We start from the raw sequence: 144,179 nt of genomic DNA, 5'->3' as shown, positions 1-144,179 counted from the left end.
AAAGTCAGTTGTTGACAACTCTTGTACATGTCAAACTATCACCGCTAATAATTGCTTAAGGAGATAGAACTTTTGCAAATGTTGGTTCCACCAGAGGTACACTCGCCTCGCCCTGTGCAGAACTTCTTCAGATGAATTTTTGATTCATCTCCATCTCGCTCTTGACAAAAAGTCCTCTGTAATTCAAAGCAATAGCTGTAAGAGAAATTATAAAAAAGAATAATGTAGTGCGCGCTTCATAACATCCTAGTTTTCTTGTGAAAAAGGAAACGTCTTCCTCACTCCCTCTCCTCTTCTACCACCCCCGCCTCTACCTCGCTCCATCTAGCTTCGACTTTCTTCTTATTTTTGCATATTGACCAAAGAGGGACTTTGCTGCTAGCTGACGACTGTCACACAGAGAGGACTGACAGAATCTACTGAGGGAGAGAAAGGGCCTTGGGCACTACCACTATGGGTCAGCCCTATTCCTCTACCCCAACAGAAGACTGCAGTACTCTCTCAATCCTAGCAGCAGCTTGATTAGTGGCAATTATCCAGGCTGTCACTTTCCCTGGTGATAGTGGCCCAGGATGCACCCTGTATATACCCCCACCCTCTTCCTCAAGCAGACTTCCCGTCTAGAGCGGACGTGCACTAAAAGTCTGCACTCATAGCTGTAGGCTGTGGGAATGATTTCGAATGCAGAGACGAAGGGGAGGAATAAAAGGAAAGAGGGAAGTGAGCTCCGAGTTTGACAGAGTGATAGCATTGACTTCCGAGATGGTTACACGGGGAGTGTCACTTCTCACACACAGGCGTCTCCCAAGGGCAGCAACGTCTTCCCATCAGTCAGTCAGTCGCCAGCTTAATATTCAGTTGTACGCTGTCTCCAGGACCCATCTGAGTTACATTCACTAAGGTATACAAAACTCACATGTAAGCCTGTTAGTTTTAGCATAAACCAGATGTACCAACTTTTACTTTCACGCTGCAGAATGTAGCATCATTACTAACAAGAGTAGTTATTTGTTAAGAGAATAGTTCAACTGAATAAAATTAAATGTAGGCCCTGACTTTCAAAAGAAAGAATAATAAAAATAAATATCAAACAGCTGAACTGCAAAAAGTAGTTTTGGAATGATTAAATATTAGTCTGTAAAACCAGTTTCTGTAAACAAGCGTAGTAGTTCTTTTTAATGAAATTTTCAATAATGCAAATGTTATAATATTAAATATTTCTGTATATAAACATATGAATGAGAATTTGGATTAGGCTTTGGCAATTGTTCCACTGTGTGCTGAATTTTATCAACATGAAGTGATATAAGAGTATAAAAAGTGTGTAATAATTAAGAACTGTCACTAGATTTGTAGTTGAGAAGGTTTCTCTGTTGGCGTGAGAATTTTTACAATATCTGGCTTTACCGACATTTAAGTTCACTTCAGCATTTAGTACTCATGCTGAAGTCAGAAATGGTGGTAAACTTATATTTTAGTTCACTCACGCATAATGGCCTATGACAAATAAACCAGACAAGGTATGCTGTTATACTAATAATTAATTTAGAAGTAATTATTCCAAAATTACTTTTTGTAGTGCATCTGTTGCAAAAATATATTTGACCTATTTTTACCTAATTTTGTCCATTAAATGCATATGATTTCCACTCAGAAGTCAGAAATTAATGACACATTGTAAAATCAGTGCCATAACCTGGTTAAACAATAAAGGCCAGCAAATATATTCAGAACACTAGAAGATATTTAGCTAAAAAGAAAACAAGAAAGAAAATTTAATCAATTCTGTACATAGAACATAAACCCTGTTTCAATTATTATTCCTTCTTTGTTCCTGAATCACTGTATTTCAACACCAAAATCAGATTAATCTTCTCTTTTGTAGGCCTACTTCTCCACTCATCAAATTTTGGTTGCACTGCATTTTTTTTTTCCAGCACTCACAAAGACAGTGACATTGTTTTCAAGACCCTCTTTAAACAGCTCTGCTATGTATTTACTGATCTACTTGCTGCTTTTGTACTGTTACTGTGTCTCTTGTAAGTTCTCGGCAGCAGAGAAGTGAGATGCAGAGCTCCACTAAACAGCAGAGGTTGTCCTCTGTGTGGATGTCTGCAGGGGGAGTAAACACCACTGGAGTGCGAGTGAATATTTTCCGTGAGACGGTATTAATTATTCATGTCTGCTTCATTGTGTATGATGATGTGTCAGGATGTTTGCCAATAAACAACAATATTCCTTGTAGGATTGATCCAATATGAAAAGTTGTTGAGCTAGTTCTTCTGAGTGTAAAATGTCTGCTAGGTGCTGTATGGGGGAGAAAGGGTATTCTTACTTATTTATGACAAGATCAATATTGTACCACACTGTGGTACCTTTTCAGCTTAGAATAAATAACTTGATTGACGGGGTGATTTAAATCTGGACAGTAAATCGGCTTAACAATAGGATTATTAAAATGTGAATGTGTACAAAAGTGTGCAACCTGATCGTTTTGAGGTTGAAAGATAAATTGGGTCAACAGGGTTCAGGGAAACTTTTTGAATGCCTCGAAATGTTCTCACAAAAAGTACTCTTGTTTGAAAACATTATCTGTTTGTACATGGAGCTGCTAAGTGTGACACCCCCCAGTGATCTAGTCATCGGTGGCTCTCAGCGCAGGACGATGGGGATGGTTGTGTTGGAGTTAGTGGAGCAGCAGGGGGGGCTTCTGCTCTCTTTCATGGTCGCGGTGCCCCTGCCACCGTCTCCCTCTGACGCCCCGGGGAATACATCACCACATGGGCTGGGACAGCAGGACAGCATGGGCGTTATAATTGCCATCTCCTCCCACAGCACACTGTGCACCACGGAGCACGGTGATTAAATAAAAAAAAGAAAAAAATCTCCTCTGCATCCCAGCACTTTACCTCGCAGGCAAAAACATCCCTCTCCTCTGGGACGAGGTCATCACAGCCCCTTCTGTCTTCTGTGATCTCTGCAAAGAAAGGGAGGGGATCCAGATTGCTCAGTTTTATCTACTCCTGTGAAAATTAAGAAAACAATAAAAAATTGGCTTGTAAATATGTTTCTCAAGAGAATTTTGGAAGTTCGCTATAAATTCTGCAAAAAAAAAAAAAAAATGCAAATAGGTTTCCTAAAAAATGAACTAATATGACGTTTTGTTTGGCAGTAATTCCTAAATAATCGTTTGAGTTTCTTAATACATTTACAAAATACAAACTTCTGGATACACACCTTAGTGAGATTTCTTAATACTTGCAAAAATGGAAGCACTTCTCCAAAAGATTTGTGTGTAGACTTTTAGATACATTTCTTCATAATTTTTTTGATGAATAGATAGATCAATACTTTTCTCAAAAGATTTTGTATTTGATACACTTCTTTATAGATGTATTGAAGTACAGATTTCCATGTATAATCTTTATTTCAAAATCAGTTTCTCAATCTAGTTAGAGCTGCGCACAGGTATAGTTGTCTGAGCATTCTCTGATAATTTCTTGAAAGATTTCTTAATAGCTTGAATGCATATATATCATATACTTTTAGGCAGTACTTTTTTATTAGAAGTTCGTTGAAATTCTTTGATTTAATCATGCAAATGAAGCGTCATCTCATTAATTATTCTGATTCACATAAATGGTCAACAAAGTCTTGTCAAAAAAACAGCTGAATGAGTCCGTTTCATGTTTTCTTCCCATTAACCTAAAAGATGACTCACAGTAAAACAATAGTCTGTATTGTTTCATCCTATCATTGACAGTTGTACAAGACACTTGATCATTTGACACACATAAACCCTCATGTAAATGTGGTTGTTAAAATGCGGATAATTCACCTGAAGCTATAAAGAAAATTGGACACAGGTTTTACACAGAGTTATCGTCCTTGGACAAGCTACACATACACACAAAATACACCATTATCACTTGGGTTAATGGCTTTGTTAATTTGAAGACATTAACAACTGCTCAGCTGTCCCCAATGAATGTGTCACACAAAGAAGGCCCTGTATTTTTAAATGGGTTGCTAAGTAGATTGATTCCTTCACTGAGAAACACAGCAGTGATGTTGCCAAACAGGTTAATTAAACATTTACACTCAAACGGCCAACAATCTATTGTGCTCCCCTAATTTATGGCTGCCATATGCACTTTCATCAGGGTTTTTTCCAAGCGAAGCATATGTTTGCTCGCTCCATCCTAATTGGCACAATGCCGGCCCTGTTTTTGAGCTATTTGGCTCTCCACAGTCACCCATCATAGGGGAGGCAGCAGTCCCCACACAGTGCAGGCAGTGAGAGAGGAATCGGATACAGATTGGAGTACCTGCTCCCATACCTCCACCTCCACTCCCTTTCATCTGCAGCACCGAACACCAGGCAGAGGAAACAGGAGGGCTGATTCCTAATCAGCTCTGCCTCTAAATGCCTCCTCCTCTCAGCTCACACAAATAGAAATGTACACATTTGCACACAGAAATGCACACACCGTCCGCCAGAGAGCCTCCCACACAGGGCTAAGAAAAACGCATGTAAAAGTGAATACCACACCTCTTTTTCATTGTTGTTAAAACTCCTGCGGTCACAAAGACAAGAAAACTTTCTATTTTTTAATTTTATTTTGGCCAAAGGCGTAGATAACTTCCATCTTTTATGCATCCTCCATTGGCAGAAACAGAGCTGACAGGAAGGCAACAAGGGAGGAATCAATCACCTTTGTGTCTTAACTTTCTTCTTGCGTCGGCTAATTTGTTAACATTGAGGGGGTTTTTTCTTACATTTTACCGGTGCTTGTCTAAGTGACGGAGCGTAACACTCCCGTGCTGTAGCAAAAGAGCTGTGATGAATTCCAATGATCACTCCATATGCCAGGCCTCATTAGCCGTGGATGTGTTTGCTCACAGCTTCGCCTAAACACCTCTAGTGCAAGATGCATGTTGTTTTTCTCTCCCCTTTTAAGTTTGCTCCCTCACTTATCGACACCCACACACACGCACGCACACATTTTCATGGAGCAAAATCCTTTAATACACTTGCCAACCATGGGCCCTGGGTAAGATTCCTTGAGGGCAATGTGTATCCACAACAGTGTCTCTCTCTCAGACATGTGGCATGGGTAAACAACACGGTTAAAGCCTAAAACAATGTGTGTCCCTGATGACTGCAATTATTTATGAAATCAAACACAAATCCAGTTCGCTGCCAAGTGGGACAGCTCTCCAGATCAGTCAACAAATCATTGTTTACAGCTCCTCATAATCACCTAATGAAGTCCCAGCCTTTAGATGAATTCTCCCGATGCCTTGACCAGATAAATGAAGCTGATCAACATGCTGATCTCTTTTCTTGAGCTGAACAAATCTGTTCACAGCAACCAAACCAAAAATGACACGTGTAAATGATGCAGCCTTGAGGGCATTCCCCCTCAGGCTGTCTGTATGGATGACAGAGGGCTTAAAGCTAAGACGTGGCTGAATTATTCATCTCCTGGTGTTATGGCCGCTGACAGAATGAACCGAGCAGCGTGAGAATTGCCGGTGTCAGGACAGAATTTATACTTCTGGGGCATTTGCCCCGCAGCCAGCAACTGCTGCAGATGGTTTGCTCACCTTCTCATCCACATTCTCAACTTTGCATGGGAAGAGCAATTAACTCACATGGACGCCCAAGTTTGTTTCATTTCCAAGAGTTAAATTAGATAGGATGTAGTGAGGGGCATCACCATTCATCACTCAGGCCTCTCTTCATCTCATAAATTCTGGACTTTAAATAGTCTAAGAACTTTAATCAAACACTCAGCTTTCTGCACCTTTAACGCAGCCAGTCTGACAGACGCAAGTGCCGACAGGCATTTTTTACCTAAGAACTTTCCTTAAAGCTAAGGTTGCTGACCTCTGTTGTCCAAGCAGACCTCATTCTGCAAAGTATGGGAGTATCTTCACACCTCATGTTTTTCACTTGCAAAAACAATCAGCCTGCATTTGCTTTGAACATGTTGCACAAGTGATGTTTTGTCAGGACCAGTTGAAGTAACAAATCAAGTACAATGAAGGCTTTGGAATCCATTTTAACGCTGTAGGCATGTGTTATGAAACCGTGTATTTTTTTGCCATACTATCTGGGCGCACAAAAAAAATATTATAGCTGTCAGCTGTACCCAGAAAGAAATGTCTAATGCTTATTTCCATGTTTGGTCAAGGACTTGCTCAGACACTGTTAATGGAGCAGCATAAAATAAAATAAAGAACTAGGTTTCTAAGGTGTTTTAAACTGTAGCAATTAGAGATAGAAAAAGATGAATTATTTTCTCATTTAGCAGACAAAATAATGAACTGTGATGAGCAAACTAAGGATTTATTAAGACACAAATAGTAGATGTCATAAAATAGCAGGAGGAAGGAGATAATTAATGTGGTTCCACACCACACCATATGTGCGACTGCTATCATTTCATATCATATTGATTGTTACTGTTATATTTTACTCAGTGAAGAGTGGTTAATTGCTGTTTTTTAGACATCACCACATTTGTTCTAAGGGCTTTTAAGTTTAACCACATCATACTACTTTTACAGAAAAGTTTATATTTTGACATGAACTAGTTGCAAGTAATGCTTGCAAAAGAAAATGCTGATGATAAATGCTGTCTGCAACCAGCTAGCCAGTGGATTCAAAAAATAAATAAATCACCAAATGGTGGTACTTCACAGACATATCTCGCTATTAACACTTATTGGAGAGGCTTTGGTGAAATTTTCAGGCACACAAGAGATCATTGGATTTAAGCCAAAGTTGTCTTTTCAGTGACGACAGTGAGACTTGAAACTAGAACAAAAACAATAGTTTAAAACGGGAGTACTAACACATTTTAAACATGACGCAGTGAATAAACCTTGTAAGCCGGTTGCTCAACTCTGCTCTTTTGATTTCTGAAATGACATATTTGCGCAACAGCCTGCTTGACTGGTAATTCCTGATCAGCAGAGGGAGCTTAGCCAGGGGCTAATCTTTATAGCTGCAGGATGGAATAGTTTTCTAAAAGAAGCTGAAAGCTAAATTCGACCACTCCCGTCTTGAGAGATGGGAACAATTAGACACCATGAGTTTTTTATGGTGTGTGCAAGGTCTGTTGAGGTCGCACTGACCCTATTTTCGCTTTTAAGAATTTTTTTGTGTGGTTTTGTAAAGTGATGGTCTGATGGTACAACTGCCCCACTGTCCAACTGTGACATTTGGCTCTCTACTCCTGAACGTTGCACTAAGATCACGATGGAATGGTTTTATATAGATATGCATGTGTTCTAAATCTCATGTGTGAATATGTTTGGGTTTAACTACTTCCATTTATTTTATGTCAATGGTCAAGTTTTTAACCAGATGGCGCATCAATTTGGACAAAAATAACTTATTAAAATCTGATTTGCATTGTTATTGATTTTCCAAAGCAATGAAACCTGCAACATGGTTGGAAATATTGTGGTTCCTCTTTGTAAAGAGACATCTTCTTTTTGCAGCCCATAGATTATATCCCCATAAATCACAAGCGGAAAACAAATATGGAGGGGCAAATAAATTAAATGGTACTTAGCCTTTTGAGGTGCACTGTAATGGGTCTAAGGAGAAGGTTTAGATAAAGGAGGAAATGCTCATTCTCCCATTTTCAGCAATTGATAGTAACCCTCAGTGATCTCCCTTGACACAGAGGAAAGCAAAGATCACAACAAGACCTATAGTGAAAGTGTGTCTCATTAGCTGCTTCCATACCTCTCCCATCATCTCTCAGAATCCTCCTTGGGAATATAGAAAGAGGGCTTTGTCTCCTTGTTGCCCTCGAGCACTTGTCAGATTCTTCTTAATTATGATTAATTACGCACCCAAATCAGTTCCTCCACCAAGTGCAAATAATACAGCAATAATGACAATTACAAATAAAGCCATGTTCGTTCTAAATACTACATAATTCATTAATCACATCTCTGTTTCCTGCAAAAATAAAACTCCAGCTGAGAATATATTGCCAGAGAGAAGAACAATGTTTTTCCTAGTTTTAGCAATAACTTCAAAAGCATATCAATTCCTTTGCACAGAGTGCAAAGCTCCAGGCTCCTCTGCATATTGGAGGTAGTTCCTTGGTGATCGCAATTGTTATAGATGCTGTTTATGGCGCTGCTATGACAAGTGTGAAGGGCAGGCATAGTGAAAGATGTATTGCTCGCTTATCTGTTCAGTGTATGAAAATGTTATTGGATTGTAAATGACCCTGCATCCTGATCTGACTCTCAAAAAATAACAATAATCTCTTTCTTTTTTTTTCTTATTTTTCCGTTTCCATCTTATTCCTTGTGACAATTTTTTGACACAAAGTGACAAATATTACATATTGCTCTGAAGGCTCAAAGTCTGTAAATTCAAGGAATTTAAATGTGTGTGCGTGCTGTGCATGTAGGTGGTGGGTTGTTATACATGAGATGAAATAATCGTTTTCTCTTGTTGTTCCAAAAATCCCACTCATCTTAGAACTTTTTCATAAGTTTGTTGAAAGCCGAGAAACAAAAACAGCCAGGAATGAGTGACAAGAGGCAGACTAATGATAAGCTTTATAAGTTTTGATAGGTTTTACGGCCTTCTCGAGCAGCTGAGACACATCGCTGAGATGTGCTCTTGAGCTGCGCAGAGAACAATGTGCCTTTGAGAGACACTCGCTGCACTGAAGCTGCCTCGTCCTTCCACCTCTTGCTGCATATGCTTTATAGCCGACAATAAACCATTTTAGTGCAAAATAAATTGGGATCTTATTGAAATGCTGGCGCTATATATGTCATCGAAGACATACAGTTATTTTTTAGCAAAGCTGGAGCATAGTTTATCATCTTGTGAGCGCTGCGACGGGTCTGTTCCACATCATTGGCTCCTCTTGCTTAGTTAGATTGTGAAGGTCAGAGTTCTCAAGCCTTTTATGGATGTTTAACTTCTGAGAGTTATCACCGGTGTGGGACACAGCTGATATATACTCTGCACCAACATGCCTTTGGATATGTGAAGCTTGCATTATAGTTTGTCCATATGATGTCACAAATAGTATCACACAATCTGGTGAAGTTGAAAGAGAAACTAATTTCAGTTGTAGGCTGAGGAAAATGTTTTTTTATATATTTATAGAATTAGTGCTTTCCTACACCATCTGCAATAATTAGTTTTGATGTGGTTCTTTAAAGATCAGAATTTTGCTATTTAGTGGTTTATTTTTTTGAGATGAAGATAATGTTATCTCAATGTCCATGCGATGCAAATATGAGTTGTTAATACTCTCATACTTCAACAACAGTGTTAAGATGAAATCTGGATCTATAATTTATATTTTATCAAGCCAAGTACAATTTATTCTTCTTTTTTAACAATTTCATTCACCTTGTAAAAGATTCTGAACTGCGTTATTGTTGAACTGTGCGATATCAAAAAATGCCTTGCCTGTAGGTAGAAATTCAAAATTTTTTCCACCAGCCACTGTGACGGGTGGAGAACATTTTTTTACCAGCCACAGTATGTGCATCAATCTGTAAAGCTGTCAGCCACCTCTGGACAGAAGTTCAAATTGAATGCAGATGTTTTTTTTTTTTTTTTTTGCTCAAATTGTCAATCCGCCACAATTTACATGCCACTTCATACTTTTATTCACATTTGGCCAGTGGCTAATTTCCACCCCATGTCAACAACTTAAACAGCAACGCTCATCTGTATAACCTTCTAAACTTCAGATTAGAACGTCTCGATTGTATTTAACTTGGATATTGAAATAATTTTGAAATTGAAGAACTCTGAAAATAATATCAGTTTTCTTTTTTGTTTATCTTATTTTTTTTAGATAAACAACACATTCGAAGGAAACAATGGCAATGATGCTGATGAAATTAAGATGTCTCTCGTGCTATGAGGAAATAGATATTTAATATTGGAAAAAATGGTACATACATTTTTTTATGAGCAATTTCAAATCAAGCTAAATTTGCATGTAATAAATGGATAAATGTCCCGATATCTTCAGAAAACCACATTTTTGTCTCAAGATATTGCGTGTGTGATTGAAAAAACTACCTAAAAACTTGAGAAAACAATATTTGTTGTCTTGAGATATTGACACATATAAGTAACCTGATATCTAAACCAAGCAATGTTTGTTATATCAAGAAAAGATAGTTCATTAGTTTATAAATTGAGATTGAAACAATCCAGATTTTTTTTTTCAAGATACAAATTAAATTTAGCTGTTTCATGTGACAGAGGAGTCAGATTTAAGCTGTTTTCCCAACGGAATATCAAGAAAATAAGTTGCTATTCTAGTCCTCTCACAGTTTTCATACTTTTTAATAAATATAAATGTTATTCTTGTACAGATTTTTCACATTTCAGCTAGTTTTAGCTGAAATGTGGAAGCAGCAAATCTTTCAGAAGAAGAAAATTAAAATCTTGCCTCCTTTCCACCATGGCAGTAACAATACTTTGCTCTAATGTTTGTTTGGAGCTCATATAAAATGCTTTTAAACTTTAAAGTGTGATATTTTAAAACGTTTATTTTTGGTGGTGTTAATATAGCAGTGTCAATGTTCAGTCATTTAAATATGAACTCTCAAAATGCATAATTGACTTCTGAAATTTTCTGGTACAACTACTAAATCCACTGCCTCTGTTGAGTTTAAAAACTTTCATAAATATAATTAATACCCCACAGTAAAATGAAAACCCTTTCAGCACACAGAGCAATCAGAAAATTACCATAAGAAAGAATTTCTAAATTTTCCAAATGAAAGCTTGAGGGGAGAAACTTTCCCTTGAAACACCAAGGTGACATTTTATTTCCAACTCCTTAATTGATGTTCTGCTGATTAAAGCATATTTAATGCCGAGGACTGGGGGCGTTGCTTCTGTTTCTGTGAGCCATCAGTTTGCAGGCGTGGATTGCAGCAGAGTTACAAGGCCATGCAGCGCCTCGTATCTTTTTTATGTATTGCATCAGAGATCCAGTATCTTCTGGGAAAGCTGCAGATAAAAGAGCAGATTTAAAGGACAGGGAAATATAATTAGCTTTTAAAATAAGCCCCGCATCATGTGAGCCCCAGTACCGATACTGTCATTCTTGCAAATGAAGGCTACTGGTAGTATCTCACATTAATTCTTCGGCACTTTGTTGTGTTTACCACAGTTGCTTACGTGTTGCATTGTTTGCACTGTAAAGTCAAAGCAACTTTTCCGACTCATAAACGATCAGTTTCTTTAATTCCCAAATCCTGTTTGTTCGAACAAAACAGACAAATAACCCCCAACTGCATCTGATTTATGGACGTGAACAACTGATAAAATGCCAGGAAGTTTTGATCTTTAATTCAATTCCTACACAGACCTCTTTGTCAGAATAATCAACACAATCTGCATAATTTACATTACTTACTTAGATGCACGTACAAGCAGCAGCTTAAAGTAAAGAAGTTTGTTTTCTCATGTTTGTGCCTATTAGCCACAAATTAATTAATTTACCATCCGAAACCCAATTAAGCCACAAGCTATATTAATACATCGTCCTTTTCCCAGCATGCAAGAGGAAGCAAAACAGACGCTCTATTATTTTCCCAAACATAATCACATTTTTGCTGCAACGTTTGTGTAATATATTCAGGAAAGCAAGGAAGCCAAATCTTAGCAGGGAGAGGATGTTTTTAATATCCAAAAAGGCAGATTTATTTTTTGCCACTAGAGGGAGGGGTTTTACTCACACACAGAGCAATAATATGCAGCCATAAAACACTGATGAGGCAGCTCAGTGAATACTTATGAAGGCTTCTAAGTTGGATTCACTCTCACAACCTTCAAAATGCCCCTCTCTCTAGTTTATAGTCCATGTATAATGACACATCCCGAGCACCGATGGCAGAATTACCAGCGTCTCAAACTCAAGCATTCATTCGCCATGGGTTCCTCAAGCCTTTCACATTCCTCTATCCATCAATGATGTGGAAAAAAAGGGAAAAACGTCAGCTCCTCCATTTAATATTGTTTGTTTTGTTGTTTGTCAACACAACAGAGGAGATGTGCTTTTCTAAAGCGGGGTGTTAAAGAGGCACCCCCGGAGAAAGAATACACACAGGGTTGCCATGGAGCCCCATTGATGTGCAAATGTTTTCATTTAAATATTTTTAAGAGGATCAGCTCAGATTACGCCAAAGTTTGACAGAGATAATTCGATGGCTTGTGTAGCAGCTTTGTTTGCCGAGACCATCATTCAGGGCACGTCAGACCACCTTCACACGCCGTGCAGCCCTTTTAATGAAGTTTACTTTAAGTGGAAGGCCAAAGCTGCTACTGTGCAAAGGGAAGTCTGGAGTGGAGTGTGTTTTTGTTGTTGTTGTTGTTTTTTAAAGAGTTTTATATCTTTGCTTGGACAGAGGTAGGTGGCTAGATGACTGCAGTTAAAATTGCAGCATTTTTTTGTACACAATGAAAACATGTACACACACTTACAAATAACACCAAAAAACGTTCATAATTACATTTAAGATTACATTTATATATATATTTTTTGTTTTGTTTTTCATTATAAATAAATGCACCATGGCGACCCCCCCAGTATTTGGGACAGGGGAGAGTAGCTTAAATATTTATGCCTAAGCCTCTGGAGGCCAACTATTAGTAGTAAAATGTTTTACTTTTTGGGGCTGTCACTCTGCTCCTGCTCCTATTAACAACAGGACTGACAGGGACCTCTGGGTCAAACACTTTGAGGCAACAAAAGGCGCTGATGAAATCACTCAGCGAGACCCAAATTACTTCTGTGTCATTGCTGAACAATATTTTCTCCCCAAAGCATTCCTTCTCCTGTTAAAGCCATGACCCCATCCTCTGCATATGGAAAAGGGCTGTTTGTCTATAACACTGGGGAATGGAGATGAGGAGAAGTTCATGGACAATGTTCACGGCTCTGTTGGCCTCCCCCACCCCGCTTTCCCGAGTCCCAACTGACGGCAAAGATCTCCTCCCTCTGTTTTGTTGTGCTTTGTGAAAAAAGTTGATAAAAACAGGTTGTAAATGGAGATGGGCATTTGGAAATGAACATGTTGGGGTGGAGCAGTGGAGCGGGAAATCCAAATATACAAGACCTCATTGAAAAAAAAAAAAGAAAAAAAAAACTGGCAAAAGCAAAGTGAGTGAGGCACTGACAATGTTTTGTGTGTGTGTGTGTGTGTGTGTGTGTGTGTGTGTGTGTGTGTGTGTGTGTGTGTGTGTGTGTGTGTGTCTGATATTCCAAAATAATAACCAACACAAATATTAAAATTGGCTTCAGAGTTAGAGTTTTTATTTACTTTTGATAAATTATTGTTGGCATATAATAAGGAATAATTATCATTTAATTATTTAATAAAGTTTTCTGCTTTCAAAAATATCTGATTGAAAAAAAGACAATACTGCAGAGGACAAAGAAGTGAACACATCAATGTTATTGTCAAATATATTTTAGATGGGGCTATTGTTTTAAATTTCTGTCATATCTGAAAAAAACAATTGAAGTAATTGATACATACGAAAGAACTCAAATAAATACACAAATTATGTATCATAAAGTGGATTAACCCAAGAATTCAGAGATAAACACATAAAAAGCAACTGACAGGCTTAGAAACTCAAGAAACCAGTTGAAATCTGTCAGTGTTTAGAAAACTGCCCTGATACTAATTTGGTGCAAATTAATATCAACTAATCTGGTCCGATCTGGTTTACAGCAAGAAGGTTTCTCGCTACTAAGATATTATACAAACATGTAAGAATAGGAGAAAACAAATAACTCTAAGAGCTCCAAAACCTATTGTTAAAACTAACGACATTGGTTACAGGCTTTTTTCTACATTTCCTAAGACTTCAGCCACACTGTTGTTCCGAGTAAAACAATTAATCCAAAGAGCTGTCAACCAGTGAAGGAACTCTGATCTTCAAAAACTCCTGCAAGTAAAGATTTCCCATAAAGACAAAAAGCAACTCGCTGAACTGGAATTGCTGCTGCAATTACTGCACAAAACTCCACTGCTGAAGAAAAAAAAAACATGTCAAAGCTTGTTTAAAGTTTGAGGCAGGACATTTAGAGAAGATTGGGTGAAAGCAAAATTAGAACTCTCAACTGCTTATATAGAAATAAAATAAAGTCTGTCACCCAACTTGAACCCAAATTGAAAATCATGGGAAAAATCTAAGCATGAGAGTGAATTGAAGATTCTTGTATGAAAGAATAGTTCAGAACCTCACCTCATCTGAGCCAGTCTCACTTTCCTTTATCAAAAAAGAAAGTTCTAGTCTTAAAAATAGACAGGGTGTCTTTCTCATAGACTGAAACTGGGAGCTGGTTCAACAAGAGAGCAGCTCAATCCTCTCCTGTTGTGTGTTTCCCAGCACTGGTCATGTAGGCACACTGCCCTGCATGTTTTAGGTATTTTCTTGCTTCAGTCCAGCTAATTTCCATTGATGACTGATCAACAGGTGTTTGTTGAACTGCAATCAGATGAATCAGGCACATTAAAGCATACATTAAAGCATTGTAGAAGCCCCCAGTTAACCTGCAGTCTGAGAGCAAAGTGCTCTGTTAGGACTTTTTAATAGCAGATCATTACAACAGCTCAACCTTAAAAAAAACAAATATGGGGACCAGCTTTTCACCTTCTCTCCTGGACAGGATATTTTTACTAATGGAAATAGTGCAAAATAAAAGAAGGGAAATCCTATAAACCTGTTTATTATTGGAATCAAATGACATGTCCTCATCCAATATTTTATTGTCAGAGGCCAACATAATTCCATCCATATCAAATAATTGACTAAGCAGTTTATTTTTCAAAGGGTCTAGTGAAAATCTTTACCTCCATTTTTTTTTGCAGCTGTATGTAAAAACACCTAAACTTTGTTTTCATAAATCTATGAAATAACAATAAAAGTGACACAATTGGATGAGCTCAAACAGCATCGGAAAGGTCTGGTCAGGCTGTTTCAAATCCCCTCTCAGCCCCAAGTGGGTGGTCCTTTTATTGTGGGTAGCTGTGCAGTCGCCAGGCATTTCCACGGATGGCTTTTTCTTTTCCTTTTTTTTTGCATCCAGAAGGAGGAGGACTGCTTCTGCAGACGCAACAGTCACCATCCCAAGCTTACATCCACAAGAATTAGATTCATGCTACACTGACTTTATTTAAGCTAAGAGTTCTGGCACAGAGAGCATTAATTGACAGCCAGTTCTGTGGCTCTTTTTCCCTCCGGATTAAAGGATGATTCAGGAGAGGAAGGCAGAATGGACTCAGAAAGAATTCATTCAAGGAGAAAGAAGTGTTTTTTTAAAGCAGTAACTGAGACTTGGAAAGGTTGCCAAATACGATTTAACACTTTGGACATACGTAGAGTTTGGCAGGTAGATATGTTGTTGCTTGTCCACCTCCAAGATTCCACTTCCCTTCTTTTGTTCTGCATGCCCCAAAAAATCCACCACTGTATACATAAATGCATTAGCACTGTCATCTTCCTTTCTTACAAATAAAGCATGCCAAATTATCCAAAATACAACCAGTCAAAAAAAAAAATTTAAATTCAACAAAAAAAATTCATATTTTTTATGCTTATTGCATTTTTAGAAAATGGTATAATCAACCTTATTATTAACATCCTGTGAATGTTAGTATCACAAACATCAATGAATTTGTTTGGGACTTTAATATATAGACCAACACAAAGTGTTGCATGACTGTGAAGTGAAAGAATAATGATATATATTTCTGTTTTTTTTTTTTGTGTGTTTTTTATAAAATCTAAAATATGTAACTTGTATTTGGGTTAGGATTTTTATTCTGACAGCACTAAAATGAAAAGTTAAAGTGGTAAACATCCTCCAACAAGGCACTCATTTGTCTTACTTTTTGTTTTTACTAAAATGCAGCTAGTTGTTTTCAGTTGTGAGCAAAGACCACTTCCTTACGCATTAGGAAAGAGAATAACTCTGATGCTGCAACAGAGATTGACGTTTACATAGTTTTAGGCCACTTTTTACCCTGACAGTAAATATTTGAGCGCCACCCAGGCATGGGAATAAAAAGCGACGAATCAGCCTTCGAGCCAAACACATAAGAACTGTTTAAGCTGGCCCTACAAGTCATACATCTGAATGATTTCAAAGAAACCTCCAATTAAAAGCTACAAACATGTCTTTGGAATGCGAACTAACACAATTAAAAGTCCTTCATGAGTGTATTAGAGGAATAAGTTGTGAATTAGCACTTTGAATACACAAGGCTGTTTTTATTCCCAAACCCATTCACTGATTCAAGAAGCAAAAGGAGGTGGAAGGGGCTGGGGGATCTTTTTGAAGTCAGTCAGTACTCTTTCTCCCCCCACCTCCCCTTCTCTCTTCAGGCAAAAGAAGATTGAGTCAGCCTAATCTGCTCCTTGTACATTTGAATGTCTTCTGCAAAGAGCTCATCCTGGCTTGCTTGATAAAGGCCCAGGTGCAGAGACAGTGGCTGTGCCTAACTTTGTCTCTGTGGGGGCTGTAAATCACACGGAGAAGCCCATCCTTTGAAGATTGTTAAGGCTGATTTGTGGCCGTGAGGGCGAGCCCTTTTCCAGCCCAGCACAATGCTCTCAACCAACCAAGGAGGATGCCAGAAGGAGGCAGGACTCATAACTTGCTGATATGCTCGAGGGCCCTTAATAAGGCTGCACAACACACACTTCATGCAGCAAGAAGAACTCCTCAATGTGCCAAAGGTCAAGTGGAGTCAGACTCGGGTGAAACCGTTGGGGTTTTCAGACACAACTTTAAAAAATCAGATTCGAAGAGAAAGCAAGTGTTGACAAGAGCTAATGTTAACAAATCTGTCTTTTGGACATGTCAAACACAATCTGTAAGAGCTGCAGTACAAAAAAAAGCTATAAATTTTACACTGACCTAGCAGTTCACCAAACACTGTATTACAAGAAAACCATGTACCTGCAAAGTCCAAAGTTTTTGGTTATTTAAAAACAAGTCAGATTCAATGTCAGATTGCTTATTTTTCAAAAATTCTCTTGTCATATAAGTGAAATTCTTTGAAAGATGTATGCCAATATTCTGCTCAGTCGTCCCTGCCTTTCATTTGTCCGCTACAGTGCCATCTAATGATGCCAGAGAAAAGAAATTAGCCAGCCGTTGCACGCTCCCTTTGAGAGAGTCATTAAGGTGGCCAATGCACGGCTAAGGCTGAGCCCTGTGAAGCTCTCTGTGACACACAGGCTTGCATGCCTCTGTTTGTTATTTAGATCCTTATTTACACTTGTTGTGAGAGAAAGAGGCTGGGAGCACAGCAGTGGCTTCCTCGACCGGGTTGGATAACAATTAGCCGCGGGGAGCAGCACAGCAAGGCGTTTAGCCTCAGCCCCCGCCCCGTCGGGAGAAGAAGTGCATCGAGAAGTTTTATGAGAAACTTTCAAACTGCACTGTACTGTGCTCTGCATAAAATGTTAGTACCTATTGAGCTGTTGAGCATTTTGTCATGTGGAAACAACATGCTATTATGTGTTTTATTGGGGTTCAGTATGATTTAGTGCCACAAAGTAGCTTACTGCTGTAAAGTAAAGGGAAAATTATAAAAGGCCTTTCGGTTTTATTTACAAATACAAATCTAAAAAGTGTGGTATACATTTGTATTCAGTAATTTTTAAGTGATGCCATAGATTCCTTTCTAGAATTAGAACTGAATTTTGATTAAGCCATTGTTACACATGAATAGACTTTGATCTGGCTGTGTGTTTAGGGTTATAGTCCCACTAGAAGGTTAAGTTCCACCCAAGTCTCAATCCCATGTCAGCCTCTAACAGGTTTCCTTGCAGGTTTTCATTTACCGTCAACTATCACCCCATGAAGCCTGAGCAACACTCCCACAGCACGAGACTGCCATTCCTGTTTATTATGCTGGGGACTGTGCTTTTTTGCTAATAGTTAAAAAATCAATTTTGGCCTCTTCTGACTACTGTTTACCCCATATTTCTTGTTTTTAATTGTGGCCTATGAAAAACTGCAAATAGGACTTCTTAGGACATTCTTCAAAAACATGCCTATAGCATTATTCCACAAAGTGAGCTTGTACTTCGATACTAATGGCTCTCCTGTCAACAGAATTAACCCACCTGAGTTATTAGAGTGCAACTCTCTTGACTACTTCTCTAACTAATCTTCTTTTTGCCCTCATTAATGTTCTCTGTAGTTACACACAGACACAAATTTAATCTGTTTTGTAATCAATTCCCATTTAAAGGTATTTGGATTTTACAAAGGGTTGTCAGAGTGAAACGGGGCAAATATGCCAATGTTTGACAATTTTGTTTGTAAACTACTGTAAAACCATGTATTATTGTTGTTTCACTTCATAAGTATGTGCTAATTTATTCTTATAATGTGAGAAAATGTGAGCATGTGTGGTAAGAATACTTACGCAAGACGTTATATCGAGGCTATCTCTACCACTGACCTCCATCTGACAGCTCCTGTATTATTCTGGCAAAAGCCTAAAGTTAGATTTCAAGTCTGAAGCAGTGACCTAGGGTGAGGTAGGCCAAAATCTTCAAGTTCTATTGTTAATCCAAAAAGTCAGTAAAACAAAGCAAATCATATTCAAGAAACATGATCTCACTCCTCTTATCTACTGCTCTGTATAACTCACAGAAAAGTAAGATGGAGGCAGCACGCCAGAAAGTGATGTTCATTTGAGGTTTGGGAAAGTGCTGGCCTGGCTCTTTCATCGCATTTCATCATTCTGTGCTTTGGCTAATGAATGTAATGAGATCCAAAAAAAGCAACAAATGAAGAGAACTCCATGTTTTCTCTACATCATCACTAAAATTTCGACCTAAATTGGATCTACCCGGTGCATAATTTGGAAAAGATTAACTTGATAGTAGATAATACAAGCTTTTTGAACTATTAAGGTCCTTGTATGATTTTCTTTCAGAAACACAAGAAAATTTATTGGCAAGTAGCACACAATTCATAGTGTTATCAGTGCACTATGATTGACTATCACTGTGACTAATTATTGAATTGATATCCTGACAGTTAATTCAATGATCTGTGTAACAATGATAGAGCTGTTTTGCTCTAGGATTTATCAGTATCGTGAATCAAAATAATCTATTTTATTATGCATGAAAAATCAATCTGCATGAGTTTTCTAAAGTTTTCCAAACTGGAAACTGTTTTCAAAATATTCAGATAAACATCTTGCAGCTATAATCCTGAAGAATTAGCAGAACTGTTGTCATTTTAAAAATAATATTCAAAATAAATTTCTCACAAATTTCTGGACTTTCCATCCAGGAGCATTAGATTGGTGATGAAGTCTGCAACTTATCAATTGATAAAGGGTACATAGGGATATCATTCTAACTGATAACAGTGTGCATCTCTTTCTAACTGTTTTTTGATTTTTGTTTGTTTGTTTTTTTTTTTGCCAACTTTCTGTAGAAGTCAGGGAGCATGTTCAGAGGTATCGGCAGTTGTGTGCTACATGCCTCTGATTCCGGCCAGTTATTGACTTCCTGAGATTTGAATTAATTACTTGCTTCACAAGAGAAGCTGGATTGCAGTGGTACCCCCTAAGAAGTCCACTCATTCTTTGGGAAACAGCCCCATGGACTTGCAGATGGTTTCACTGAGATGTGCTTTTCCCAGAGAGAACAATTACACAGGGGATTGTGGAGGCTGGCATAAACCTGCAGCACACAGTCTCCATTCTGAACATTTCAAAACAGCCATAGGGGAGGTGTGTGACTTAACATAAATTAGACCACCAGGGAATGGGAGATGTGAAGTGGTGGAAGGGAAGTATTGCAGACAAATGTGCTGCATTGAGAGTTTCTGCACCACAGAAGAAAGAAAATTACAATGTGACATCTTGCAATTATATTTAAAAATTCTAATTAAAGCAGTTTAATGTTGGACAAATATAATCACAGCAACCTTATCTGCTGACATATTCTAATTTCCTTCCAAATCCAGTTATGTCTGTTTAAGCACCATGTAAAGAAAGAAATGATAAGAGCAATTAATGATGTTAAGAGACAATTCCGGTTGGTGATGTCTGAAAGGGATTAGCTGCGCGCCGGGTTTGAATCATGCTTGCTTACAATCGGCTCAGGCCCCTTGCGTTTGGTCTCTGTCTGCACCAAAGAGCGTACTTCAGCTGGGAAGGGGTATCCAGGAATGCAGGGGTTACCAGTGGCTGCTAATTAACCTCGCATTGTGCTCAGTGACAAAGAAACAAAAGGAACAAAGTGGAATTTCAATGCAGCAGATTATCACAATTACAATGAGCATGGCACTGGATCATGCACTTAATAGGGATTTTCACACCGGCCATGACAACATGAGATTGGATCAAAGACAAATGGAGTTACATTAACAAAACAATGTGGTCTTGTCATGCAACAAGCTGCCCCATCTGCGCTTTTTCGGGGGCTCCACGTGCACAGCATCAACGGGCTCCTTGCGCCTAGATGCTCGCTCCTCCTCAGCAGCTTCTGCAACACTGGATTTGATTGTGAAAACTTTATTGCAGCTTTGTTCTGCTAGAGAGGAGATAGCATCCTTCTTTAAAACACACGGAGACAAAGAGGAAGTGGGCTGTGTGTTCTTTGCCGGTTATTGTTGTCTCTGTTTCTGTCCCACCGGCTGAATGGCAATTACCACTGACTTCCTATGCAGCGCGGAGCCCGGGCCCCTCCGAGGGTGCCCTGACCCTGTGGTGTCCAGAGGGAAGAGAAGGGAGCTGTCAAAACTTACACGTCTCCGCAGTCCCTTGGGGAGTTCTCTTCCAGCTGCTGCCCTACGGGGGCTTTGCTGCACACTCCTGCTAATCAGCTCCATTTCATCTCTGGAAGGCCTCTGAGAGCATGCAGGCCCTTTTTCTCACCTCTGTTACCCACCACACCTTTGAAGTCTCACTGCAAGTGTTAGTTTATGGCTGGAGAGGGTCCGATAAGATCCCAAAGAAGGTGATGAATCAGCTTTCTGTCTCATGTTCAAAAAGCGGGAATACAAGGCTGCTAAAAACCTACAGAATCAGTTACAGTTCTAACACCTGACAGCTAAAGCACTCGACAAGCAAAACATTGCTGTGTAAAAACTGTTAAGTAGTTTCATTAAAGTCTCTTATTTGGACATTTGGATGGGACTATCACGACAGTGTATGGCGTAAGCAAGTGTTTGCTCCTGAGGCAATTCTTTGAAAATATAATGAATGAATGAAAGTCAAAACGTTCAGCACCTTTACTTAAACTGACAAGCTGCAACAGCGCAGTCACCTTTGGCACTCTTCCCACACCCTTCACAGGCATGTCAGACTGAAATCAAGATATTACATTTTAATTAAACAAACATTAACAATGTCTAGTAAAAAAAAAAAAAATGGAAAAAAATAACTTGATTAGCAGTCAGGAGGTTCAGCTCAATGCTGACGTCATTCATTCCCCAAATTTCACTGACATGCAAATGCCGTTTTGCACATCAGTGCAAATTTTCCTACCCAAAAGGATATTTAAAATTTTGTGATATCTCAAAAACAAATTGATGTGTTTTAGACTTAAACAAAATGGTGAATAATTGTAAAGTTAAAGGACAGTGATTTATGGTTTTGAACAATTTTATAGCTAAAGGGCGAGAGTTATATACTTTCCTGGCACATCATGCCATTTTATAGCACAATCAAGTAACTACCTTATGTTCTTCTAAAATTGTGGTATATATCAAACATAATTTTAAAGTTATTTGACTTTGCAATTTAATGCTTAGAAATTGGCCTATGTCTCTTTATGAAGCTCCTACTCATTCTGACACTCCACCTTTAGTGAATGAGAACAATAGCGCTCCTCTATCATGGGGTTTACAGTCATTTTTAGGTGAATCTGACTTAGAAATAGTTCATGTGATGAGCTCAGCAGAACCACAGTTTCACCAAGTGTTGGCTAAATGCTGCTGCTGCTGCTAGTCTGGAGGTACTGAGTGATTTAGGTGCAGGGTAGAGGTGTTCTGTGAAGGAAACTTGGCTAGACACTGCAGCTTCAAGGAGGAGCTTTGTGGAAATAGGTGGCAGTTTGGGTGACTAAGTGCTTAGGCACCACTGAATTACTGCCACTGAAAATTCAAAGATTTCTAAAACTGATGAGGGAATAGAATTATAACATAATAGAAAGCTCAATAAAAATAGGCCACTTTAAAATCTTCCATTTGTTTGTATTGATCCCGATGTTGGGGACACATGCACATAAAGCATGCTCTTATCAGATGAACCAAAAAGCAGAACAGTTTGACGCAGAGGTGGCAGCACCATGTTGTGGTAATGCGTGTTTTCAGCAGAAAGAGGATAGCTTGTCAGACATGATGGGGAGGATGGATCTAAATGCAGGACAGTCCTGTGGGAAAACCTGTCAGACACTGCAAAGGAGAACTCATTTCATTTTCCTGTAGCTCCACAGTCACGCACTGTTTTCTGTTGTTACAAAATGTTACAAAGCTTAAGCGGTATGACTGTTTTGCAAGGCACTGTATGTTGATCAGATATAAATACTGGAAGTTGGAGGTGTCAGGACTGGAGCCTGGGGCAAGATGAATGGTTTCTGTTAGATGTCTGCCCTTTACCTTGTCTCAACCTGCCCACACTTTCACACTCAGGCAATAACAAAAGATCCAGTCTGCATAGAGAAGGTGAAGTTGAGGCCATTAGTCAACCGCAAAAGAAAATCACATAAAGTTTTTTATTAGTAGTAGTACCTTTAACTTTATTTACAGAGATAAAAACCACAGATTCCAAGTACATCTCATATATGTTTTGCCTTCTCAGACACTTGACATTTTAACAAACAGAAAACAGCTAATGTTCACACGCTTGAAAACTTTGAATCTACAGTTATGTTAAAAATGTGTCTCCTCCAAACACTCTTACATTTTCTGCCACACTCTCTCAGAACTACATTTTTCTTGTGACACCAACATCTTTTAGTGCACTTAAAAAAAACGTCCACCGTTTGCTGCACAGGGACAGAGTGGAAAACATATTCTCTCCAATTTTTTTGTTCTTTTGCAAATGAATGGAAATGTAGGTTAAAATATGTTCAAATTTACGGCGCTAAGAAGTTTCTCTCCACTTTATAAACCACGATCTACTGCCTGCTGTAACGTCGCGGGGGGACACTGTTTGCCGCAGCTCAGTGGAATTTCACCGCTGCCACCCGCTGACATAATTTGTTTCACAGTCACCACCCAGAAGCATGAATCAGATGTTGACACTCTAATTTCATGCACACATGGGTGTTTGGCTGAGCCGGTTGTAGATGCAGCAGCACCCTCCCTCCCTCCATGTCTCTTTCCCTCTGGCTGCCCGCACCATACCTGCCCTTTGCCCTCAGTCACAGCCAGGCGGCTTATATACCCTGGGCAGCCACACATTATCACTGATGATTTAAGCTTTTAGTGCCATAATGATGATGTGCACTGTGACATCTGAAGAGAAAGCTGAAATATTATTCTCACTACAAAAAGTCATAGTCAGCCTTATAATCTATTTGAGATTAGCTGCATGTGGACTTAGAGGCTTAAAGGGAAAATAGCATCCTTCCCACTAATCAATGAAGCCCACAGGTTGCTCTGTTTACCACTTAAATAAATCTGTTTACCATCGTCCGCTACTCCATCTGAAAATATTTGCTTTACTGTGTTGTTTTTGCTGAGGAAAAGCGCTCACATGATGTGATAAAATAAAGCCACAAGCCATGTTTCAAAATGTCAAGGGCTTGTCTGGGATTGGCACATTTGCAGAGTATGATTAATGCAAGTTTTGTCTATTCCTGATTATTTTTCCTCTAGAAGTTGGCGCTGACAAGCTGCTGTGGGAAAGAGAGCGAAGGATGAGCTGCACTTTGTGGTGTTTGTCCTCATTCTGTCATGTCAAAGAAGGCAGAGGAAACTATCTTTGGTGAAAGTGACCAGCTGTATGCGGCAGACGTGGACATAAATGCCAAAAGAAAAGAGGGGGCAATTGGCAATATTGTTTACCTCTCAACAAATGTGACAGGCTCTCCTGCGACTGAACATAAATCCTGGAGATAAACACAGAGTGGAAGTTGTTTGTGTACAGAGTGGAGCCAGGTAGCGGCAGGGTTTGCTGAGATGCTTGCTTACTCGTGACAAACAGTAAACACACTGTAAATAACAGTACCCTGTCCGCATCAGTTCCTCACTTGGGGTTAAGTTGAGTTTATTGCAGAGGCCAGTGCCTGCATGCATTAGGCAAATCATAAATTATATATACTAATTACCTTGGGCCCACATTTAATGAATTATTTTAATTAAACTACAACATAGGCTTTCATTTTTTTGTGCATGTGGTCTATATTTCATCCCCTGCCTGAGATGACCTTCTTCTTTGTCTAAGTGGAACACAGTTGAAAGAACAAGGACAGCGCCGTCTTAGATTGTACAGCTATGTTCATACCAATGACTGAAGTGAGTGAAATGGTAAAAAAAAAAAAGAGCAAAGGAAAAGAGGGGGAAAAAAAGAAATAAATTACAAATTGTGGACTAATTTTGGATTTGCATTTTTAAGCATTTTTATTTTAAGCATTTTTATTATTATTGTATTATTTATTTCAAGAACATTCATCATTTATTTACTTATTTGTGTATTGTAATTTGATTGATTTTACACTTTTAGCATATTTTAATCTGTGTTTCTTCTTTTATTGGTAATAACATTAAAATCAGCACAAACAAGCACTCTGTTTATTTCCTCGGGTTGTTTCTTTCCCTAAAGCATAAACCAAAACCTGTTTTAAGATGAAATATGCAAATTTTGAATTAATGTAATTTTTTTTAATTAGATGAAACCTTCGAGTTATTTATTTATTTATTTATTTTACAAATGGTATTAAGGAATGAGTTTACAAAGACGTTAATACACCTGCTATTATTTACATGTTTGTTTATTATTGCACAACAGATCATTCTTTCCCTACAAGAAAAAAAAAAGTCACTAAAGAAGAACAAAAACAAAATATATATGTCACACTAAATTAAATTAAAATAATATTTTTTGTGTGTTTTTCTGCCAACATTTGTTTTAGCAATTATTCTTTTTCATCTGGCCAATTAATAACGCATTTTAAAGATTGTTTTGTGTTGCGATTCTAACGACAATCTGAAAAGATTTCCATAATGATTTACTATTACGCTGTGAAAAAAAATAGGATCATGAGGGCATTTATTTATCCAGAGTCAGAATTAAAGGTACAAACACAAATGCACAAAGTAAAGGAGGGGGTAAAAAAAAGAAGAACACTGTTGTACAAACAGTCCACGGGGGGAGGGGTGGATTTAAATTCCAAAAGGGTCTCGGCAGCTCGTTTCCTAGTTCCCCAGTCAGAAATGTTTTTGTGAAAGAAGAAAAAAAATTCAGCCTTTTTGTCTTGCTGAAAAAAAGGCTAAATCTACATTGGTGGCCCAGTCGAAGTTTACAATTCTTTGCACTTTCAATACAAGTGAATGAGGGCGAATGAAGTGGCCCGAGACCCTTTATTTGATCTGGGTAGCATAAAGTGACGGAATTCTAATGTATTTGTTTAATGCTCCGATAGAGCCTGTTGCTTATTTAACCCCCCCACCCCACTTTTTTCAATAAATATAGAAATCGATTTTAAATCTCTCAAAATTGAAATAACATCCGTTAAGGTGTTGCTGATATTTTCGTCGTCATATCTGTTGACCTGTTGAGTTAAACACCCGAAATAAGAAAAAAAAGAAAAAAAAAAGAGAGAAATATAAATTTTTATGTTCAATAATGGGAGATTCATTCATTTAAATATTGAGTCGACTTCGGTAATATTAGTCACAAAAGAAAGAATGTTTGTTTGCATGCTGCGTGCGAAAGTCTTTTAAATGTTTATTGTGAAACCCAACAGCGTTTGGCTCGGCTTGATGAATGATGCCGGTTGTCTGCGCGGTGAGCAGAGCGTTTCAGCTCCTTGCATCCTAATCGACTGCACAAGCTTCACCGAACTGAAGGCTTTCCTGCTTTTCACAATTATTATTATTATTATAAAATGACAAAATTGTGTAATAATGATAATAATAATAATAATAATAATAATAATAATAATAATAATAATAATAATAATAATAATAATAATAATAATAATAATAATAATAATAATAATAATAATAATAATAATAATAATTTCTAGCTTTTTTGGATTAAACCTTCAGAAACGATTGTGATTGTTTACTTCATTTTTAATGAGAAAATAATTTGATGACCATTTCCCCCAATTAATCGGAGACTGTTTGCACACTTTTCCAAAGCACGCATGCTTGCAAAATAAAATGAAAATAATAAAATAAAATAAAAATCTGGGGAAATAACTAGAGTCTGAGTGAAACAAAAGGACAAAAAATAAAAAAGCAACATCGATAACAACACCAACAGGAACAGTACAAATTCAGGAACGCATGCTTCACCTTAAAAAAATTACAAATTTTACAGTATCTGATAAACATGGTCACCACGGCTTTTAAATTAAATGCTTCACAGAACTTTGTTTTTTTTTCTCCTGTAAAATAGATATTTAAAACGTAAAACTAAAAAAAGTGCATTTTACAACAAATGTTCACATCTTGCATTTTTGAGGACGACAATATCTACCTTTCAGTTTTTTTGGAAACATTTCGTAACTCACTTTTACCTTTCTGTCTTATCTTTTTTTTAAGGGATGGTGTATGAACGGATCTAAATACTACTCCTGTTTGGGTTTACCTTTAACCATCATTCCGGCGTTAAAAGCAAACAAAAATTTGTTTTTTTCTTTGCAAAATTATTGAAATTATGATGGTCCCACGGAAACGGTGCAAAAGTTCAAATCAGAGTTCTTGTCAAAAAAAAAAAAACAACAAACCAACAAACAAAAGCACCCCGACCCCTGTTCACCTCTGCTGTGGCCCCCATCATCAACACTTACATATCACAACAAACTGAAAAATAGAACTATCAAATAATTTATATGTTCAAGAGCAATAGTTCGTGTGCAGTTCTGTGCTAAACTAGACACGATTTAAAGCGACACATTCAACACATATACACAAATAAGTCGATATGCAACCTCAACTCGCCTTGATAGTGTCCGACTGCAGAAAATATAAACTTTGGGTTTTGGTAATAACGGGAGTGGGGCCTGGAAAAGTTCGGGCGATCAGTGCACGGCCACGGACTGCAGCGTGGAGGGGCTTGTCAGAGTCTCGCTCGGGGTCGCAGGGCTGCTTTGGCTCGTCGCTGTCTGTGGGGAGGTCGGGCTCAGAGACTGCGGAGAGTTTGATAGGAACGCGGGGATGTGGGGCGGAAGCGCGGAAAAGCCAGTCATGGAGGTCGGGGTGGGCTTGATCGGAACGGGGATGGCCGGTAAGGACTGTCCACCGTGACACAGCGACTTTAAGGGCACCCCGTACGCACTGTAGTCGCTGCTCGTCATGGAGATCGGGGCCGCCGTGTCGATCACGCTGCTGTTGTACATGTGGGGCCAGGCCGTCGTGAGTTGGTTGTGCAACGGGTACCCGGCGGACATGGACTGCATGGTGGAGAACGCCAAGCTGCCGGGGACCTTGTACTCCCGGGCGATGATGTTCTCTATGGCGAACGGGTGCTTGAAGGTGGACGACTGGGATACTCCGAGGTTGTACGATGACATCTGGGGAAGGTGCGTACCTGTGGCCGCCAGGGCGCTCAGTCTCAACTTGGCTTGCTGCTGGAGGTAATGCGCTGCATCTGACTGCTTGGTGGGGCCCAGGTGGTCTGACGCTCCCAGCACCTTGAATCTCTTGCGGCGCCTCAGAAAACTTCCATTCTCGAACATGTCCCCGCAGTTGGGGTGCAGAGCCCAAAAGCTCCCCTTACCCGGCTGGTCAGGGCGCCGAGGGATTTTGATGAAACAGTCGTTAAATGACAGATTGTGTCGGAGAGAGTTCTGCCATCGCTGCGTGTTTTCTCTGTAATAAGGGAACCTATCCATGATGAACTTGTAAATTTCACTGAGGGGCAGCATCTTCTCCGGACAGCTCTGGATTGCCATGGCGGTAAGAGAGATGTAGGAGTAAGGTGGCTTCTGGTCGCTGTACGTGTTTCTCCCCGGACGAGGCATCCTCGATGTTTCGTAAAAACAAAATAAATGGACACAATGAAAATGTTAAAATAGAAAGTTTAGCTTCCCTCGCTTCCTCGATGAAAACTCGATTCTTGTCACGCAAATGACGGCCGAGGAAAGTTTCGGTCTTGGCAAAGCTGGAGTTGCGGTGCGCGTAAAGAAGCCAGTCTCTGAGCGCCTCCGCACTGGAGAAGGACGGTGCGCATTTACGGAGCGTCTTTTCCGGAAAAGCGTCTCAGTCTGTCCCGTCAAGGTTGCGAAATGGACTTCATCTGGGGGTTTCCCTTCGAAGAGACTAGCTGTCGTGCGCCTCCATGGCCTTCCTCTAACCATCTGATAGTTTTATGTAGTGACATGAGCAGAAAAGAACCCCTGTAGAGGCGCTCCATTAATGTGCCACCTCTTTGCTATCACATGACAATTGCTATGGGAGGCGAGGAGGGGAGGGAGGGAGCTGGGAAGGAAGGCATAATCTGGTTTCATTTACACCTATTTACACGGACACCTTGGGCCAATGGAAATCATTTCCATTTGAAGACAGAAAAAGGGGGCGAAAGAGGCTCGGTTACCGGATGGCACTCAGTGTGTGAAGGTATGCGCTCTTCTGCGGACTTAACGCTCCGAATTTAAAATAAAACTAGGCATATTTGGTATGTGACAATTTCTGTTTATTAACCCGTGTTTGTTCGCGTGTTGATGAATGTTGAGACTCAAACTGAAAACGACATTTTGCAATTTTGCTGTAATAAACGCGTAATAAAGTGTGTATTTTTAATATGTTGCCTGCAGTGTTTAGAAAATGCATTTAGTTGGCATAGCAAATGTCTATGTTGCAGACACTGTAAAATAAAATAATTTGCCACGAGTAAGTTTGTTGACTATTAGTTTATCTCAGCTAATTTCACCCAGAGCAGAGGGAAGGACGAATTTGAAAACATCGACACAAAGCAAAGCAGCGCTGTTCAAACTGAAACTTCATGAGGCAATCAGCTCCATTGTGCTTATGTAAAAGAAGATTCAAAAAGTACTTCAGGAATGCAAATAAAACCCTCGAGGATGGTGTGGCGAAAACTGTATAAAATATCCATAAGTCAATTATATGAATGCGAAGCCCCGAAATGGGGAAGCCTATTTTCAACCAAGTTCTATTCAGGCTTTTTTGGCCGTGCAGGGCCACCTTTTTACGCTTGGAGGGTTCGCAATGCCGGGGGACCACACACACGCACATCCAGATTTACTCATAATTTATGCTAATTTCTCCGCCTCTATAAACCCACAGCGCACCCCATCACCAGTCTGATGGATTACGACAAGAATCGCATTGCGGGGGAGCACCGCGCTCTCTGCTTTTACCCAGAAACCTGCAGAGGAGCGTCCTCCGGACTGATTAACGATCTGAAATCATCAGTCAGGACAAATATGTAAAGCAATTCATCTTTAAAAACATTAGAAAAAAAATTACGGACAATACAAATGATATTTGTTTGTTGAGTTTGATCTAAAACCATGTAGCTATGCTTTTTTCTGTTTTACTTCAGCAGACTGGCTTTTAACACCTGTCATTTCACGTTAATGTTCCGCTGAAAAGGTTTTATCCAAAAGGAAGTGGCCTTGTCGCCCTCAGCTCCAACACTGCGGATAATGACCACACTCTGCCGAGTGCCAAACATCTTCTGACATGCAGTGCGCAGGGCGGGCAGTTTATCCACTCCCATTAATTGCAGAGAATTTGTTGGACACGATGAAGGTCCAGTCAGATTAATCAGCGAGTGCACATGTTCTGTGGAAAATTTCTCATTTTAGATCGTGATATTAGTGAGAAATTTGAAGGGCGACACTCCACGCTGTTTTAACTTTATATGTTTACAATTTTATATATTCAGAAATTGTGTCTGCGCGTTGCGAGTTAACCTGCAGCGCTTGTTTTAACCAACCGAGCTACGCAGGCTTTAAGAGCCTTTTTTTTTTTTTTTTTTTTTTTTTTTTGACTCCTCTCACTCTCAAACTCAGTGGCTTTTTGAGCTCCAGGGTTATGGAATATTGTTGGGCCTTTTGTCTCTGTCCAATGCACACACTGAAAATACCACCATGACTCTGAATCTGAATAGGTTTTCTTCCTAACAGCTTCCAAACTCCCGAGTTCAAGCAGCAGTAGATCAAGTCTGCACTATGTTTGGTCATTTGTAGAAACCCGAACAAAGGTTGGGATAAGCCAAATTGCATTGCACTTGTGAACCGTGCCTCGGTCTGAAGTATCCTTTATAGCAGGAGAAGGTGGGGGTTCTGAGGTGGGTTGTGGAGGGGGGGTGCACAAGAACAATTTTGTGTGAGCTTTAAAAAAAAAGAAAAAGGAAAACAAAGGGCACTTTCTGAAACATCTTAAAGTAGAGTAGTGAGGCGTGACATTCCCAGGGTGACGAGACACAAAAGCTGAGGTCATGGGGATGAAAAAGAGAATCAAACAGCCACTTTCACACGTCTGCCCTCCTCTGCTGCGCCGCAGAACACAATAGGAAACAAATGTTGTTAAAAGAGGATCGATGCCATTCATCCTAAAGCAGCGAATGATAGCCAAACAATATTGTCACACTGAATCGAGTTGAGATATGCTGCCACCCAGACCCAAGGAGAGCGAGGAGGAGAGGGACTGCTATTCATGGAAATGATTGGAGGACAAATTTCAGTTCAGAATGATGCAGAAGGTTGTGGGACATGCTTTATTTGTAAATTAGATATCTGGTTAAAATTATGCAACTAATAATAATAATAATAATAATAATAATAATAATAATAATAATAATAATAATAATAATAATAATAATAGATAAAATTGTATATCATATTTTATCTATTTTTAGATAAATATATATATTTAGATTTATATACATACACACACACACACGTCTGTGTGGTGTGTGTGTGTGTGTGTGTGTGTTCCAGGTTGGAAGATGCTGCTCCTGGTTGCTACATAGTCAAACTCCGCGCCAGACTCCAAGCGATAAGCAAACACACTAATGACGGAAATCGTAGAGGCTCACATTTAAATACAACCACTTGGACTCCACGGACATCCGCAGTAAAATGTGCGGGACTGCTTGCACTTATTCTCATCGTAGCAGAGGTTGAGATCTGATGGCCTTTTGTGTGGAGAGCGAGTTCAGTGTACAAGAGAAAGCGTGCATCGGTGGAGTTTGTTGTCTGCTGCAAACGCAACCAACAGGCCCGTCTCTAATTAAGTCCGGGGTGGCTTCAGCCCCCCAGAGATGTTTTACGGCGCAATTAAGGACGCACCGATCATAAGGTATGAATATTCAGCAGAATGACAATTAATTAGCAACCAGAGTGTTCTCTCAAGAGCTCCTCCAAAAGCAAATTTAGCCTATATGATAAGAAAGTTAAAGGCCACCTTTAATTTTCACCTAAACAAAAGCTGATTTTTGCGTGCATTAACATTTTATTTTATTGTATTGTATTTTATTTTATTGTATTTTATTTTGTTCTGTTTTATTTTATTTTATTTCATTTTATTTTATTGACCAAAGAGAGGGTTTCCTTTTGGCAGTCTCCTCCATCAGCTGTTTCTGGATCAAATCCGAAGGAGGGGCTCCTACCTGGAAGAACACCTCGGGGCATTACCAACATATGCTCGGATTATGCTTAATGGTCTAATTACATAAATTAGGCATTCATTATACGGCACATCATCTGTAACAGATATCTCAATTGGACAGAGGCGGGAACAAGTAATTTAATTTGTCTGGGAATAGTTTCACCCAATTAGTCACTGAAAGACATAGAAAATAAAAAGAGGATATAACCAGAGAATTCTTTATTTCATTTTATTATTTTTATTTTATATTTATATTTGTCTAAGAACTGCTTAAATGTTTAATTATTTGTTTCAAAGCAGCATTGACATCATTAGTTTGTCACTCTTTATTTGTCTGACTGCCATGTCTGTCTGACTGTCTGACTATCTGTCTATTATCCATAATAATAATAAACAGTATGAAACTTCTGTGCATTTATCTGCTGCTTATATAGAAGTGTGTTTAGGTACATCGGTGTGTGTGTGTGTGTGTGTGTGTGTGTGTGTGTGTGTGTGTGTGTGTGTGTGTGTGTGTGTGTGTGTGTGTGTGTGTGTGTGTGTGTGTGTATAGGGGTGTGTCAGTTCATTGACTCCATATGGTGAGAAACAGCAGGACTGATGAGCGCACTACCTGAGGTCCATGCTTGCGCTGTCGACTGTAACCAAAGCAGAGACCCCACTGACCCCTCCTCGCATAATTCATCACAGACAAGACACAAATCTCACTCTTTCTTTCATCGCTTAGCTTTTGGTGACAGATGACTCCGTTGAATCACACCATCCTATTAGACTACACACCATACTTAGCCAGCTGACAGATATAAAAAGAGGGAGGGATCAAGGAGCGAGAGCATGAGAGATGAAGGTGGGAGGAAAAAAATTCAAAAGGAGAATAGATAAAAGATAGAGTGACATGACATATCAATATTTAGGCGAATTACAGAAAATGTTATTACCTTATAATGAGTTAGTTTCACTTGAACAGTAATTATGCTAATTCTCATTTCCTGTATATATTGTTGAAAAAGTGAGAATAATGCAATATTAAGCAAAGACTGATCATAATATATTAACAACAAACTCAACAGAGGAGTGAACTTTCATCATGAAGAAAAAAGATTAAAGGGCTTTAATGCAAAAAAAAAGAAGAAGCACGAATCAGCATAGGTCAGTCATATACAGACTTTTAATTCACAGAGGATAAAAGTGAGGTGGAAGGCTTTGTGATGAACAGAAACCAGCGCAAATGCATAATGAGTCAGAGATCACAGGATAAAGTAATATTAATAAGGATACACTAAGTTTAAAGGGGTCGTGGGTGAGAACTTACTCCCTTGAACCGTGTCATTAAGCGCTGCCTAACCCGCCCAGTTGACAGGTGAGACATTATGAGAGCAGTGGGAACAGGATCAATATATGGGGTCACTTTAAGTGAAATCACATCCTTATGAGGTCAAAGCTGTAAGCTTAACCTTTAACTTTTCGTTTCATAATATTTTTTTTTATTTTATTCTCCTTTATTGCAGAGAAACTGGTTTGAACTTGACTATCTGGGATCATAATATCCTAGATCTGACCTCTTATTAGTTTAAGTAATGAATAAAGATTATTTTAAAATCTATAATCTAAAACAGTTTTAGCCTGGAGCTGGATTGTCTGCTTTCTTGTGTCCTTGTATATTAAATATGTATAGAAGCTATAAAAGCATAGGTCACAAAAATATTTTTCTAGAAATATTTTTAATATTTTTTATTTTTATTATTCCTTAAACAGATTTTTAATTAATCTTTTTTTTCTGTTGTTATATTGTGGCAATAACAATAATATGCATGAAAACCCACCATTCACCTTCATGACAACATGTTCTGGTTATTGTGCTGTACTGACAGATGGCAACAACACATTTCATTTCATGTCTTTGTAAACATCTGAGCTGTCATTAATGAGGTGTTTTCTTGACTTCATCAGAGTTGACCTTAAAGTTGCTGTATATCAGTCAGATAATCTGCATACAAGTCAAGCTCCTCCATCTCCTCCCAGTTACTGCAAAAGGCAGTCTGTAAAAACTGCACTGCTCCTGGTGAATAACAACCAATCAAAGATAAACAGAACCACAGAGTTCACAGGAAGAATCACCACGCAGAGTCAGTTCTAAGCTTGATCATATCGACAGCATTTGTTTCAATAACTATATTTGGTGCATTTTAGATTTTCTTCTTGGAACTCCAAAATTAGACAGCACCCAACAATTTCTCTGAACCTCTGAGATAGACAAACATGCCTTAGACCTTATGTAGACTTTTAATCAGCTTACATTTAATTTATTGTTCAGAAATTGTTCCACCCCATACCACTACAGTAAATAAGACTTAGAGATATATTCGATTTACCTTTCATATTTGCATATTTAATTTTACTCGATAAAATAATTTTTAAATAGACCTTAACATAATTATTAATAAATAGAATTCCTGATTACGAGTCAGTAATTTGATTCCTGGCATATAAATTTAAGACATTCTCAATATGTTTACCTTTCTTGAATATGGAAATGTAATGACTGCTTTGAATGGGTTACAATTCATTCTTCAGACGATTTTGATTTATGTAAATTAATATGGCATACAAAAAAAAAACATATGTGTTGTGTATCCCCAATTAATTTCTGTAGCTGCTCAGAAAAAAGATAAAATAAAAGTTCTGAACTTAGGATTAATTCCTTGTACATTCACTTGTCCTCTGCAACACCACCACAGCATTTCCGGTTAGTGAGCGAGACAGCTAACTGATGCAAATCCCCTTATATTCCCGGCTCTGGTGGTTGCAAGGCACGGTCTTTTGTGTGGCTCGTGTTCACTGAGACCTTGGCAGTGATCAGAACACACTTAACCAACTGGGACCAAATGAGGGGCATTTTGCTCTGTCTTTTATCTCATACATCAGGGAAATGCCTGGTCTCAACGGAGGGCTGGCAGAACTAAAGACCAGAGCAGCACAATGCACAACAACAGTAGAGGTGAGTTTACAACACATGTAAACAGTAAACACATGGACAATCCCCAAAGGGAAGGTAAGAGATGAAAAATAGACCCGAGCACACTTTTGTGAGAAAAGTTAGGAAACAATCAATTTGTGAGCACCTGCAATTCTTGAAAGTTTTGCTAACCACATTAAGACATATAGACATGCTGTGTGTGTGTGTGTGGGTGTGCGTGTGTGTGTGTGGGTGTGTGTGTGTGTGTGGGTGTGTGTGTGTGTGTGGGTGTGTGTGTGTGTGTGTGTGTGTGTGTGTGTGTGTGTGTGTGTGTGTGTGTGTGTGTGTGTGTGTGTGTGTGTGTGTGTGTGTGTGTGCATTTTAATTTGCATAAGGTTTTTTAAAGTCAACGTTCCTCTCCTCATAAGGTCTGAACACAAAGACTATTGAACATGTGCCAACACTCTGATAATGCACAATATTTGGACTGGCCAGCACAGACAAGCTCTGCTGTAAATCATAGAATAGTATATTTGTTGTATGTTATACTTGATTTACTACTTCTCTCTGATGTAAGGAATAATTTCTATTAGGCATTCTTCAAAATCAGGAGATGCCTTTATGTATAAAGGCAAATGTGTATCCAGCATTATGACTGAGTAAATAGTTAGAAAAATAAATAAATAAGGTAAATTGTCAAGGTAAATAAATAGTTATCTTGACCTCATCTTGCTGTATTTTTTCAGACCAAAGATGAACTGGAGCTGTGACAAACTAGGTTGAAGGAGGAAACAACTTTATTTTGCCACCACACACAGCAAGCAAAAATGATGGAGGTAAAATAATCTCCCAAGGTCACTCTTGGACAACTGCAGGACAAAGCACAATCTTGGATCAGGTGTAAAACTTCACAGGATTGATCTTATCATGCTATTGCTCAGTTACTATGGAGTTAACGTCCATTTCTATGTTGTGTTATCTTGAAGGTCTTGACTAATTTAAAAATCCACTGTAGATTTTCTCAATCAAACAAGACTTTCCTTAATGACTTTTTAAAAGAAAATATTGCTTTGTGTTTGTTTTTAATTATCTATCAATAACCATTTTGCCACCTTATAATATAATTTTGATATTCTCTTTTGTCAGTTTGTGATATTTATTTGTGGATATTGCTATATAGATTAATAAAATAATTGTCACTCATTACAGTTTATGAAGTGTCAGAAACACCAATTGGGAACTTGACGGAATTGCTTCAAAAAACTTCACTTTTTCTATCTTCAATTATAACACAATAACAATCAACTGATGTTTTCCCACAGCCACTTCAATTCACAGAGATGAGTCCCACAGAAGACCTGTGGAGTGTTCTAAGAAGAGTTTTAAAGGGTGTTTTTTCTGGATAACTTAGATATTAAATATTGAATGATGGCTATATGTTTCCCACTCTGTATGCTCCTTTCTTTGAATTTTTTAAAAAGAAGACTAAGTGATGTTCTACCTAAAAGAGAGTTGTACAAATGATTAAAACAAGGATTACAACAAGAGAAAACACATTCTTTCTTGATGTGGTGTCCCCCTCCTCAACATACTTTCTCATTTAAAAGTTAGTCTGAAAAATATCGGAGATAATGCAGCCGCAATGAAATTTCATCTAATTATTGTTAATTTTTTGTAAAACCTTTCAAGTGATGGCAATATCTGTAAGAGTTCTGCATGACAACAACAACAACAACACATTTTTCAGTCTAATTAATTTGCTTTGTCAAATTGGAGCAACTTCATACATGAAAACAAAGAAAAAAAACCCTTAAAGTTTCAACTGAATGAGAACTAACAAATATAGGCATTATAGCAACCTAAAGAAATCACATTTGAAAACTTGTGTCCCTGTGGACGATGCTTAGTACACACTGTGCATTATTACCGTGAACTGGTTCGATGAATCAGTCCACGGTGTCACTTGGCTACCAGCGACACAGTGCGTCACTGACAGCCAAGGACTTTGCAAAGCGTGCCTAATATGTAGAGGAAAATATATATTTATGTGTCTGAAATACGGTTGATTAAGTGTTCTTCAAGCAGGACTGTAGCTAATATATGGGAAGATTTATTTTTGGCGGGTAGTAGTAATAGAGATGATGAACTGTGATGTTGATTAGTAAACCCTTGTGGGTCTGCACTTGAAAATAATGTTGTTGACTCTGACCTGTTCAGGAGCCACCACTTCAGTTGTGACAATGCATTGAAATTATAGACAGGAAATCTACACATACTCCATGCACAGAGAAGAATGCAATTACATTTCTATCAAGCAAATTCAGTCCAGAGCCAGGGTTTGTGCTATTAGAATGCACTAATGGAATAACACAGAAAGAATCCAATGAAATGTCAAGTGCTGCTGCGCATCAGGAAATACTCTTTACCCGTCACACCTACTGTAGGCAGAGACAGAGTGTTAACAGGCTTATCAGCTAGAGAAATGTCCCATTCTCCTGCCTAAACCAAAGCTATTACAATCCCAAATAATTAACTTTCAGCAGAGCAGCCACTTGTGTTGACAACCAGGATCAGAAGAGCAACATGTAGAATAATTTTGATCAAAGACGGCCTTTTTCAGAGTGCGAAGAAAACCGCATTGTTGGGTTCTGGTTTTCAATATATTTTGCCAGCTAACTACTGAAGAACCAGAAGGCAATAAGTTCACATTATCCCAGTGTGATCATATTTTAAGTCAAAAAGCTATGATTTTCAAATTTAATATAAATGAAGGTTAAATGGTAAAAATATGCTAATTTATGACAAGTTGCAAAAAATAAGGATGCAGGACATTTTCTTCTTCACTTTATTCATCCATTTTGTAGGTTGCAGAAGCTGTTTTCAATACTTTAGGTTTCTGGTAACTGTCTAAAAATATTGATTTATTGTGTATTTCCTCTAATCCACAAAAAATAGTTTTACAGACAGGCTCAGATATACATATATACCCCTCCACCATTTTGTTAAATTGAGGTTGTAACCTAACCACATGTTTTTTGTAGACATTAACAAGCTTCTTGGACACATAGCATAGACAGAGGCTTTATTACCCTTTCAGGTATTGCATCATCTTGAGTGCACAGTGGAACAAATCTGATTTATCTACATTTTCAGAGTGAGACCATGAAGAGATAGTGCATCTTTTCCTCTTACTTCTTTGCCCTGGTGAAAAATGTACATAATAAGTATGCTAAATTTTAACATATTTGAGTATATGTTAAGTCAGACTAATCATGAGTATACTTCAAGTTCACTTAGGATTAGTTAACTGAAAGTGTGACATTTTGGAACAACTAATTTTGTGAGAAAGTACTTGTATTTTAAAAAAGTACAGAAAAATGGCAAAGGAAAACATAAGACTTACAATTTTAAGACATTGTAGATTCACTATGTGTGACATCATCAGAACTGATAATGATTGAACAGGATGAAAATTTTCAGGATGAAATCTTTCTCTCAGGAGAAAGATTTTCTGTATCAAAACAACCATCAGACACATACGTGACCAATCTACCACACTGAAAGTGATCTATGAGAAGACACAACATCCCAAATACAGTTAAACTTATCATATGTCTATGCTGCACTTATGATTTTTGAAGGCTGACAGTACCAACAGGAAGAAGCATATGAACAGGATTGACTTGATGCAGATAGGAAACATTCCTTATGGACCTTCAAGTGAGCAATTAAGAAATAGAGGGCCAGTCACAACTACTCACATGTTCATTTTGATTGTTATTTATGACATTACTGCTTTGCCTCTTCTGGTGCAACAGTTTCCATTTGTCACTTGCAGTGATGAAGAAATCAGATGAAATGTGACATGACTGTATAGACTGAGGTAACTTCAAAAAGCATCATATAAGTTTCATGTGAAATCAACCTGAGTCTGATTTTTTTAAAATCACTCTAAGTTGAATGGTTTGACTGTCATATGGGTGACAAAGTTGCACGATGGAGATTTTGCCCAAGATTGAGAGGAATATGTGTGTAATCCAAGTGCTGAAAGTCTTGTTAAGTTGTGAAGTTGTCTCCAAAATGACTGTTCTCAAGTATTCATCTGTTTATGTCTGCATCCCATCAACTCACTTGAAAGAGACCTTAAACCAACTCAGGTAATAAGGCCTAATACATGACAACCAATAAAAAACATTTATTCGTGAGTGTCAACATGATTAATTGTGCAGTAAAAAATCTATGCGAGACCTCACAGTCAATGAGGGCAGTGAAAAAGGCATTTTGCATTTCAGCTTAACTGGCACCAGGACAGGCATTTATGCGAGTCTATCCATGGAGTGGGACGAATACCATATTAATAATTAGTCCTGTAATTTCTCCTCAGGAATTACTATGCCTCAGACTGGTTAGTGAATTTAATTATTAGCAGCCTTTTTGTTTCCATGTCCCCTTCATTACTGTCAGGATTGATGTAACGTAAACTTCATTAAAAATTAAAGCAAGACTCTTAATTATGAGGCTACAGTGACTGAAGTTAGAATTAGCCAACTCAGTGATGTGCAAATGAGAGCATTATTTAAGAAACATGCTGGAAGTAGTTATGCTAATTTCAAGAGTTCACAGTAGCAGACCTTTTCACTTGCAGTTGCATATTCATTAAACACACTATGCAAATTTAATGTAGCAGTCTCCGTAATGCCTTGTTAATTTATTCAGATTTATTGAGAACGACTTGTAAAAAGTACCAATTTAATTACCCTATCTCCTTGGAAGGTAGGGGATGTGGCCAAGGTTTTAAACTGTGTAAATCAGGATTAGTGTGGTTTGATGGAGAAAAAGGGAATGAGAGGACGCCTCTGTTAATGGCCATGCTTGAAATACATATTGATTTATTTAAGGGATGATCCAGGTAGAGCACTCTCAGTGAAAGAAAAGCAAAGACGAGCTTGTTCTTTCTGCAAATTGAAATAAAAACACCCCTGAACCTTTGCATTAGGAGACGTGCAAATATTTATGATATAGTGTTTTGCTAAAGTCTGTATATGCGCTATGTTTTACAATTAATCGCTGGTTATGTTCCAGCGATATGAGTCTGATATTTATTTTGTAACCCGGACCACTTAATGCACACGGTGTAGTGATAAATTACATTTCACTGCAGTTCTGTCGAAGGAAAAAAAGGCAATGACTGACACGCAAAAACCCATCTGGTGTTTCTGCATACTTTATATCAAGGTGAAACAGAGGAAAGGCTTACGGTAAAAAGCAGACATTATTTTTGTAGAGTGCAGAACATTTACAATAAAAAAACAGCACAGTCATCAAGAGAATATGCAAAATATACTGGCGTTAATACTGGAAAAGAATAATTATAAGGGTCCTTTTGCACTGACATTTGAGAACAAAGGTTGAATCTCATTGCCTAAGTCAGAATTCTGCAACCTGTGGCTCTTTAGGCCCTAATCATTAGGTGCTAGTAACATAAATAATAGAACTGAGGAGTTTTAAAATCTAAAGGTAATATTGAAGCTAGCTTAACCAATTTTTATGTTTTCATGCAAAATTATATGCTCACAAATTCCTCAATATAAAGGCTAGCGATAAAAAATTAAACAGTGAAATTCATCAGTTTTATTTTGTCAAAGCCCCAAACCAAATGCTTTACCCCTCAAAATAATATTAAAACACGTGATCTTTACTTTTTCTTATTCTAACGTCAAACATTAGACATAACGAAAGAAAAAAAAATTCACATAGTGGTTATTTGAAAAATTTCATAACGTATCTATTTTTCAGAGTCATGTAGGTTTTTTTGGACAGACAACCTTTGCTTATCAGAAGCACAGGTAAAAATGAGTCAACAAATGTTACAATCAGTTGACTCATTATTTTATGCTTTTTAGCATAATATTAACTTAGAGTCTTGACAATGAATTGCTATAATATTATCAAAAACTATATTATATGGTAGGCAATTGTCATAAAATACCAGTCTTTAAGTATCCAAATCCTAAAGAATACCTCAAATAAACTGAAAACGTATGTTTACCCTCAGACTAGACAACTATGTTAAATTTTAATGTACTTACAGACACAGGCATCTAAACAATAGAGTGAATGGAGAAACTATCCAATTTTTAAAAGTGGGGGAGTAAAGTTATGTTTTAGCTTCCCAACTTTTTTAGCAGAAATACTTTCATCACTCCAGCAGTCATAGTAAATGCCCCATATCTCTTATAAGATTTGGTGGCTTGCTATCCAAAAAAAAAATATATATATATATCTAAGAATATATATCTATTTCTCTCTGAGACTAAAAATAGAAATTTCTAGTCTCACCCTCCTTCATAAATTGAATCCTTCATAGATTGGGCACAGGGTGAATGCACCCCGCGCACAATCCATGATATGGAAATAGAAGTTGCTTCACTGAAAATTAAAAGTATGTGATTCAAGTTTTTTAAGTGTTATAACATGATTTTATCAAGTAAATCACTTCAGAAAAAAATGTTGCACCTAATTTTCTGAAGTGATTTACTTCAGAAAGGCAGGTCTGTACATCTGTAGCAAAACGTTGGCAGTGACCATTGCAGCAGTAATGTTAGTAGACACAGGTGTCATGCAAAAACACCAAGTTACGCCAATGTCATTCATAATTTTAGAACTGGTTTCTGAAGTCAGCATGACTTTAAGTAATCATAAACTGACAAAACTTTTTTTTAGGTTGTAGTACACTTTTTTCCAAATTTGCTCCCTCATTTTATAACACACATGTTCAGTTCATGTTCAATAACTTTCTATATTGGTAAAAAGTTCATTTATTTAAAAAATAATTACTCTGTTTTAGTTTGTAAAAAATTCAAAGATTAAAATCCACCTAAATTGGTTTCCTTCCATTTCAAAATGCTCCATGACTTGATGTCGGTAAATCACATAAAATCCCAATAAAACACATTGATTATGTGGTTATAAATAGTAAAAGATAGAAACTGTAAAAATTATTATGTTTTAAACAGCAGTGAGAGTAGAAAAAAATATTGATTTTACCCCAAGTTTTGTGGCTGTTAGCAATTTGTTCCACTTTTACATATTTTGTTGTAACAGCAGGCTGATAATGTAAAACATTAAACAAAATGTTGTATGGCAAATCAATATTTTTTAATAAATGTTTTGGAAAACTGTGGAATCTTTTACCATTTGGTTTCTAAGATAAAATATTCCTTATTTGCAATCTGTAACTGTTGTGTCAGAGCATATAAAATTCTGGTTCAATGAGAGGTGACCATTACAAACAACACAGCAATAAACATTTGCATCTAAAAGCCTATTTACTGAATTGGAACATGTCCAAACAGAAAGATTTACTGCACATTGAGAGAAGTGCTAATTAATATGCGCTTTTACTTCAATATATAAAAGCCTGAAAGACAAAAAAATAAACATGTCTTGCTCACACATTGGCAGGGCCTGTTTACTCTAATGGACCCACATTTTAGGTTTAGGTATACCTACTTGTGTATCTGAGTTTGAGCTGTGCTCCAACGACAAAAATTGTTCTCCGAGTTGCCTGTGGGTGACTTCAAAAGTAAAAGGAAAGCAAAAGCTGATAGACTCTGCAGCCTAATAATCTTGTTAGTTTCGAGTGGTATGGTCAGCTGTCAGTGACTAAACCTCAGTCCCCAGGGATGCAGTAAAAAGCCTGAATTGCAGAAAAACATCCCTGGGGCATAGGAGATGGTGGTGGTTAAAAAAAAAGCAACCTGCATTCGAACACTGAGGGCTTTGCTGCACTGACCGTATTGGGCAAGAGCTCACTGTCTACATACACACCACTCCAGGAGATAATTACACTGACTTGCTGTCTGTTGCTTGTCTCTGTTCATCACTCCCTGCCGTGACCTCTTAAGTCCCTTGAGGTGTTCATAAGGAGTGTGCATCAGAAGGTTTTGATGACTCTTTAGCTCCATTTTTTCATTAGTTTTACACAGCCAATTTCAATAAATATAACTATTTAAATGGTAATAATTAATCTAAATTTAGATGACTCAAAGGGAAAGAAAATAAGTGGAAATACATAAAAACAAGATAAAGAGTACAATAGTCATTGACTTTCGTAAATATGTGAAAATTTGAAGCAAAGAATTATGCATTTTAATGATTTTATTTTATTTTTTTTTCATTTACAAAAACGTTTCTTGAACGTCACATTCTACTTTAAAAGTAAAGCCCTCAGATTATCTTGTAATTTAATTTGGCCACATTTGATTTAAAAGTCACTGAATTCAGAAAATAAATTGTTTGCAAACTGAAATGCACAGTTTGTCCTCTTGAGCTTAACTCACCATGTTATTCTTCTTTTCAAGCTTTAAAATGTCAATCAAAAACAGATGTTTGACACACTCAATATGTTTTATGAAGAACATTATTACAGTTTTCATTTGAATTGTCATTGAGGTTTTGGTTATGTGATCAATGTCTTATTATAATTGAATTTATGTTGGAGATTTTTTAAGCATTATTTTACATTCATTAATTAAACAAAGTTGCTTAAATATGAATATCTAAACAGGTTGGAAATACTTGTATTTGATTAAATGTAATTTGAGTAAATGTCTACAAATGAAAAGATTCTAAGTATTGCTGCTTTTTTTTTATCCATGTCATCATGATAGTGTTAGAAAATGCTGATTGCATTCATCCCTACTGAACCCCCAAACCAGAAGATGACTTAATACACACCCTTTATCGTCTTGGGGCCTATCATTTCCATTTTTCTCTCAGAGAATGACAGATGTGATCCATCCAGTTGACCATAATTAATCTGTGTTTAGAAAGAACACCGTCCACAGGAATCGAGGTATAGCCGAGGGTCTATGTCTCAGGACTGATCTGTGTGGGCCCCATTTGTTTCTACGTAATTATCCCATTGCTGTGAATAATGGGATAAAGGGTGCAAGCATTGCTTTGATAGGAATGAGATTAGTTTAATCAAGTTCATTGCTCGGGCCAGGCCACCAAATCTCATCCCCTCACCTCTCAAATCACCAGACCCTCTCACCTCCATTCACCGAAGCTTTACGGCTGCCACATTAGTGTGAAAAATTTATGACGTTGTTAGTTTTAATTGCTACCCCTGTTAGGACAATGCATACAGACGGCTTTGTGACAAAAGGATGCATAATAAAGCAGGTGATATTGCTGAAACAAAGTGAACTGCATCATAGGTTTCTGTCCAATCCATTTATGTATTTCAAATACTGGTTAATACTGCAAAAATAATAAGTGGATGCCATTTACACCAACCCTGGTCCTCAAGCCCCTGTCCTGCATGTTTTAGGTGTCTTCCCGCTGTCTCACGCCTGACTTAAATGATAGTGTGATTAACAGACTTCAGCTGCACTAGAGGAAGTCATGCAATCATTTGAAGTAGGTGTGTTGGAACAGAAACCTATCTTAAACATACAGGACAGGGTTTTTGAGGGCCAGAGTTGATGCTCAGTGTGGGTTGTGTGTTTTCAAAGTTGATAGTCTCAATTAGGGACCAAAATTACCTCCATCCTCCTTTTTTTCTGCTCCCTATTTTTTAACCTTAATTTAATATTTTGTTTTGGAACTCAAAAGTATTTCTCCTTCTATGTCATTTGAACTTCTAAAAGATTTGAAAACCTTTGACAAAAATTAAATCTTTTACTATCTTTAATTAGTGGCAAGCAATATGATGAACTTAGGTTGTGAATATTTAGAAAATCTTGACGATTAGCCAAAGTACAGAGATTGTGACATTCTCTCCAAGGCTCAATCAAGGTACAACTATGCCCTTGCTCTGATGCATAACTATTGTTTTCCTGCTTTATCTTCAACTTACAAACATAAAGGAACAAAGAACATTATGTAGCTAAGTTGAAATGCTTACCAGTTTTAAATATTACCAGGGTGCAATCCAGTTCCAGTATGGTCACCTGAAAATAAAATGACTAATTTATAAGGCAGTAAACCCTTCCAAATATATTTAGTTAATCAAAGATCCTGAGTATCAAATGCAGTTCTAATTTTAGACTTCACAAATGCACAAGAATGTTTTTTTAAAAAAATGTTTTGTCCTCACTTGGCAAGAACAAAGTCCTCTCCTCCAACTGCAACTTTCTACTAATAGCAACTGGTGAATTTAGCTGAATGTTTACAATGGAAAGGCTATGTTTGTCTGCTTAACTGGTAGCTATTTCATAAGGGTGAGATTTCAAGGAGATCAGCTAAAGAGGCAGCACGATGATCTATGCCTCAAATTATAAGGCCGGAATGGCAAACCTTTAAAATTTAAATCTTGATTAGGTGACCTTTGAACTTTAAATAGCATAAATTAATATAAGACCGTTTACAGGATTCTATCTGCTCACACAAATATGTGAAGTCTATATTGCTGGACTAAAATGTAACTATTTTTATGTGGTCTAGTAATCTTTATTTGTATTTTAAATTTTTGTGGTAATTATTGCACAACAATAATGATCAAACCAATGGAGTCTTATTTGTTTATTTAAAGCGATACGGTAAATAAATAGTTATTATAATCCACTATAATCTCAGCTACTATGATTTTGTGGCAATTTCAGTCAAATATCTGAAATTTTTTATCATGTTAAGATTCATTCTTAAAAAAAAATATTGGTTTTGAGGAATACAAGCACTTCCTATTTGAAAGTCAAACATGGAATTTATCATTGTAACATGTTGCCCCCTGGAGGTATATATTGATGTGAAGTAGTACAAAAAAATCACAGGATACTCTGTGTATTTATGCTCAACAAATCATATTTGGCAAAAGTGACAAACTCAGCATGCAACAAAGGCATTGAACTCCTATGGTGATAGAAAAAAACAAATCCGTGAACACACGCTCCCTACAGCACACCATCACTCTCTGCAGCTGGCCAGACGTCAGAGGACAGGGGGCCCCCAAAGTGTCTAAAGAGGACAACAACTTTGTAAACAAAGCCCCAAGTCGAGCTTTCTCCCTGAGTCCCGGCTTTGACTTTCTCCTTCGCAGATCTGCAGCCCCCTCCTCACCAAAAAGGGGAAAAATACAATTGCAGCACAATTTGGGAGCCATTCATCAAATAAGACATAGGATTAATTAAGCCCGAGGAGTGAATTACCTCTCTCTTCACTCATCATCTCCTACCCTTGGCCTGGGGTAGGAGATGAGTTGGGAGCTCCGCACTGGAGGTAAGGTGGGTAGGGGGAGGAGATGAAAATACTGTAGTATTAATATGTGTTTAATTCACCTCAGAATCATGCAGATTGTATCCCATTTTTAAATTATGTATGACAATATAAATGCTCCACAGGGGAATACTACAGCAAACTTATTGTTAGACAATATATTAGAAAGATATGTTTTAGGAGATGTAATAAAAAAATTAAAAAAAAGGTTTAAACGACCTAACTTATTTCCTTAAAATCACTCCCGCAACATTGAATGCATTAAAATAATTCAGGTGATATTTTTGCTGATATTCCTTCTTTTTTGGAATGAGCATTAACAATGTGTTACTGTGTCATAACACTCCCAGTCATAAGTAAAGCTTCCCTTTCCGCATGTGCAGAGATATGACACAGGTACGTTCATTACACCATGGCATTCTGTCCCTGACTGTAGCGGGTCATGCTTTTGATGAATGGGCCGTGCTGCCTCTAGCTCCGGGCAAAGATTCTGCACCTCAAGAGGCTGACGGGATGCAACCCTGGATGGGCGAAGAAAGACAAGAAAGAAAGGAGGAAATGAGGGGGAGAGGAAGACAGATGAATTTCGATTACCCAGGAGTTCTGTCTCCCCTGAGTTCTGCTTCCAGAACACATTATGAATCTAATGCGCTATTATTCTCTATCACCCTCCTAAGCCTAAAACATCTGTCCTTGGGGTGTCTCCTGTAATAGACAAGGGCTTTCGGGCTCTTCGCTAGGACAAGAAGGCAGCTTCTACGAGGGCTCTTGACATCCTGCCGACTTAATCGGCAAGTGCTTCTGCAAAATCGACATTGCCTAGAGAGGATAGCAATCAGCGTTTGTGGAGTTACAGAGCATTGATATTGTCACAGTAGAGCTTCCAGACACAGTAAAGCCTGACCTTTGAGAAAAGAGAAATCGGTTCTCTTTTGATTGGTTTTTTTCTACTCTTCGAGACAGTTTTTTGACCTTTTAGTTCCTTAAAGGTTAGTAGCAAATGTGCTTTGGACTATGCAAGGTTGTGTTTGATATTTTGTATTTTTAAACAAATAAGAAGCAAAATCCAATAACATCAGGCATTAGCTTTTAACCAAGTACATCTGTTCACTGCAAGCTATCCGTGCAAACTTTGCATTGCAACAGTTTTCATATAAGCATTTTGTCGTGTTGCAATAAACATTTTTATGATAGGCCAATTTAAAGTAGTAAATAGAAAAAAACCCTGAAAATTTCTCACAGTCAAGCTTTTAGACACACTCTCATCCCTATTGAAATTTACATGATCTATTTTATGTCTACATGTCCTATGAAAAGACTAAAACTAACTTGCTGTCCTGCTATAAAATTCTTCAGAAAACCTGTTAATCACAAAATTTGGAGACATTTTCAGTGTGCATGATACTTCATCACACATGAAGTATCATAATCTTCATTTCAGACTAATACAAACTCAGATAACACCACCAAATACAAATTGATGTAATGTTTAAGTTTGAAATATCCTCATCTAAATCTTACCCTTTCATTCTTCACCATAATTATATCCCAGATAAAATAAGTTACATCAGGATGGCTCATTAACAAGAAATCAAAATAAAACTGAGAAAGTCTCTTGATTGACTTTAATAAATAAAAAAATTGCAATGAGATTTGGTGAGAAGGTGATTAAGATAAATGTCTTGTTATTAAGAAACAAATGGTCCTATCAATGACATTGTAATAAGGGAAGAATATATTTTTGACACAAAATACACTGACTATACAATAAATAGAATTTACGCATTTTTTACAATATCCTCCAACACCGTTAATGATTCTCACTTTAAACATGAAAGATTTGTTAATGGAGGTGTAGTATTTGATGTCGCCCTTCTGCTAATTGAATTAAATTGAGTCAAAGAGAAGAAATATTTGTCTTGGGGGCTTTAAGGCCCCAAAGCCCTGATTACAAATGCGTCTCATTTAATGAAAAGAATATATCTCCATTCATTAAATATTAAGCAGAAGGGGAAATACTATGACTATCCATTCATTTAAGAGAAATAAGCTCTCATTGGAAACCACAAACATCATAGCAACTACTCTGCTGCTGTCTTACAAATGTCAAGTCAATCTTAACAGGAAGTTTAGTTATTAAAGAGATGGTGAACAGATGGAACAAGCCTGTTCCTCTCATGTCTGTTTCTTTAGAGCAATTAAAAGTTTCTGGTTGTTTTTTCCTCCCTTTCCTTCCCGAGTACAGATTGCAAACAGAACAAGAGGTCAAATATCTGCAAGGGAACAACTGTTCCAACAAGCTGCTTTGGTCACAGCTGGTGTAAAACACGGACGCGCGCTCACCTGAACGAGGACTGATAATCACCCCCACACCAAAGTGAATAATTAGTGTAATAATTACCAGGCTTAAAACAAATCTGCGAGCCGCCCTCCCTCACAATGCCATCAAGAATAACAGGTGCTGAACATACCCGGGAGGGACAGAGATTAAAGATTATTTCATTATCCTGTGTCTCCTTCAGGCACAGCTATCTTCTGTTTTATCCTGTCGTCCACAGCACAGGGTCGTGTGTGTGAGTGTTGGAGGAGGGGGGCTCATTTTCCTCTGCCTTGGCAGTTTTGGGAGGCAGTCATTTGACAAAGAGTGAACATTGTTTGATCTAGGAGTGTAAGCTGTCCTTGAGCTTCCTGGACTCTCTGTGTCCACATAACCTCCAGCTACAAGGAGCTAGGTTGCATTAATGGTTATTATTTGCTGCCATAATGTATTTTTCCATTAATAAAAACCTGATGTTGATATTATTTTTGCTGTAAGTGTGAGGAGATCAGTTTCTTGAAAAACTCAAAATCACGGATATCTACCGAACTTATATCTGCAAAAAATTTCAGCATTAATGACTAAAATATTAGACAATACTTTCTATTTCTGTGACTGCTCAGTGGCTGTGTATATTCTCAGTTTTCACTTAAGCAATGAAGCAAGTGAGCCTAAGGGTGTTTGTTCATCAAGGAATTACTTAAAGACTTGTCAAGATGCCACAACTTGTGCTTCAGCTCCCAGGCTCTGTCTGTGTTGGTTATTCAGACTTCCTGTGTGTTTTTGAAATTACTGCAGCAGGTGCAACACATATTAGACCCAGTTAATCAAATATTTGTTTCTGCTGCTTAATAAAGTGTGTTTTCTGTTTTAAATTACAAAAATCGCAGCAACAGTAAGGGTAAAAGGGGCAGTGTCTTGTTATTTAATCTTGGGATTTTATGTAATAGACCAACACACAGTAGCACAAAATTGTGCAGTGATAACAAAAAAAAAAACTGTTTTATTTATTGATTTTTTTTCACAATTAAAAATCTAAAATGTGTGGAGGACATTTACATAAGATCCATTGGCAAAAATATTTTCAAAGGTTACTTGAGTGTCATTAGTAAAAACAACAATGAGATAGCTTTGACTATCTCTTTGAACATTGTTCCATCCCTCATCCAGAAATGGAGAGAATATGGCATGACTGCAAATTTAACAAGCCTTGCAACTAAAATGACTGCCTGTGTAAAGCGAATATTATTTAGAGAAGCAGCCAAGTGACCCATGGTGACTTTGGAGGAGCTCCAGATATCCAAGTTTTGGGTGGTAGAATCTGTCAACAGGGAATGATTACTTTCTGACCTGTTTTGAAGAGTGGGAAAAAACAAGAGAACATGGTTCAAACAAACCACAAGAATTATTGTTTGCAATTTGCTAATGCAGTGGGTCAGCTCAAATAATATTTATGTATTAGAAGAGTCGAGCCAAAGTCTAAACTTAACTCCAATTGGAAAGACTTGACAGTTGATTTTCACAGATGCTTATTTTGCCCATTTTTATTTTGTCAATGAAAGTAGGCAAAACTTCTGAACAGATCCTTAATGCTGGTAGAGACATACTACCAGACTTACACCCATTTACTTTTGATTTAATATTGCATGTTTTTTGTGTTTGCATATCACATACAAAATAAACAAAGTGAGTTAAAGTTTGTGGCTGAAATATGACAAATCTGGGAAGAGCTCATAAGCTTTAATAGTTTTGCAAAGTACTATTTAAACAGTCAAAATAAGGACAACAGTTCAGCAAAACACTAATGTTAAATAGATGAGCAATAATGTTTCAATATTTTAAGGTGGCAAACCAGCATCCAGCCACATATAAAATGTTTGATGGGATTCTTCTGTGTTTCTATTCAGCAGGGAGCGGAATATATGAATGTCTATGCAAAATAAAGATGAATGTAAGCTTAAATAAGACACTGGTCCATTATAATATCAGTATGACATACTGCACTTTATCTTTTACCCAGCTCTGTTGTCTTATAATGTTACATCATTAGTTTTCCTGACAATGATTTAGCATTCAGCCATCTACCCCATTGACCTGTGCTGTGTTTAAATGTAACCTTCCTTTAGCCCCTGCTATCATTTGTCACCTCTGAGCCGTCAGAGACACACAAATTGGACGCAGCCTGGCACAGTCGCTTGACAGTGGGACACAGAGGAGCTGCAAAACAGAAGAGGGACAATCTGCTGCATCCATTACATTTACATGGCCTGGGAAGGTTAGCAAGTTGTTCCTGAAAGATTACTGCCTCTAATTTCTTTGGGGAGGGTGGGACCTTGGTTCTGATGCCAAGTCTGCTTTTCAGGTCAGGGCTCCCTGAATGTTAACTAAGACCCAGGAGTAGGTCAGCAGGCAGGCCAAGGGAACACAGGAAAACCTGGCCCCACTGTTAGCTGGTGGCCAGCTAAGCCGTGCAGAAAGTTGCCATCCATCTTTGGCACAGTTCTAATGATTCAGTTAGAAAAGATGAACACTGGTGCTTCATGCAAAGCACAAATACTAAAATAAACACCAGTAAACAGAGTGACTGACTTGAAACAGAATCAAATTATCTTTTTTTTCCTGCATATCAAGTTAAAAAACATGAAGTCAACGATGACTGACAATAATATGGGAGTATGCAAAGATGCATATTTGGGACAATTTCCTTTTAGTTTATTTATTAATGACTTTTCAGAATGTTGCCTACAAATTAACTTGTCAGATGTATGCAGATGTCACAGCTCTCTCTTGTAAAGGACAAAAAACACAGCTCAGGAATTGACAGCTGTATTGTATAATATTCATAGCTGGATCCAGAGTTTGGTTTACAATTTAACATATCTAGAAATGTACGTTTGTAATTCTGTATAAAGCAGATGCTAACAGAAATTCAAGTTTTGTCACTCAAGACAAAAAACATAGAAATATTACCAGAATTAAAATACTTGGTAATTATTATTTATTAACAGCTTTGTCTCAAACAAATAGGTGGGACAGCTTGTGAAAACAATAAAATTTAATCTGTCCAACTTTTGATTTACTGAAAATAATTTAATTTCAGAGGGCACTAATTTATTTGATGCCATTATTCTGACACATTGTAAAAAATATGACATATTGTAAAAAAAAAAAAAAAAAACTCGAAAGAACTTGAGTAAAGCACTTTTTTTTCTCATTGTGCATCTCAGACCTCAATATAATAAAAATTTCTCATATAAACTTCCAACTCTTACCAATTTTATTATTTTTTTAAAACATTGCTACTGGAAAATTATAAATGGCAAGATGTTCATATTTAAATTTGGGTGTTCTTGTGCATATTTTAAAACTATGTTGTAATTATTTTTCCTAGCTGTTTGAAATCTTAATCTGTCTAATCTGCTCTTTGTTTGCCCTCTTCCAGTTATACCAAAAATGTGCTTTTACTTTTTTCATACTTAAAATCTTTTACAAATATTAACTTGTAAAAGCTTTGAAAACCACAGCTTTTCCATTTAAAAAATAATGTAGTCATTTGTTGTAAGGATTCAATTCATTTTCATATCCAGATATGTTAACACACAAAATCTAAGAACGATTCTGCAAAATATTTGCATTAATGAGAATGAGCATGACTAAAAGCAATCTTATCTAATACATCTAAAATATCCATTTTATTGAACTCAGTATATTTTATGCATTATTTTGTTTATATAAATTTTCATACTTTTTTGATGAATTTCTCCTCCTAAATTGCTATGTCATGATTTGGACTGTCAGTAAGGATAAAATGTGCTTCTCTCCAATGCTATTTGGAGATTCAACCTTATTAGAAATACAAAGAGCCCCATGTCATTTCTCTGAGATTGGTTTTACAATGCAAGAGCTAATTAGGAATTGCTTCATTATTTGTTAATAAAGCTGAGGACTGACTCAGGGGAACATTTCAGAGGAAGTTAATTATGCAGTCTGCTATTCTCAAACGATCGCAGCAAATGTACATTATGGCAGTAAAGCTGTTTTGTGCTCTGGTACCATTATGTATTTGTTTTGCTGCTCTCACCAGATGCAACAGCTGTGATAGTCAAAGAATGTTTTGTTTGTTTCTGTAGAAAAGCATTGGATACCTGTGATATCAAGTAGCAATGGCTAATGCTTGACTTTAAAGCATCAGCCTAATTATATGTTTATATGGTTGATGTTGTATTATCAACGCACAAACAAACATGGCAGATAAACTGAAGACTCATTTGTCAACCCAAAGCATGTTACTGAAATGCTATAAAGATCTGCACAAAAATAATTTATCTCAATTTTTAAAGTCCATGAAGGAAAAAGAATGCCTTAATGTTTCACCTTTCTTCACTGAGCTATGTTTTAACGCTTTCTATGCAGCACAGAGGTAAATGATGCTTGAACATCAGGGAGATCGCTCACTGTTAACCATATGGTTTCGTGCAAGAGGTCAGAGTGTTTGTGAGGGTTAATACTAAATGCCGAAACATAGACAAGAGAGACCCATGCATATTAATGACAGCATGTATTCCCTTGTGCAAAGAAGATCTGACAAGATAATTTTTCTTCTTTGGACAACTGTGCATGTTCAGTTTTTTTCTCTTTTTTGGTTCCTTCAAAAACAATAAGGAATAGCTTTGTCAAATCCAACTATCTGGCAGAAATTATGGCATTAAAACAAACTACCATTTCCCATGGTAGAGTAAAAATGTTGAACTCATGGTTTTCCCCTTATGTTATTATAACATTTAAAAAGTTTCCATTGAAATATTTGATATTTATGATCAAATCTTTTCTCACATTGAAAGTGATTTGCTTTAGTTTCTCTTCAGTCACCATAAGAAATATATATTTTAACAATCAAGTCAGAACCCTTTTTAAAACCCTAAAGCTGTCGCGTGCAGTAATTCTCCCAGAAAATGTGCAAAACGTGACCAAAACAACTGCTGCCTTCTGCCAGAATTAGCAAACAGTTATCATTTCTATGACATAAAAGGCTCTGTGCCAACATAGAGTGAAATAATAAAATATTGAAATGTCTATGAAACATAAATGTGAGCACTTGCTACATCTGTCTCTTGCTAATTGAGTTGGTACCAAGAATGTTAGTACTCTGGAGAATAATTTGTCAGTGCAAAACATCGAATGGACCAATTTATTGGTTGCTTCAGGCTGTGGAGTTCCAACAGTCTTTGATCAACCTTTTTTGGGTCACTATCTCTCGAAATGCAGCGAGGAAAATTACACAGTGGAGAAAATGTTTCATGTTTTTTAAATAGACAACAAAAAGTATTTTTGTGGTTCCACTGTGTGACTATAATTGCAAATGAATTCTTTATAAGATTTCAAGTCAGGGAAGGGAAACAGAGACTTCTGTGCATCATATTTATTGTTTTGTGTGTACGGTAGCTTAAACATTTGTTGTAAAACAGAGGAAAAAAAGAATCATTATACGTTTTCTTTTTTCCACCTCTCTCTGAATGTCAAACTCACTGACTGTAGACTTGTCTGACACATTTGAAAATCTGCTTCAAAGGGTTGGTGTTAGCTGAGGGGTTGATCAATCTTTGATTTGAAAAGTTTCTTGACATTTTGACACTGATTATTGTTTGATACCATAGCCAAGTGTCAAACTTCTGTTTTGCCTTGACAAAAAATAACTCTTTTTGTTTCAGTATAGAAAGTGTACTTGATTGAGTCTCTTCAGAGAATTTAACTATATGATAAATTAATTCCAATTATATCAGTAGAATTTTATCTTGATGTATACACCTTAAAGCACTGATTAATTCAATTTACTGCTATGAACACTCTGATTTAACACTTGCATACCTTGCATAAAAATATAAATAGTTTTTCAGCCTGCTCATGGTGCACTTCTGAGAATGTAGCATATCTATTTATGCTGCATTATTTTCTAGTATAAGAGAAACTGACAATAATATTTTGGTGACAAATTCTGCAACATGAGTACTGTAATTGAAAAACACTACATATGATATATGATGTTACTGTATTCATGTGATAGCCCATAGGAACTCTATCCACAGGATTCCTAGTGATCTGCACAACAAATTGCACTTTTTCTATGACAATTAGGCAAATGGTATATAAATGTGATTCTTACATTTAAGTAGCATAATGTCATAATACGCCATGCAGATGCTCTGTTGGCACCAATTGAAGATTCACTCACTACAGCTTCCTTAAATTGGCTAATTTATGATTTCTGTGTATCAGTGACACTGGGGGTCACTGATAGACTGTGTCTACAGCCCTGGACTTTTAGTCCAAGATGGCCAAATAATCTAAGTCTGTTATATAAAGTAGCTTACTTTGTTCTTGTACAGTAGTACAGTGTCAGTTATATACCCTTCATGCAAATACACAAGCCTAATTTGTAACGGTGGTGATTCATAAATTATAAACAAGTTGTCTTAAAAAGTTGTCTTAATGGTTCAAAAAAGGTGCTTCGTTTCTTGACGTATGTGTTTTAAGCATGCATAGTTACATAATGGTTTTAGTTCCTTTATGAAAGCTGATATTTTATGTGACTATGAAAATAAATTTTGTCACAACATTCTAAAAAAGCAGAATACTTGTTTATTCAGACTACTACATTTTTCAGTAACAAGTGTCTAATTCAAAGTGAAAAAAAAACCTATTGGCCTGGTATGCTCCCTACTATAACATTTACATAAAGGGCAGTGTTTTGTTGTACGCTCAGGAGTGCAGCTGGCCCTTTTGCTCAGCAGTTTTACCACTGAAAAAGGCCAAATGTATATATTCTGATTATCATCTTATCTCATTCATCATACCCATGAATGGTCCCTTAGTCACAGGGATGGAAACTCTGGTAATGTAGCCAGAAAAATTGATTTAAAGCATATTTTAAAAAATGCTGAATTCGTTTAATTAATCAGGAAATAGAATCAGTAAGTGGAAATAAATTCTCCTGTGTTGCCTAAAAACGCTGTTTCAACACCACGTCATTACTAGCTGGTGTGTACCCATATGATTATGTTCAGTTCAAAGAAAAGATCGTCTATTTTTTGGACTCCATATTGCCAACAAGCACTAGATCCCATATGTCAACACGAATGAGACTACTCACAAAGCAAATACTTGTGTAACAACAATAACAGACATCTTCTGAAGCCCTTCTGGGATAATTAAACAAAACTGCTATAAGTCAGAATCATAACCTAATTCATAAACTACAACATATTTACTTGGAATATGTTCACACTTCACAATAGTGAGGTCATGCAATTCACTGTTGCTGGAAACATTTCAATAAGCCCCCTCAAGGTAAGAAATCAGATCTGGCTATATCATTAGCTCACATGAGCATTGTCCCAGAGGACCTTTAATTTGAGTTGAAAAAGGCTGTTCTTTCACTGTGAGGTTAAAGAGTGGGTGACAAGTGAAGAAAATCACAGTGGAATGCATTAATTAGGTAGACCTAAAAGCATATTTATCAAAGGCTAAGCCGTACGGAAATGATCTGAGAAAGGATCCAATAAAGACAAAACAGGTTAATAGAATAAAAGGCCTTGAGCGGAGTGTGTGCTTATACATAAAATATCTACCTGATCTCACATGTAAATTAAATATCAGGATGTGTGCGGATTAAAACATTACAGCAAGCTGCAACTTCTGACCTTTAAGCAGTTTGACAGTGACAGTCGGCATCTTGTGACCGCTCTGATTAAAATGTCAGCACCCCTGAATTCATTCATCTCAGATTCCACACCAATATTTGCTCAGAGAAAAAAAGACTGATTACACCAAACATGAATATGCTGATATCGAAGATAAATATTTAATGAAATCTTATGATCAGGAAAAGCAGTGGTCCACAGAGGAAACAAACAGCCCAGCGACTCTGGCTGAATCATCTAAACGGCTTCAATCACACATGGAAAAACCAGGGCTTCGTTCACGGGCAGTGATGACTTATGGTCCCTCGGTGGCGATTGAGACAGACAGGGCTGATTGAGAGAGCTTATCTTTATAAAAGGGGGGGAAGCCATGGAATTGTTAACAGGATGTGATGGCTTGCGTCCGCCAAGTTGAGCGGGGAAATAAAGCTGCCCGGCTGCAGCTGCCTTGCCATCATTCTCAGAGGTAATGATCTCTGTCTGGCTCAGAAGTAAGTAATAGTCTGCCCACAGGCTACGTGACATGCCGAGTTCACAGGCAAAGTTGAAACAGGACAAATGAGCACTGGTCAGAGCAGCACTACACTTACAATAGATTTAACAAATAGATTCATGAGGATTAGAAAATACATTTTTTTTTCAATTCAATTTTTTTCATGTTATTTTTATTTTGTTTTTATTTTAAATAAGGCACTCATTAAGGTAACATTAGTTTGTACAATATTTTGTATATTTAAGGGGAAGTTAAGTCTGCACTGATAAGCACTAGTCAGAACAGAGCTACACTTGCAGCAGTTTTAATAAACAAATTAAAGAGTCAATTATGATTTATAATTTGTGTTTCACTAAAATAAAAGAATATAAATTGAAAATTAAAAGAGTATGGGAAAAAAATTATCTTATTTTGTGCCATGTTCTGTATTCCTTAAGGAAGGTTTAGCTAAGACAGATGAGAACTGGTCAAAACAGTAATTCACTTGCCATAAAATAAATTATTTAATCCCCTCTTATATTTGTAGCATTATCTTATTCTATCTTCGAAAACATACAGTATTCATTTTTGAACATTATTTTGCACTGTTCCGGGAAAGCTGAACCTTGATCAATTTCTAGTAACACATTACCTGAAACTCTAAACACAATTAAATGTTTTATTTAATTTTATTTTGAAGGAATCACACAAAAGGAGTTCATAATGTTATTGTCTATATCATATTTCCATTTTTCTGGATTTACTGGGAGATATTTACTTGACTCAGTCAAAAAGATGTAGCTCCACTCAATTATCTACCAAGATAATTAATCAATTCACAATGCACATCGTAGTCTCAGAGGCATCTTTGAGATAATTGTTCTCATTGACTTGAATAATTATTTGTTTGCCCATTTAATTATTTTCACATTTGGAAAACAAATGAATGCATGCTGGTACACAATACTATGTTTCCTTGTTTTAATTCAAGTTGGTGAAATCAGAAAAAAAAGAAAGTAAAAAAATAAATGCAGTGGAAAACACTAATGTTATGACATTTCCTGTTTTTGCTGCATGTCTCCTGAGAAATTAATCAGATTCAGTTTTTGTGTCATTATGTTTTTTCTTCAAAACTCTAACCTAACCTCAATGTAAAAAAGGTCAATAAAACATGATTTTATTTCTGCCTTGTGGCATATACTCAAACTACACTGGATCAAAGCATGAATATTTCTCTGATAGAAGGTTAGCTCTGGGTTACAGACACAGTGTCCTCATTTTTTTTTTTCTTTGACTGGCACGGTGAAAACAATCTGAAAACAATCTTTGGAGCTCTCAGTACACACCGCATGAGTGAGACCTCCCGGCTAATGTCGCGAGCAGCACAAATTATGAGAGCCAATTTAATGGCACTCCCTAGTATTTATCATGCTGTTTTAAATGTTTTGCTCATTTGTTTCCATTAAATATTTCATCTTCCCTTAAATATTCATTTAACTTCCTCTTTAAATTTTTTACCAGTCTCTGTGCAGTTGCTATCTTCATGCCTCCCTTTTAGGCTTTGCAATCATAAATAATGATTCCTCTGCACCCAAAAAAATGATTGCATAGAACATGCAGAAAAATCCTTTTTGTCTTTTCTCATTAGTGATATACTTTGAGTAGCCTAAATACTTCCCGTAACTCCACTTGTGGAAATTGGTTGGAGAGTTCCCTTAATGATTCTGCTTTGCAAATATGATGCAGCCTATGTTTTTGTACCCAGCATCTATTCCTCCTTTCATGATAAAATGAAATGGCTGCTTATTATGTGCAGTTCCTGTGTTCCTGAGTTTTAAAAGCAAGGATTGTCCTTTATGTACCCTGAATTAGACAATGACACTTTAGCTTTCATTGTGAAAAAAGGTCCTTCTGATTTGCAACAATAGCTGTTTGTTGGCCCTTGGCTGTATAACTGAGCACAGAGGCTTATAATGAACAAAGCAACACTATAAAACAATGTTTTAATGTGTTTCTTTCGTTACAGTTCCACCGCCTTCTGTTTGAGAGGGGCGATGTAGTTGCATAAGTTAGTAGTTTTAACCTGGCCGGAAAAAAAATTACTTCTGAACTGTGAATTTTTATTTTTCAGAATTTGAATAGATGAGGCATTAGAATACAGCATGCATGTCAAAGAGAAGCATAAACTTTAATTTTTCCCCCCCGGATTATCTACTTTGTGATGAGGTTTAATGATCCAGCAGAGTAAATAGCAATGTGTTAATTAGAAATTATGCTGAATGATCCACAGCAAACATTGCTGGAAATAACCAGACAGCATAGATCTATAATATAATCTTTGCTTAGACTTTTTTTTTATTATTATTATTAACTGATGTCTGAAAATCAAATGAAACAAAATGTTCCTTAAAGGCCATACTGTTTTGGAAATTGTTCTTTATGGTGATATTTTGTTCCTGTTTCTTTATAGTGTAAACAATGTCTGTTGGATGACTGCAGGTATGTGCATCTTGGAATCAGGAGGAGAATAGGAAAATGTTGGTGTAATTATGATCAATGATGAAAGGACAGCATTAAAAGTAAGGATTTTCCTCTAGACCAAATAATTTTAGCAAGCTTTTGACTCCACCTAGTGGCGACATGAAAATTTGTTCTATTAAAATAAACGGATGAAGAAAGTGAGCTGAGAATGATATTTAAGGGTTCAGAATTCAAATAATATATTGCAAACACAAAGTAATTTATTCTAAAACAATTAAGTATCATGCTGAATCATCTTAAAGAAATGTTATAGAACTGGTTGGTTTCAGATGACCACATGGCCCATACTTGTATTTATCAGCAACACAATGGGCTTCATGAGACAAATATAAAATCATCTGAAATGCAGCGTGTATGGTTTAACAGTTTAATAAGCATTGAAGTTGCTTCATTACTGTAATGTTTCCACCAATTTAATTAAATAAAACGTTTGCTTTTACACCTAACATACTTTTCACAGGCCTGTTATATTTAGTATTTTCTTTATTCTTACTTTCAATTATGTATTTTCTCTGATGATCAGGTTTGTCTTTAAACCAAGACATCCGGCATTTTCAGGAGAAATTTAACAGCCTAATGTGCTTAACCTTTTTAGAATACTACTCCACTATAGGATACACACATCAATATAGAACTGGCCATATTTATTAGCAGATCTGGTACAGATATGAAACAAACTATAAATTAATTTCAGCTTAAAGACATATAGAAGTCAATTTCTTCTAGACACTGTTTGATGATCTGGAGAAGTTCCTATATTTATAAAGACCTCTCACAGTAAGAAGGTAGTTTAAAAAGTTTGTACCAAAGAAAACCTAGCAGATTGCAAGGAGTCATTGACTTTCAGCATTCACTCCTCCTGGTCCAGCAGGAGGCGACAGCAAATCGCTTCTGTTAAGTCATTGACTTTACAGCAATCCCTTATACCAAGCATACATGTAACGACAGTGGAAAGGAAAAACTCCCCTCTAACAGGATGAAACCTCCAGCAGAACCAGTACTGGGTTAAGTACCAGCAACCATGGGCGCCGGCAGGAATCTTGGGCCCCATGACAAAAAAAATAAATTGCCCCCCTCTGCTGTTACAATTTCTTGAGTTTATTTGACCTGTAAAAGCCATCAAATCTGAAAGGGTTTCAACTGCCTTGCTTTTACTAGCACAGTAAAATTGCTAGTAAAAGCGACTAGTGAACTTTACATGCAGCAGTCCACATGTTGCATGCAGATAGGTCGCTTACATTTTTTTAATTAGTTTTAGCTAATTGATATGTATCTCCCCACTAGCAACAGTCATAGACGACATGCCAAATGAAAATAAAGCAATCTAGACTTCTCAAAAAATTTTATGTTGTTGCATTTCATTCAAGCTGCAGTATATAACTATAATAAAAAATATGTTTTCTCCATATTTGTTAAAGTTGTCATGTCAGTTTATGAGACAGATAAAAACATCAGTCTTCTCTACCTCCTCCCTGAACTATTACTGCTAGCTAAAGTAATGCAATGTCCCAGTCAAAAACAATCAATCCGGACTAGGAGGAGGGTCTTCAAGCTGCCAATCAACCTCACTCACTGCTGTGCTTATGGCAGAGAAACAACTTACCTTTATAGGAAAACAGTTTATCTGCCATCATTCTATGCATTCACAACAGGCTGAGCTAGTTGCAGATAGCACAGAGCAATAGGAAGGGAAGATGAGCAGCCACTTGAGATTAAGGATTCCTTGAATGATTCGAGTACCTTGATTATTTAAATTCCTGGAGGAAAATGTGCCTGTCTCGAAGCTTTATTAATTTATGTTTTATTATTTATCGCACCGTGTTCCAGCTGCAACATTATTTGCATTAAGCGTAGCTCTCACTTCTCCCTCTGAGTTGTTGACGAAAGCTAAGTGTCAGCAACATAATGTCCAATTTTCAAGTTCGGTCCATGGGGATTTTATAGATTTATGATAATGCTGGGTTTTTGTCATTTTTGGGGGACCAATAAGCATCCTTAAAATGAATGGTGTGATGATCTATTTTTATGAACAACTACAAATAATAATAATAAATATTTTGTGAAGGAGCCCCTCTCAGGCAAGGGCCTTTGGAACTGTCCTAACGTTTTTTGTTTTTTTTTATCGTGGACGTAACGAGTCATATGTGAAAATGTAAGAAGTAGAAAGTACAGATTTTTTCTTAAAATGTAGGAAGTAAAAGTAAAAAGGCCTTAGAACGATAAATAAAAGTAAAAGTAAAGTACAAATACCTGAAAAATCTACTGAAGTACAAAAACAAAGTAGCCTACTTTTATTTTTTTACTTTACAACTCTTGCTTGGTCACACAGAAAATGTGTTTGGCCCGAATTAGAGAAGAGCACATAAGAGGTGTTGTGCAAAGAGGAGAGGTCAAAGATTTTCTCTGCAGGCTCCCACTTTATGAAAAGTATACTGTAAGGAACAATAAAGAGGTTTTCTGTTAACACAAGAGTTGTGCAAAGCATTGACAACTGGGATTTTGTTAAAGACAATATTTCAAGATGGAATTTTCCACCACTGAATATACTCATATACATTATAGTTTTATAAAGAAATTTTTCAGTGAAATTAACAATTATACCAAAAGTCAATTTGATATAATAGTCAAAGGCATTATGTTTCAATGCATTGTGGTTTGTTATAATGGTTTTCCACTGACAGCTAATGCAAACGCATTTGCATTATCACGTTAAGCCAGTAAAAACAGAAAATACAGAAATGTGGGCTTAATGACATGTATGTTTATTGTTACCTGCTTGATTATTATTTTCAAAAGATATTTTAAATCTGACAAACAAGCCCCATAATATTTTAATTTAGTCAATATAAGTGTACCGGTATGTTTTCCAAACGATATAGTTGTATAGTTTGCATTATTATTATTATTATTATTATATTATTATTATTATTATTATTATTATTATTATGCTCATCTTTATCTTGTGTACTGTAATTTGGCATGACATTTGATCTTTGTAAACACTGATAATCCATTATTTTATTCACAAAATGAATAACCCTTCTATGGAAGAGGATCCATTTTATGGATACTCTCCATAATATGACAGCAGGGGCTTCTTCTGACCTGTACAATAGACTGCTACTATTAGAGGTCGCTCCTGCCCAGAGTCATCTGTCATCACTTTGAAAAAATGTGTAAGTTATATTTCAGCTTGATCAGGTATTTTGGAATTCATACTAATATTGTAATTGAAACAAGGAGAGGCTGGTCTATTATATAAATAAAGCTGTACCTCTGAGTAAAAACAGAAGTAAGAAACTGTGTTTGTGGAAAGTGGAAGCAGAACCCCCCCAGCACCTCCCCCCACCCCCCTCTCTTCAACCCCGTCACAAATTTAATAAATGCCCACGCGCACATTATCCGTTTAACCGTCCATGGTTGCAACCGTATGTCGAGGAGCCTGGAACTTTGGCAAGTTCAACCTACCGCTATTTATTAATTTTCCTGAACAAATGAAGACCTGTGTAGAGTAGGCGGCTGAACATATATTCCGCTTAGAATTGACATTTGATCCAAAACTTAACTTTTATTAGGCGCAGCTACCTGCTAAGTTAGCTCTACGTAGCCGAAAAAGCTAACGTGACTAACGTTTGTTAACGTCCGCAATAGAGGGGAGAGCATTGTGACTTGGAGGAAGGAAGGAAACTTGATAAGCAGGATCACTGCGTACTGCTGCTTGTGCAAAGCTAGCACACTTTCAGACCCCCAGCTTCTTACTGTATCGCGTTCAGAAAAGGTGATCAAATCTAAGTACACGGTGTGATATTTCACACCGCTTAGCTTATTAGGTATGCTGATTTACAAACGTGTTAGCAACGCGTCGCTTGGCTAGTTTGCGGTTTCCTAGAGCTAGTCCGTTAGCAACAAACTTCTGAAAAAGTTGTTAACTCAGTTTGGCTTTTTGACTATCATAGGAAATATCAGAAAGAGTATTTTTTTTTCAATCGCGTCAGCACCAAGGGAACCTAATAACAGGACTCATGGCATCGGATGTGAAAGAAAGTGAAGCGGTGTTGAAGGGTGTAAGTGATACAAGTTCGAACAATAGCAACCAAGATTGTGTCACACCCAGCAGGACTGATGAGGATTTGGGAAACAGACAGACAACTAGTCTCTCGTCTTCCGGAGTGTCGAGAAAGGAGGGTGGACAGGATTTACAGGGTAGCCCGGCCTCAGCGTTGGAAAATCGCGAAAAATCTCGTCGAGAAAATGTGACCAAAACAAGAAGGACAACGCCAGGAAAAGTGCAGAAACAGTCTGGAGGAGGAAGCTCTGCCCCGGATAGCCTTCCCAAGGCGCATTCACCGCCAGGAGCATCAGGAAGGTGTGTATTTTGGGGATTTATTTAGGTGATTAAACTGTTAACAAGTGTGTAATTTCACATCGCATCAGAATTTAAATCAAAATAACTACTATGCATCTTTTTAAACGTTTTGGGAAATCTGTGCTTCTTTTTTATTTCTTTGTTTTTTAAAAGCTAGAAATTCTTCAATGGCAGTTTATCATGTCAGGTGTCTTGAAAGAAAACATTTCTGTCAGAGCGCAGATCCCATTTTAACGTACAAATTTTTCACCATTCTGCATGTTTGTTCCCAGATGAACTTCCCCTTTTTCATGCCATTGAAAATGTAACAAAAATAGAGAAATTATTTATAAAGAAAACAGATGTAGGAAGGCCTAAAGAATTCTCAGCATGATTTAAATTCCCAGGTTATGTAATTTATAACAAGCTGTATTTAAATTACTACTTAAAAGTTGAATGGAATTAAAGAAACAAATCCCTTTCTCAAATTACAGTTTACAGCAAAATGTTTATAGTGGAATCCCCTGTACTTCTCAGTTCAGCAGGTTTATTTCTTAGAAGGAGCAGTTCGTGATCATTTCTATGCAGTTTAAAATCATGCAAACTTAAAATCTTGCTTACTCAATATAAACAATGTTCACAGCTAAAAGTCGATAGAAATAAATTGATGAGAAGCATTGAAGCTCCGTGTGGTGATATTGGCTTGCAAATGATGTGTTTTTGCAGATTTTCTTAGTAATTTCAAATGCCTCTTCTATTGTAAGACCTCCCAGTACTGTGAAAGTGTATGAAATCACCCCGAGCATTTCTCCAAGTATTTTGCTCCCATTTAAAAAATTATATTATAAATATAAATTATAATATAAATATAAATTCAGGTCTCGTCCATATACACATGCATTTTCACTGAACTTCTACTACAGTTAAATCATAAGAATGCCATACTGCAGCAGAAATAATTTCAAACGATGAGATGCGGTTTGGATGAGATTCCCAACTGTATTTTTTGTTAAGTTGGGGTTGCGATTCTGTCTCAAAAAGCTTGTTGATTGCAGATGAATCAACAGTAAATGTAATCAGATTTAGATGAATTTATGCTATGTTTATTAGGGTGGTAACCTACACCTGTTGGGGTGCTGAGACCAGACTGCTTAAAGATAGCTGTAATTTAAATACAGCTATCTTTAAGCATGCAATAAAAATAAATTTAACAATGGCTTTATTTTTGGAAAAACTATTTTTTTTGTTTTGTTTGAGGAATTCTGTAATCTCCCCTGGCAACCATTCATAACAAATCACAGTTGGTGTTTTGAAGAATCTTAATTAATAGCATCAAATAATTCAGTGAGACTTTGACCAGTTCATATATTTTACAGTTTAAGATGAACCTAAAGGATTGAGTTGTCCAGAAAATGATGGGATTTTACATATGTGGGAACACTAAAAACTGCAAGAATGGTTTAGATCATTTCTATTCTACAGTTATCATTGTTTACAATATTTAATATTCACCACAGCTTTGTACTCGCATCACCTGCACCCTTGTAAGAAATCTGCATATTTTTTAAAATAAAATGTCAGATGTTCTGTGTGGGAAAGTAGACAGGCATTGGATTTCTACTGAAATCACAAAAACAGCACATTGGTGTGTGTGACATTTCACACAGACAACATCTTCACAGTTCAACTTCACATTTCCATATAAATTGACATCGTGTTGGGATTTGTGTGGCTTTATATAAACTCAGTGTTATGATTCAAGGTTTTTTTAACTTTCTAATTTTTTTGCAGTTCAGCTTCCTCATTTTGTGGAAGTAACTTACTATTAGTCTTTACACTTGGTCTGCAGTTTTCCTTTGAAGGAAGTAATTACCCTATTTCAGCTGTTGGCTTGTTTAGAGATAATTGACATTTCTAAACAGATGCCTAAATGGATTTATTCTGACATTAAATACCACATCTGTGGAATTTCTGTATAAGCACAAATGCATTTTTGTATTCTAAAGAGGTCCCTGTGTCACAGCAGCACAGATTCCACATTTATCATGAGTTCGGCGTATGGCTTATAAACTAAGCTCTTAGCAGAAGCTGGTAAGCTTTCAAACGGCAAAATACCCTATTAGGAGACGAGTTACAAGCTGATGTTTTTGACTTGAGGCTTAAACATGGGACTAAAAGTGTATTGTATGATGATTAGCCTCACAATGCGTCACATATGAGTATTACAGTGCTTTGTCATAAATATTTAGTGCTGTCGTTACTCTCCATGTATTACTTTGTATCAAATACATACACAAAGCTTTAGGAGCCTTCTAAATTAAACAGATCTTATGATTAACCTGCCTATGCACAGCAATAATTACTTGCATTTAAATTTTCAACTGTTTTATGCTTGTTATGCATAATAGGGAATCAGTTTAACATATCAATTTGATTTAAAAAGAAGCTATACAAAGTAGACCTTCAAACTCGCTAATTTTCTTTGAGACTATCACCAGAGACAGCTGTCATTGAGCCTGAAGGAAGGTTTGCTTTAACTTCGACTCCAGTGAAGGCTAAATTAGGTCAGTGTACTTGATGAAATGATTTTATCTTCAGGGCACCAGTGTCTTTAAACAGGGTCCCAGTGTCTGACTCAGTAACCCCCAAATGAACGGTGCCGTGGTGTTTTGGCAAATGAGTTCAACTTTAAGGCTTCCTGGCTCATCCCATTTAGACTGTATGCATCACCTTTAAAAAAATAACCAATTATGTGTTTACATTTTACAGATAATCTGTGGTGGCTCGCTCTTGAACTTTGCCCATTTTATTCTATAAACATCCTGTTTTTTAGCAATTAGATTCAGTTAACTATGAAATGTTGAATTTTTGTTTGTGTCCCTCCCTCCTCCTCCACAAGCAGCTTGGAGCGGCAAGAGTCAGTCGCCACTACAGAAGCTCGTTTGAGAATGGAAGGAGTTGAGCTGAAGGAAGAGTGGCAAGATGAAGACTTCCCACGGTACTGACATGCCCAAATGCAATATAGCTCAGTATAAAATGTATTGTGCATAGATGCTTTTGCACACATTATGGGCAAAACTGTGAAAATCATAAAGAACTGAAATTAAGATTAACTTATTTTTCATCAGGCCCCTCCCAGAGGAAGAGGAGCTTGATGAGTTTTTTTCTGGAACCTCTGAAGACAGAGACCCTGGTAATCATAACACACCAACACCTCATATTATTGTACAAATTAAAAAAATCTGAACTGTTTAAAATGTTTTTTCAGATGCTTTTCTGAATCTTAAAGTTAAATCCTTAGAGGACTCTTGAGTCTTACTTTAACCTTTTTCAGTTGTTTTTTTTTTTTTTTTTTTCCAAAATTATTATTGTTTTTTGCAATGATAATCCCTTATCATTGCATTAAAAATAAATAATTTTGTTTATTTTTAAAGTGGCTGCACATATAATAGAACTACTAACGGTTATTAACTATCCCAGGTTATGGAGAGAACCAAAGCAAGACGGCCAAGAAAAAGCTCTCTGCTCCAGACATGAGTTTGACTCTGGACCGCAGCGAAAGTTCTCTTCTCTCTGATGAGTTGGAGGAAATTACAGATCTAGATCTCGATGACATGGAGACGCCCTCAGACAACAGCAATGAATTTGAATGGGAAGGTAAAAACCATTGTGTTGGTTTTATTACTTTCTTGTAACACTGATTAATTTACTTTGCCTTACTAACAGAATGTCAAAGTAATCCCAGTAAACATAGTGATGGGAAAAAGTGATACATTCTTGGGAACATGCATGTATGGGCTGGGCGGTAAATCAATTTTAATTTTCAGTTTTTTGAAGATTTCATTTTTGAAAACAGTTTTTCCCTCTCCTTGATTTCCATAGTTCGGAGTGATGTCAGCCCAGCTTGGGTCTACCACCTGGTTTCACAGCTTTTATTTATTTAAACTTTGAATTCAGATCAACTCACAAAAGGAATAATAGAAATAAAAAACAGGTCTTGAAAATACTTTTGTAATTTTTTTAAAGAAAAAGCAAGAAAAGAATAAACTAAAATCGAATTTATTATGAAAAAAAATCAGATTTTATATTCAAGCTTCATCACCCAGCGTGTACATGCATGTGGAATCCTGTTATGAAAAGCTAGACTTCAGTTTAGAAATGAGAAGCTGCCTGGTCTTGTTTTACTAAACTTGGTCTCTAAACATTATACTTCATGGACTTTTTAGGGTTTTTTGGTAGCTTACCTCCTCAACTCTGTTTAAAATGCTGTTTGTTGTTCTTGTTCCCACATTGCTGCATTCCTCTTTCTCACTTGGAAGAGTTGTTTCCTATGTCTGCCTGGAAACAGGCTGCAGTCCAACTGCAGGTTTTTGTCTTCTTGTGGTAAGAGTTCTTGGACAGTCTTCAGTGATTTTTTTTATTTTTTTTACAAACCACAAGTCAATCAAATCCTTTATCCCAATCATCTTTTCACTTGTTTGAATGGATTTTCTCCCACATGTTATGTTTCTTGCTTTTATTTTGATCATTTTCTATGGTACTAATGACAGTTTATCACTTCAGAAATGGTTTATTTTCAATATATTCACTATTTTATGGTTTTTCTCTTTTTAAGGACTTGGATTTGATTGTAAATAAATTCTGTAGATGTTACAATAAAAAATGCTTTTCTCTTACTGGAAAATATGGACCAGATAAGGAGAATGCAAATCAAACTGAAATCTAAAATTTGGTGTATATTGCAAATGTGCTTACTGTATAAACATCCCCATATAAGTGTTTCAGTTGAATTTATTTGTGTAGTTTGACTTTGATCATCCTAATACTTGTCTTAATATTGAAACACTGTACAGCAATAGATGTACAAAATACACACAGAAGTTCCTTGGGTATTTCTGGGAAGAATAGCTTAGTGCAACTAGGAGTTTACATACATTTATATTGGAATAAATTTGTTTGCACTGTCTGAAATTAAATCAGACAGAACAGGTTTATCACGATAACTTTTGCTGGACAATAAATTGTCCCACAAGTTATTACAATTAACAACAAAGTTTTGAGTTGCAAGTAATTGTTTATGGCATAGAAATGCCAGCACACCCTCTGAAACATCAATAAACTTTAATTTTCAAAAATAATTTAAACCTGCAACTTGGTTAGGATTTTTTTTTTTAGATTTAGCAACCAAAACAACACATGAAATGGGTTACTGAAGTCTCTGAATAAAAAAAAAAGGTTTGATATTCCTGCCATTGACCTCTCAGTAGTTTGTAGTGATTTTGGCTCATTCTTCCCAACAGACCGGCTGTAACTGAGTCAGGTATGCAGACAGCTGTGCTAATACACACTCTTCATATGCTGCCCACAAATTTTCTATGAAACTAAGATTTCGACTTTGCTATGGGCCCTCCAAATATCACTTTATAATTACAGTGATCGTAGTGAAAGAAAATATGTAGTTTGCTTTTCTACAGAGTATGTAAATTTTTTATTTAGTGTTTGTTAATTTTAGTTGTCATGTGATGTTTTTTATGAAAAAAATGCAGGTTTTTTTTTCTTCCTAATGAAAGGCCTAGAAAGAGATAATGAACCACAGTTGTGATTGTTGGATTTTAATTTGAGAGCAAAGCATGCTGTCAAGATACAGATGATCTCAACTGGATGTAATTGGAGCATGAGGAAATAATCTAAAGATTTGAATGTATATTTGATAAAAAATGCTCTGATTTTAATCGCACAAATCATTTGATGGCTTAATTTATTTGCTAAAATATATATTCAGATTATTATTTGTTTTTCATTCAGATGATCTTCCTAAGCCAAAAACCACAGAAATACTACAGAAAACTGTCGATTCGGTCCAGGAATATTCAGCCTCAGAGGAGCGTGAAGAAGGACGCCGATGGAGGATTTTCCGTATTGGAGATCAAGATCACAGAGTGGACATGAAAGCCATAGAACCTTACAAGAAAGTCATCAGCCACGGAGGTCAGTATAATCTTACTGCCTTGCACAAAAACACAATGACTTGAGTTTAATGGTTTTAGGATTCCAAATTTTCTTACTTTAAAGAAACCCTTATAAATGTTTGATATGTTTGCAGGTTATTATGGAGATGGTTTGAATGCCATCATTGTGTTTGCTGTTTGCTTCATGCCTGAGAGCGGTCAACCAAACTACAGATACATCATGGATAATTTATTTAAGTACGAGTCTGTGCAAATTAATTGGGATCTTACTGCCAGCATTTGAAACAATTACTTGACGTGTGATTTCTTCTCCAGGTATGTCATTGGCACACTGGAGCTGCTGGTTGCTGAGAATTACATGATTGTGTATTTGAATGGAGCAACGTCTCGGAAAAAGATGCCAGCTGTTAGCTGGCTCAGAAAGTGCTACCAGCAGATCGATCGCAGGTAATTCAGCACAACTCTGTAAAAGACGCTATTGTCATAGTTAGAATAGAGATGTCACCACTTTCGTTTAGTCCAATCGGGAGACCATGGTTGACCTTAACCTCTGATTGGTCTCTTCGTATAGGTTACGTAAAAACCTAAAATCGCTGATAATTGTCCACCCCTCTTGGTTCATTCGTACCCTGCTGGCACTCACAAAACCCTTCATAAGGTATGTTGCGGGTATAAGTATTTGGAAAATTGAAATGATGTAGGCAAAAATATTTATATTGTGCCATTTCTGTTTCCTGATGCAGCTCCAAGTTTTCTCAGAAAGTCAAGTATGTGTACAGCTTGAAAGACCTTGCTGAGCTTGTCCCTATGGAGTACGTGGCTATACCAGAATGTATCAAACAGTGAGTTTTCGACACATGAACACCATTTGGTTGAGGTTTTCCAGTTACATTTATAGCTGTATTACGGTTGAATTTTCACTCTGTTTTCAGTAGAAAAAGAATATAGGAGAGGGTATGAGCTGCCAAATCTTCAACAGTTGCTTGAAGATGTCTAAGGATACCCTCTGCACAAATAATGGCCTCTTGGCTGCTTCTCTCAATATTGCTCTCCTCCACAAGTTTCTCCCTGACTTTTCTGATGTGGTCATTGGTCTTCATGATGCTGTTTGATAAACACTATAAGATAATCCAGCTGTATTTATACCGAGATCAAAGTAGATAAGACTGGTTCTGTTTCTGGTAAGTCCTCTTGTGAAGGATTTTATTTTGCGTTATAGACATGCAGAGTAAACCTTCAACTTTATTTGATAAAAGAAAATCATAAATTGTTTCCGTTCTCTTAAAAATCACAACTTTGTGTTGCTCTATCACATAAAACTCAACGAGGTTTGTAATCATTGAATGAAAAAAGTGGAAGAAGGCAGCTGTATTTGCACCGCCAATACATTGTTGAATTGCATTTTGTTTGTTTGCTACAAAGCCAGACACAACATCAGCATGTCCTAGTCGCTCAAAGGCGATGTCCTACTGCTTCCTAAGTGTTGAATTTCTGTTTCTTTTTGCTACACTGTTACATTCTTCTTTGTAGTCATCACTCACTTTTATACTCTCCTCAGACTTTGAGTAAGACTGTCTAGTTCATTTTTTTTATATGTTGTAAGATATTAAAAAAGATGGAACTAAGCTATGATTAAAAGCACTTTTAGCCTGCACCAGTTATCAATATGTTTTTTTATGTCAACAATTAGCTGGTTCCACTTCAGTTTACAAGGATTGTTGTCGGATGCAGATAATTGAAAAGTCATCTTTGGCAGAAATGTAGATATTGGATTCAAATTAGAGCAAGCATTTAGTTCACAGGATTTTTTCGCACCATGAATACATCTAAGCCCTATCTAACAGGTTAGATCTGTGCTAAGGCTTTTTAGATCTTGGGAAAAAATATATATATATAATATAAATACATAATGTGTGTGTATACAGTAGGAAAGATATTTGTAAAGTATTGTGAAAAGATGAAACGAACATCATCTTCATGTTATTTGTTTCCATTCTTTTAAAAAGATACTGCTCAAACCTTCAGAGAATCTCTTAACATTCTACACATTTTGATCTGTTGTTGGTGTTGGTTGTCTACATTTTCTATGCTTAAACCAGTTTTCCTGCCCCTCTTAAGGTTTGACGCCGAAAAAAATAGGAAAAGGAATAAAAGGTATTTGCACTTTGACCAAGGGTCAGTTTCTGCATCCTTTTGTATTTTGTGACACTAACAATGAAGAGATCAGGTAGCTTGCAGAAACACACCAAGGCACCTATTCTCTTAAAGAAAAGACAATCTCCTCTGCAAATCTCAACTGATGTGATTTAAATTCCAAGTAAACAGACCGAATGACTGCCTGCTCATTAAAATAGGTGGCTTGGTGAATGTTTAACCAGCAAAATTCTTGTCTGAGCCAGCAATGTAAAGTTAGCAGCATCATTTTATTCTGCATAGTTTAAAATATTTACATTTTGTGCAAGGCTTTTTGTATTTCAGAATGTGCACTTTCTTACCCAGTTCAGAAAACAATGTGACAACTTTAAACAGTTTATATGAAAATAACTGCACAGATTGTCTTGATGTCACACTTACTGGCACTTATTTCATGTTTAAATAAAAAAACAAAAAAAAAAACGCCCGAAAACCAAACAGGTTTAGAGTTGCTGCAGTTTCTATTTGGTAAGTTTTTTTTATTTTTTTTTTATTTATTTTTTTGTCTAAGTTAGTGCCACAAGGAACTAGTTTGTCCCCGTCATTGTGGTGCTTGTGGTTGCACTGTTGCACATTAACCGTGTCCTCACATGGTTGTCAGTAAGTGGCCCTCACTGAACGCCCAGCTTGTTCACGCTCACAGCTTTCTGCATGACTCACTCCCTGCACCCCTGCTCCCCACTGATGTTTTGGTAAATAGATCGTTTGTCAGCTTTCCTCTTGCACTCGGAAATGTACCGCTCTTTCCTGATAAGTGATTAATGTTCAGCTGCTGCTCTGATTGGTATGACTGATTGAAAAGTATAAAATTATTTTAACTGTGAAGGACAGAGGAGTTTTCAGTTTATAATCTGTTGAAACAAAAGTTCTTGTGAGGAGTTGCACACTACAAACTTCTTGACATTAAGATTAACAGTTCATTCTTCTTAATCTAGAAATATTAAGGACTTATCCATATTTCTCCAATTCCTTCATTTTCCATTACTTTGAAAATGACCACCTCTATCAAAAAACTTGCAGCTTAGTTCTTTTTTTTAATTTTTTTATTTGGAGTGAAATTGTGAGAACATGTCCAAATCTAAATCAGTAGGTCAGACCTCAATCGAAATTGGCCTGATTGGTAAAATTACAGTTAAAATCCATTTGAAACGCATAAAGTGCATTGATTTGATTTACCACACTTTCCAATAAGCTGAAAGATGGATATCCAGTAAATGCACATATTTGTCCTTAAAGGATATTTGTGTGTTCTCAAAGAAAATTAAAAACATTGTCGTGTACACTTGGCATTAACAACTGAATCTGACTTCTGAATGTTTCTGCAGAGTTGACCAGGAAATATCCGGGAAGGTGGAGATGGCTGCTGCTGCTGTTCCTGAGTGACCACTTCACAGCGCCTCATGAGGAGGAGTCTCAATCTCTTAACTTCTGTCCTCATGTTTATGTTCTGCTCAGTTGCAGGAGAATTTGTTTGCACCTAGAGTGCATTTTTTAATCTATGCTGTTTGTTACATTTTCAGACATTTTGGTGTATCTATTTCTTGTTTATCAAACAACCTAACCCTTATAACTTTGCCCACATTTGCTGTTTGAAAAATTGTATTTTGCTTTTATTTAGTCCCCTATGTGAAGCCAAGCCTGTCTTCGGTTTCTTAGTTAAATCCTCACTATTTAACACTTTGTTGCAAGTGGTTGCTGCATGTTCTTCTTTGTTACATTGAAATATATATTTATATACAAGGTGTTAGAGATAAATTTAATATATTTTTATGAACTGATTTTTAAACTGAAATTTATAGGTGTCAAACTCACAGAGTGGCATTTTATGTAAAGTGTTGGCAGCACCTTTTCCACTGTTCATTGCTGATGTTCTGTTAAAATTTCACCTGGGGAAAATAAAGGTTGTTTTTTTTTTTGATGCCTCTCACTGGGATGTTGTTTCTGATTAAATATCCATGTATACCGGGTTTGTGGAAAATCAAGACATAAATTTGTCATAAAAGGTGTTACATTTTATGGAGGTATGTTGTAAGATATTGTTTGATGTTGTTTAATGCTTATTCTGTCAACTTATTACATTTAACCTGATTCTTCTTGAAGTGGTCAAGAAGCAATTAGAGACCGTCTTAATCGTACATTATCCACTTTTAGCTCATAGCTTATAAATGGGACTTTTTCTAAGAACAGATTTTAACTAACAAATCTATCCAAGCCCCAATTATTATTGTTAATATATGAAGTAAGAAGACAGTGATGTGGTTACCTTCTTGTGCCCAGCTTGCGTGCTAGGGACTAAATGTCAGCTTATGAAATCAGCGTTATAAACTGTTAAAGGTGATTTTTATCATTCATATAGGACTTAAATGTATTAGAAGAAAAAAAAAGTTAAAAACTGTATTCTTACGTAGTTGTAAAATTCCAAAAATGTTTACTACTTAGAAGATTCTTGTAATTATTACCAAAAAATTAAATCACAAAACATACAGATTTTATTGAAATCAAAGATTTAGAGCATTGTATATGAAACAGAATAACATTGACACAAAGTTAAAAAAATATGTACACTTGTGCACTGCTAATATGCTTTCAGCAGGAAGTAATTGTGTTTTATTTGCCTACAAGACAAATTTGCACATCAAACACATTACAGATAACATTACAACTGTAATAAAACAAGTTATTTTAACAGTAATTTAAAAAAAAGTAACATTTTATTTTAGACATTTCACTGGTAATACCGACCTTGAACGTTTACTCGTGGATCATCACACTGTGAGAATCTTAAACCAGCTTATACCTGGTTTAAAGCTGCTCCATTTGAAAAGAAAAGCTATATACATTTTAGATTCTACAACAGATTTGGATATTGCAGAGAATCCAGGAAGTTATGACCCAAAGCTTTGAAACGCAGAACTGACTCCAAACACCTGATAGAAATGTCATCAACTTCTGGGTCAAACTTATTTGCAAAGAGTTGCTGCTGTCTCAGGAGCCACAGGAGGTCGCCGGCGCCGAACACACACACAGCTCTCCTGTAGGCCCCCGTGCATGGATAGTACGGAGCTCCTTTTTTCACGTCTCCTGCTAAATAAGACCACTTGACAACTCGGGCGAGAGCCATCATGTCCGATGTGTCATATTTGCCGTTTGGGGGCATTGATCCAGGAACCGAGGACATTCTCTGCAGGGTGGCCCACATGTGCTCGTCTGGACTGTATGTGTCTTTTTCCCACTCCATAAATTTCTGAACCTCTCCGTTCTGCATCACGTATTTCACAAAGGCCCTTGAGACCACAAAGTAGGCGTTTCCTGAGAACATTGGGCTGCTAATGGGTGGCGGGCTTTTTCTCATGTCTGTTCTGATGACGCCGTTGGAGACATTGTGGTGGTACTGCCAGCGCATTTTCTTGGAGACACTGGTGGCTTCAGTTTCCATGCTGTTCCTCCCATTGAGGACTTTCAGAACCATCACCATCTCCCTGTTGGTTTTAATGGGAAAGTCTGTCCCACAGGTATTCAACAGGTATCTCCATTGAACATCAGAGTGCAGCAGATCTCTCATGCAGTTCAGATCTGCCTGTACTCTGGACCATGAAGCATACACAACACGTTCTAATTTACTGGCTACAAAAACATTGGGAAAGCAGGAAACTATTTCCTTCACAGCCTTGTGAAAAGACAGGGAAGACTTCTGGTCAATATGGACACAGTAGATGTTCTGTGGAGCATAAATAGATCGTAGGAGTCGTTCAAACATCTCAATCTTCTCGTGTATCACTATGGAGTATGCAATGGGAAAATTTTGCTCCTCCTCACTTAAAGGCACTTTAACAAAACCTCTATTCTCAATGTAAGCTGCACAATCCTTAGTTGCATTAATGTAGAAATTCTCAGAAAGAGTTGTTTTCCTTCTCCTGGATTGTAGAAGCTCTTCTACTTCAGCCTTGGTACCCTCTACATCTCCAGTGATGATGGCTAAACAGGCAGGCAGGTCAGCGGAAAACTGCTCCGGGATATGAAATTGAGAGGGCGAACTTCTATCAATGATGGTTTTCCAAAAAACAAAGGAAAAGAACAAAAAAGCCAAGCTGCAAAAGGCCCACAAAGACGTCCATCTTCTCTGGAGCTTTGTGTAAGTCATTTCTTTGTTCAGAGGCGACAGGGCAGGTGAGCTCTCATCAATGCAGTTTTTCAGTTTGAAGGTGGTGCATAATCATCTCTTTATTTATGCAGGTGTGGAAGTGTGTCCAATAAGATGTAAGGGGGCGGACTGACTAAAGCAACATTCTTATCGATGATAAAATATTGTTCCATTGCTTGAATGAAGGCAGAATTTCTGAGGAGGTTGATGTATACTTTTTTGTAGTTGTCTTAGGAGTGTCAGAACACTCCCTTAGACAAATACAAAACATCGCGACAGTTCTGGCTGTACCGATTGTGGCCGGCTCACTAACTGTCCGAAATGCAACAGTACTGGAAAGCCTTGTGTGATGGGAACCTCAATATTGAAGAGCAGCTGTTTTATTAATTTCAATGTTGCATTTAATAATTGCTTTTCCAGGGTGGAATTATTCTACAACATAAAATTTCAGTGCATTTTGAAAAAAAAATTGGATGTACAAGTTTGGATTTATTGGGGATTTTTTCCTCATGTACACAGTGCAGAAATATTTACATGCACACACAATAAAATTTCTTTAAATGACCCTCAACAGGTTGCACTTTTACCAAACCCCTTTTATATCATTACCAAGCTTTCTGCACAGACTACAACATGCATTATGACAGTATATGTAAATATTTGTGGGAGTGTAAGAGATTACATTTGATACTCTGCGGAGTAGAGAAATTCCACCACAAATTCAAACTTGTGCAGGCAGCTCTTGTTTTAAAACTTATTTTAACTTTAAACAAAATCATGTTCAAATAATCATTAAAAGTCTCAAACTAGCACTATGATTACATGTAAACATCTGTAAATGGATCTCCATGTCTTTCTAAACATAAACTAAACTACTTTTTCAAACCAAACTTTACAGGTGTAATCAGTCAGCGACAGTTCACCTTGGCATGGATGCATCTAAGACCGATTTCCGATGACACCTTGGTCTGCGTCTGTGTCCTGCTCAAGGATGAAGCTGTAGCGTCTATAAGCTGATCCACCTTGGCTGGTGTAAACCACATCTACCTCATCACCGCTGTCAGGCTCGGGCACGCCGTGCGGCATGTTGATGCCACCGCTCTCACTCAGTCTCTCGTAACTTCGGCTCCAGCAAAGCCTCCTCCTGGCGTGCGTCTTAACCAAGGCAAAGACCGCCAGGGCCAGACCGGCTGCCAGTAGCAGGGCAACAGGGAGAAGAGGAGAAGTGTGCTTCGCAGCCCGCGAGGACATATTTGTGTCCAACTCCTTGTGACCTCCAGACCTGGAGAGAGGAGCCTCCACACAAAGAGCTAGGGAAGAGAAAAAAGATAACACTAATCCTGTTTTTTTTTTTTTCAACATCAAAACAATCCTGAAATGCTTTGGGTGGCTGGCATGTTTACCTGAGCGAGTGTCACAAACACAGCAGTTGGTGTGATTCCCTGCAGCCTGACAGCAGTGGGAGCAACGGTTCTCTACAGCATGGAGGGCGAAGTCTGGGTGACAGGTCAGACACTGGTCAGGTCTGGGGCCGACGCAGTGCCTGCAGGAGCTGTCACAGAGCTCGCAGGTTTCCTACCAAATAGCAGCATGCATCATTGCACAGCACTACAGAGCAATACACTGAAAGGAGAGCAGAGTGGTTCAATAACTACTAGTCACTTCTTTCATTCCCCTTAAACATGTCCATCTTTTGTCACATAATTGTCAAAAGCCTTTTGGGGTTTGATCAAACCCATTCCAGTTTAACTCTGTATGTTTTGGGATATGATCCTGCTGGAAAATGAAAGTCTTTCCCCGCCATAAGTGTTTACAGTCTCTTAAATGATTTCCTCCAAGAATGCAGTGTACATTAGAGTGCCATCCATCTTCTTGTCAACTCTGACCAGCTTCGCTGTACACACAAAGCCACAAAGAAGAGAAACATCCCCACAGCATGATGTTGCCACTGCTACATTTGAGTGCAGAGGATGGTTTATGTTTATGTTTCAGACACACATCTCCTATGTAGGCCAGAAATACTTGAGGTCTCATCATATAAGAGAACCTTCAAACCTTCACAGAATATCTATTTATATTATCATTTAACTTCATACAAAAAAGTAAAACAATGTGTTGTTTCCAGTACTTTGTTGTTGTTTATCACATTAAATGCCAATGAAATAAAATTATTTATCAAAGCTAATAAATAATACTTTTGCAAGAAACTGCAGATTTACTGTACAGTACTGTTATTTTCTTTTAATCCTACAGATTCATGCTTATATTTTTGCATCTTGCACCAAACAAAATTTGAACAAGACATATTTTCTCTGTTCAGGGAGAAACGTAATATTGAGCAGTCTTACAGAGTAATTCTGATCATTGTAAATATGAGCTCACCATTTCTGAAAAGTACTGCCCCTCCTCACAGCGTGGGTAGCAGACACTGTCCTTCAGAGTGCTACCCCTGTCACACATCAGGCAGCCTTGAGGTGAGGAGTCTGAAATTACGCGTACACTGTATAACTAATCTGAAAATCTTATGTAAATGGTGAAAATTTACTTACAAATATAGACATTAAAAAGACAAACTCGATTCGACAATACAGCCTATTGTTCACTCGAACAGGAACTAAGAAATGCTACAGCTGGAGATGTCTGTACCTGTGCAGGCCTGACAGCTGGTATGGCACTGTTTGCAGAGGTCATTGACCTGATAGAAGCGGTGCGGGCAGCGTTCGACACACAGCTTGGTGCCTTGCAGCTCCAGGAGAGGAGGGAGACAGGCCCGGCAGGACTCTGGCCCTGGGCCTGTGCACAACTCGCAGGATGGGTCACATTTTTGGCAGCGAGAGCCCTGTTTGTAATACCTGAAGAAACACATAAATGATAAATGGATAATCTGATTAAAAGAAACACTTTTCATCAAAAAGTAATTTGATATGTGTCAGATTATGTGCGCAACAGAGAACCAGATGAATTAGGATCAACTTGGCTCTATATGTAGGAGTCCATCGGATACCCAGTGATATCAGCATGTAGCTTATCACCATCAGTGTGTTAGTGTGAAGTGCTTTCTAGTCCTCTGGATTGGATAAAGAGCTATACAAGTAAAAGTCACTCAGTCAAAATTACATTCTAAGAATTTGACTTCCAAATCAGATACAAGCTGTGATATTTGGATCATAGCCTTTAAGTGAACATTAAAAACAATCAGGTCGGGCTTCAGTTTTGTACCCAGTGGGGCAGTGGAGGACGCAGAGCTGGAAGAGCCGCAGGTATCCAACAGAGCATGTCAGGCAGTCTCGAGGCGACGCCCCAGTGCAGCTGGAGCAAACGTGGTCACAAGGCAAACAGAATCCCAGCTCCCGTCCGTCAGCTTTCTGTCTTGTGGAGTAGGTAGCAGCAGGACATTCATCCACACAGCTGCTGTCTGGAGGGAAAAATAAAGAATATCGGATGCCAGCTCACAAATTTGAATCATTTCTTTATGTTTTTATCCTTTACTGCAATAGAAATTTAGAAAAAGAAATGTAATTAAAAATAAATTAAACGATACAGTACATACTATGCTGACAATGTTATCACATTTGTATACCACTTCTCTCCCACTAATCTGAGATCAACTCTCCCTCTCTTGATTTCCTTCCAATCTCATTTGTCCATCCTGACGGCAAATTTGTTTCTAATAAACTCATTGCAAGGCATTTTCTTTTTAGAAATTATGTTCTTGGGTTGTGTCCTCATAGTGTTTCCTTTGGTTGGTAGTCAGGAAGAATCCATTAAGATCTCAACAAAATAGAATATCAGCAAAAAAAGAAATTTGTTTTTATAATGTAATTCAATAAGTAACACGATACATTGCACACAGTGATGTATTTCAAATATTTGCTTCTGGTTATTTTGATAATTCTGGCTTCAAGCTTATAAGAGTCTGAAGTCAATTGATATCCCTGTAAAAGGAAATCTGAAGTGTTCAAAAGTATCTAGGCAGATAGCTGTGATGCTGACAGAAACAACACCAGCAGATGACAGCTTCGCAAAGCATCACTGACCAAATGAAATGCAAATTAAATTTAATCTGAACAGAGTTTTTTTTTTTTTTTTTTTTTTCCACTGAGCAACACTCCAGGTAAGATGCTTCTGTCATCTCTGAGTGGTTATCACAAGCACAAACCCCAGCTCCAGTCCACACCTCGTGAATATTCCCCAAACTCTTGAATGGACTTTGCTGCACAATCCTTTTAAGGCTGGTGCTTGTGTATCTACTATCTACACACTTTGTCCTTCCACTCAATTTTTAATTTATATTGTGGGATACAGCGCACTGTGACCACAGGGCTTCTTTAGTAATTACTGTACTTGTCAATTGCCAAGTCAGCAGTCTTCCCATGATTGTTCCAGACCTAGAATAACCTTTCTGCATTAAAAATTCTTCATTTTCGGTCTTATGTAATTAGATTTTTTTCTGAGGGTTCTGAATTTATAATGTTGAATCCTGTATGATTAAAAAACATTTCAAAACCAAGTCAGTTTTCAAAGTTAAGTAGAACAAAACTTTCAGTATAACATTATGATGTTATTAAGCCAAATGCAGAACGTCAGTGTGAAAATCTACACATAGCCTTGGAGCTATTGTCGACCTATCAAATGTAAATAGAAGCTAAGTTCATTGGAAATTGCATGCATGTCACATCTAAGTTTTATTTGTTGTGTAAATAATTTGTTCATTTGCACAACTCAGCCTATTTGCGTATTGAGCAAATAAGCTGAGTTGGTTTGAGGTTAGCTAAAAGTTTTGACAGATTAAGTGATCAGTTTCAGTTTGGACTGAAACTGATCACTTCAGTCCAACTGATTAGTTTTGGGTAATTTAATTGTGTCTGACAAAATGAGGAAATGTAATGTGTATATGTTTAATCTCTTCAGCAGAGAATGACCCACCTGCAGTGAAGTAAAACATTTTCTACAAACAACATGGTAGCTCAGCTTAAGTTCACAAAGATGTTCTTGGAAAAACATATTTGTTATTTCAGGAAGATCTGAAGTGGGAAGTCTTGTGGGACTTCCCCTTTATTTAATTTTCATCAGAAAATTAAATAAAGGGCATTCTCCCGTAACAGCAGTAATGTTAGAGCAGAAGATTTGTATCTGGTTTCTATGTAAGCGTATTGCTGTCACGGAAGAAAATATATTTTTGAAGACCATCACATTGTAAAATGATAATTATATTGCACAAATGTTATATTGTGCAAACATGACAATTATCTTGAATAAACGTGATAATATTGAAAAATGTATTATTTTCACCCAGATGGTGTCTTTTCAGTGCTTTTATTGCAGAGTAATGGGTAGTATAATGAGTAATTTACAAGTCTTGCTCAAGTTTTACTACAATCTTAATCTAAAACATGGACAGATACTCACAATGTGATACTGCTGCACATTGTGGATGAAATCATTGTTTGTACGCAAATTCTGAGAAGGATCTTAAACAAACAGAAACCACAGCTGCCCTGTGGTGGTCTGACAGAAGTGAGGCTGTCATGCCAGCAGGCACCACCAGGCCCTCTGATCATCACCAGCAATTCAAGGCGGGTTAAGTAGGAGAGTCGGGTTCAAACCAGCAATCTGCTGATTGCAGCGTAAACTCGTCCCACCGATACCACCATTGCCCCAAATACCGTAATACTATAATTCAAAATTAATTAGAACCCTACAAACCCATTACATCACCATCTGGACTATTGCAACAATGTTTATCACAGTGTATCTAAATGTAGCAACCTCAACTGATCAGAAGTGATCAGTTACTTCTTGGTTATTTGAGAATCTCAACATTGGTGGAAAACACTCACTATGAAGGTATCTGGGGACAGCACAGGTCAGACATTCATCACTGCCAGGGCCCTGACAGGAGTAACAGTGCTTGTGGCAGCCCATGCAAGTGAACTGGTTGTCGTGGAGGTATGTTCTCATCGGGCACGCCTCGTCTCCTGTGACGCCACACAGTAAGGTGCTGGGATCCAGCACCAGTCCCCTCTCGCACTGGGTGCACTGGTTTGGGTCTGGACCACTGCAGCTCATACAAGTCTGGTGGCACTCTGCAGATACATAACCAAGTTAGTGTGTACTGGTGAAATATCATAACTGCTTTTCCATAAGAAAGAGGAAGTAAGAACCTTTGTGGCTTAATTGTAAGAACTTATCGTTATATGACCTTCTATAAGCTACAAACACTTACATGGCAGGTAGACAAAGTTTCACAAGCAAATCTATTTATTATTGGTATGACAGTTACTTTTGGTATTTCAAGCTTCCAAATAAATTTAGATGTTGATTAGGGAAAAAATGTTTAATCAAAAAGAATATGCTAGGAATTGTGGATTGGATTTTTTTTTTTTCTGCTTAAACAAGTTATAGAAAAAGTCCATTTGAGTAATCCTGTCTTTTTTTTCTTCTCTTATTTTGTATTATATCCATCCATCCATTATCTGTTCACCCTTATACCTATTGGGCTCGGGAGTTTCTGGTGCCTATCTGCAGCTGGGTTTCGGGAGAGATGCGGGGTACACCCTGGACAGGTCACCAGTTCTTTTTATTTTATACTTTATCCTTTTGGAGAATGACTTGAACAGTGCTACATGATATCTTAAAGAAATAATTGGTGGAATACTGTTTTATAACCTAACCCTATAAACTTCTCTACTACCCTATCCCTGACCTATCTACTGTGTTTCTTGGTCTTGGTGATGCTGTTTGTTCTTTGACGAACATCCGACGGCTTTGGAGACGCCACAGAGTCACAGCTGAGATCAAATGATACACTTATTAATGGACTCTTGTTTCATAAACCTGCAAGGCAGCTGGTTTCACTTTCACTGTATTTAGTGATAGCAAAGGAAATTGATTATAAATGCAGTTTTCTTTTCAGAATTTTATTTGTGAAAAAGGTTTTAAAAAACATGCAACCTTTATTCATTTATAATGAACACAGACAGATCATGAAATTGAGTTTGGAAGCTTACCCTGACACTCCACAGCTGATGTCTCATAGTAGGTACCCACAGGGCAGTCTTTGAGACATGAACCTTTATAGAGCTTGGGACTGAAAGTTGAGCAGGTCTCACAGTCATCCGGCAGCGGTCCAGAACAGCTGCCACAGGTAGGGTGGCACTGAGTGCACAGGCCCTCCTCCATGTCCTCGTAATAACCCAAGGGACAGCTGGCCTTGCACACACCATTTAGCATCAAGTAGAGGAACGTACATTCTGTAAGATGGATACAAGATGAAAATCAGAACTGCACAAGATTTCGCTTTGGCAATAATCTAGAACAGATCTAATAACTCACTGAAACAGGTTCTGTCATCAGAGCAGACATCACAGTGGGGAGGACAACGTCTGCAGGTACCGTCATCTGCTGGGTACGCCCGCAGTGAACAGTTCAGTCTACATGTGCCGCTCTCCAAGTAGTGGCCATCAGGACAGGAGAGACACTGAGATTCGTTCTCATCACAAGTCCGGCAGGAGCTATCACAGGCCTCACATGAACCGTCTGGAGTCTCAAACAAACCCCTGAATGTAAAGCAAGGAAGACGTTTGACAGTGCATGTAGAGGAAACCACAGCTCATCTGTATTATTCACCATACTGCTTACTCTGGGCAATTTGACCAACACCGGCCTTTGTACAGGAAAAATGTGTTGCTGCCTTTTGGGCAGCTGATGCAATTATCACTGGTGTCTACGCAGTCCTCGCAGTTTGGCGAGCAGTCTTCGCACAGCCGGGTGGCAGGGTTCGCATAAGAGCCCGATGGACATTGTTCTACACAAGAACTCTCTAGGTCCAAGAAATACCCTGAGAAATTACACAAACGTAAACATGACGTGTAAAAATGTGCACGTTTGCAGTGTTCCAATCATGTTCCAACCTGCAGTGGTAGTGAACAGTTAATATTTGCACCTTGGAAACAGGAAGAACAATCCAGCGCCTGTGGGCCAAAGCAGGTCTTACAGGATGGGTCGCATGAGTGGCAACCACCAAATTTCCCTGAAAATTAAACACGTAAAAAAAATAAGTGCCAAACCTTTCAGTGTTTACGACCAGTAGGGGGCAGCATAGCCTGCTAAAACAGAGCGTGTTTTCCGAGCACAATTGATGACAAAGTGCAAGAAACCTGCAACAAATGATCTACTGAAAAATAAGAAATGCACCAAATCTATAAATATTTGCAGAAAACGTTTTTCCTGAAACTCATGACATCTATAACAGTGGTACCTCTTGCTCTTACATGCTTTTGTTTCTCTCTGTGTGTATGTTTGCATTTTGTTATTTTACCTGTAACCTTTGTATAGCATTTGCATAGATATACTTGTGTGTTCTTGTGCATTCATTTCCCCCCTTGTTCTCTGTATTGTTCAATGTAGATATATTAATAAAAAAAAATCAAATGATCTCATGATGTACAGATTTTCTAGGTTAAAAAATGAGAAAAAAATGCAATGATTCTTGAACAACAATTAAAGTTAAGTCAAATTCTGTATTTTGCTTGCAAAAAAGACACTGACTGGAGACGGTTTCGCAACTTAATTAGTCCAGTTTTGCCCAGACAGAATCAATGGACATATTTATGATGGCACACACCATTGGGAGACCTTTTGAAAGGTCTTCCGTTTGTGTTGAGCAAAGATTTTGGGAAAGACAGGAGAAAGTTTTCCACAGTATTCAGAGTAATAAAAGCACAGCGGAAAGGTCTGGAGCAGGCTTCCTGGAGGTGTCTAATTGGTGATGAAGGACCTTGGCCTGACAGGTAGCCAGCGGAGTTTCACAAGAACCTTTGCAGAAAAGCAATTATCACTGTGGCTCGGGACTAATCAGGCTTTTATAATGCGCACAGAAGCCATTCCTCATGAAAAGGCACATGATGTCCTGCTGGTAGTAAAAGGGCTGCAAAACCATCAGAGGCAAAGTCATCTGAACTGATTGAACAAAGACTAAATTGTCTGTGCTAACATTCGAAACTAACTATATTTAAGCAGCATCACATTTAGAGCTTCTTGTTAAATTACACATTCTTCTCAAAGTTTTCATATTTACCTACATTATAACCACAAGCTTTGATGTGTTTTTCTGCTATTTTAAATGACCAAAAAAACATAAAAGTAGTATGCAATTGTGCAGTTTATTGTAAGAAATAAAAATCGGAAAAGAGTGGCTATCATTTCAATGATAAATTGGTTTCAGAAGTCCTCTTATTAGGAAACAGAGTATACCTTTATGGAGTTTAATGTCAGTATGAACTTTAATACTAACCCGAAGGACAAAGAAATTTGCTTTTACTCACAGATCAATCAAGGATGTAAGATGTTATCTTTGTGATCTATGTTCAGTTTTGTGCTGATGTGGTAACTGGCTGTTCTGTTACTTTGCTCGCTCTGCCTCACTTTATTACTGGGAATCAAGTAATCACCGTACAGATCACCGGCATATAAAGTTACCCAATTCTAAAATGTCAAACACTTGCTGTTATTGAATATAAATAAAAATAAAGATCCACTGTAGATTAAAATGTAATTTATGGTGTTGGTTCTGTTCCAACAAATGAGAAATGAGTGCGCAAGAATTTAAACAGTTAGCTAAAAGAGCTTTGCAGTACATTTTTAAACTGATGCAATGTTCTGGCTGTAGCATAATATATTTATGTTTATTGTTGGCAAGAAAATTTAACTTCAGTTTTGGCTTTCCCAGAGGAAAATCTGGGAAGCCTGCATAATACTGGAAACTACTGTAGTGCTCACCTTCCAGGAAACTATTTCAAAGTTTGTGGAAAGACTTGAAAATAGTTACTCATAGACATTCTTCATCCAATCTGACTGGATGTCTCTGAGATGTCAGAGAAACATGAGCAGACCTTTAGATATCTTGCGTGTTGCCCAGCCCATGCGTACCCTCTTCCATCAGCTGTGCCATCTTTTCCTGCCCTATGCTGAACTGGGGACACTTCTCTGACTTTAGTCAGAAAATAGAATCCTGGTAGAAAATGTCAAAATACTAAACACTTCAGTTGGACGTTTGCACCACTTAATTCAAAATGGCTAAAGATTAGAAAATGTGTACCAACACAATAAAAGAAAATAGAAAGGAGTACAAATAAAACTTAGTCTAAGAACTGTACATGAAAATACATTTCAACTAGAAATTAAACATAAGCACCAATCAGTCATTTACTTAATCATATTCTACACACATTGATCTCCTCTGAAAGTCAAGATTTGGCTGTGTTACATATTTGTCATTAATTATGTCAAAGACTGTTGATTGATAATTAATGAAACTCTTGAAATTGTCAACACAAAGAAACGTACCAATAGGACACACTGGTTGGTACAAGGTCAGAACTGAAACTGATAAACTATTGACCTTGTGTTCTCTCTTTGTTTCACAAACTCTTCTGATTCACAGCATCTATGGTCCTGATTTATTTTTAGCAGCAATAAGCAGAATGTGATGGTGAAGCACCTTGATTACTGGACCCTTCTAATGCTACTTAACAACTCTCATCATCAAATCTGGACTCAAGCCTTTTTTTTTTCTTCAGCAAGCCACAGCTTACTTTCATCATTAGCCAAATTAAATTACGTTTTTTATCGAGTTTTCTACTTACCATCAAAATACTGGCCAAGTGGGCAGTTAACCTGGGGACACTGTCCATGCAGAGGCAGATTCCCACTCAGACAGAGGTCACAGTCTGTGGAATGAGGCCCATGACAGGTCTGGCAGGAGCTGTGGCAAAGCTGACAGCGCCACCCACTGGAGTCACTGAAGGTTTGCGATGGACACTGTTTTATACACTCCTCTCCTGAAAAAGCATAGAATAAAGTGACTTTATTCCAATAATAAAGTTCCTAACTAAACATAAATAGTACTAATGATACAATATATGAATACTTTGCAACTCAACTGCTTAAATAAAAAGAATATCAGTCATGTAGAAATTTGAGCAAGTATTTGCTACCTTTAGAGTTTTTTTGTTTGTGACAAAGCAAATGTTTTGTTTTTTTCTTTCCAGACAAAATGAACACAGTCAATAATGAAATTAATTTTTAATTATTAAGAAATAAAAAAAGGTCCAAGTGTCCTTCCTAGCAGGGCTGTTCCTTCAGTTTTTTTCTTGTCAGAAACTTTTTTCCATTTTGCACTTGCTATGCTATCTTGCAGATAAATTTGACAAATGAGCATGACAAAAAACATTTCAATTAACTATTTATTTAATAATGATTGAAATACAGATAACATATTATGGTTTTAAAACAGATTTAAATGTATGATTTAAAACATAAGATTCCTTTTCTTCCCCTCATCTTTGCTCCAGCTTTCTGAGGTCCCTCTGGTTCCCTCTGGTGGTCCCTAAGGGAGCACTGACCCCTAAACACTGATCTAAAACATTGAGCTGCGATACTAGGCAAAACATAAGAAATCTGGAAGAGAGTCACTAGTTTTTCACAGTATTGTATTTCCTCTTAAAAGAAAAAAAAGCAACAATCTAAATTTCTTGTTTACTTCTTCAGAGTTGTTTTTCTCCAAATTCCACTGGACATACAACCACAACAGCCATCTAAAGGCTGAATCTTGTGGTTACACATAATAAAATTATATATTCCAAATTATACATTCCAAAGCACACCCAGTTGTCCAATTGAACAAAGTGACAGAACACTTGCTCATCTTTATTAATATTAAACCTTTTTTCTCCTCGTTTTTTTTTTCTACAATAAGTCTCAAAGCTTATTGCTGTTAGAGAACAGCGCGATGCTAATTCATTCTTTGCATAAACCATACATTTGCATTTCTTTTTTCCCAGATTTGCTGACATTCACCTGATTTGCAAACCAAATGAAGACTCAGGAGTGCCATTATTTGTTTATAATAAGGATAAATGCTCAGAGACACAAACTAAACCAAGCTTTTTTCAATAATAAGAACGGTCAGGATCTGTCACTTACACTTCACTTTCATTTTTTAAAATAAAGGAGTGAAGGAAATATATATGCTTTTGCAATTGTACCGTTCAGGAAGTAACCCGGCTGACAGGCGAGACAGCGGGTGTTGGTGCTGCAGTCCTCACATGGCGCTGGACAGGACAGACAGACTCCACTGACGTGGTCCTCGTAGGTGCTCCGAGGGCAGTGTCTGCGGCATTTCTGTCTGAAACTGTAAGAAATGGTTCATTGAAATACCACCAAATGCCATTCCCAATATTCATTTGCATCCAATAGACTAAAAATCCATAATAATTAGAAAATTAATTGTCTCGCTCCAAGTATTCGTAATTGGTTAATGACCGTTTGACTTTTAACTGTCATGCTTTTTAAACAAGATGAAGTTTCTTCTTCTTTTTTTCCTTGTCTCTTTTGCATTGGTGAAAGTGCAGGAAAAAATAGGCCATGGAAAACAGCTGCTGTTTTCAAAATGATAAAGATGACTGTTGTTGCAAGCAGCTACTGCACACTCAACTTTGAGACTAGATGAATTGGAAACCAGGGACCTGAACATGCCCTGTGTCAGTCCATGGAACACCTGCAGCTGCATTGTTAACTTCAATGCACTGCTCCTTCAAAAGCTTTATTCATTCAAACAATAGTATGACAGCTCAGAAAGAAGAGCAGAAACTAAAAAATGGCTTCTCATTCTGTTCTCTGTGAGCTTGTTTATTACCTTGCAATTTTAAGCTTAAAAATTGCAACATAAATTTGTAATTTTTAAGCAAATTTAAATTAAACTTAGAAAGATTTGCAAATAATTTAAAACTGGCCACTGCTCAGTTTATAAAGGTAAATCAGTTTGAAGTCATTTTACTGGGATGTCTTTGAACTTCGGGGAGGGACTTATGTTTTCTTCAGCTATGAACTATAGAGTAAGTCAGAACACCCCTCCTCCATCTGTCTCTACACAGTCACAGTCTGGCAAAACAAAAACTGTTACACTTTGGCCATGTTTACGACAAATTACAAATGTGATGGCTTGGGAATTATTTCCAGACACAAAAAACATTGATAGTTTTTTAAACTAAAGGAGCAACACCCATCCATTTTATTGAGGTAGGGTTAGAGCTAGGTGATAAAATTCAAAATGATAGAAAAATTTAAATTTTACAGTGTGTCCGTCTATAAAAATGCAAAAGGCATGAATGTATAATACTTTTTGAATTCAAGCAATCCTTTGGATTTTTTAATTTATTTATTTTTTTTTTTTTTGCGTGCATGGAAGGATCGGAATAACTGTTGCTTTTCTATGTTAAGTAAAACTAATTAGCTCATATGCAGCCCTCGCCTAATAATTATTCCCCATCTTTTGTAATAGAACCCCCTCTTGCTGGCTGTTTTGACAAGTCCCTCCATTTCAGAATATGACCACTGACAGTCCAAGCTGCACTTCCAACTGCGTTGCTGTGGGTTTGGTGATAAGATGTGGTATCTGTTTGAGGAAGAACAGCTGGAGATGCCACACCACATCCATCAGCTCACTCACAATAGCTGCAGATGGAGACCAAAGGTCTGTCTCAACGCTAGGAGAAGATGCTCTGCTTGGGAATCTGTGGGATGTTTAAGAAACCTTCTGTGCAAATATTAGCCTATGCATTCCGAGAGAGCACATTAGCAATCCCTTGAAACTTTCATTTAAGTCTCTTACCACATGATTTTGTTGCTAACTGGTGAAATTAGACTTTAGCTTGTGCATATTTTTAAATAAAATTTCCTAAATGAATGGTTTAAGTTACATTCTGAATGGAGCACAGACATTTTCCAGTTTAGCTGCACCTTGTTGGCGCCTAAGGGAGAAAGATAAATGCCAACAAATACCAAGCATCCATCATGCTGAGATTTTGTCCAACAGCAAGTCTTTTATTGACACAAGCCCCAGGGATTCATAGTTACACCAAAACTGTCCACCTTCAAAACCTTTAACATTTTTACTTTACGACTGAAAGCAGAAACTCAAATATCGCTAGCTCTTAAAGCACCGGGAACTGTCACAATCTATCCCAGAGAGGTGGCTCCTTCACTTTATGATTGACTCAGTTTATTGGGTTTTTTTTATTGGTTTGTGCTACCCATGGTAGATGCAGTAATAATTGTGGCTACAGGAATTACTGAGACGGTCTGTCATTTTACATTTTTAAAGTCATTAGTCTGACTCAGCTACATGCACTGAGGAAGACTGAGTATCTCTGTGAACCTGTGAAAGGAGGTCAGTGAAGAATTTCGTTTAAGACATAATCTCCCGTTATTCACACAAGCAGTTGGTCAAGTCTGGTATTCATGTATTTGTTTCTCTGTGTTCTACTCCTCTTCTTCATAACATGCTCTGTTAGGTCTCTTCTAAGCTCAAACTGAGTTTCAGGTAACAGCTTGACTGAAAATGGAAGGTAACCTGACTCACATCATACCAGGAGGCCTGAACTCGGGGGAGAAGTACACAATTGGTGTTCTGTTCAAGCTCTTAAACCAGTTTCTCTCACTGGGTCTAAGTGATAAGTTGCTGTAAACAGAAATCCAGGCAAAGTGTTCCTGTGATATAAAGAAGGCAATTCAACTGAAGTGTTCAGAAAATGGTATGGAATGCACATACCATTTACAGAGGCTAGGCTATATTTTTTAAACAAAACAATAAGATTTAAGAGTAAGAAGAAGTTGCTGCGTTTGAATCCAGTCTGCTCAGTTAGCTGCTCAGAGGAGTTTATGGGTTTGCACATTCTCCTCATGCATGCATAGGTTCTCTGGTTACTTCAGCTTCCTTCAATTGTGGAAAACCACACAAATAAGGACAACTGTCCACTGTAAATTAGCGCTAGATGTTTTTGTGTGCATGCAGAATTGTTTTTCAGCGCTGGGAAAGACTGGCCACCTGCCCAGAATGTCCCCAGCCTCTCACCCACTGACTGCCCCCTTGTGATCCTGCTTGTCTTCAGTGGTCACTGTTGGAGTGAACCCCAGACATGTCACTAGTCCAACACAAAGCAACACAGAGACACACAGGACAAACAATCACAGATGCACACACTCACTCACTCAGTGAAAACAATTAAATTGCCATGCATAATTTTTGGCAGTTGGAGGAAGAGTACTAATAGAAAACATATGAATGTGGAGAACATGCAAATCCAGGACATTTTTATTCCAAAGCAACATGATTAACAACTCCAACAGCATGCATCCCTAAGCTAAACATCTTAGAGCAAAACACAGTGGATTGCAAAAGTATTCATGCCCCATTCAATTCAACAAATTTAATGTATTTCATTAGGATTATGTGACAGCTGTTTGTAGTCTAAACATTTTTTCATTCTTTGTAATAAAATCAAATTTGTTTATCAAACATGAAACATTTACAAATTGAGTTGAAATTTGTAAGTTATAAGGTAAGAATTATTTATTTTATTAGTTTTTCTTAGTTTTAGATCTAAGAATTAAAAAAAAACATGTAGAAGGGATAAAAAGAACTTGGGTAATTTCCATATTTATGAAATAGAAAAAAAAATCTGGACTCAACACAAAGTAGCTCGTGACATTAATGTGACACTTGCTTTTTATGTTTCTTTTTTTTTTTCTTTTTTTTTACAAAATCAAATTAAAAATACTTCCTTCTGCATTATGTAATTTAACCAGTGTGTATTTTATTTTTAACATATATACAACTTTTCTGTGGGGCGTCTGATCGGATTTATTAAGGAATATTTTTGAAGACGGGACAATTTTTTTAATGTGGTGACTTCACAAATATGACCTTTATGAGAGAGTGACAAGAAGAAAGTTATTACTCCATTGTTCCACTCACTCTTTTTCAAACATTAAGCTGTAAAAAAAAATGCAAACATGTAAGCGATGAAAATTCTACTTATTGAATGAAAACGGTGAAGGAAGATAAAAGACTCACAGAAAGTAACCTTGAACGCAGCTGCTGCAAATCTCAGGGTCTTCTCAGTACAAAGGAGAAAAGGGGATTAATTAGAATTCATAAGAAGAGGCAAACAGTACTTTCTACCAAAATCATCACCCCTTATGTAAGAATACTTTTTACATGAGGGGTAAGAGAATGGGGCTCAAACAAAAAAAAGTCTGTTTACCTGTAGAACACGTTTTGCAGGCCATTTCACAGTTGATGCACTCTCCTGTATCAGGGTCCAGCATCTGTCCTGAAACACATAAAACCAGCAAAAATAAAGTTGTTTCTATCGAGGTACAGCCTACACACTGACTCTGCTTCACCTTTTTACCTGTGCCACACAGTGCTGGTTGGCAGACCCCATTCTGAAGTTTGTAGTGTTCCCGGCATTTGGCACACAAATTGCCATCTGTGCAGAGTTCACAATTGGCTATGCAGGGCAGGCAGACATAGTGACCCCTGTCAGGGTAAAATCCCCTGGGGCAGTGCGTCCGGCAGCGACCTTGGTGCAGGAAACGCTCCTGTCCGTCTTCATCTGTGGAGGAAGAGGAAAATGCTTAACCTACAGCCTTGAAGCCGATATTGTGTTATTATTGCTAATAAAGATGCATAAATCATTGTGTTTCTGACAATAAATGAAGGCATAAATGCAACTCAAAGTATAAAAGATAGATGACACAGCACAGCTGCTCCAGAGATGTTCAGTATTTGTCACTAAAACAGATGGAAAGGCTCACAGAGCAAATCAGTGTGAATGATTAAGAACCAGGACGTTCAGGGAATCAATCACATGAGTAATAAAAGGGGATAACAGGAGCATGCAATGACTGCATCTCAAACGTATTGACCACAGCTAACAGATCGCTGCAGAGAGACCGATTGGTGATGCTTCAAATGAGAGCAATAAGGCTCAGAGCCTCATTCAGAGGCTTATTATTGTCCCCAGGGGGAAAATAAGTATTTTGCACACAAGTAATTTTATTTCAGTCAATATATTTTTTACGGTCCTATTGACATAAAATTCGCAACAGATGGCAGTACTCCAAATAAGCACAGAGATAGGAACCAAAACAAAATAGTCCATGGATCAAGTTTTGTGTCGCAGAATGGACAGGTAAAGGGAATAGGTATTGAACATGTCATGAAAAGAAGTCACAAAAAGATATGGAACACCAAAAATAACTAAGATCTGTCCGTAATTGGAATTAAATGCAACTTCTTGTCAGTGCAAATTCACATAAACTGTTTTAATCATAATGGACTATGAAAAGTCTCCTCTTTACAAAGCTATGTCTCAAGTGCATATCATAATGGGTTTTCCAAAGAGCTCTTTTTAGTCCTCCTCAACCTCATTGTTACAAAATATAGTAGATGTACTGTTATAAACATGTTGTGTTCCCAAATTTCTGGATGCTCTATTGAGAACATAATCAATGAAGGGGGAAAAAAACTGTTTCTTTTTAAAACAGTCATGACCAAGTGTTTCTTATGTTAGACTGCAGAATCAACCAACACCCAAAAGTAATGCAAAGAGCTTCAAAAAAATCTGAAATTAGCTGGCACTGTTTGATCCTGAAAACAATACTAAGTAATACTTTCAACTGCCCTAACCATTAAGCAAAGAAAAACCATCTAAAAGCCTGTTTGAAATTTGTTCCTGACAGCTTGGATAAAAAGTGAAATGCTGGCAGAATTTGAGCCAAAGTATACCACAGTATGTCATTAGATGTCACTGCACACCAGGAACAATGGCACCCCAAAATCCCCTTAAACCTTTCTAGCAGCAGAGAAATTTACTTAAGTACTAGCAGACTTAAGTAATTGAATAAAGGGATGGAACAGTTTATTATCTTGATATTGATTTCTTTAATAAGCCAGTGATCCCAAACATAGAGCCAATAAAATTGAAAAAAAAAAAACTCTCCAAACATTGACCCTTTCAGCCACTGAACATAAATTCTATGGAAAGAACTGAACGTCAATGTGCATGGAAAAGGCCATCCTTAAAGATTTTAACAGTTTCTGGGCAGGAGCTGATGAAAATCACACCTGCACAATGCATCCAACACACTATACAGCAAAGGCAGGAGTCATTAAAAAAATGGTTTTCTTGTGAAGAACTGAATAATTTCAATTTAAATTTTTGTTCAGTAGTTATTTCTTGTGAAAATTACTTGAGTTGTGACTGACATCTGGAGTGAATTTCACATTAGTACCTTCTTCAGAAATATATTTACCAAAAAAAGTCCTAATGAGTTTAATGTTCATTTTTCACACTGCATTGGGCCTGTAGCAGCACCTGTCAGTCATAATTGTTTTTTATCCCCACTGTTTTCCTCATCAAATGCATATTTTTAACAGAAAAAGTCACAAGAATCCTACTTTTAGTCAATACAACAGTGTATATTTCCCTTTCGATTAACAAAGGCTTCATTGTGAGATGGTCAAATTACACTCTGAAAAGTAGACAGTGAAATGACTGTAAGTGAAATGTAGGTGCTATTTCACCTTTTTTTCCCCTTAGGTAGAAACATCAACAACTTTTATGGTTTTTCTTTGAATGTTTAACAAGAGGGAAGGATAGACCATGTCCCTTCTCCAACACAAAGCACTCAGCTTTGTTAACCATTAAATAGTCCCTCTTTGAAAAAATAGAAGAAGTCGGATTGTTGAACTTGGGTGGCATTCAGAGGACAAAAGACAAAACAGAAACAAGGGGGGGAATGAAAAGTCTACATTCTTTGATATATCGCGACTTTAAATAATGAGATCTTTAAATAGGGTAAAGGTGAACCATAGAAAAGTGGCTCTGGGGGCAATGAACAAGTTTAACCCTCATCTTTCGTTTGACAAAGCCATCAGTTTGACGCTAATTCCCAGTTCAGGCAATTTAAGAAAAATCGCTCACTCACAAACTCCACAGGTAACGCAGTCAAACAGCTCGTGTCCGTCGCACTCGGAGCAGGTGGGATGACACAGGACGCACTGGTTTTTAAGCAGAAACTGCCCGCTCGGGCAAGACGACGAGGGTTTACATCCAATAAATCCAGGGCACGAAAAGAAGCAGAGGCAGAGGACGGTGAGCGCGGACATGGAGCTCATGGCTGTGCTCGAGTACTACGAGTGAAAGTGGGGGAAAGCGGCGAAGAGGGAGGTCTGAGAGAGACGCAATGTCCGCGCTGCAGGTGCGCTGGCTGTCTGATGGATGCGTGTGGATGTGCGTGTGGGTGTGTGCGCGTGGCCCACACAGAAATAACTTGCTGGACCAGTTGATAAGTGACGCATCAAGAGAATGAGAAGTGACCGTGGTGAGCATTTCATCAATGATCTCGAGAGAACATCAGTTTTAGAGCAAAGCACCTGTTTTAGAAACACGAGTCATAAATTGCAGAAAGTTTCAGGGACACGCACTTAATGTGACATCAAAAATGTTATATTTTACATCAGGAAAGGATAATCTGAGTTAATACAAAAATCACTTTGCAAGCAGTTAGTTCATTTAATTATTTCAGTTGAGGAGGAAAAGCTGTTCAAAACAATCTTTCCCTGCGTGAAAAAGGAGTCTATCACTCCTCCCTCCCCTCCAAACATTACACACACATAGGTTTGATATATTTCTGAATATTAAAGCTAGCACATGTTTTACTGGAAACACCTGTATTAAAGCTTATATCAGTCTTATTTCATAAAAAAAAAATATAACGGTCTCAAATTTATCATAGATCTGAAGAGGAAATTATCTATATGGGAGTCTAAATTGTATCAAAACAAACTAGTTGATTGTACTTTAAAATAGGCCTATCTTCTTTTCCAGAAAAAAAAAACATCTTCTGCAAATATTTAGAAGATTGAAAGATGTATTGAAATATCTTTCAATTTGCAGTTGAAAGTCTGAATATTCAGTCTTTAGTCGTATATTTTGCATCTAGTAACGAAGAGTTCAAATTAACATTTGAATTATGAGCAATCAAGCTATAGTAATTATTAATAAGTAATCAAATACAAAGATGAAATCTGAGTAGACAAATAAATGTTCAGGTTTGCTCATAAAAATGTAACCTTATTTCCCTCAATTTCTTTCTGGATCAGTAAAATTAGCAAGAACTTAATTTATACAAAATAAATAAATAAAGTCAGTTGCATGCACAAGTTTAAATGTCATCTTATTGGTCTTAGGGAAAGTTTGGAAGAATTCATGAAAGAGATCTCAACTTATGGAGTGGAGGTTAACCAGAAAACATTATTAAATGACAGGTCATGGAAGTACCTCCATTTTGGGTTAAATGTTGTTTACGTTCTCAAAACCAGCTCAGGCTTCTGCTCTGGGTTGCTTGTCCTTGTGTGAAGAAAAAATATTGTCAGCAGTGACTCACGCTGGTGCTGCCTGCCCGGGTGGTTTACTCTGATGCTGGAATGCTGCTCCACTCTTGAAATGTAGAAATGTCAGCATCTCAGAAAATCTATCTCGCTGAAAGATTCAAAACATTCGAGTGAACAAAAAAACATTAGAACCAAGTTTTAAATAAACGGATCAGACTTGTTGTAGACGCAGTTGTTAGCTGGTGTCTCTCACACTGAGTCACTGACTCACACAGCTTAAACTTTTCCCTACATTCATATCTGTTAGCCACTTGGAAAAATTGATTCCACCATTTTTCTGAAGAGCATTTGTTTACATTCTGACAGAGGAAGAGTGTTCCAAAATAAATAATAAGCATATCATTCTTTTTGTATGCAGAAGTCAAGGACTCAGAGTGATGTGAAATATTCTTATTTTGGGAAAAGGACAAGGTTATATATACGACGTTGAGATTTTTTACTTATAGGTACACAACAGATTAAGAGAATTCACCTTTTACAAACTGTTTTTCATACCTTCTTCATACTCATTTGGACAATCTCAAAAGCATGCAGTAGAATCAAAAAATTATTTAGTTTAATCTGAAATAACCTGAAGGTGTTTTTGAACAGCTTTAGTCAGTTAAGTGAAGAGTTTACAGATTCAACAAACTGAATGACGAGGCATTTTAATCAGACTAAAAGTACTCTTTGAAAGTAACATTTAATCAGTTAGTAAGAATACCTCCATCTAGTCCACATTCCTTTATTTATTTGGGCTGATATTATCTTCTAATCTTTTAAGAAATGTGTTTTCATTAGCTATAAACTGAAAATCATCAAAATTAACTAAAATAAAGGCTTGCAAACCTCAATCCAAGTGTAATTAATCTATATAATGTGTTTCATTCTGAAAATAATTATAGAGCCATTTCCAAGGCTTTGGGAGTAAAGCACAGTGAAGGCCACTTCACAAATGTAATTATATTGGGGATAAACCTTAACAGGGGTGGCCACCCTACCAAAATTACCCAGTAACTCAACCAGGAGTCACAAAATAAAGCAGAATAACATTAAAGGTACTGTGAGACTCATGTACCTCATCAGATGAGATCATATTTCCTGATTCAACAGTAAGAAAGATTCTTTTGTTTGTTTGTTTTATTTTGTTTGATGAGATGAGTCATTTGAGTATATATAAAAAAAATTCAAAACAGGAAAAACATTTTTGAAGGGAAACTAATAACTAACTTTGTCCTCTTCCAAACCAGTTTGGTGTGTTTTTGTGTTTATTGTCCTGTTGAAACGTCCTTTTCTGACAAAGTTTCAACTATCTGTTGATGTGAGTTGAAGTAACTGAAGTAGGGACTGTTTCTTCATTACACATCATTAAGATGTCGATCTTTTTTAAAATCCATGTGAGTGGCTCCAAATTTCAGTCGAAGATAACATTACAGATTTTTTACACAATTAGTAAAACAGACAAAGGAGCTGGGAATTTTGATGAAGCTTCACCAAGACAGAAATTGAGGACAAAATAAAGCAGAAACAGAAACTTCTGCAGCACATGAGTCTGGATTTGAACCCCTTACTTGTAGAAACTAATTTTTTTCATGAGCTTAAATCTCTTCTGTCACTGAAGCCTTTTTGCTTACTTCTACAAACAATGTTTTGCTGTTACAATAAAAAATGTTGGATTAAAGAAGCGAGACAAATATATACATGAACTTGTAAAACTATATCAGGAACAAGATTTTTTTTTTAATAACACTAAACAGTATTTTTTATTTTGAAAAAAATTACTTCATACATAAGATCTATGAATTAAATGTGTGGCCATCTTTAATTAATTATTTTGTGGTTTTCTTTATAGTATTAATATTAATGCTTGTACTTTATTTTATTATTATTATTATTATTATTATTATTATTATTATTATTATTATTATTGTAAAATAAAAAGACTAAAAACGCGAATTTAAGGCAAAACAAAACAAAAAACTTCAACGCCCTGATTTGTTTACATATTTTTGTTCAGAGACAGCGACACCTTGCGGAGCCCCCGTGGAGGTGCCGCCGGGGTCACTCGCGGACGTCACGGCGCTTGCGGAGGAGGCGCGGCTTGGTTCTGCTGCAGCGGAGAAACATGACATGGGGATGAGCAAGAGAGAGAGAGAGAGAGCGAGGCAGGGAGGCAGACAGGCAGGGAGGGAGTGAGAGAGTGAGTGAGACAGCCTGATTGGAATAAACGGCTCGTCAGAGGTCTGGGCCGAAAACGTAATGATGGGGAGCAATGACTGAAAAGGCAACGGTAAGACGGCTTGAGCCGATTTCATTTGTTCTGTCACAAAATCCTCACGTTATGCGCACGACTGAACGATCCGTGGCTCATTTGCTGTTAAAAACAAAAGGCTGCACACTGCAGACAGGTGCACCTGTCTTTATGCGAGTACGTGCTTCGATGAAATCAACTTCAGGTTCCGTGCGCTTGGCTTTTCTTTCAGCTCGAAGGCAGACACACATTGAGGCCCCGAAAAACCTCATCGGCTCTTTGGGATGAGACTCCAACCGGGCTGATGGGAGTAAAACGCCGTACAAACATGCATCTGCATGCTTAGTCACAGACCTTTGTCATGGAGAACCATATAGTAGCGATGTATTACAGCCTAATTATGAGACTAACGGGTGGATTGTGTGATGACAGCAGATCATTAAAATGTCTAATTTTAAGGTGTGCATCCATTGAGATATTATTGTAACATTATTTGATATTTGGAGATATTGGCTATTGAAAATCTGTATTTATTTAGGCCAGATTGCTCTACGTGTTGATGGTGAAGAAAAGCATCAAGTCCCACTTTAAGATACACATTATGAAATACAGGAAGGACACCACTGTCTGCTTTTACATTACTGTAGGTCTTGTTCACAATATCTACCGATGCCTGCCTGTGAAGATAGTGAGGCCACAGATTCACTGCTGTGGTATTTTTAAACCCTACTCATGTTCCCTGACAAAGACCTACATAATAACACTGAGCTGCTTCACATTTCTCCTACCTCAATTAAAGGATGATGACAATTTTTTTATTTTATTTTTTTTAGCATCAGGTCATATCAACTCTACAACTCCTTCCCATCATGTCTGATCGCTTCGGTCTGATTCGTAAGACAGGCAGCTGACAGCAGGTAGCTCAGATAGTTGGTAGGTAGAGCTACTACCGCAGGCCCCAGGGCTGCTGGGCCGAGCAAGGCCAACGTCAGCCCTGTGGAGGCTTTGGGTGCAGCAGGGCACTGGGGACAGGGCGCCTGGCACCTGATCAGTTGCCACAGTGAATTCTGTTTTCAGTCTCTGGCATTCAGCAGAGCCAGAGACGACTATCGTTGTTGTTGAATCTGGTCGGGCTTTCATGTCTCTGAGGCAGTGCTGCTTTATCAAATCGTTCCTGGACTGATCCAAAATGACAGGCGCTTGTAGCATCTGTGTCGACCACGCACATCAAATACCCGAGCGGAGATATACCTCCATTAGATAAGAATTGACTGTGTTATTAACATGACACTTGAAGTTTGAACTGTGAATAGCTTTTTTTTTTTTTCCCTGGTCTCATTATTTATTATTTGCTCTGGTCCAGTCCACCTTTGCATCAAATGATTTACTTAATTCCAACCAAAGTGTTGTCAGATTGTTTCTCCCGACTCATTTTGCATCAAAAACAAACAAAAAGAAATGACTCCAGATACTTAAAACAGTGTGCTTCTGTCTGTTCCAGAAGATTAGTATGTTTTAGGAATAATGGAACTAAATATTCATAGATATTCATGTCCAACTTGTCAATTATTCTAGCGTGGGTAAAATATGAGACCAGTATACACTGTCTCTGAATTTCCGTTCTTTTTTGTGACTTATAATCTCTACAACCTAACTAAAGGCAACCTGAAATCTTTCAGAAGAAGAACAAAACAACCTAAATCTATATGCTTTCATAAATGTTTTCTCACACTTCCGTTCTGGAAGTATTATTTACAGAACTCAGTCGTTTTGGACAACGACTGGCCTGTTCCATTACTTGAAACTTCGAGTTAAGAAACATTGATCTGGATGTGTGCTTGTGGTCGTTATTATTGTGCTGAAAGATACAATTCCTCTTTGTCCTTCAGCTTTTTAAAACAGGCTTACACATTGACTCATATTTGGAACCATTCATAATTTCCTCCTGCTTGACTCAATTCCAGACAAAAAAGAACATCCTCAAAGCATGATTATGCCACACTCTTGCTTCACTGTGGGACACATTTCTAAAAGGTATCTTTGCTGAAAAAGCAACACTGCATAACACTGAAGAACAATACACCTAAAAGTTTGGGACAGCCTTGATGTAATAAGACTTGACCTTTTAACATGCTTTCAGGAGACCTACAAAGACCCTACAAAGACCCTGCAGCCCAGACTTTGGTAAAAATGTAAAAGATTTTTGTCACATGTACTGCAGAGCCAGGAGCTGTCAGTAATTTCTCCAGCTCTTTTAGTATTGCCGTAAGCCTCTTACCAACAGTTTTATTCTAATTTTCATTATGTTTAGGTTAACGTCCCATTGCTTTTAATAGCACTGTCCAATTCAGCTTTATTTATATTGTACTTTTCAAGTGAGAATCAAAGGGCTGACCAAGCAAAATAAATGCATAAAATAAATTGACATTCTATTAAGAATAGTAGAAATAGTCCAGATAAAAACTATCAAACAAACAAGAACATTTTCTTCACTTGGAAACTCTTTTTACCTTTTGACAATGAGATCCCTCTGATAATTAGGAAACTCTCAGGACTATGGCTGTGCTACTAAGTAGAGACAGGAGACAACATCCATCCTTCCATTTTCTTACTCCCTCGTCCCCAGTGGGGTCGGGAGGAGGGGTGGTGCCTATCTCCAGTGAGACATTTCGGGAGAGAGGCAGCCGATGCCACTCCAGCGCAGGCCATCGCTTGCAACAAATGAGCTTTATTTGATGTTAACCTTATATTAAGGCAAGTGTGTACTGACTCCTATTTAAAATTAGTTTGAATGAGTTGGGTTATACTGAGCACAGCCACTTCTTTTGAAATAAGGATGTACTTAGTTATCTATCCACATTTTTTCAGTCAATTATTGTAAAATATAACAAGTCTAAACAATTATTATTATTTTTTTATTTAAAAGGACCCATGAGGTTTTTTTTGGTCACATTAACAGTAAAAACATAAACATAAAACATAAACAACTCCGTGTCATCCCCACAAACATGGGGTCTGACACGTAGTGTTGGAACTGGGAAATAAGCAGCTGCCTTTTATTAATTTATATAATGAAACTAAATAACTTTAAAAGAACCTGCAAATAACACTCCGTCCACTGTTTCTTTTTAAAAAGAACTCCATGTCTTCATGCCTGATTCCCTGAAAGTTTAGTTTCTAGAGGACATGAACGAGTCAAGTGTCTATTGTAATCATGGTTCAATCAGTGCACAGCCTTGAAGTGGGAGCTGTTCTTCAGACATATCTGCAGGTGAAGAAGCGAATGGAAAGTGTTGTGTCTACAGGGTAGAGAGGTCAGCCAGAGGTCATGGAAGCTCACAGAAGGGGTCCTGCTAGATAATCATAATGGGAAAAGGTGATGAGGTGGTGGTAGCCATCTTAGAGTTGCTGCTTTACTCACTGTTGACAGCAGAACAGAGTTATGTACTATTAAGAACTATGTTTCACCAATACATAGATTTTAATATGTCAAAGTTTGATATGACATAATGATGCAGACAACAGAACCTATAAGTACATTTGCAAGCACACAGATAATGTTTTACAGAATAATGCTCTACAGTTTTTAATTTAAGTGAGTCGATTTACATCCAGACTTGGATCTGGTAATTCCCTATCTAATAGTGTTCCAGTTCCAAATCTGAAAACTTGCAAAGTTTGTTAATTTATTTGTTTAATAACCAATAAGGCTCCACAATATTAGGGGAAAAAGAAAACATTGCATTATTATTATTAATTTGGCCAGACTTTGCTGACTTCCTTTCTTTTTCCAACCAAACATTATATGTACCACTTTCCCTGAAGTTCCTGATCTTGGTAATGACCAAGACGAGGCTAAAGATTGGTTTAAAGGCTGATGCTTTAGCTTTAAACAATATATCTTCAATTCAAATTCTTGAACCAAAACTATCTGTTGTTATACAAAACAGTACCTCAATCACAGATTGTGCAATTTGGCTAATTACATTAAAGAAAACGCTTGTATCACTTAGATTTAACTTTTCATTGACAATTTAAATAGGGCATTATGAAATTCTCAGGTGTATATAACAGCACCTAGTTTTTTAAGTATCATGTTGAATCAAAATATACTACAGACAGTATTTGCTTTTTATTTTACGCCAATGTTTATGTAATATGAACTGAGATGCAGATATCGACCATACTGTTAAGATAAAAGATGGGTCTGAAATAGTATTTTGCTTGTTTTGCATTTCTTTCTGATTAAGCTTTAAAGAAAGGGATAACATCCGTGTCATAAATGGTCTACCTTTTTATATTCGAGTTAAAATGTGACGCATGCCGTCATCTAAGTCAGACAGTGTGTTTTGTTTGAGGCCTTTGCTCCTCTTGCACCTCATTTCATTTGCATTGCTGCCTCCCCTGTCTGGCGCTGAGTGTGGTAGGAGAGTGCCTCCTGGAGACGTCTGCCACTGTAACATCCCCATCCCAAAGCCTACAGGGCACAGCCGTCCCCCACGCTGCCTTCCAATCAGCAAGGGAGCCGTTTATATATCAAACAGAACACTGTTGCACCGGATACCCCCGGTGACTCAATTCAGATTCACAAGATTGGTCATTTTCATTCACTCAGGAAAAATAGGTCACGGTTCTTCCTCTGTGAAAAGAAACGCCCCACCGGATTGGTTTTTCAGGGTGTTGTCATTCTATCACATTTATAGCTGTTGAGATGTTGTAGTTTGGCAAGTTAGTTTGCGTATATTAGGCTACTCATTGCATCTTTCATTTTGTACTGGAAGTAAAAAAAAATAATGCATGGTTATCTGTTTTTGTCTTTATCTTTTCCTTGTAAAGCATGCTATATCTTTAAAATAAACCTCTCATAAAGTTCTTTAGGAAGTGGGAAACTACGTTAAAGTGTAAAAGTAGTTATTAATAAATACAAGATATAAATATGAATTTATGACAAAAGTGAGCGTGATGCCGCAAGTTGCTGCCTCAATGTATTTTTTTGCTGATGCTCCCATTATAACGGCTGCTGTTGTCCAATTCGAGAGAACTACAAACAAAACGCTGCGATTTTTAAGGCATGCTTTTTGCGTCACATTCTCGCTTTGTGCTCGATCAGGACGCAGCTGTGAGAACGCATCTGCAGCGGAAAGTCTGCTTTAAAACATGCTCAAAATTAGCTGGGGAGGTTAAAATGAGGAACAATTACTCAGACTACAACAATCAGATGAGGACTTATGTGTCTTTAAAATTGAATGAAGAAATTAAGTTTACAGATGTTTTGATAGGCACAACTATGTGAAGAAAATAGTGTGACCTTAGGATTACATTATGATGAGTAAAAGTGCAAATTTTGTTTGCAAACTGAATATTACAAAACATGGCCATGAAAAATATTTCATATTCAGTTTTATAGGTACTGATAATTCTCGGGATGCCATTTAAACCATTTAAACTGGGAAAAAAACACACTGTAATTTTCAGGTTAAAGGATTTTCTTGACTGAGGTTTTTAATATTTAAGAACTTGAACTGTGACCTCTACTTTCTCTAACATGCCAGAGGAAAACCACTGTTTTAAAATGTTTGTTCTGTTTTCCTGTATTTTAATTATTAATCTTGAAAACTTCTTACTTTTTTTTCAAATTTGATGCTAGCAAAGTTATAATTTTGCTAGCATCAAATTTAACAATTAATAATTCATAATTAAAGCCCCAAAAAGTTAGTAGGAAAAGATAAAATTTAAGAGTAGGCACTAAACCAAAAACAACAATGACAAATTCAAACACAATTCAATGATACTTTATTAATCCCAAAAGGAAATTAAATAAACTGGCCAGTACTGCTTTTATTTCTCAGGAAAGCACCTTGTAAAGGATTACCAATTGTCTGGGATTTTGAACACATTTTTAAATTAGAACTTTCAAATATATCAGAGAGACTACAGTGGAGGAGAGAATGTTTTTCCCCCTCATTTTACCACAAACAGCTCTGATAGCACCCTTTCCACATCTTACAGCTTCAGAAAATATTTGTCATTTTGACATACGTGGCTTTGAGCACATGTGGGGCAAAACACAAATTAGTCTTTCGCCATCTTTTCTGCATTTAGCCATGAATAAGTGGGAAATTTTAAAACAAATTGCATTCTCACAGATAATGTTTGTTGGTGTTTGTGTGGTGTAAACAGTCATGAGGAGGAGAAAGTGAGAATAAATTAGAAAATCAAATTTCAGATACTGATATTAGCTACTGGTGTGGTGGCCTTTGAATGAAAAGATTGCAGCGTTTAACAACGAGCAAAACTATAAAAAAGTACATGATGTAAGATGATATTTGTTTGGTGTATGGCAGGAAACAGGAGAGTTCTGTTTGGTGTTTTTATAACAGGTTGAGCTGTGTGTGGGAGTGACTACAGTTGATACAATGATCTGAGTTAAGACTTTGATTTTTGATGCTGAAGCAGGTTTGTTACTTTTTGTTACGTGGGTTTTACCTGCATAAATTAGCCAATAATTATATTCAGTTAGAAGTACTAAAACTTTAACTGCTGTAAAGGCTTTGAATAGTCGCACCTAGACTACAAGCTTGGTGATCCAAGCAGTCAGTTTGCATCGTGCCTAATGACGAAATACAATTTATCTAAAACCACAAGACTTGACTGAGCCTTTGAAAAAAATTTAAAAACGGTATTTGAACACTTACTGTATAAAGTCCATTTGTTCTGAAGAATTCCAATTTTATATAAAATTTTATCACATCACAGGGTCTTGTTCAACAAAAATGTATGTTTTTTATTTTAATAAATTAAAACGGAATCTGCAGTCTCATGACAAAAGGCCAAAAACTCCTTGTATAATTACTGCCATTCCATTCTAGAACTTCCAAGTAAATATAGCATGAAAAACTAAGTTTTTCATTAGCTTTGCATTAAAAAAAGTCATGTGTTCCAAGTCATTAAGGTTATAAAGTTCTACTGCAGTAGGCCTTAAGAGATACAGGTTGCTGATCACTGACCTAGACATTTCTGTGCCTTAGAAAACCTACAAGATGACCTTTGTCCTGCATTTGTTGCTTTTCCAGAGATGAAGCTTAAAATGTCAGCAGCTTTCAGATCAGTCAAAACAGGAAGTGGTCTTAAGTTGTATTTACTCAAATTCCCTTAATATCTCACATTGCAGTGGGTTGGGTGTGTTTTTATAATTTATCCCTGAACATAGCTTCTGAAAAACCATCCTGATTTCTTGCTTCAGATTAATTGCTTTCTCGACAGTCTGTGGCGTCTCTCTTCACTCGTTCTGGAGCTTTTTGCAGTCTGCAAGTCCAGTTTCTTGACTATTTTTCCCTTTTAAATCTCAAATGCTACATCAAACAACAGAGGTTCTGTGACCCTGCCTCCTTTGCTTTCTGCTAAATGCACTAAATATTAAATCTGAGTTCATTTGAATTATGAACTGAACATAAAGCACTGTTTGAGAGTAGGATCAATTGGATGTATAACTAAACTGAAATTAGTTATTCAAAGGGCCTTGAGATGACATTTGTTGTGAACTGGAACTATATAAACAACTGAATTAAATTGAATTGAACAACACACACTTTCTAATTGATTTAGTATAATTAGGAGACACCCATTCAGTGACAGGGAGAGTCCCAACCCAGACTGCTGAGAGGCAAGAGTGCTAACTACTCTGATGAGAAAACTAAAGAGATTCATTTCAAAGACTGAGATGGAGGTGTCTTTGGCCTCGCTCTTCGCTCTCTTCTGAGTGTAAAAAATCCAATCTTGATTATCTTCGTCCTTCTTTTTAATGTCTAGAGAAAACGTTTAGGTGAACAAACCGAAACACATGACTTCACTACTCTGATGAGAAAACTAAAGAATTTCATTTGTTTTTAGACTGGCATTTAGAATGAGGGCATTTTTGTCAAGAATCGGACAAACCATGCTCTGCACTTGTTGCAAACAGAGGAAAGTCAGCAAAATTATGCTTTCTAAATATTTCATATGTTTATTAAATAAATCTATCCTTCAAAGGTGAGCAGGTTAAAACTTTTGCATGAGAAGAGTTCTGAGATCAAACAGCATCAGATATATCTGGTGAACCCGTAAGCAGCCCAGAAACCTCAAAATCAACAAGTTGCAGAGAGTGAAGCTGATCCAAAGTCAAATTAGTTATTTATTATGTGCACAAACTTTGTGAATAAAACTGATTTGGATTCTAAATACATCATTTTACATTGGCAATACGCTGTCCTGAAACTGGTTTATAGTGGAAAAGTAGCTAGATATGATAAACATAATATATTATTTATTTATTTTATTTCTAATGGTTACAATTAGATTTTAGTTGCATTAAGAATATTGGCAATAAACACACATGTCTTTTCATTGTTTTAAACATAATAAATAAAATAGATTATAAATATATTTCTAATGTGTAGTGAAAACAATCAAATGATTTTCTTCATAAGTTTTGGCTAAAATGAAAAACCAAGTCAACACAATCCTGCAAAACATGTTAATGAAGGCAAAGCTGAAAATCATCAAAGAGATTGTTGGAATGAGCTCGATTTTGTGAGGTCTCATTAAATACATACTTGACTTGGAAGAATTTGGAGCAGAGCTTTAGGACCCTGCTTGGTACCACTCACTGACCTGAACTGAGAGGGGGTTTTGTGCTGTGACATAGAATGACCTGACTGTGATCAGACCAACCTGACATAGTTCAGTGCTTTGCTCTGACTTATTGAGTTGACGGGAGATTATAAAGAACTTTATTTCCAAGCAGCTTAGCTGCATGGCTGTGGGTGTTTCTTATTTTTGAAATAAAAACAAAGAATCAAAGCAGAGATCAGGACAATCTACGTTATGTCCTTCTGAACATGACGTGTTGACGGATAACATGGCTACAGTTATGTTATTGGTCTTACATCAAGAGCAATAACATAAGCCAATGCAGATGTTGACCAAAAGTAATATGTGCGTTATTATGGTGATTAGATTGATGCCCTGAGCATCTAATGCGGATGGAAATGGAGAGAGTGTCTAGATATTTTAGTCTTTCCATGTCTTTTCTTGATGCCAAATTAAAATCTTGTTTTTGTAACATGCGTCATGTACAAAAAAAAAAAAAAAAAATGTTGTATATTTCTCTAACAGTGTCTCTTCGGGTCAAGGGATTGAATGTTTGAGAAGACTGATATTTTAAAGGGTTATGATCTAGTTTTCTGCCTTGGCACTCGGCTCTTTGTTTAGAAGAACTGCTTCTCTGTCAGAACAGAAGAGCTGATTTACTTTTGAGGATGAGAGAGTGATTATTAGCTGTTTTCAAAAAGTAGTTTCTCACTTTCTGGTAGGCTTTCTTTTAACTCATTTGTACGTAAACAAATGGGCCTTTTTTTATAACTAAGATAATTTTGTTGTGTTCGGGATCACAAGAGCAGGGATTTATTCCAGCTGCCATAGGGCTCGAGAGCCAGCTACACCTTAAAACAGGATCTACATAGAGACATAGTTATTCATGCAAACTCCCAGGATGACCAGCCAAGGCCATTTTATTAGATTTAATGAAAGGAAATGATTTTATAGGCTAGAAATTCCCCAGATATGTTAGATAATAATGAATCTTCCTGTCGTAAGTAAATGTCACTTGGGTAACCGCAGCATCATTGCTGTGATAATTAATTCTGATTCTGACTCAGAGTTGCCATAGATGGTAAAAGCTCAGATTGTTGGCATGGACAACAGATTGGTGCTTTGCTACAGTTCTTCAAACTTATTGTGCATATCAGGATAAGAGCCCAAAGCAGTCTTTAAGACAATGGGAGAAAAACGATCATTTTTGAAGCATTAAAATAAAAATATATTTTTGACAGTCATATTATATTAATCTATTTGTGATATTTGACACCTCTCCTTTGCAATAGTCAACAAAACCTATAACTGTGAATACGTCTCATATCCCACTGTTCTCTTCTGGTGGCCACACTCATTTTCTGTCAGATTGTTTTCCAAAGTCGCATTAGGCAATTTCAAATCTTTAATTTTCCCCTAATTTTGTCATTCTATATTGTTATTTGAATGCATGCTGTGAGTCACTGTAATTACAAAGAATGGAATCTCTATTCTTCTCAATTTTCTGGTTGAGTTAGTTTAATTAGCATAACTTGACAAACATTTCAGTTCCGTCTGAAGAAATATAAGTCCAGATAATGATATTGTCTTCGTCTTCCACCCTACACACATTGTCTTTCCATGACATGTCACTGTTTTTACACCAAGTGCAAGTTTAGTTTGGTTTTATAAATGAAAGCTTGGTTTCATTCATAACACTATTTTCATCAAGGTTTTTTTGGAAAGTATTGGCCAGGTCTGGGTGTTTAGTGTGGCTGGAAAGTTGTCAGCAAAGTTTCAGCAAGTTGTTCCACATCTTATGCTAATATTGATGAGCTTCTTTGTTCCATGGTGTGTTAATAGGGCGGCAGTTTTTACTTTACACTCTTCTCCTAGCTGATACCTTTGACATTGGAATAATTTTCTTTTACATCTTTTGTAAACTCTGCAAATTACGACTTCACATAAAGAATGGTTGGGAAAATGGAATAGCATTCTGCATTTCAGTATAAATAGGAGGAATAAACCTCAGAAGACTGAATCCTGAAACTGAATGAAAAAGTTCAGGGTGTGTACATATTTTCAGTCAAGTTACTTCAGATTTTAATTTTTGAAACTTTCTCCTGCTATTGTATTGAATGTTTTTAATTTTATTTGTATATGATATATGTAATAGTATGTGAGGAAAATTTGGAAATTGTTTAACCAAATCTTGTTTTTCTGAACCAAAAAGCCCTTCCATTTTATTTGTGGTGTATTGAAAATTAAGATTATTTTTGAGAGCAAATTGACATCATAAGTTGTAGTTCATAAATGTGCAGTGCAGGCAGTGTACAGAGCAGCATTTAGATACGAAGAGACATCACGGCTTCCAGCAGCATCTTTCCCTCAGGATGCACAAAGCAGCACATCTTTTTAATTTCAGGAAGAAGAAAGATGGGAGATGTCTTTGTAGAATTTAATTTAAACTGCACACAATTCAATTCAAATGGTTTATTATGATAGGCTGGGACCTATGGAGTCCTTGGTGGCATTGAATATCTTTTGGACTTTTGATACATATCCCAATAAAATTATTTAGAAGTAGGATTGTGCAATATATTGAAGTGTAATTTTCTTCACAACGGTGATGAAGACATCGTCTATCAACAACAATAAAAAAAAAGCGTCCTGGTATTATGGATCAAACATGATCAGTGTCATTATCACAATTTTCAGCAGTATAATTGCAATTAAATATTTTCTGAATATTGTGCTCTTCTTTGTAGAAGTGAAAACCATGCACACCAGTGGTTTAATACATTATACTTGTGGTTAAATATGTTCAAACACCACAAGTAAAATCCTTCTGTTTTAGCAGTACAGGAAGAAGGCCCACAGTTTGAAGTATACTGATTAATTTGAAGATAAAACTCAAGGTCTTACATTAAGCCTGCTCTAAATGTAAAAAAGAAAGGAAAAACAAATTCTTCCTTTCTTTGCTTGTTTTTTTGTGGTACATCATAACACAAATTGTACAAATTTCCTATCCTTGTAAATTGTTGCGTGTTTCAATCATTGTAATAGATTGGTAATTATTAAATATTGATGTGGGGTGGAAATTGTGTTTTTCCACGAGCGTTCATTTATTTCCTCAACATATCCCTCTAGCTTCTGCACATTAGCAGTTTTGCTGCAACGCGGTGTTGAAACTGTTCTCTGCTTTCACAGTTTAGTAGCATATCACAAATATCTGTGCTGTTTCCATTGTTGTAGGAATAAAAGGCTTGTTTTTTGGGGGGGGCGCGGAGGGTTGACCATGACTGAGAGGGTGGCTTGACATTTTTGCTGCGCACGAGCATGCGAACAAGTGCGGCGTAGGAATGAATGCCTTCTTTTATTTGTCTTCTGTGTTTTGTCCATGCTTTGTGGAAGCACTTGCTCTGCTAGCTTTGAGATTGCTGAACATATTAAGGGCACAGTAAAACTGCATGTGTTCTTGTGCTCTCCAGAGAGGGGGAATCATGGGCTGTTTATCTAAAAGTGAACACAGCATTTACAGCTTGTTGCTGCTTGGCCCTTGAAGCTGCAGCTTAACTCTCTCTCTGTGATGAAGCCACAGTTCGGACTGCCGGCCAAGTGGTTCTACCAAGCCAAAGTAGATCTTACTCCCTGTTTGGCCTGAAGAACCCAAAACATTCTGACTAGCAAGGGAAGAATCTGAGTCACTGAAATTTTATTCATTTACTGGGTTTTGCAAAGGTTATTATAAGCCTTGAACTTTTTAATTTTGTCATACTACAGCCATGCATTAGTGCATTTTAATGGATATTTGTGTGGTACGCCAGGATACAGTGTTATCTATAAATCTGACGTCCATTAATGAAATCCATTGCAACATGTCTAGAAAAGAGAAATGCAGTTGGTCTAATAAAATTAGTGAACCAACAAAATCATAAAGACCAAGGAACACAGCAGAAAGGCCAGGAAAAAAGTTGAAGAGAATTTCTTCCTGAAAGTTCTCCTGGTTTTATAACCTATTGTTGTAGGTTATTAAACAATATCCTATTTCAAGGAGAACCATTCAATCCATCTTCTGAAAAGGAAAAGCCATTGCACAGCTGCAAACCAAGACATGGGCAGCCACCCATACACAACATCCTGGGCTGGCAGAGCTTTAGCTAGTGAAGTAGTGAAGAGAAGAGGTCCATAGTAACTTTGGTGGAGCTGCAGGGATCCACTGGACATGAGGATTACCATCATTTCCAGACTAGAAGCCAATACATTTTCTCACACTTTGAACACTACACGGCTTTTTACCAAGGGGTTTTGAAAGGCTAGCCTGCTACTTGATGACAAGTCCAGTGTATTTGCCTTGAGATGAAAGTGGCATTGAGAGCGACAATGAAAGAGAGACTTAAGAAATGTGAGTGAACCTGTTTAACTCCAACATTGAAGAAGACGACTAAAATAAAAGCTGAAAATAGTGACCAATGACTTTTCCTTTTTTTAAACTCTCATCTTACATGCAATGTTGAGAAAATTATTTCTGAAATGCTACTGATATGTATTGTATTTCATTAAAATAAAAATAAAAATCTGTGTAAATATTTTTTGTTACTATACATGGACTCCTGCAGTCCAAAGATAAGTGCTGCCTATAAATAAACTGTTTCTTATTTTCAAAGTTAGATGCATTAGGTATAGTATTTGTTTTATATTCAGTTATACATCGACTACCTTACAGCTATGGCCAGCCCCCTTAGCAAGTCGTGGGAGCGAATTGCATCAGATATATAGAAAGTTTTAACATAAATTCAGCTTTTGTTGCTACCACTTAATTTTTCATTTTTTATTTTTTGTGTACTTATGTAACATTACTGGATATTTATCAGAAAGGGATATCCTGTGTCTTGACTCCTTGAGCATTGCCTGCTTCTGTTTGATTTTTTTCTCCTTCGTATTACAAACCGTACACCTGTTTGCTGGCTTTTGAAAAACAAGTCTGAAGCTAGTATGAAATAAAAATTGACAAGGAATGACTATGTGGAGTTTAAAACAAAATATTATATGCACGTAAAAGAACAAAATGTGACTTCTGTCAAAGCCCACGCACTTCCTAAATGTTTCCTTCACTAACATTTACAACAGTAATAATATAAATATAAACTTAAAAAAAACTTTCAAAATATTCTTTAGACCCACACACAAAAAAAGACATAAACCCTTGTTGACCCTTATAATTAATATTTTGCCATTATGGAAAAGATGGAGTGCAAAGCTTGGAGTCTCAGTGCGTGTTTTCACCTCCCACCTACTGTGTACCAGCCTCACATGTGGGCGATCACTGCTCACTATGGAGACAATTATCTCAGCTATAAATCATCCCTTTACTGGAAGATGGCTACATTCACATTAAGATGTGCATCATGGAAAAATTGCCAGCAGCTCATTTGCAGATTTCTTTTTTTTTTTATTTAAATGTATAAAAGTGTTTTGAATGATAAATCATTTTCTGACTGTAGGGATTGTGTTGAAGCGTGTTTCTGGTCGCTTCCAGTGTTGTTCTGCAAGGCATTTTATTTCTATGGCTCCTCTAGAGCCATTTCCCACTAAAGTAAGTTTGTATTTTTTTAATCAGCCAGCTTCTTTATCGTTTTTCTTTACTGTCAATTGGAACTGCAGAAGATGTTATTTCATTTATTTATTTTTCTTTTGAAGAAGTGACTGATTTTTATTTGAAAGAATATTCAAATTTTATACAGGTATGGCTATGTTGTTCTGTAAAGTACATTTTAAATGTATTAGTACAAAACATAATGAATTATTAAATTAAATATTAAATAATCTTCAGGATTATATACTTCTCACTACAGTTGACCCAACAATTGTATGATTGCTTACAGATAAAATATTGCCTCTATCTATAGCTATTATGGGAAATTGTGCGAGTTTCAGCATAATGACAATCTGCTTTATTCATAGAAAATTAAAACTACATCAGAGGTTGCCAACTCCCACACAAATGTGACATGTTTTATTTATTTTAGATTTTCCAACTGTTGCTTTTGTTTCTTTTTTGTGTGTTTTTGAAAGCAGACTAAAGACGCATCTTTTCAGTTGGGCTTTTAAGTGAAATAGTTACTAGTTATTAACAATATTGGTGAGGAAGTCGTCTATTTAACTGCACAGCTATTTGTCTTTATTTTAGATTTAAATGTTTGTTCCACTCCTCCACTCAGAGTTGAAATTATTTTTTTTTTTTGCACATTCCTCATTTTGTCACAGTTATTTTTCTAGTTTTCTCAAATCAGTCTTTCTTTAACAACTGTGAAGCACTGCGTGCTTTGGATGGATGAATGGATGGATAATTCTGATAATCTAAACCTGAAAGTCGTCCCATATACCTGAAGGAACTGGATCGAAGTGCCCTTGGGCCAATTGATCTCAGGAAGTAAACAACACAATGTGTTTTATGTGTTGCACTACCACATGCAGCATTGAAACTCAAGATTTAAGTAAGTGAGAATGACATGGTGGCTTTTGGTCTGAGACTGCACTGTCTAAACAAGGTGAAAGTTTAAACTGCGGTTGTTCATCTGGCGCAAATATAAATAGAAGTTACAAACAAAGCTATATCTTTTGACCAGGTGTGAAGAGCTACAGCATGTATTTGCACTTCACTTGTGAGTTTTTTCAGAGAGTGGTTCTTAAGAAGAGGGACGAAACAGGTCCTATGGACGTAAGCACAACATTTGAAAAAATATACAGACATTTTATTTTTTTTTTTCAAATATCTGACTAAACTAACCTGTACCATGTGAGCACAACAATGTATGTTTTCCTGGTGTTTGTTGAATATTTTTTATTTTAAACATTGTAGTAGGTGGATGGCTTCTGTAAAATCCTTTGTTCTGGAGTAGAACGCAATACATTATAATAGTTTAAAACAAATAAAGAGATACTAAGTTATTTTATGACAATTAATAATAGTATTCAAATAAATAATTATCTGGTAACTTATTTTGATGATATCTGGCTTTTTTTTTTTGTCTTCCAGGATTCTCTGCTTCCCCAGAGTCTTCCTCTCCTCTGCTGCCACTGAAGCCATGGACTAGATCAGCGTTTGATCCTGGTCGTCCTGTGGTCATTAGATGGCTTCTCACCAACTGTCAGCAAAGACTCTGGATGTAAGTTTAGAGAAGAACTAAGACAAAAGGGCTTTTATTTGCTTCATACACCATCACATTCAACTGTTTTGTGACTAATATTAAATCGACATCCTGTTATTGTTTTTTTCTTTATTATGAAATTATGCAAAACAAAAAGGATGTTTAAAAAATATTTTTTATAGTATTATTTAAATCTCTGCTTTATAACATTTTATGGATTCTAGTTAGTAATTATTTATCTGAATAAATTTGAATCTGAGTCTGAATGTATTTTATTGTTGAACATTTAACTTTTAGATTTCTTTTGCCAGGTATAGCAGTTGTGCTTTTGGTATTCTACTGTTTGCACCTCCTACTGTATACCACAAATTATATACAGTAGTTGTTAATGCACACAAATGTAATGCAATTTATAATAATTTATTATAAAAAATGTTAAAAGAAATGCATAAGATAAAATTAAATAAAACCAGTTGTTTTAAAATACCTTTTGCTGTTTACCCCAAGACTTAAATAAAATTATTAATTTTTGAATTTATCTTAGTATATTTATTGTTGAAATAGAGCAGTTTTAACTAGTTACTCGATATTGTGTCATTTTCACATCATCATGCATAATCATTCACTATGATAAGTATAAGTACTGTAACAGTACCTACGGACAGGAAGTACTGTTAAATCCAGAGCTTTCTGTCTGTTATGCTGTGATGTGGAAATAGTTTAATCGTCTCTTTGTGTTTTCTCTTAGAGTGAAGTTTTTAGTTGAATTCTGTTAATTTTTGTTTTTGTTGCTGCTGTAATGCCACTCCATATTTGTAAGCCTGATTCATTGTAGGTGACAAATTTGCCAAAATGTCACTTTGATTTAGAGGAAGCTGGACAGCACATTTCTGTGGCCCACATTGTTTTACGTCAGGTATGAGACCACACTTCTCGGTGTTTCTGAGTCATAATTAACTCCCACATGGAAAAGCAATTTGAATAACGCTGCTTATAGGTTGGGGGAAAGTGAGGTCATGGTTTATAATAATCCACTATTTTAGTCTGCTCCACACTACAAAGAACGAGGTGTTTAATGCAACAAAGCAATATTCTCTCTTAAAGGTTAGCTTAAAGTTCACCCATTAAGTTTTTTATGCAGTAGTGAAGTCTTTTAGTTCCCCAAAGAAAGAAAAACCCCTCCTTAGTTGTGCCTCGGTGGTGATGCAGGTTCCTGTTAACGTTCTACTTAAGGACACTGGCAAAATTGACATTTTAAACGTCCGTTTTCATAACTAAATTATTTTGCAGCAAAGACCTTTGACATTAAACTGATTGCATTCAAATCTCAGACATATTATATGAATAACAAATTGTTAATAAACATTGCTTTCCAAAAAGATTATTATGGCGGGACAATACAAATACTAGGGAAGTGAAAGGAACATCATGCATTTTCTTTTTTTATTAACAAAAAAAAAAGATAAGTATTGTATTAGTGTTACTCAGATCTATCTTATTATGATCTGTCTAATTATGGTCAAATGGATCAACATACATTTCCAGTTTTTTTTCTGTTGTTCACCATCCGGCTGATATGGTTGTGCACTAATAACCCCTCAACCTCCAGGCTGCCGTTCTGCACACAAAGGCCTGGTGTCACAGTCTCCAGCCTGTGGGCGTTTGTTTTTTTTTTCTGCTGGTGCTCTGAGATCAGTTCCTTTGTCACCCACCCAGCCGCTGCTGGAATGAAAGTTATGCATGAACTCAATTATTCCCCAAACAATGGGAGTGAATGCATCTGCATGTTAACTGTTATTTATGACCCGATAGTGTCTCGCTTGTTGATCATTAGATTCACAGTGCTATTTAGTTTCAAATATGCTCTCCAGCTAGCAACTAAATAGCATTGCGCTTTATCATCCAGTTACATAAACTGGTACCAGGCGTCCTGACTTTCAGCCAAAATAAAGTTTTGTCTCTGACTCACACCTAAAGATTTCTGGTTAATACTTTGTTCTAGGCTAAACATCTTTAGAGTCCCTACACATTCTTGAAAAATGTGAAAAAATATGGAATTTGGTTGGATCATTTTTTTTGTTGGATCATGCAAAATTATAAAATGAGTTTGGAATAAACTTCTGATGTGTATCAACGGGAAAAAATCAATACTTCCATAGATCTTGGTTTCCTACATAATAATTTAAATATTTGTGTAATAGTATTACATAAAAAATGTCTTTGTGGCAAAGCCCTGCTTTTTCCCACTTTTATTCCAGAGTTGACTGGTTGGCACGAACTGCCAGCTTCACAGACATACCACAACAACTGAACCAGATTTGAGTCCGGACTTTGAGTTGGCCACTTCAAAGCCTTCAGTTTTTTTCTTTATCCAGTCAGTAGTTAACTGTATTGTGTGCTTAGTATAATTATCCTTCTGCACAACAAGTATGTGGTTGAGCATAAGGTTACAAACTGGTTGACTGACATTCTCCATAAAATATTCAGAAAAGAGATTTTATTTTCAACTACTCGAAGAGATCCTGAACTGACTTCTTCTAGTAGTCTGCTCCAGACCCTTACATTACCTTTTGTGGGATCTTGACTGTGTCTTCAATGTGCTTTTGGAGTAATTTTGGAAGATCCTGGGATGATCCAGCACTATTCTGTGTTTTCTGTAGAAATTGGCTTTCAATATGGTTCAGTGAGAGTGGCTTTCTAAACTTTTGCAATCTGATTGATTACAATAACTTGGTTTCTCATCTGTTCTTGAATTTCTTTATATTCAGGCATGATGTGCCACCTTTCCTGATCTTTCGTCTGCCTGTGCGTTGTCAGATTTGTCATATTTCAGTGATTTCTTTCATTATACAAGTTAAATGTTAGGCCCACAAATGTTTATGATGTCAGGAGAAAAGCAAAAAAATCTAGAAACTATTGTCTGAAAATACTCTGATTTTGAAATTGACATATGGTACAATCCCTGTGTTGTGATCACGGACAGAGGAGGAAAGCCTTTGGAAGTGGGCAGGTGTGTCCTGGAAAAATAAGCACTGGCTGTTGCTGATATCTCTGATGCTGGATATTATGTTATGACTCCTGGCAGGAGCACTCCATGAAGCATTACGCCTCGGTACAAACAGGCCCAAGCCAGGACTGAAATAAGAGACAAGGCAATCTCGCTTGTATTTTCTCACAGGGACTCGCCAGGGATGAGATATTTAAGGTGTGGCTAAACAGTTTACTGTAAACCATCGTTCTCATCGCTTCTAATGTTTCCTTCTCTGCTTTGTTTGCTCCCAGATGAGAACGTGAAGGCTGGCGTCCACCAAGGCCACCGCTGCACCGTGGGCAGCACACACACATGATCACATGACTCTGGACATGGACGCGGTCCTGTCAGACTTTGTTCGGTCCACGGGGGCAGAACCAGGTCTGGCAAGAGACCTGCTGGAAGGTAAGATTTTCTGTTTGAAGAGAACAGAGACTGAACGGGGGTGGAGGGACAAATGAGACAGGAATGAAAAAGAAGATGACAAAATCAAAGGACAGCAGGACAGGAACCTGAAACAGGAGGCCTGTTTACTGATTTAGAGACAGGATTGACGGGTTTACGAGTGCAACACCCCAAGGGAAGCTTTGTGTCCATTCACTGGCGCTCACTGAGTAGCAGAGGGCTGCTGGCACATGTGACGTTCTGATAAAAGAAACAACACAGAGGTGGATGAATGTCAGTCAGGTCAGGTTCAATATTAAAATTTTACATTTAAATTCACATTGAATAAAATGTATATACATCCGGGACACATCTTCCTCTGTGTTCACAAAATGTGTCCCTGTTTTCAAGCATCTTGCTTCTCTCTCTCCTTGCTTTGCCCCAAAACCTGCTCTGTTGGGAAGCCTCAGTGGAATATGTGTGACACGAGCAGACATCAAACAAGACAGTGCACTCAGATGACGCAGACTCAAGCCCCGACTGTCCCGTCTCAGTTTATTTTTTGCCCCCTGATATCAGCTTAGCCTTTAGGATGTGCATTGACACAGACCTGCGTTGATAGACCAGCTGCCCTGTTGCAGTCCGGTCCCAGCCAAGAGGAAGACGAGGCAGTTGTGCTACATGTGGTGCTCTCTACAGGCTGTTTTGGGTATTGAACTGCCTTTTGGTTTGCTTTGACTTTTATTTCTTTTGTTGCATTTTAGAGACTGTTGTATGAGGAATACTTTTTTTTTTTTCCTCAATTTGCCAGCTATTTACAAGTAAAGCATTAAATGATGTGTAAACATTTAAAAATATGTCTAACATGATAATCATGTAATGTAATACTAACATATATTGATTATTATGGTTAGAATAATGCTATGCATTTCATTTGATTTCTTTTCACTTCTACAAATATTAGAAAAAAAATCTGAAAAAATGAAATGCATGCAGTAAGCTATAGAATATATGATTATGGTCTGAAACAACAGAGCCCCTTTTAATTAAGTAGTTTTTAAATGCTTATTTTCTAGATTTTTTAAATTAGTAGTAGTCTGTTTTTTCTAGAGAACAAGAAGTCAAACAGATTGCTGTTATTTGCTCCGGTTGCCAGTTTGTAATCTGCTTCTTAACAGACTTGCTGCTTGTCAGCTGCAGATTTAATGCTGTTGTGTCCTTTAATTAGAACAATAGGAGGTGCATTTAAGTCTCCTCACCATTTCTGCTTGTGCTTTTGTGGAAACTCTTTCCAAATATCTGAACTTCTCTTAGTGTGGGAACATTGTGAAGTTTTTCTTTTCAGCTAACTGATGGCAGTGTGCAGCAACAATTGGGGAAAGAGCATATCTGTGCTTTTTACATTTATACTGGCATTCTATAAGACAGATTTTAAATTGAATGAAGGAGCCATAGAATTTTGAAGCTGTAAGTTTTTAAACTCTTGGTATACACATGATACCCATAATTGGTCCATGCTTTGCAGTTTGTATCAGAATCTGGACTTATACATCTGCAGTGTTTCTAATGGATATTGATTATGTATTTTCATGCATTCTGTGCTAAGTATCATGATCCTGAAAGAAAGCTTTCCACTTAAGCATTTAAAGATGATGCATTAAGGTGCTGAATGGTTCTGCGAGGCTGCACTGTAGGCTGTAGGCCTGTGTTTCTGAAGCTCATGGTGCTGAAATCCATTCTCTGAAATGTGTTTTGCATTGACAAATGCAAAAGCTGCTGCTTAACAAGACATGCTTTCATATTCATTTTCAGACTCAGAGACAGACATCCTGTCTGGAAGGCCGAGGTCTTCTTCCTAGGGTCTCCACCATGCCGAGGTCATTTGTAGATCGAGTTTCACAAACACACTTAGGTTACAGTGAATTTAGATGTAGGCATTTGTGTGCTTTTCTTCTTTTATTATTTTTTGGATGATTCCTTTGGCAATGGTAGAAGTCAGAGTGGTGTATGAAAAACCAACTTGTTTGTCTTAAACCTTGAGGGGATTTCTGTTAAAGAGACTGAACTCGGAGGAGACAGCCAGGGGTGCATGTCAGGATATTGCTGTCACCATATTGAAGGTTCTGCCTCCCTCTCTGACTTTATTTTTGTGCCAACACCCAGCCTCCCTATGATTCAGCATGTTTTCCTCTGATAAAAGCACTGCAACGTCTTCTCTTGTGGAGAAGCTATGAATTTGTGAAGCTATGTGGACCGATGTGTTTTTTTTTTTATGTTACAGATTTAAAGTATGTTCTACAATTATTAAAAGTGAAAAGTGAAAAAAGCATACCAAGTTGTTTTAATGTTTCAGTGAAATAGTGTTATTTAATACATCTCCAGGACCTGCAACTGTAAACTGTTTACTGTAACCTTTAGTGTGTGGGAGGTGTAGTCTTGCACACTAACATCTGTTTACATGCATGTGACTGTAATGAAATCGAACCAGATGACTTAATGGAGGTTCATTTTTTCTGCTTGTAATCAGACTCTGACTTCCATTTTTTCCTTCAGGTAAAAACTGGGACCTCAGTGCTGCTCTGAACGACTATGAGGAGCTCAGGCAGGTCCACACTGCCAACCTGCCGCAGGTCTTCAACGAGGGCCGCTACTACAAACAGCCAGAGACACGTGAAACACCCAGCCATGTCAGCAAGATCGACAGGCCGTGTGCACAGAAGCAGGAGGACAATGCACAAGGTAGTAAAGCCAGTTCAGCATCAGCGGTGGTGCTGGTCGTTAATTTTGTTCTCATGAACCTCGTCTTATTTCTTATCTGGACAACCTTGCTTGTGTTCGCCTCTAGAGAAGCGTCTGTCCCGTGGAATCTCCCACGCCAGTTCTGCTATCGTCTCCTTGGCACGGCTGCAGGTGGCAAATGACTGCACCAGCGAGCAGTTCCCTCTTGAGATGCCCATTTACACATTCCAGCTACCTGATCTCAGCGTCTATAGCGAGGACTTTAGGAGTTTCATAGAGAGGGATCTAATAGAGCAGTCCACCATGATGGCTCTGGAACAGGCAGGTGAGTCCAATGAGGATATAGCGCAGAACATTTTGTCCTGTTAAAATCACGAACCGTGGTGTATTTTGCTAGAATTGTATGTGATTGACCAACACAAAGTTGTGCATCATGATGTTGAAGGAAATTCAATTTTCAGTTTACAATCTAGTGCAACTACTTACCTTCAGAAGTGAGCAAACAGCATCAAAAAACAAAGAACACAGCAGACAGGTAAAAGGCCTGAAGAAATTTAAATCAGGGTTTGGTCACAAAACTTTACCACAAATGTTCAATCCATCATTTAAATATGGAAGGATTATGACAATTGCATATCAACATAGGATTAATCAGAGAAGCTGCTAAGTGGCCCATGTTGACCTGCAGCATGGGTGGAGGAATCTCTGCGCAGCTGCATGTAAATGACTATAAATACACAACAACCGCAAAGAAAGTCTATTAGATGCTGAAGATGATTTGAAACTGGGGCAGAGGTTCACTTTCTAGCAGTGGTTAGTTTAACACATAATGCTATGCTAGAATGGTCCAGTCAAATACCAGGCCTTGATAGAATTGTGACTCTGTCCCAATATTTAAAAAAATAGATGTCCACAAGACATTGACTGAAATTTAGCTATTTTGCAAAAAAAAAAGGGATTAATTTAAGTCTCTTTGGTTTTTCACTTGTTTAAAGTAAACTGAAGCCAAACAGAGTAGTTGCCATAAAAAAATCCATTAAGTCTGAAATACAGACAGATGCACAAGATGAGACTGACCCAGTGTGACAGAACAGATCAGAGCAGCAACATCCGGGAGGGAGGATGACAACAGCTAATTCAAAGCCTCCCAAATCCCAGAGGGATCCATCTGACACTTTCAACTGAAGGAGAGAAACCTGCTCAAAAGTTTTGAATCTTGCACAGAACCTCTTACTCTGATGTTTTAACAAACAAGCAGAAAATCTGAGTATTTTACCAATAACGCATAAACAAAGTGTCTTAAAACGGCATGTCAAATCCCTTTTCTTGCTAAAAAATAATATAAAATAATAATTTTTCAGTCAGTAATTTTTTTATTTTTTGCAAATTATGCAAAAGTTACTGTAAAAAGCATCGATATGCATCTTTCTTTATTTCCTAGCAGGTAGATTTGTCCATGTGTACTGCATGTGGAGCACACTATGGGGGCAGCATCATAAAACAACAGGAGGTTACAGTAGCTCAGAAATAAAGATCTGCAAATTGCAGAAAGAAAGAAAGTCTGCAGTTTAATTGTGACTACAGTGAAGGCTAAATCATTCAGAGGCTCAACTGTGTTTACTGTTATTAAATAAATGATGGAGCCAGATGAGCCAGGCTTAGAGCAGTGCGGTCTGCCTACAGTCAGCCTGTGTGTCGCGCTCTGGGCTCTTCATTCTCACTTTTTTTTTTTGAAAAGTTAGAGTGGTTTCAAAGTAGTTTCTGGGTTTTACTGCGGTTGCATGAAAAAAGGTGAAACATATATAGGCTAAAAAGGAACATAACCAACTATTGCATGAGCAGAGTGAAACAAATGTGTGAAACAACTTTCTATTTCTTTTTTATTTCACAATTGTTATTAAGATCAAGTTCAATGTAATCATATGAAGATTTCCAGAGTTCAGATTCTTTATTCTAAACTACGCTGTCTCCTAACCCACGTAGAATGTCAGTTTTGCAGTGTGTGTCTTTAACTTGTAGGAGGAACATTGTAATATTGATCTGCAATCAATAGATAACTCCTATATAGATAAGAGAACAACTGATTGTAAAGTAGAGCTGTAATGGTTTTGCAAAGCTCTGTTGTCTGCTGGCTGCAGTGCTTTGTCTTCAGAGATGACTTTCTAAGTGTTCTTGTGTTTTTAGGACGTCTGAACTGGTGGTCCACCATGTGCACCAGTTGTAAGAAGCTTCTTCCTCTGGCCACCACAGGGGATGGTAACTGCCTACTCCATGCTGCCTCGTTGGGTGAGTAACCCCTAAAAACCCAAATTTCTGCTGTGCAATTTGGTGCAAAAATATTTTTCCGAAGGTTTTTTACTTAGCCCTCTATTGCTCTGATCCTTCTGGTTTATAGTGATCTTCAGTTAGGTTTCCTTTCTATTATAAAGTGCAAACCTTGGCATTTATGTAAAATGCATTAACCTCAAAATCGTGTTAATTGGGTAAATTCCAGTTTTACACATGGAATACTTGTTGTTTGCAAGCGCAACTTTTTAACACATTCCTGGAGCTTCAGTGAGGAGATGGATTAACTACCACAGGAACACCAGAATGCTGAAAACAACTATCATTTCAGCACATCATTGATCTCAGATGATTTAACAGTGGTTACAGTTTGTTAGTCAATGTCAATGTCAAATTTATTTTTATAGCACTTTAAAAACAGGCATAGAACTGCACCAAAGTGCTGCACAGGAACGACACTAGCACAAATAGATAAAAACAGAATATCAAAAATTGCTTCAGTTAAAAGCCAAAAATAAAAATAAGTTTTGAGAAGTGATTTAAAATGATCCAGGCTGCTAGCAGATCTAATCTGAACAGGCAAATTGTTCCATAGATTAGGAGCAAAAACAGAAAAATCTCGATCTCCTTTCCTTAGTCGGGTCCGAGGGACTATAAGTAATAGCTGATTGTTTGATCTGAGGGTTCTGGACACAGACTGAAATTTTAAAAGGTCCTGAAGATAAGGGGTAGCTAACCCATTTAGAGCTTTATAAGTTAATAAAAGAATCTTAAAATCTATTCGATACATAACAGGCAGCCAGTGTAAATTGACCAGTACAGGCCTTATATGGTCATGCTTCCTGGTTAGCGAAGAAAAATCATTTGAAAGCGTGATGGAAAATGTGTAACTGCATTGAATTTTAAATAAATTGTGATGAATGTGCAAGAAAAGTGGGGAAAGAGGCTCCTGTGTTAAAACTTTTAACCTATAATTTCACTTTATTACTGAAATAAAATCACTACAAATTCATGTGAGGTTTTGGTTAAATTAAACAAAAATAGATGTCATAAATTGTACTAATCTGCTAACAATCCACAATCTTGAGATGTTAATTTTTGCAGTTCAGATGCAGTCCAGACACATTAAAACCATAGGTGTGTACTTAAATTAATATTTTTTTACTAATGCTAACCCATTTTGTATTTGAACGTAAGCACAGTGAGATACACAGTGGGACATTCAACAAGAGTAACAAGGTCTGAATTTTGCGTTTTGAAACTATTGGACTTGCTGTATCATATGTGGAACTTAAAGTTAACCAAAAGTAAAAAATGTTGAAGTGTTTAACTGGGAAATTGCTGAAGGAAAATATTGTGAATATTCAACCACAAATTAAATCTCTGGCACCGGAAGACTAACCTAATTCCTAGATTGGAAACATCTAGTGCTGTGTCACAACGAGTGATTCCAAAATCTTGCTGAAGAAGAACAAGTCAAAGCTAAAAGGATAGGAACAAGAGGAAAGAATAGCTCACCTGTACTTTGTGTTCTAGAGGCATGGCATGTTCATCCTCCTCAGATTCTTTCCTCCCCAGTGCGAGGGCTCTAAGGGCAGCCGAGGTCTAGAGGCACCAGAGTTATTGTAATCTGTCCTGACAAGCTCTGTCTGATGAGGACATTTTTAGTTAAGGAGCTGCGGTCGTCTAAGAATGACAGCATAAGGACAGCCAGTGATCAGTGCATTCAGTCAGAGTTGTTCCTAACATTGTGTTTTTGTCTTCCAGGGATGTGGGGCTTCCATGACAGAGATCTAATGCTGAGGAAATCTTTGTACACCATGATGAAAAGTGGAGCAGAGAGAGACGCTCTGAAGAGGAGATGGAGGTGGCAGCAAACCCAGCAGAACAAGGAGGTTCGCCAAGCGCCCATTCATGCAAATCAAACACAAAGCCTTCTCTCCAAATGATACTTTAATAAGAGTGGAGCAATAGCTCAACTACTGAAGACCTCTGCTTAAAGTAATGCTGATTTTTGCTTCTTAACTGAGCCTCACTCAATCTGGAAACAGATTTTCTGTGATTCTAAATGTACATTAGTGCTGTAGCAGTTCAAGTAATGCTGCCAAATCCTCTGCACTTCCTCTGCCTCTTCCTGTTGCCCTGATGTTGGATTAAAGTTGTTGTTGTTTTTTTTAATCTATGAGAAAAAGTGTCACCAAAGATAGCCCAAGTAAAGAAGTTGTCCAGATGTTTGAAAATTCCAGTCTTCCAGTTGGCTCAGTTATATAAGGTGGATTCCACGAAAGGAGGCGTTCTGGTTTGAGTTTGGGAAGGGACCGCCGTTGCATGGCAGCAGACATCGGCTGGATTCTCACAGCATGTTTAAAAAAACTGCAGAATCACAATAATTGCACAAAATACACATGTAAAGTGCATAACATGATCTTATTTCTGTTCAGAAAAATTGAAAACCAAGCATTCCTCTGCTGCTGAAAAATACTATTACAGTTAAAATGTTGTTAACCATAACATTTAATTTGTGTTTGACATGTAAAATACAGAAAAATAACCTACTAAAATATAATTGTGGTTTTCAATTGCTCACTATGCAGATTTTGTTTTTGGTGTTCTTTTTATAAGGTAAGCCAGTATAACAAGTTGGTGTTAGGTGGTCAGTTAAATCTTCTCACTAAGCATTTTGGTAGAAATCAATTAAACTCTCCTCAAATTAAGTTTAATATCTACACAACAATAAGTCATGGTTAAAATGTAAAATTGCATATATAATATTTATATGTTACACAAGGTTGCTAGAATGTTTTTTTTATCTTTTAAAGTAGTATTGAGTGTCTTCTTTCTTTATTTATTTGAACTGATAAAAATTTGACATTCCATCACATTTTCGTTTTTATATTTATTACCAATTCAATACCTGATGTGATTTTTTCGAAGGCTTCAAAAATACTTTAGGAAACCTGGAGGACTATTGATCAGTACCTTTATACTTCTTGAGGGTAAATTGTAAACAAATGGGAAACGGTTTAATACAGTGCCGTATTTCTTGTCTTTTTTCATTTTAAAACATGCATTTGATTCAAAAGAAGCACACTGACTTTGAATTAACAGTGACTTAATGGCAAACTATAATTTAAATTTCATTACCGTGTTTTTTGTGCAGTCAGGGCTGGTTTACACAGAAGAAGAATGGGAAAGAGAGTGGAACGAGCTGCTGAAGTTGGCCTCCAGTGAGCCTCGCACTCATCTGAGCAAAAACGGGAACACCAGTGGAGGGTAATCAATCAATCAATCAAATTTTATTTGTATAGCACATTTCAGCAGCAAGGTATTTCAAAGTGCTTTACATCATAAACATAAAAACACAAAGTCATGCATTATGGAATAAACAATACATTGTTACATATTACATTTCAAATACATTTCTAAACAGGTGTGTTTTTAGTTGAGATTTAAAGGAAGTCAGGGTTTCTGCTGTTTTACAGTTTTCTGGAGGTTTGTTCCAGATTTTTGGTGCATAGATGCTGAAAGCTGCTTCTCCTCTCTTGGTTCTGGTTCTGGGGATGCATAGCAGAACCAGAACCAGAACCTGAGAGGTCTGGAAGGTTGATGCAACAACAGCAGATCATTGATGTATTGTGGTGCTAAACCGTTCAGTGATTTGTAAGCTAACAACAGTATTTTAAAATCTATTCTTTAGCTACCGGGAGCCAGTGGAGGGACTTTAATACTGGTGTTATGTGCTCTATCTTTCTGGTTTTAGTGAGTTAACCAACGCACATGAATGTACAAATCTTAAAATAAAGTTTGAAAAAAGTCAGATGCAAATCAAACTCATCTTCCTCTGCAAAATCACAATGTGAAACGCTGCCACCTACTGGCTTCCTTGTAAGTTTTCTTTTCTGTTCGGAGAGCTCAACCCTCCCCGTCTTGGGTTTGAGTTACTTTTAGCTGCAGCAGGTTGCACAAATAAATGTAAGAGTGGCTTTTTCTCAAGCTACAGAGGCGGATTGGAAACTCGCTCTGGTTTCCTCCTCCCACGCAGAGAAACCTTGTGGTTTTCACCGTGTTTCCATATTCACTGAAATAAACACACATATGTTGTCACATACTTCAGCTCTTAGAGGTAGACCGCCGATCCGGTGGAACAAGAGAATACGTGTGAGTAACAGAAAGTTTCAGCCGAGATTAAAATGTCATTCAAGTGCATCCAAAAAGAAAAAAACATTTAACGTTTAGGGGAAATTTGATTAGAATGAAAAAAAAATCTTTCATAGCAGAAACAGCAGTTGGTTTGGATTAGATAAGTGACATTTTTCACTAAAGGCTTTAATGTTACAACAAAAGTAACTTTTCCACGACACGATTACTGAACCAGACTTAAAGACTCCAATGCTGAAAATGTTCCTTTCAGGGGAGCAATTTACTTATTTATTGTGAATGTTTGGACCTCTCATTAAACTTGACTGTAACAGAGTAATAAAGTTAGCGATGTTTGATGGTCGTAGTGTGAGATGAGCCTGTGAATGGGCTGAGTGGGATTCACATATTAAGAGGCTCTTTATTAGAGCGAATTTGGCTGTGTGGCTGACAGCTTAATTGTTGCTCATCCCTCGTTTCCCTGATGGTTGCACGCTCAAGAGTGCTGCCTGTGCTTTTTATCCATCTCTCCATCAGCATCCCTTTCTTCACCCCATCTTCTCCTATTTTATTTAATTAGCATGACTACGAAATTATGGATTTTATTGACCTGTTTGAGCACTGCTTTGAGAAAATGAGGGGCCATGCTCCTTCTGGAAAAATCTAAAAAGCTTGGAAAAATATTTGTATCTCCAAACTTTATTCTCTGCTCAATCCATGCGTCCTTGAAGCTTTTATATGGATGTTCCAGATACGAGCCTCACTAGTGTTTGAATATTAGCAGTAAATTCTAAATAAAATGTGAATTTTGGAAATTGAAGGATGGAGTTCAGACTAAAAATCTGTGGTGACTGCGAAAAATGACTCAAACATGGGCAGGATCTCTTCTGACTCATGTAGATCAGTGTGCTGTCATGTTTTGTGTTTTTCTTTCCCCAGCGTGGATAACTCTGAGGATCCGGTCTACGAGAGTTTGGAGGAGTTCCATGTGTTTGTGCTGGCCCATGTGTTACGCAGGCCGATTGTAGTGGTGGCCGACACGATGCTCAGAGACTCCGGAGGAGAAGGTGGGGAAACTGTGTATTCATTCAGTCAGTCATATGTAAACAGCAGGGCAAACAGCAAAGGAATGAGCCGGCCATGTTCTACCCTCCTTTGCAGCGTTTGCTCCCATCCCGTTTGGAGGGCTCTATCTGCCTCTGGAAGTGCCTCCGAGCCGCTGTCACTGCTCCCCCCTGGTCCTGGCCTACGATCAGGCTCACTTCTCAGCACTGGTGTCCATGGAGCAGAGAGACCAGCAGCGAGAACAAGGTAAGCACGCGTCCTCCACCATAAAAAGCTTCTCATTGCAGCATGGTGGAATTTGCTTTTAACTCCAGCAGGATTGGAGGGTAAAGGGAAGGTTCTGTCTGTCCTGTCTGAGGTGAATAATGTATGAGATGGCAGCCTAATTACCTGAGATCCATTATTAAAAGAGGCCAGTTGGCAGCATCAAGCGGGGAGTGGTCATTGCTGAGGAAACCGGCCAGCTTTGACTCCTAAATGCTGACAAAATTATTCAAGCTTGCAAAAGCTGCTGCACTTTTTTCTTGACTTGACGTTCCAGCTGTGGGTCTTCACAGTAGGTGTGTCTGTTTATGCGTTTTCCTCAGTGGGGAAGAGTTTGTGATGCAGAGCTTTACAGAACATGTTGATTGTGTTAAGCTGTGGCAGGCGAAGTACACATTTTAAATCCCCTCGCGCATTATGGAGACACTCTTGTTTTTGCTCATTCAGATCCCTGTGTTCCCGCTCACAGCTTAGCCTCGAGGTCACAGACTTTTGAAAGTGACAACAGCAGTGGATCTCCCTGACAACCGGCCTTGGCAGTCACGGCACTCGGGAGGCACCCGGTCGTTGTTTTGTGTGGGTTGCTGACGTCTCAGACTGAGTCTCACGCAAACGCAGAATGAGACGTCACCTCGAACACAGACACACTTATGCAAATGGATTCCTTCTTCCTCCTCTGACTGTTCCTTAACTAGTCACTCCTACAAAGCCCCAGAAGAACCTTCTGCTAACCCCACCACTCTATTCTAATCAGCATTTTAGTGGGTGTTTGGTAGCCAAAAGTTGATGTTCTTTGCTCATCCACCAGATGGTGCATGTGTCCAGATCAAATGGCACAGCACAATCACAATACCCGTGCGTGGTTGTACTTTTTTTCATCCTGGTACACTGTGTCCTCATTTGATAAGATCAGAAAGTCTGCACTCTCTCCAGGATGTTATGAAAACATTTGAACTCTTGACATGGTGCATTTGTATGTCATGTGGCAACTCATGTTATGCAGCAGCCATGCATTTCTGCACTACTTTAAATGAAAGTCTGCAGGGTGTACGAAAATGCAGGGTGTCCGGTATAACTATAAGATAAAAAGTGGCCTTTTCATCTGAATCAAAAGAAGCAAATTATGGCTCTCTTGTCTGAGCTAATGCCAGACAGACCAGAAGATACTTCACTGTCTGTCCTCAGCAAATCACCTCTCAGCAGTAAAGTCCCGGCTGGCTCAGGCCTAAACAGTCAGTCCACTGTGTGGACATTTCAGGTGGATGGTTGCTGTTAGTTTCCCCCGACTCAGCAAAGAGCATCGAAGAGGGGCTGCTGATCTGGTGTGTGTTCAGGTGTCTGAGGATTGGAGGTTTCTTCAGGAAGAAAACAGTCTTAGAACTCCATTCTACTGTACAAAAGTATTCATACCTTTAAACTCTTCCACATTTGCCATGTTATAATCACAGACATCAATGCATGTTAATTTGAAATTTTATGTACCAGACAAACTCAAACTGGAACATTTGCTGAAAGTTATTCAAAGTAAGTTCTAAGTTCTGAACTCTGTTTATGCCATCTATGGAATGGGAAGAATCTAGTACAATTCTACCAGGACAAAAGGGGTTTGCCTAAAAAAAGACGTCAGATGTCAAAAAGCTGTGTTCACCTTCTACATGTTACACTATTAAATTCTGCATCATCTCTTGAAAGATTCAAACTCTCTTAACATCTACTATGTCACATATGATTAGTTGTAACTTTACACTGAACATCACTATGACCAGAGTGTCTCTGCAGTGAAGAATGAATGGTATGGGAAAGAAAAACCTGTCCAAGGCTGCAAAAAATATGATACTGGCTTTGAGGGTCACAAAACTGATGTTCATAGATTTGCTTTACCCATTCTGACTCACCTTAAACTGTTTTGCAGTAAGGAATGACCATACTCAAAAACACTTATGGCTGTATGGAGGGTTGCATCAATAAATCTTCCCCAATGTCCTTAATTCTAGAAGATCTTCTATCTGCTGACACTTCTGTGAGAAATGATTTAATCTACCAATTTTTTCTACCTCGACAAACATCTGAAAGTCACAGTTTGCTCTGCTGTGAGAGAAGACTGACAGACAGACAAACCCGCCCACCAGGTCACATCTGCACGTGTGCGGTTAGCAATAGTCACCACAGTGTCATTAACGTAGCAATTTTGTCACTTTATTTAGTAACCTCAAACAAGAGAATCTGTATCGGACAAAATTAGAACCAACTTCAGGTTTTTTAAAGATAGGTGATCGGCCAGAAAACTTCTGTTTAGTTATGACTGCAGTAAAGGAAAAAGTAGTAAAGTTGGAAAAACAAAACTTTGAAAACTACCGATGATAATACTTCATAATTTTACAGAACTTGTGTTGGTCCTGTCAAATAAAATCTCAATGAAATGCATATAACTTTTTGTGTGCAATACGATAAATGCGAAAAAGTTCCAGGGGTGTAAATACTTTTGCAAGGCATAGCCCAGGAGTTTGACAAGTTATGTTCCTCCTTCTTTTATGTGTAAGGAACGTGAAGCTACAGAAATGATGAAAAAACATAGGAGGGGTGAGTGAGGCCAAGTGTTGTTGCTCTAAGATTTCTGTTTGTTTTCAGTTTTTCATGTCTACATCCCAGGAGAACTGGTGAAGTGATTTTCTACTCCAAGTGAACCTGGCTGTGTGTTTCCTTCCCAACCCACCAATGCTCACCTGCTGTGTGATAATGAGTGAACCCTCAGTAGATGCTAGCAAAGGTCTTTCATCTGCCTGTTTGTGCTCACGCGGTCCATCAGCGTGTGAGGGGAACTGACCCTCTGGAAAACTCTTGAGCCTATTTCAAGCTCTTTTCCGTAAATCAAAACACTCCCAAGTTTTCTTTGGCGTCATATTGGTAAACTTCTTGCACCCATCTGATTACATAAACTGGCCAGAAGACCACCTACATGAGAGCATGGTGTAACTATTAACTTCTGGTCAGTGGGGGCTAGATCTTGATCTTTCAATGGACGCACTGTTTTACTCAACTTTTCCATCTTTGCATGACACCAACACACAGCTCTTTATTGAAATTAGACAGTGCTTTGCAGAATAATTCACACTCTATGAACTTCTCACGTTTATCAAGTTAAAAATACAAACTTTCTTGTATTTTGGGGGCAATTTTATGTGATAGACCAACAAGCAGTGCAGAAATGCAAAAACAAAAACAACTTACCATTCCAGAAAAAAACGTTTATCTGCCTGCTGGCTCTCTGCAGCACAGCGGAGAGCAATCAGGATGGTGTGAGGAGCGAGTACACAAGAGTGATTGACAGTGCTAAGACCCTCTTCTTGGTTCTGATTGGTTGTTTCTGACGGGGCAGTCTATTTGTTCAGATAACAACACCACCAAAGGGACTATTTTTTTTTTGTCTGTCTTATACTGTCCTGATATAATGATAATGTGAAAAATGTGTTTATTAATAGAATTTACTTAAAGATAATATTTATCAACCCAATTTAGACTTTTAATTTGCAAAACATTTCAGTTGGGTTCTACTTTTTATTGCTCTGTCACATAATAAAAAGTTCAATTATCAATCATTTTGCAAGTCACTGATTAGATGTGCTGTCCTTGACTCTGCAGTTGGAATGATGGTGAACGTCTTAGTTTTGTTTATGTGCACTGCTGCTGTTTACCCTAGTGATTTATAGCCTGGAAATCTGCAGCTGTGCAGAGCACTAACTCAGGAATTTGAATGTGTTACTTTTCCAGTTTGCACAAATTGTTCTTGAATCTCATTGCAGCTGAAAGACTGACTAAATGTTGCAAGTCAAATCATGTCAAAGAAAGGTGCTCTTGTCCTCTAAAGCTGAGTTAAATAAGGGAGGGGAAATTAGTCTGCTCTCACAACCCAATGCATTATATCTTTAAGATTTCTTAACAAGTCAGAAAAGAATAAGCTTATCTCCGACATAGTGTCCCGAATGTAAGCTGGGAGAAGTTAATCTCCAGCAGTTATTTCCTTTCAGGTCACACCCATGTTTGCTCGTCATCCGCTTCTCTGTATCATTCTTGAATCAAGCTTGCAAAAAGAACAGCAGCTATGACGTTGACTGCACAGCTTATATCCCAAAGAAGGCTATGATGTCATCCTCGCATGGACTGTGGGAATCGGTTATTGGAGGACAACAAAACACGACTGCCGACAGGGGATAGTAAATATATTACAGCACACTTGAGTCCCCCAGAGTTCAGTTGGCAGAGCTGAAATTGGACCGGGCTCAAGCTGGAAGAGCCGTGCATGCACACACTCACACGCAAGGGAGCCCAGCTGCATCGTGGGAGCTGGGACGCCACCTCACAGACCTCCACTTAGCTGCTGCATGACCCGAGTGGGAACTAAGGAGGGAGCAAGTTTATCGTCTTCTTCTTAGCATAGCTGTGTTTGTGTTTCTTATTTGTATTGAGACAGAACTGTCTGGGCAAAACTGTTCTTGGAAAGACCCTACTTAATGGAATCCCTTTTTTCTCTTTGTCAACAATGCTGTCATGCCAGCATCCTATCACTGTTAGTCATTCATTGTTTGTTTTGGGGATTTTCGGTAAAGTGTATTGCGTGCTAAGGTAACAGCTGATTTGACGCATAGACAAACACAATTAGTCATCCATTCACCTATTGTTGCTCTAGTCTGGGTTCGACCTGACTACATCTCTCATTTTAGCTCTTGGTCCAGTGTGTTGAATTTTTGCTGGAGTTTTAGAGCCCAGATCTATTGCATGAAACTCCAATAAAATACATTGAAGCTTGTGGATGTAACGTGAAGTGTGAAAAAGTTAGAAAAATGAATAAATACTTGTTTACAAAGCTCTAAGTGATTGGATGATGCAGCAGGACATTGACTCTGTATTCATACAGAGGAGAGGAAATGCACAAAGAGCAGAGACTGGCCCTGAATCATCCATTTGGACTCTGTACAGGTAGTTGTTTCTGCTCCTCACAGTCTCCATGAAGCCTACAGAGCACAGCAGCCTGCTGGCAGTGGAAGAATTGATGAGGCCAGGAGAAGACTGTGCCTTCCATCTGGGTCTGACAGGGAAGGCTGGAATGTCCTCAGCCTGAACAGCCTGCCTCTCTTTACAGTCACGCAGACAACAGCCCCCACACTAGGTAGCCTGATGAGAGTCGTTATGTGGGCCAGCAAGGCCCAGCTACTCCATCTTACACTGTTGTTTTAAAAGACTCCCACACATTCAGAGGAAAGAAACATGTAGCCTACTGTAAACTCCTGCCCTGTGCATGTGATTTCCCACAAGAGGAAGCCCAGCCTGATGCCTGTTTTATGTTCTTTACCCACTGATTGGTGCTGAAATCTCTTTTACTGCTTGTAAGTAGTTTATCATATTGGATAAAGATAAACACTGTTTTCTTTTGTCGTTTATTATGCCCATGATAAAAACGACATTTCTTCACTGTTTAAATTTTGCACACTAAACAAAATGAAGGCATGCTGTCCCAGGCTACTGTAGCACTAAGCTTTAAATCTACAGAGCAGCTTAAAAACACGATTACAGCAAAAAACACAAAACTGAACAAACGCCATGAAATGCATTAAAACAGAGAATGGTCCTAAATTTTAAAATGAACATCACGCCACACAAACTGAAACACAAAAAATAAATTAGCCCTGAGCTCCAATCAGTTGAAACTGTTCAAATGCTTTGGTGCTACATTTGCATGTGAGAACCAGCGACATTTAGACTTGCTACTGTCGTTTAAGCTGGACCAAAATAATGTAACTGCAATTTCCCCTCCTTCAGCTGTCATCCCTCTGACCGACTCTGAGCACAAGCTGCTGGCACTCCATTTTGCTGTGGATCCTGGTGTGGACTGGGAGTGGGGAAGGGACGACAATGACAACACCAAGCTAGCCAGGTAAGCCTGAAACATCACCAGCTGATATGTATCAGCAAAGCACACAGAAGTACTGACTGTAAACAGTTCTGCCAGTCCATCCGTCGACCTCCTTACATGTTACCTGTTGGGATTTAACTGTGATTATTGGCTCTGGCATTGGGTAACTTCATAAAGAAAAAAAATCAAATATTTCAGACAGGTGTCGCATTTTTCCAGAAGTGGCCTCTGGAAATCTGCAATATCTTCACTGAGTTTTGGAAGGTTTATTTAAGAGGTTGGATTTTATATTCTTTAAGATTATTTTGCCAAAAAACTACACTATAACACACAGAAAAAAAACTGTCCATTTCTTAGTATATCCTTCATGGATTTCCTTTAGAGGACTGCACGTATCATTTGTACAACTTAGGTTACGTAATCCTTCTGCATGCTTCCAATAGATATTTTACTGATATGTTTGTCAGATGTAATTGTGTGTTTTTCTTTTAAAAAGTGTATTTATATTGTTCTACAGTTTGATCTTGTCCCTGGAGGCCAAACTCAACCTGCTGCACAACTACATGAATGTAACATGGATTCGAATTCCCTCTGAAACAAGGGTAATTTATTTTCAACTGTCACATGTGTGTCGTATTTGTCATGGTTAATTTAGCTTTATAGAGGCTCCCTTGTTCCAGATGTTTCTGAAACCCCTTAGTTCCTATCAGTCGGTTCTATTTAGTGTCAGAATGCCATAATCTCTCACATTTGTGGTTATGAGTCATGAAAAACCAGAAAATTGTTTGTTTCCCAACAATTTTTAGAAAATTTCTGCTTTAGATTGTTGCAGTTCTTGCTTAGATTAACTTGCGAAGAGATCAATACCACTTGGATTATTTTGCATGTGTTATGTTAGGTTTTTGATGGAAAATTATTCATACATTCATGCATATCTTTAAACTGAAAACAGAATACATAGTTTGAAAAGTGTGGCATGCATACAACTTCAGTCGCTTTTACTCTGATCCCCTAAATAAAACCTAGTACCAACATTTTGGTTCAAAAGACATGTTGTCCACCTTTGTGTCATCTCAATATAAATCCAGGTGATCTGTGAAAGCCCCACTGTGTTGTTAAGACAATAGAAAACGAAGAGCATTATGAACACCAAGGGACATAGCAGACAGTGCTGAGATAAGGTTATGGAGACATTTAAAGGATGATAAGGTTATAAAATGATACGCAAAGCTTCGAACCTCTCAAAGAAAGTGTACATCTCAACTTCAAATCTACCAATATGTATCTACCTAAAATGTCAGAAAAGCTGCCCTGAAAGGCCAGTGGGATCTCTGAGGGAGCTACAGAGATTCATGACTTGGGTCCAGTAATCTATCAACAGGACAGTCATTGGTTGAACATGTTACAAATCTGGATTTGAGCACAAAGAATGTCACTGTTGAGCGAAAGTCATAAAAAGTCTAACTTAAAAATTTTCCACGCAGGACACACAGCAAACTGCTCTAGTGGGGTGAAACCAAAACTTAACTTTATGGCTACAAAAACACTACGTACAACAGAAAAGAAACACTGCACATCTATACGAACACATCGAGGGCATGCTTTTCTTCAGAAGGGATGCAAAGCTGGAGAAGCATTAATGAGAAGAAGATTGCTTGGAGATAAATACAGTATAATCTTAGAAGAATACCTGGAAGGCTAAATACATTGGCACTACAAACATTTTTATTTTCTGTGAAAATGTTTTGTTTTTTTCATTTTACAATAGTACACTACTTTTTTGAGCCTATCACTCACAAAGAAATACATAATGATAAACAAATCAATAAAAGTTTTAGTCAAAGGTCTGATCAAATTTAAAATGCATTTATTTTTGTGTGTGTTTGGCTTTTTTGCAGGCTCCCCTGGCTCAGCCAGAGTCTCCTACAGCCTCTGCAGGTGAGGATGTCCAGTCTCTTGCTGAGTCCATGGACTCTGACCACGAGTCTGTCGGCAGCAACTCAAACATTAACACTGGGAAGCCCAGCAAAGAAAAGGACAAAGACAAGCAGCGCAAGGACAAGAGTCGAACTGACTCTGTAGCTAACAGATTAGGAAGCTTTAGCAAAACGCTCGGTATCAAGCTGAAGAAGAACATGGGAGGTTTGGGAGGACTTGTGCACGGCAAAATGAACAAGTCGAACTCTGGCTCAGGTCGTAATGGGGAAAATGGAGGGGAAAAGGCAAAGAAGAAGGAATCAAAGGCAACCAAAGGGAGCAAGGAAGATTCAGGCCATTCAACCAGCTCCACTTCCTCCGAGAAAGCCACAAGTCCCTCCCCTACAGATGGAGACAGACCATCGAGTTCTTCCCCGACTGAGAGACAGGACAGCACGGGGCGAGGCTCAGGGGACAAGTCCTTGGAAAACTGGAAATACAGCACAGATGTCAAGCTTAGCCTCAACATCCTTCGGGCTGCCATGCAGGGGGAGCGCAAGTTCATTTTTGCAGGACTGTTGCTGACCAGCCATAGACACCAGTTCCATGAGGAGATGATCAGCTACTATCTGACAAATGCCCAGGAGCGCTTCAGCCAGGAGCAGGAGCAAAAGAGGAAGGAGGCAGAGAAGAAGCCTCCTGCCACTACTGAGGTGTCCTCAAAGAAGCCGGAGCATGAGAGCGTCTTCCAGAGGGAGAGGTCTGACAGCTCTCCTCCAGAAAGCTGCTCTCCTGTCCTTCCCCACCACACCTACAGCAACCCGCAACTGTTGCTCAGTCTCAAGACGCAGGGCAGAAACAGTCCCATTCCTGCAGCCAATCTCTCTACTGTCCAAGTCCCTCCTCTCACCCCTCCGCCAAGCTCGCATCACATCTCCCACCCCACCCCTGTCTCAGCCCCTGCGCCTTACTCTTCTCCCAGCATCGGTGCTAAGAGACCCGGACCCATCCCTGTGTCTGCCCACTACAGCCATACGCCGCCCATCCAGAGGCACAGTGTCATTCACTTACAAGATGTCAACATGCAATCCTCCATCTTCCAAGATGACCCCTACAAGCCAGTGGTGGGCACCCTCAAGACATGTGCCACCTACCCCCAGCAGAACCGCACGCTCTCCTCCCAGAGCTACAGCCCTGCGCGCCTGTCAGGGGTCCGCACAGTCAACACCATGGACACGCTGTCCTACAACATGCCTGGCGAACACAAGTCCCACACGTACACCAATGGATTCAATGCGGGAGACATTCAGGACTGCCTCGAGTTCGCCGACGAGGACAGCATGCCTCACACCTGGCTCGGTCCAGACAAGACCAAAGGGCGGAGCTCCGGGGGCCCTTTGTACTGCTTTCAGCAGCGCCGCTGCAAAAAGGAGAACTGCTCCTTCTACGGGAGGCCAGAGACGGACAACTACTGCTCCTACTGCTACAGGGAGGAGCTAAAGCGCAGGGAGAGGGAGGCCAAGGTCCAGAGGCCTGTATAGCCATCACCGCTACTTTCAGCATCAACGCGGCCGCAGGACACCTAAGGGAACAACACCGTCCGCTCTCCGCATTTGAAAAAAACATAATATTGAGCATTTCCTGGGTTTATTGAGTAATGCTCATGCGTTCCGGTCCCTAATCCCTTGTTACCTCACGATAAGGGAAGCAGAACTTGAAACAGTGAGCAGCTTTGGCCAGATTTTAGTTTCTTTTTTTAGTTCTTTTTACTTCTGTCCCATCAAATTTAGTCTTTTACTTGTTTTAGAGTAAAAGTTTACCCCTGTGATGTAAATGTATGTGCAAGAAAGCTCTTTATTTTTCAAAGTGCAAAAAGATTGCATCTCATCAGGAAGGGACATTTTAGCTCTTTTAATCAGTTGAATGCAATACCTCTGCCTGGTTCTCCATGGGATATTTGTAGTTGTTTTGCAATCAAAAGAAGTTTAATGGGGGGTTAATATTAGACTTTCAAGCAATAAATTGGTGATTCTTTTGCTACACGCTGTCCCGGTTTTGTCTATGCACCAATAATATGGATACTGTAGGTTAACTGTGTCTTGTGACTCGTAAAGGAACGTCACAGTGTCCTTTTTGTAAACGAATTTGAGATACAGAAATTAAAAACGTGTAAGAGTTTTAGACTGCAATGTTGGATTAGGATGAAATGTTGAACTCTCATTTGTTTTGTGTACCTTTTGTTTCAGGTTTTTTGCCATATTGAAGGGGTTTGCCGTGTCAGAATTGGACTCGAAATATCGTGTGATATCATGTTTCACATTCTTGCACGTATCCTAAAATCCACAAGCACTGCCATGCTGGCTTCTTAACAAAAACAACTAATTACAATCAAAATTTTCAACAATTTTCTGTGCCAAATACTTTACAACTGCTTCTCAAATATGCAGTGATTGTAGTGTGTCTCTCTGAGTTGCCTGTCGACCAATCTGCTCCGTAAATGTGTGTAGATGAGACAAACTCTGAGTCGTGACAGCAGGCTGTGTTTTTTTTTTTTTTTTTTTTTTGTTCTTGTTTTTTTTGTCTGAAGTGTTATTACGTGTCTCTGGTCCCCTTTCCCACGCCCACACAACACGACAAGCAATCATGCTAACAGCACTACGGTTTGTGGTGACCTGCAGGAAAACTGAAAACAAAACGAAAACAAGTCGCCAGGTCAGTGTGAGGTTATTGTTCTTCCTCATCCAGAGGCTGGTTCAAAATAAGCACCTGCTGCTACAAGCACCTCAAGCCTTTGTGATCTTCAGTGCTTTAACCAATCAGTGGGATTTTTAAGAGATTAAAAAAAGAAAAGAAAAAAAAAGAAAACCCGGGGCCTCTTAAGTGCTTTTTGCTCAATTGACATGACTACTGTAAAGATGCAGTGTTTGTGTTGCTGTTTGTCCTGGTGACGCTTGGATAATGTGCCATGCTGTCCTTAACAAAGTGTGTCCTGGCCAAGGATGTCCACTGCTCCCTGGGTTTGCTTCTGTCTCTCTCCTGTACACACTGCAGTGTTGCTCCCCTCTGTTTCTCTGTGACCAGTTCATGGACTCCCACCATGTTAGGACTGTAAGATATGATTTTGTATTCCTTTGAGAGTTTTACACTACTTTAAATTATTAATTTGCACATTAGGTACAAATGTAAATATGAAAAAAGAAAATAGTCTATTGTTACAAACCTGCCGTGTCTGTGTATTATTTATTTTTGGAATGGGTTGGAACTGGTTTGATGGGTGTCCTCTTGTTGATAATGCTCTCCTGTTGTTTCTTATTCAAACTCGGCTTTATTAGTACTTGAAGTTAACCAACATCAAACAGGTAGAGCGCTATAATCTCAAACAGAGTCTTGCAAAAGCACTGATAATTCTAAAATGTTTTCACATTTTGTCCCGTTACCACCACAAACTTTGATGTGTTTAATAAAGATTTTATGCGATAGTTCATAAAATCTATGCACTATCGCATAGATTTAGTACATAGATTTAGCAAATTAAACAATCTGATGCAATTTGCAAAATCTAATTACAAATTAAACAATCCGATGTAATGCTTTATGTCATGGAATCATAGCTACAAATGTTTTGGACTATGTCTTTGTCAGCTTTGCACCTCTAGACTTTTTGAATGTTCTTCTTTAGAACATGGCTCAATTTCAAGCAGACTGAAATCGATCAGTTAACATCAGTTTTCACTTCTCAGATAATAGGCCATTAAGGATAACAACCCAAATCTACTTTGGGTTGTTATCTTTTGAGGTGACCCTTGCCACTCTCAATCCATCAGGTTTTAGGATGATGTCCCCATCACCGGGTTTCACCATGCACTAAACCAACATCTTCAGCAAAGCCAGCACTGAAATCAACTGAACAGAGTGTTATTTTTTTTGGCTAAGCCTTAAGGGGGGCGGGGGGGGCAAAAGCCTTGCAAAACTCCTGCAAAAATTACTTTTCATTTGCTGGACAGTTGAAGTTTTACACCACAAAATGCTTTTCTCACTTCTCGCAGCGTCTAGCTGCACTACAGCTGTAATGCTAGCTTGTGTAAAGACGTGAACACGTCAGTCATTTTTTGCCATGGTATTTTAATTGCTGTTTACTTTTAAACTGTGCTACCGTTAACTATGGCTTTTCTAGAATATCTGCTTTCGATCTGTTGAGTTTCTGTAACTCTGACACCACAAGGAGGGGGTGCATCCATCAATCTTTGTTTTATGCATTTACTAACTTCTATTCATTCAAGTTTTAAAACTTTAGAAAAGCATAAAACAAAGGACACTTGTATCTTAAAATTGTGACTAGATATATTTAATTTTATTCACAATAAGACTTTGTTGTTCCAGTTTGGAAAGAACAACCTCAATCATTTTTTTAGCACAGGAGTTTTGCTTGGGAGAAAGAAAGATCTGTTTTTCCTTCTTTTTAAATGACCTGAGCCGGAGTCGGAGTCGGGGGGGAGGATGACTCCTACCAAAATTGCTTTCGGGTTACTGAGATGAGGATCTTCAGTGAGCTGCCAAGTAGGACAGCCTTTCAGGCCAAGAGCTGTAACTGTGCCTTCTTACTCCAGAGATACTTTGTTGCCAGGAGATTCGACATCATGCTGATAAACTGGTGCTAAAGAAAAGAAAAAAAAAAACAGAAAAAGTCTGCAAACACTTTGGTGAGAGGTGTCTTTTAGTTTCTCAGATCATTAAATAAAAGTGAGGTTTTTTTGCATGTGAGCATGTTGAGACAAAATGGCTTTCAACACCCCACAAACTGACTCACAGGATATTCTGAGAGATTTATTTATCATCACAGCAGTGTGGGGCTGACGTTAATTATGGCTTCATTTAATCTTTTAATGCAAGAAAGGGTTGCCGTTTATGAACAGTTTTGTGAGACATGTTTCATGCTGTAGTTCTTTCAAAAAGATGAGTCGTGATGTAAAGCAGTAAATCATTTGCGATCTATGTTTACCCAGCAGTGTCGAAAACAAAACATAAATTGTTGAAACTAAGAAATGCTTTGAAAACAGCTCTAACCAATCAGAATTTGAACTGATGCTGCAACGTGAACATACAAAATTACCATAAATGGTCAAAGTCTTGTGACTGATGTGTGTATGCGCCTAAAATCTGTGAGTAACTTGCAAAACACCAAACACATAATTTGAGTGTAACCAAAGAAGAGGGGGTTGGTAATTCTGCTATAACCCTTTCCATGGAAATACTGTAATTAATTTGAGAATTTGCTCAAATGTGGCTTAAAAAATCACTGAAAGGCTTTTTCTTCAATCCAAATATTTTCAGCCATGAGGATAAAGCCTGAAAATTAAATATATCTTCAGTGATCTCCAAGCCCAAGGTGTCCTCTGCTTTAGGGCTTGACATTATTTTGTGGAAGAATTTGGTGTATAAATTCACAATTATATCCAAACAAACATCAAAAGTGAACATGTTATGTCAGACTGCATTTGCTTTCCTACCCATTGAATTGTTAAATGCCAACATGCAGGTGAAAAATAAACTAACAGAGAGGGCAAAGTAAATCAAGGCTTCCAAATGAAACATAAATTTGATAACAGTGTAGATTCTCATTATGAAAATCTTTTAAAGTTGTTTCAAACCCGCAACATTTTCCTTATTTCTGCAAGCTCAAGAGCAAATGCAGAACCAACTTCTCATGTTTAAAACTGAAATTAAGTTTCAAGCCTCCTGCTCACCCTCTGCCAAATTATTCAGAATGATCTTCCTCCACAAGAAATAATTGCTGCATTCTTTATGATTGTTGACTAATACACTAATCAGTTGCACAGCATACTAAAGAACCACACATTTGTTCTTAGTGTGCATTCTCCTGTGCACCATAAACACCCAGCAACTGTCGAGTCATTTGAGGATTTCTAGAGTTGGGTGGTTTAGGTTCATGGCATTTTTCAAATAACCGAAACCTTTGTGTAGATGTTTTGAGGCAGGTGAGATTTTAAGTTCTATATGCATAAAACTCATTTATGAAGTGCCTCTAAAATGTTTCGCCACCCTTGGAAATCAGGAAGTTAAAACAGTAAAAAAAAAGCATATTAGATTTGAGTTAGACAGTGGGAAGAAATAATTGCTTTCTTTAAAGTTACCTTGGCCATTCTTACTTTGCTAATGTTATTTACAGCTTAAGTTGGTTTTCCAGCACTGTATATAAATGTGTGCAAATTAAATACGAAAAGTAAAAAGATCTTCTTTTCTGGCAAATCAAATTATATATGTATTAAAACAAAGAAGACCCTTTGAACTTCATATTGGCAAGGATATAATATAAACAGTCAGATTAAAAGTGTAGAGACACAATACCGTACAGCGCACAAAGGTCTGTGAAAGGCCTTTGAATTCAGACAGATGTAATCTGGAGAATGAAATACTACAGTTAATATATTTACAAGGGGAAAATGATATGGATCTGGATAAAGTAACATATTTGCGTGAATAGTATAGTGCTGGTGTTTAGAATGTGATCAGGCAAATGAACTTTAAGATTATCAAAGTCACAACACACATATTACAAAATGCAAAAAACTCAATGCTGTTGGTTTTACAGACAAAAAAAAGTGAAGAAAAAAAATAATTCATGGATTTTTCATGTAAATAACTAACAAATGTGGGCAGGTGAAACATTTACCACTCATTACCTTTCAAAGTAACCAAACTTGAAAACTTTCTTTAAATCTTGATGACTTCATGTGCTGTATCTACATTTTATGTCTGTTGCTCGTCCCACAAAGCTACCTCAGGGCCTCCACATTCTCAGTAGTGTTTCCTCAGCGTCTCTGTTAGGCAGCTTCTATATTAAGCCCTGAATTAGACTGAGCCCATTGTTCTCTGTCTCAGATTTTCTGTCTTTTGAATTTGCATGAGGAGCCTTCATTTTAAATTTCAAAAGAACAACTGCCTGCTTTGCTTGTTTGGCAGAATCCTAATTTAAGGCAGACATGTTGTAAAATGGACTCAATCTATTTCTAACTAGGGCTTAAAGACTGTATAAATACTGTATTTGTTGCATGTTTTTCTTCCCTCCTATGATTAGGATTCCTTTGAAGCCTTTACCTGGACACATAGCTCATAAATTTGGATTGTTATGGTAATCAGGGATCTCATTAATACCAATTAAATTCAAGTATGAAATGAATAAACTCCTCCTTTAATTATATAAATTATATATTTGAGTTTCATGTGCACTCTTATCCTAATCCCCTTTCAGTAAACTGGAGCCTGCTCTACCTGACTGCATTTACAGGTCTGTTTTCAACAGGGTTTCTGCATTTGATGCCTCCACTGCTGTGAGTGTTATGCCAAGCCCCTTCCCACCCACCTCGCATAGCTAAGCCTTATTCTCAGCCAGTGCCAGCCTCCAATATGTGCACTCATCCCATCCGCACTGTGAGATCTTAGCACCAGCTCGGCCGTACACTACGCTGGAGAGTGGGTGGCATCACATGGCCCACTATCCTACCTTCTGGGAGTTGGCTTGGAAGATCGTGCAAACACAGAGGTCCCAGTGTGATTAAGACCACCACTCCCGCGGCTTTTGACCAGCTCCTTTCCTTTTTTTCCCTTCTCTTGTGGAGTAATTCCACTGATTCTCAAATCAGAGTTGCCCACACACCTCAGTGGAGCATAGACCCTTTCCAGCCAGCGGAGCCTCCCACGCCTCAGATGATTTGAGGACAACTAGTACCACCCAAACGCTCTCTCATTTGTGTTGTGCTATTTTGTACTCTCTGTCCTCTGTTTCAGAAAAGAAGAATATTATAAGTTTCTGAGCCTAAGATTCTGCAGGGTGCAAAATCTCACGTGGGGACTGTGTTGACAATCCAAAGAAAAACTGTGACTATAGAGATAAATCAATCAAAGGGAAACTGCCTCCTCCACCCCCACATCCTGTCTGCAGGGTGATAGTAGCAGAGATGAGTTCCTACTGCTCATATAGATGTCTGTACTTTGCCCTGCGTCTGCAGCAGTATACCTCAGTTAAAAGAAGAAGCCTGGCTTCTCGCAACATTAAAATCCATCAGATTTAGACAGAATATCTGAGAAGCCATGCATCTTTTGTGTTGTTCTATTACGTAAATATTAATTATCGGCTGAGTGTTTTGTGAAAGGACTCCAATACACTGCACTGTTGTCTACTTATTCTACCTTTCCTCAGAAAAGTCATAATAGTCATTCTGTTGTTTTTGCATTACAGTTACATGTGTTACAAGGATATTTTTTATGCTTTTATTCCAAAACAAAGTTTCAAAAAACTGCAATGTGGAAGAAACTGGACAATCTGAAAAGTGTGGCCTGAATTAGTATTTTGTCCCTCTGTGTCAACAGAACCGCCATTCCAGTTGCAAGTGTTTTGGTGTATGTCTCTGTGTGCTTTGCTGTTCTAATGAGAGATGCTTTTCCCTGTTTGCA

At 37.7% G+C, this 144,179-nt stretch overlaps 5 protein-coding genes across 8 annotated transcripts; 2 read left to right on the top strand and 3 right to left on the bottom strand.

The window, feature by feature from the left end:
* Positions 1-26,283: 26,283 nt before the first annotated feature.
* On the bottom strand, positions 26,284-28,563 carry foxb1a (forkhead box B1a). The gene has a single exon (XM_055038876.1). It carries the CDS (start codon positions 28,220-28,222, stop codon positions 27,281-27,283), a length of 942 nt encoding a protein of 313 aa, XP_054894851.1. The 5' UTR covers positions 28,223-28,563; the 3' UTR covers positions 26,284-27,280.
* A 33,868-nt stretch (positions 28,564-62,431) lies between these two features.
* Positions 62,432-73,458, top strand: bnip2 (BCL2 interacting protein 2). 3 transcript variants are annotated; one of them, XM_055038792.1, is made up of 12 exons: positions 62,434-62,488; positions 63,153-63,401; positions 66,283-66,378; positions 66,509-66,573; positions 66,861-67,037; positions 69,186-69,368; positions 69,484-69,586; positions 69,665-69,796; positions 69,921-70,007; positions 70,093-70,191; positions 71,468-71,503; positions 72,868-73,458. In XM_055038792.1, exons 1-12 carry the CDS (start codon positions 62,466-62,468, stop codon positions 72,923-72,925), a joined length of 1,308 nt encoding a protein of 435 aa, XP_054894767.1. In that variant the 5' UTR covers positions 62,434-62,465; the 3' UTR covers positions 72,926-73,458. The 3 variants fall into 3 exon arrangements, with proteins under 3 accessions (XP_054894750.1, XP_054894758.1, XP_054894767.1); XM_055038775.1 differs by having other exon boundaries at positions 62,432-63,401; XM_055038783.1 differs by lacking the exon at positions 71,468-71,503 and having other exon boundaries at positions 62,432-63,401.
* A 576-nt stretch (positions 73,459-74,034) lies between these two features.
* gcnt3 (glucosaminyl (N-acetyl) transferase 3, mucin type) lies at positions 74,035-76,062 on the bottom strand. Its single transcript, XM_055038804.1, has one exon. The coding sequence runs from the start codon at positions 75,681-75,683 to the stop codon at positions 74,391-74,393; it is 1,293 nt and encodes a 430-aa protein (XP_054894779.1). The 5' UTR covers positions 75,684-76,062; the 3' UTR covers positions 74,035-74,390.
* Positions 76,063-76,152: 90 nt separating this feature from the next.
* Positions 76,153-94,792, bottom strand: LOC129365462 (proprotein convertase subtilisin/kexin type 5). Of its 2 annotated transcripts, XM_055038675.1 has the most exons (16): positions 94,521-94,792; positions 91,940-92,143; positions 91,790-91,858; positions 91,600-91,639; positions 87,731-87,876; positions 86,330-86,524; positions 83,629-83,715; positions 83,325-83,523; positions 83,019-83,242; positions 82,694-82,936; positions 81,524-81,769; positions 78,903-79,098; positions 78,330-78,535; positions 78,066-78,166; positions 77,087-77,258; positions 76,153-76,993 (listed from the first exon to the last, which is right to left on the bottom strand). In XM_055038675.1, the coding sequence occupies exons 1-16, from the start codon at positions 94,708-94,710 to the stop codon at positions 76,623-76,625; spliced, it is 2,889 nt and encodes a 962-aa protein (XP_054894650.1). In that variant the 5' UTR covers positions 94,711-94,792; the 3' UTR covers positions 76,153-76,622. The 2 variants fall into 2 exon arrangements, with proteins under 2 accessions (XP_054894650.1, XP_054894658.1); XM_055038683.1 differs by lacking the exon at positions 83,629-83,715.
* Positions 94,793-98,149: 3,357 nt separating this feature from the next.
* On the top strand, positions 98,150-138,913 carry otud7a (OTU deubiquitinase 7A). Its single transcript, XM_055038707.1, has 13 exons — positions 98,150-98,257; positions 113,865-113,994; positions 117,259-117,412; positions 119,945-120,130; positions 120,237-120,455; positions 122,315-122,416; positions 124,184-124,311; positions 125,577-125,689; positions 127,493-127,620; positions 127,715-127,864; positions 133,697-133,811; positions 134,308-134,392; positions 135,689-138,913. Exons 3-13 carry the CDS (start codon positions 117,328-117,330, stop codon positions 137,246-137,248), a joined length of 2,871 nt encoding a protein of 956 aa, XP_054894682.1. The 5' UTR covers positions 98,150-98,257; positions 113,865-113,994; positions 117,259-117,327; the 3' UTR covers positions 137,249-138,913.
* Positions 138,914-144,179: the final 5,266 nt, after the last annotated feature.

This window comes from Poeciliopsis prolifica, unplaced genomic scaffold (assembly GCF_027474105.1).
Source record: "Poeciliopsis prolifica strain line A6 unplaced genomic scaffold, Auburn_PproV2 SCAFFOLD001, whole genome shotgun sequence".
NCBI lineage: Eukaryota > Metazoa > Chordata > Actinopteri > Cyprinodontiformes > Poeciliidae > Poeciliopsis > Poeciliopsis prolifica.
This window is presented reverse-complemented; position numbering and strand designations above follow the sequence as displayed.

Bases quoted from the DNA above. Each gene is read 5' to 3' on its own strand.
- foxb1a (XM_055038876.1), bottom strand. From the start codon at position 28,222: ATGCCTCGTCCGGGGAGAAACACGTACAGCGACCAGAAGCCACCTTAC.
- bnip2 (XM_055038775.1), top strand. From the start codon at position 63,058: ATGGCATCGGATGTGAAAGAAAGTGAAGCGGTGTTGAAGGGTGTAAGT. The intron at 66,574-66,860 runs GTAATCATAACA...TAACTATCCCAG, and splicing joins CTCTGAAGACAGAGACCCTG to GTTATGGAGAGAACCAAAGC. The intron at 71,504-72,867 runs GTATTTGCACTT...ATGTTTCTGCAG, and splicing joins AATAGGAAAAGGAATAAAAG to AGTTGACCAGGAAATATCCG.
- gcnt3 (XM_055038804.1), bottom strand. From the start codon at position 75,683: ATGACTTACACAAAGCTCCAGAGAAGATGGACGTCTTTGTGGGCCTTT.
- LOC129365462 (XM_055038675.1), bottom strand. From the start codon at position 94,710: ATGAGCTCCATGTCCGCGCTCACCGTCCTCTGCCTCTGCTTCTTTTCG. The intron at 83,524-83,628 runs GTGCAAATATTA...GTAATTTCTCAG, and splicing joins TTGTTCTTCCTGTTTCCAAG to GGTATTTCTTGGACCTAGAG. The intron at 78,536-78,902 runs GTACAAAACTGA...GTGTTTCTTCAG, and splicing joins GTCCTCCACTGCCCCACTGG to GTATTACAAACAGGGCTCTC.
- otud7a (XM_055038707.1), top strand. From the start codon at position 117,328: ATGACTCTGGACATGGACGCGGTCCTGTCAGACTTTGTTCGGTCCACG. The intron at 124,312-125,576 runs GTTCGCCAAGCG...TTTTTTGTGCAG, and splicing joins AAACCCAGCAGAACAAGGAG to TCAGGGCTGGTTTACACAGA. The intron at 133,812-134,307 runs GTAAGCCTGAAA...ATTGTTCTACAG, and splicing joins GACAACACCAAGCTAGCCAG to TTTGATCTTGTCCCTGGAGG.